Here is a 143,760-nt window from a genome sequence, read left to right as displayed (position 1 = left end):
AAGCCAGAACCAAAAAAAAAAAAAAAATTGCTGTAGAGGTCTGACTTGTTCCTGTTGTATTTTAATAAGATAGAGATGAGAGGGTGTGTGTCCATGGGCTTTGTGGGCTGCGTTTGTAACCATCGTTTCTTGCTGTGGTATTTAATGATTACTTTTCCCAGGAGACCAGTTTTTCCTGCCTGTGTCACAGCAAACATCTAAGCCTTGCTTTTTGATTGTTTAATATGTTTTGGGAATTCGGAATGCGAGAGTATTATTAGGTCTTGGCATTGTCTAAGATGAAAGCGATCTGGTGAGACTCCCTCACGGTACTATTTGAACATAGTTGTTTCTCTGAGATGGTCTCAGAATCTTCAGTTCCACATTCCATATGCCACACCCAGCAAAGCTCCCTGAGTTACTCAGTCTTAGGCCACCAGGGCACTGACTTTTATTCTGTCTCCCTCCAGCTCCTCCTGAGGATGATGACGAGGTAAGAACCCCTTTTTCTGTCCTCTAAAGAATGTCCTGTCAGGTGGGGATCAGGGAGGGAGAGCATCAGGATAAATAGCTCATGGATGCGGGCCTTAAACCTAGGGGATGGGTTGATACATGCAGCAAAGCACCATAGCACATGTTTACCTATGTAATAAAGCTGCACAGTCCTGCACATGCATCCTGGAACTTAAACTTCAAAGGAAAGCAAAATTAAAAAAGAATTATTTCTTTCCTTCTGTTAACTGTGATAATCTGAGAAGGCACATTATGTACGACATGTCCAATTCTCTTTGTGGTGGTGGAATTCAATAGGAGTGTCTTCCCATCGGATACGTGATGTATTAGAATCTTTTTAAATGACAGCATCCATTAACAACTGTAATGCAGAGAAATTTTCCTCAACACCAGCTTTCCTCTTTGGTTTAGGCATTGTGTATTTGCCAATGTAAATCAACTTCATAGGTAAATTCTGTGGGAAAAGGTCTTGTCTTTTCCACAGGTGTCCTCTATACTAGGATGTTTGATTCTTGGCCTTTGACTCAACCATTGTCTTACAACTAGTTTCCTGAGATCATCAAGAGACGAACAGATCTGTGGGGTGGGGGGAGTGCAGAAGAATTAATCTGATCCTCATAGTGTCTTCTTTTGTCTTAATTGCAGAGTTCATCAGTCCCTGGTTATGGTATGTACCCTTAAGTAGCTCACTTGCTGAGGAACAAACTTGCTGGTTTTAATATATAGAAACCTGATTCTGGGTTCCGGTTAAAGAATATTGGGGGTCTAGTGAGAGCAAATAATTTTGCAAGTGTATAACTATGATCAGAGGGACTGTATGAATGTATGTGAACCCAGAGGACCAGCCAGGGGATGTTGTGTGAGCCGACGTGGCTTCAGCTGGAGTAGAAGTGAAGTGAGTGCACCTCTCTCTGACTTACTCTGATGTTGGTGGTTCTAAAGAGTGGATTCTACAAAATCTCAACAGTGAAGATGCCTTTCAAGGTAGGCAACAAGATTACAGGTGGAATCTAATAAAGCAGGTTCCCAGGAGCCTTCAGCTTCTGCCTGCTGCTTGGGAGGCTGAGCGAGCATGTAGAAAGAGAAGAAAAAGAAAACATGGACAAAGTTTGTTCTTGTCAGAGTTTAATGTCATAGTGGTGAGAAGTGTGAGTACCCTGTCTGTGATCACCTCTTCTTGCTTTATTATTTAAAGATGGTCTTTCTGAGGATACCTCTTTTCTGCCTCTGCCACTGCAAAATGTTAAAGCCTTTAGTTTGGGACACAGTTCTGTCATAGCAGTTACGTAATTCTGGAGACAACAAGTCTTCCACAATGTGCCCAGATGATTGAGAGAAACTGATCCTCACTTTCTGAGCTGTTAGGTTTCATGGCAGCACATTCATTTGTCTGTCCTTGCTGTGTACTCCTGATATCAAGGGCTCTCTCTGGGCATGGGGGACAGGATGAAGATTCGCTCCGGGCTCATTGCAAAGCTCCAGTGTCTTGTAAATGGAGGAATAAGCACAGCCTTGAGCACACTGCTCAATTTCATTATTTAAATTAGAATATGGAGTTTTACCATCATTTGTTAAAGAGGCCTTCCTTTTCCCATTGTGTATTCTCAGCACCTTTGTTGAAGATCAGTTGACTGTGTATGCATGCATTGAATTTTGGGCTTCTCTATTCCATATCTCCAGTACTTACGCGTGCCCCCATGCTAGGACCCTGCTGTCAGAATTTCTGTATCTTTTCCTCTCGTAGATTTCAATCTCATGAATGCGTATCTTCCAATGCTATTCTTTTTTAACATTATTATGATTATTTGAGACATAAGAATTCATAAAAAATTTTGGGTTATCTTTTCCATTTCTGCACAGATGGCTGTTACCAGTTTGATAGTAGTTGATGTGCGTCTTTGGATCATTTTGTAGTAGTGTGTATTAGTCAGGTTTTGTCTTCCTGTCTGTGAATACGGGATGCCTTTTCATTTATTTGTACCTTCTCTACTTCCTTTCAGTCACATTCTGTTCCTACCAGGTTACGAGTATTTCATCTCATTGGTTAGATTTATTTCTAAGTATCTAATGATTTCAGAGGTTATTATCCATGGAATTACATTTGTAATCTTACTATTGGATTGTTTATATTGAGTGCATATTAACACAACTGCCGTTTGAGTGTTAACCTTGTACTCTGCAGTTTTGATGAATTTATTAGCATGAATAGCATTCTTGTAGACTATCTCCGATTTTCCATATGCAGAATGTTAAAGAAGTTCTCAGCTTCATACTTCTCTTCTCAAGTATATTGTTGCTGTGAAGGTCTATGCATATTCACCTACTGAATGGTGTCCTTCCAATTGGTGTAGTAAGGTTGTTCAAGAAATACTTTGCCTACTTATTCCATAACTTATAGTTTTAATACTTTGTTCATGCTATTGCATATTTATTATTTTTCCATAGAGTAAAATGCAGTATTTCTGATTGGATTCTGCATACCTAACTTCTTCGTGTTGACTGGAAGAATATAGGAACGTCTCTTGTGCTTCTGTCTTTCCACCATTAATTATCTTTTAAACTCTAGCCTTCAGAATCTGAAGTGAATCTGGAATGTGGAAATGTGAAGGAAAATGCACAAGAAAGAAACCTAATGTTGCTATTCCCATGGCTTCCCTCCTTTCATCAGCCTAAATGTATGTTTAGTTCACAGTATTTGAGAGCGTCTTGCTTCTACTCGTATCACAAGTTTTCCCAAATACATACTGATAATATCTGTGTCTAGGCCAGTTTACCTACCAAAACATAGTTTTAAACATACTTTTGTGGATTATTCAAAATTCCCTATGTACAGAGATATCAATAATACGCTTTCACCCAACCTGTTACCCTCCTCGGAAGGAATGCACAAATCAGGTCTCCCGTGACACTATCCAGAGCACTTTTCCAAGGCTAAGCTATGGTCATCTCCATAACTTGGCGACAGCCTCAGTTTGAGCCACTTCTCATTTAAGAGAAAGAAATCATACAGGATATGATATCACATGCTTAGAACCTTCCATTATGGTAGATAATTCTCCTCCCCAAGTAAACTTGTGTTCATTCCATTTGACCAGGTATCTGTTGATCTGTCATCAGGTCACTGGCTCATTTTGTAGACAACATGCACATAAATTGTTTCTTTTTTTCAGAAGTAGCTACTGTGTGGAATCACGATGTCACAAAAAGCATTTTTGACACTCGTATCTCATTCTTTTGTCCCAAGGTTAGAGTTAAGTTGAAATGACTATTTTTGGACAGAGCAGTTGTGCATTATGGCATCACCCCTGACTTGGGAGCTTATCTCTTGGGTTTGCATGCAGCTCTGGAACTTGTTAAGCTTTGAGATATCAAGCAAGTCAGTTCTTTTTTAATTTACCATTCTGAAAGTCTACAATACACAATTTATTTTAATAAACCCATTCAATCCTCACTACAGACCTCACCTAAACAGTGATTGTTTACTATCCACACACTCCTTGGATGGAGAAACCAAAGGGCTAATGAATGTGCCCATGCTTCTAAGCCCCTAAAGGAAGGAGGCAATATATGAACCTAGGGATATAGCTCTAAAGCTGAATTGATAATGAATTGTTGAACTGCAGTTACTACCCTGAGGAGGATGGCTCTCAACCCTACCATCACAGGTAGCCATAAGTTGGTTCCCTCACACATGCAAGTCCTAGATTTACATGAGTCTACAGAGATCCCAAACACTGTCTATGATTCCAAGATGGCTGCAGCAGTCACGTGGCTTAGAGTCATTGGTGTGAATAATACAGAGCTGCCCCACATGCCTCTGACAACAGGGTCAAATGCAAGTTCTGAATATTAGGAAGCAGTACTTAGAAATATTGAGAAACTCCTTTCAGTGCTGGGGACATTCCTCAGCAGTTGGCCCCAAACAAATAAGATGAATGAGATATTTTTGAGATAGTTGAAAACTCTTTATCACCATGAGACTGAGAAATGATCAGATCCTGCAAGCTACATTCATTAGACACAATGACAATTAAGACAGCAAAAAAGCATTGGGTTACTAGTTCACCACACTCACTGCAGCTCTGCACTGCAGAGTTAAAACACATCAGCATCCAGCCCATGTCTCCCTTCCTGAAATACACTATGCTCAATGGACTGGCGAGTACAAAGATAGGTATCCTCCATAGGCAATTACTACACATGCATGACAAAGGAAAGGTGGACTGAAGAAGAAAATATCGTGTGATTAACACTGGTTGTTTTATCGAATATAATGTCAATATTTCCAATTCTTCCATCATCGACTATAACAAAAGTTTAGTACATAACTACAATAGACTGTTTTGCCTAGAATTGAATTCATTTGTCTGTTCAACTTAGCTTTTATTCAAGGATTGAAAATTCTAAAAAACCGAATTGCAGTGACAGCCATTTATGTGACAACCATTTCCCTTTATGTGAATCCATAAATAGAAAAATGTTCTGGGGACATAAATCATATAAACAAATATTGTTATTTCTGTTTGACACAATAAATCCCTAGTGTCCTCTTCTAAAAAATAAACCCCACCGTGATTACACATTGCAAACCAAAAAGTTATCGAAAACCGGTCTCAATTTAGAAGTTTAATTTGCCAAGGTTAAGGACATGCTGGTGACACAGCTCCAGGAGGTCCTGAGTACTTATGTCCAAGGTGATGGGGCTATAGTTTGGTTTTTACATGTTTTAGGAAGACATAAGACATCAGTTAATACATGCAAGATGTAAATTTCTTCCATTTAGAAAGACAGGACAACAGAAAGTGGGAGAAGGTAGGGGCTCCAGGTCATAAGGAGGATTTCAAGATTTTCTGATTGTCAATTGGTTGAAAGAGTTTAAAAACCTGAAATCAATAGAACAAAGTGTCTGGGTTCAGATAAGGGGCTGGGTAGACCCAGGTTTTTATTACGCATCTTTAAAACTGATGCTAAATCTAGCACCAGCATGATTGGGTCCTAGAGTACTGTCAGTCTTGAATATGCTGTTTGTTTAAAAGAGCTTCAAAACATGTGAGAGGCAGAAAGACAGTCTTCCATTGAACCTTAGTGTGCATTTGAGTTTCCATTTTCGGTTGACTCTTTTGTGTTGCTGCATGATTCCTCTAGTATGAGGCGGAGACCTCCATGTCTCATCTGTTTCCTGCTGCCCTCCCTTGCCAGCCCTCTTCCACCCAGGGGGACGGCCCAGAAGCAACTCAGTCCGTGCTTGATAATCACTCACCTCCATACCCCACATCCAGCAAAGCTCCCTGAGTAACTCACAGCCACCAACCACCAGGGTGCTGAGCTTTCCTCTTGTCCTTCCAGTGTCTTCAGATGACCAGGCGAGCACGGTCGGACTCCGTTCCTGGACAGAGGATGAAAACGTGGAGGAGGAAAGCCTCTATGTAAGATTCCTTTTCTTTGTCTTCTAAAGAAATTTTGCTTTTGTGATTTCTTCTCAATTAATTTGGATATGAAAATCTGAAAATGTACATTATGTACAGTATATGCAATTCTCTTTGTGGGGGTGAAATTCAGTGGGAGTGTCTTCCCAACTAACACGCAATACACTGGGAGGTTTTCAAATGACAGCATCCGTCATCGGCTGTAATGCAGAGGCACTTTCCTCAACATGTTTTCCTCCTTGGATTAAGCATTGTATGTTTGCCCATTAAATCAACTTTAAAGGTGAATTCTGTGAATAAAGATCTTATTTTTCCATAAGCATCCTCATGGTTTTGGGGATGTTGACCTATGGCTCAGCCACTGTACCACTTCTGGTTTTCTACCCCTGCCAAGGGAATAACAGCTCTATGTGAAGGGCACCGCAGAATCTCATCCTCATAATGTTTTCTTTTGTATAATTGCAGAAAACATTCCAGGAGAGAGTGAGGAGTAAGTACCGTGAAGTAACTCACTTCATGAGGGACCAAAGTGCTGCTTGAGTGTATAGAAACCTGATTCTGGGATCCCACTGGGAAGGAGGATTGGGGGTCTCCTGAGAGAAGGTGATTTTGCCAATATAGAACTCCAGCCAGAGAGGCTGTAGGAAGGTTTATCTACCCAGAGCAAAGACCAGGGAATGATGTGTGAGGCAGCGTGGGTTCAGCTGGAGGAAGAGGAGTGGGTGAGTCACTCTTTCTAATGACTTGTCCTGATGTTTTTGTTTCTAAAGACTGGATTCTGGAGAGCATCTTCAGACGCAATGAAGACGACCCCCAAGGTAGGGAACTACTTTCCAGGTAGGACCTAATGGGAAAGGGTTCCCAAGAGCTTTCAGGTTATCCCTGCTGCCTGAGGGGCTGAAGAAGGAAGTATGAAATCAGAAAGAAAATGAAAATGTGTGTGAGGTTTGGTTTGTTCTTTTCAAAGTTTGTTGTCATAAAGGTAGGAACTGTCTCTCTGGGCTAGGAGGGTGCTGTGTTCATTAGAGATGATCTTTGCAGTACACCTTCTCTTTTCTGCCCAGCGAAACATCAAAACCTTTGGTTTGGATTAATCAGCATTCCTTGGGATTATGCACAAGGGATGTAGGGCTGGGCATTGAGTGTCATCTGTAATGAAAGGAAGGAATCTGTGGGAAGATCTCTCAGAGGCATTTAACTTGAACTTACAGAAAAAATTCTGCTGTGTGCCAAGGGGAAATTGATAATCTCCCTCTAAACTTTAAAGACTTGTTATAGCACGTTTATGTTTCTGTCCTCTCTGTGGGTTTAAAGGGATCTCCCAGGGGTGGATGGCAGAGTGAATATTCACTCTGGGCTCACTGGTGGTACCATCTCCAGTCTCCTGGGAAGGCAGGGGAGAAGTTTGACCTTGAGCACATTTGTAGCCTCCACTTCCCACCCCTACCACAGATTCTGAGATGAGGCTTCTTTCTCTCCTGTTCTCTTAATTTTTGGGGAAACCAAGAGTTCCTTCCCACAGAAGATGGCATTACACTATTTCCTATCTTCAAAAATTAAGCTTCTATTGTTCTCTAAGTTGATATTTATAAGTTAAGTTCTGGACCTTAACTTCACTGTGCAGGAAACTCCATATGATAAAATGTGCTGATAGCACATAATTCTGTCCATGATATGGATGACATTTTTATCTTTGGAGGATCCTCATTTTACATAATAAGATACAAAACTAAGTGGGCACCCTCTATCCAGTCCAGGGCACTTCATTAAAGAACTGAGTTTGCTGCTGTCTGTCATTTGCTTTTCTTCATGAGACCTTTGAACCACCTAAGTATTGCCAGCACCCTCTTTTGGGACCCTGACATCTGAGAGGTTGAGATGGCACAAGTGCAGACATCCCTGGTTCCTCCCTGAAATTTCCCTCCTCCTTTAATCATCTTCTTCCTTAAGGGACCCGCTCTGGCTGCTAATGACTTGTTTAGACCTCTCCAGGTTTGGACTATTATACATAGAATAAGTCAATATGTGTTTCTCGGTGTCTGGCTTTTTCGCTCACATTTTGATCTGAAATTCATTCATGTTCGCAAGTGTAACTGTAGTTCTTCCATTTCCTTGTTGCATACCATTCCACTGTAGTCACGTATTACAGTTTATCCACTCTACTGTTGATTGACATAGAATTTTCTTTAAATAATTATGGCTGTGAGAAGTAATGTTGCTTTGAGTATTTTTGTCAATGGTTTTGGAATAATACTGGCACTCATTTCTGTGAAGTAGATTATTAGAAGGGAACATATCTTTTATTGTCATGAATAGTGCCAAATATTTTTCAAAATGGTGATGCTAATTCATACTCCTGTAGCAGCATATGTGAGGAGACATTTCTCCAAATCCTTGTGAACTCTTAGTTTTATCTCCCCCCAAAAATTCCATCACTGTGGTTAGTCTTTCATTTGTATAGCATCTTACTTAAAATTTTTAACCAAAAATTTTGTTTTAATCTAATGATGCAGGCCAATAGGTTTGTGTACGCCCGTCTGACCCCAGCCATGTAAGTAATCATTGATCAAAATGTCACTATGCCACATGACTGTACTTAATAACAGCTGCTTAAGTTATTAAAAGGAAAAGGATAACTGATACACATTTCAGTCTTGGATACTATGTGGTCACTTCTCTATGTTGCTTCGTTGAAGCATTACAATCACTTTGAGGCATAATTAGTTTGGTTCTATTCATTATACAGATGAGGAATGTGAGTCTCAGTTAAGTGAATTATTCACGAGACACACTCACAGCTGGATCTCTCTAACACCAATGGCTAATCTGTAAACTAACATGCTGCACTGCCTGTAGTGGTGAAGTAGACTTGCCATAAAGTGAAGTTTGCTTCCACAGCTGGGCGTGTTAGCTTAGTGGGGTTGCTGTTACCCATTGCTTTATGGGTTTGAGATTGGTGTTGCAGAAATCCAGATGGAGAAGCTCTTGGCTGAGGGAGTGAAAAATTACTGAAAGGATAGATGAGTGCATTTGAAGGATCATGCTTCCATAGAGCATGTTGTTGAGCCTCTTGGAATAAGAACAGATACAATCAAACAGAATCACCCAGTCCTCAGTTGTACCATTCAGTAAGCATCAGCACGCCATGAAGTGTTCTCACTGCTGTGTTTTGGGGACATAAAATATATCCCAGGCCTCTGTGGCCACCCATTCTGTCCTGTCCAATGAAGCTGTTCTGTTCCATTGGTCTACATCTCTATTTCTGTACCAGTACCATGCTGTTTTGATTACTGTAGCAGTTGACTAAGTTTCTGATCAGGTTTTCAGTATTCATTGAGAGAAACAGAACCTTGTGCAAACAATCCACAGCACGACGTGCCCCTCATAAAACTTTGTTTCTGCGTTGCAGGTAGTGCCGGCGTTCCCTCTGACGTATGAGTCTGGTAAGTATTCTGGAATTATTGTCAAGAAAAAAAAAGCTGGTTTCAATGTGAAGTGCCACCCTGATTCTGGGATCATGACAGGAATAAGCATAGTGAAAGTGTTTTTTAAAAACCTGAGTTCCCCAGGGAAAAATCATGGCCAAATTTTGAGGCAGCAGCTGTGCTCCCTTTTGGGTGGTACTGAGTTGGGTGCTTGAGGATTGGTGGTGTCTTGTGTGAGGCTACATCATGTGATGTGAATGTGTGTGCTTCTGTGTAGGTGAGTCTGTGTGTTTTCTCAGGAGAGATTTCCCATTTACACAGCTCATTCGCCAGTGTCCACTTCTAAAAAATAAAATCCAGCCCCACTCTACTCTGTACAGTGATTCCTCCACCCTCACTAGAGCCATCCTTGGGTCTGGTTTATTATCCTCACTGCTCAGGTGGAGAACCTGAAGGGCCAAGTGGTGGCCCCGGCTCCCAAGTTTCTGAATGAAAAAGTGAAAACACAAACCCAGGAGTGTGGGCGAGTGCTGACACTGGCAACTATTGGCATGCTCTTCGTCATGTACAGGTTATTTCATCATCCACATATTAAGCCTAATACCAGTTATTTTCCTGATCTCCCCCCCCTCCTCCCACCGTCCACCCTCCAGTAGGCCCCAAGCTCACAAATTCTAAGAGGACTAGGGGACCACACGGGCCAGTGCGACCCACTTCAGTTGTGAACTTAATTTGCTCAGCAGCTGAGCGAAGCACGTAAGCATTGGTGATGTCTTTTAGTAGATTTAGTAATATTACCTTCCCAAGTCCTAAAATGCTCAAACCCGGCCAGCTGAAAATGGTGAGGAGAGGGACAGGTAGGAACTCTGTAGCACTTGGTTGGTAGCCTGGTTTCCACCCCCTCGTGGCAACTCTCTTGTGCATGCAGGTTAAAGATCCTCAGCCTCAACCCAAGCCTCCTCCATGAGGAGCCCTCTCACTATTGGCCAGCTACTGCAGCATATGGCCACCAGCCCAAGTGAAACAAAACGTTGCTTTAAAACGAGTTATGTATTCATAATGTCCACTCATTGTTTTGTAAACTCTGCTCTCTCTGTGGTTATGTCTTCCTATTAATTTCTGATACTAATTTTGTAATTTCCCTCTTTTCTTGATAAATCTCATCAATGACTTGTGGACTAGACTTTTCTTGAAAACCAACTGTCGGCTTTCATCCACGGCTGGGGCTTCATCCACAGCTGAGTCATCATCCATGGCTGGGGCATCAGGGGCATCATCCACAGCTAGGTCATCATCCACAGTGAGTCATCATCCACTGCTGGGGCATCGTCCACAACTGGGTCGTCATCTACGGCTTAATCATCCATGGCTGTGGCATTGGGGGCATCATCCACAGCTGGGTCACCATCCACACTGAGTCATCATCCACACCTGGGGCATCATCCACGGCTGGGTCATCATCCACGCTGGGTCATCATCCACTGCTGGCCATCATCCACAGCTGGGGCATCATCCACGCCTGGGGCATCATCCACAACTGGGTCGTCATCTACGGCTTAATCATCCATGGCTGTGGCATTGGGGGCATCATCCACAGCTGGGTCACCATCCACACTGAGTCATCATCCACACCTGGGGCATCATCCACGGCTGGGTCATCATCCACGCTGGGTCATCATCCACTGCTGGCCATCATCCACAGCTGGGGCATCATCCACGCCTGGGGCATCATCCACAACTAGGTCGTCATCTACGGCTGAATCATCCACGGCTGTGGCATCAGGGGCATCCACAGCTGGGTCACCTTCCACAGCTGGGTCACCATCCACGCTGGGTCACCATCCACGCTGAGTCACCATCCACGCTGAGTCATCATCCACTGCTGGGGCATCATCCACGCCTGGGGCATCATCCACAACTGGGTCGTCATCTACGGCTGAATCATCCACGGCTGTGGCATCGGGGGCATCATCCACAGCTGGGTCACCTTCCACAGCTGGGTCACCATCCACACTGAGTCATCATCCACACCTGGGGCATCATCCATGGCTGGGTCATCATCCACACTGGGTCATCATCCACTGCTGGCCATCATCCACGCCTGGGGCATCATCCACAACTAGGTCGTCATCTACGGCTGAATCATACACGGCTGTGGCATCAGGGGCATCATCCATAGCTGGGTCACCATCCATGCTGAGTCATCATCCACAGCTGGGGCATCATCCACACCTGGGGCATCATCCACAACTGGGTCGTCATCCACGGCTGAGTCGTCATCCACGGCTGAGTCATCATCCATGGCTGGGGCATCTTCCACTGCTGGGGCATCATTCACAACTGGGTCGTCATCCACGGCTGAGTCGTCATCCACGGCTGTGGCATCAGGGGTATCATCCACGGCTGGGTTATCCACTGCTGGGGCATCATCCACGCCTGGGGCATCATCCACAACTGGGTCGTCATCTACGGCTGAATCATCCACGGCTGTGGCATCAGGGGCATCATCCACAGCTGGGTCACCTTCCACAGCTGGGTCACCATCCACACTGAGTCATCATCCACGGCTGGGTCATCATCCACGCTGGGTCATCATCCACTGCTGGCCATCATCCACACCTGGGGCATCATCCATGCCTGGGGCATCATCCACAACTAGGTCGTCATCTACGGCTGAATCATACACGGCTGTGGCATCAGGGGCATCATCCATAGCTGGGTCACCATCCACGCTGAGTCATCATCCACAGCTGGGGCATCATCCACACCTGGGGCATCATCCACAACTGGGTCGTCATCCACGGCTGAGTCGTCATCCACAGCTGAGTCATCATCCATGGCTGGGGCATCTTCCACTGCTGGGGCATCATTCACAACTGGGGCGTCATCCACGGCTGAGTCGTCATCCACGGCTGTGGCATCAGGGGTATCATCCACGGCTGGGTCATCATCCACTGCTGGGGCATCATCCACGCCTGGGGCATCATCCACAACTGGGTCGTCATCTACGGCTGAATCATCCACGGCTGTGGCATCAGGGGCATCCACAGCTGGGTCACCTTCCACAGCTGGGTCACCATCCACGCTGGGTCACCATCCACGCTGGGTCATCATCCACAGCTGGGGCATCATCCACGGCTGGGTCGTCATCCACGGCTGGGTCGTCATCCACGGCTGGGTCATCCACAGCTGTGGCATCAGGGGTATCATCCACGGCTGGGTCATCATCCACTGCTGGGGCATCATCCACGGCTGAGTCGTCATCCACGGCTGGGGCATCAGGGGTATCATCCACGGCTGGGTCATCATCCACTGCTGGGGCATCATCCACGCCTGGGGCATCATCCACAACTGGGTCGTCATCTACGGCTGAATCATCCACGGCTGTGGCATCAGGGGCATCATCCACAGCTGGGTCACCTTCCACAGCTGGGTCACCATCCACGCTGAGTCACCATCCACGGCTGGGGCATCATCCACGGTTGGGTGCATCTTCCACGGCTGGGGCATCTTCCACGGCTGGGGCATCTTCCACGGCTGGGACATCATCCACGGCTGGGGCATCATCCACGGCTGGGGCATCATCTATGGCTGTTTTGACAGATTAATCAGATCCAGATTATTAACAATTTGAGTTCCACTTGTACAGTTTTTGTTTGTTTCAAAAGTTATATGTTAATAATTGAAATAACCAGAATTTTCCCGTTTTAATTATTTCTATTTCTATATAGAAAGAGTTGTTTTAAGAAAACACATGCCTCTGCCTGTGTTTGTGAACAGGAGTGTTGGGTCTAAAGCCTTTCTCTGGTAGCTCTGTAGGAAGATTGCCCACCTCACCCTTGCTTTCTGCGGGTTCCAGAGGCTTCCATTTAAAGGAGCATCTCTCCCCACTCTCCCTCACCTGACACCAGCTCTCCTGTACCCACTGGCTTTCTAAACGCTTTCTTCCACCTTCACCTCATTGAATTCAAGACTCTGGAAGATAGTCAAAAATTATAAAAAGGTGGGAGTGGGGGTGATCTGGAAATCCCTGCTATACTATTTTTAAAGGAATCTACTGGAAACTATGTTTTAAATAAAGCCATCCCTTAGCACTAGGATATCAAGCCATTCATTTTGACAGAACTTTGAGATCCAGTCCAAATGTTTTTTATATGAACATATATGTATGTGTATGTATACAACTATATACATATGTATGTATATAAAACAGTTGTATATATATGTGCATACACATGTATACAGTTATGTATATAGTTGTGTGTATATATATACACATGCACATATATATATAGTAGTTTTAGGACACAAAATTACTGATCTTGAGGAAAAAGCATTTGTCTACATAAATATTGAAACTTATCTGGCATAGCAAAAGTCCCCTTTAAGAAAATGACTTACAAAGCTCAGAGTGACAGAAAATGCCTACAGCGTGTGTATGTGAAGAATGTGTCATGTTGGCTTCAGCTGTCAGCATTGCCAGTGTTGCTGCTGTCCTCAGTGCAGACAGCTGTGACATTTGTTCAGAACCTTCAGATGCTGAGGGTGGCTGAGCTGGCCCTGCCTGGGCCACAGACCCTAAACTGGACAGAGGGGAGGGACTGGGGGTCAGAATCAGCATAGTGAGGAGGCCGGGTGTGTGGAGTAGAGCTGACTGTGGATCCCCTGTCCCCAGTTGAGGTGCCCCCTCCTCTGTACAGTGAGGAGGGTAAAGAGAGGAGCCCTGGGTATGGTTTAGATGCCACTCCTCTTCCTGACACTCTGCTGTGGAGCCTCAGCTTTCCGAAGCCATCTTACATCTCCCAAAACCTTCAGGGGAGCAGAGCCACTGCATTTAAATAAGAGCTGCGACCTGCCTGTTCCTGTGCCCCTCTGCCCTGAGTTCTTACAGCTGACCCGGTGGGGTGAAGGTGTGTCCTAGCAGGTCAGTGCTGCCACCTAAATCTACCCAGTGGGCTCCCTGATGACTAAATTCCCATGGAGGCTCTGAGTTATTTTCTAGCTGGGAGAGGCCATCTCAGGAGTGTCCCTCACTGTCCCACACTGCCCTGAGACCCCAAAGCCTTCCTGCCTCTGACACACCGGGGCATCTCAGGTGGAGAGCCTTGGCTGTCCTGATCCTCCTTTCTGAAGCTGCTCACGATGTCAGAGGGGGCCAGGGCAGCCGGGAATCCTAAATAAAGGGGGGCGTGGGTTGAAGGGAGGTCACTTGATCCTGCCAGCTGTGCCAGCAGAGCATGTGTGGCACTTTCTATCTGTTGGTGTTTCCTGGGACCCAGAAGCACAGAGTTTACTCACACTATTAACACTCTCATTATCAGCCACCTAAAGGCCTCTCTTTCATGTTTTTCTTTATCACCATTTCAAATCATGTTTTCCTCCATCTCTGAGTCACCAACTCAAGTGTAAATCGTGGTTCCACTCCAACTTCCCAATCATCTCTACAGATTAAAGAATTCATAGTGTGTTTTCATTTCTTAAGCAAATAATTTTTCCTCTTTAGGCCTCATCTGGTTTATTTTTTATTTTTTCTAAGATTTAAACTCAGACTTAAACATTCAAATTCATCCATGTGTGCATATGAACCATTTCCATTACTTCCAACAGGTAAGCATTGTGTAAACTGCATTTTAGATTAAACACTGTGCTGAGCGGCCAGGTTGCTACCGATACCACGTGACCAGTGAGGACTTCCTCCTGCGTATTTCCCTCCATCTCTGAACCACAGTGGACTAGCTGCATGGAGGGTGCACACTTAATGTTACTATGTGCTGAGGGACGTCCTGCCGGATGGCTGACCTTGTAAATATCCCAGTTGTAAGAGCGTCTGAAGCTCCACAGCCTGACTGGAAATTTATTTTTATTTTTTAAATTGCAACGTTAGTTGTCTGCTCAACACTCATGCCTCAACTGGTTTCATGCCTCACTCAGAAATGACTGCACAATTCTAGGGCATCCACAGGAACCTATAGGTTTTGCCTGCCCCTGCCCCTGGCTGGCTGATCTCCAAACCCTCTCCCTGGCTTCCCTGCTGAGGGGGCTCTGGCAGCTCCTACCACTCCCATTCTGCTCCCCCCAAACCTTTTTGATTTGCTCTCTGCTCTTCCAAGCAGCTCCTCCCACACAGACGTGCTGGGCTCCACAGGGGTTTCTTTCACCTCAGGTGGATCAGAACATGTGTTCATGTGACTTTTATTCATCCACATTTTGCCTTGTCTAAATTGCTTTGTGATATTTGTCCATTTTTAGTGACATTTCCATTTTATCTTTTTTCTATTTTTTTTCTGAAATCTAGATTGTCCTTGCTAATATCTTGCCATTGTTCCACTAACAAAGCACCTTAAATAGCCATTCAGGAACTCATAAGGTTATGTGACTTATCAAAATCCTAGAAACCTCAGCAAGTTCAGCACATGAAAATGCACTCAATCCCAAGTCATTAGCAGAGCACACACTGAAACTAATTTCTCACTCTTACATCCACCAGAATAGGCACGTTATCAGAGACAAAAATGCAAAGGGTGGTGAGGATGTGGAGGAACTTAACTGTCGTCTTACTCTGGGAACATACTTAGTTTCAACCATTTTGATAAATGGCTTTCTAGTGTGTACTACAGTCATCCAGCATCTGTGACCCTACAGTCTCACTCCTGCCATTTATGTCCAAGAGACGTGTGAGCCAAGGATGTTGGTATCCACCTGGGGGACTTACAGAAGCCTTGTTTCAAGCAACTATCATGAGAAACAGCAGAGTGAACGTAAAAAACACGGAGGTGTAAATTAGTTGTGCCAACTTGCTACAATGTTATATACAACTCAGCAGTACAAAATGACAAATGTTTCATCACGTGGAACATGGGTGAAATTCACATATTCACATATAATTTTCAACCAGAAACAAAAGAGTACATACTGCAGGTTTGCATTTATATAATGTTTAAATTTAAAATGTGTTGATCATGATCAGAGTAGGTATGTCCTGGGGTTACTGCCTGGAAATTAGCTGCAGAGGGACTGCTAGGGGATGTACATCTGGGTGGTGGTAACAGTTTAAGAAGGCAGCAGTCTGCGCATGTCGTATATGTGCCACAGGTAAAACAACCATCACCTAAAAACTAATGCAAATAATATCTTTCCATCATGCAAACGTCCATCTTTATTGTTTCCCTGTGAGTCTATCTATATTTTAAATACAAGTAACTTCAATTTTGTATGTACAAGAACACGCTCACACTGCTCTAACTGGGAAAATCATGATAGCAAATTCTGTAAAAGACATGACAAAAAAGGTGAATTAAAAGTCAAACTCTTTCGAATACTGTTGCAAAATCCAACACAATATATTAGCAATCTTGATTCCAAGGTTTGTTTTTTTTAATTTTCCTTTGCGTTTGGGATACATGTGCAGAATGTGCAGGTTAATTATACAGGTATACATGTGCCATGGTGGTTTGCTCCACCTATCAACCTGTCATCTGGATTTTAAGCCCCACATGCATTAAGTATTTGTCCTAATGCTGTCCCTCCCCTTGCCCCCTACCCCTGACAGGCCCCAGTGTGTGATGTTCCCCTCCCTTTGTCCATGTGTTCTTATTGTTCCACTCCCACTTATGAGTGAGAACATGTGGTGTTTGGTTTTCTGTTCCTGTGTTAGTTTGCTGAGGATGATGGCTTCCAGCTTTATCTATGACCCTGCAAAGGACATAAACTCACTCTTTTTTATGGATGCACAGTATTCCATGGTGTATATGTGCCACATTTTTGTTTTGTAAAGGAAAGACTGGGGTTTTGATATGGATATAAATGTGGTGGGATGAGGACAGGATCCCTACTGTTGAGGGTGCTGCTGGGGAGAGTGGTGAGAAGAGACAGAGCCCTCAGGTTAGAGGAATGGACATTTGGTTAGAAGTAGGACCTGGGTGGTCCTCAGGGACAGTCCTGGGGTTGGGTCTCCAGACTGTAGTTCTGGAGGGTTCTCTCTAAGAGGAGAAGGGACTCTGTGCTTTGTCCCTGCAGGGCTTGGGATGAAATAGGAGTCTGAAGATGCTGACCTTTGGTTTGGAAGAAATGAACGGGAAGAAAGGTCCACTCTGTGCTAGTGCAGCCACCGCCCATCCTCAGCCAGGCCTTAGTCCAGCTGCACAGACAGTGGCTCAGATCAATAGTAAGTCAGGTGGGAAGCTTTATAAACTGAGTTCCTCAAGCCACTGACACTCCAGCCCAGGTGCCCTTTATCAGATAAGGGCATTAGCTGCTCACCCAGGGTTGGTCAAGTGGAGGGAAGCGGAGCGGTCATGTGACAGTTTAGAATGTTGCTTTCTAATACAGTTGGGTGTTACAAAGCCTAATACAGTTAGGGGTCAGTTGGCTGCAGGGGTCCCTTGTAGCCAACTGATCATTGGAAACGTGTAGCCCCCATGGCAGCTGACTGTGACACTGCTATGAAAGGATTGCCCTGTTTTGAATCACCCTCGTCTTTCCAAGGGGCTTCATTTGAGATAAACCACATCCTATTTGGGGTCTGGGATGGAAAGGAAGAGACAGTGGCCGAGTCTTGTGTCCAAGCTCTTTTCTGGGCTCAGGCATCTATTCCAGGACCTTGGGTCAGGACGTCTTGAGAGTCAGGGGAGTTCATGTTTTGGGGGGTCTAGAGCAAGATCTGGAGGTCTGGAGTGTGAAGACATCTCTGGCCCCGAGGCCTCAGGTACGTTTCTGCCCCAGGTGCATCACACAGCAGTGTGGTGACTGGAAAGTCACATGCCTTTAAGAGAATTTCTTCCAACTGTGAAGTGCAGGCCACAGCTCCTGCTCTGCCCACCCTCAGGGCTGACGTGGGCATCACAGGAGATGATCGCATGTACTGTCCATGCGCTGTGAAGCCTCTCACACAGGCAAATGAAGAAAAGCCAACCTCCATCCTCCCTTGCCCTGGAGTATCCATGTCCCCTCTCTGGTCACCCACTGTCAAGTGTGTAGCTTCTCCCAGGCATTTAATGATGGAGGAATCATGGAGCATTGAAGAATCAGCCACTTTTTCTAAAGCTTTAACTCTGTTCAATGATCTTCGGCCTCATCATGCTAACCAGTCAGCCCTATTAAAGTGTTTAGATGGCAGTGCAGAGAACTGGAGGCTGAGGGGTTGCAGGACATTCCCCGGTTCTCATGGCTTTAAGTGGGATTGAGCCCAGGCTCTCAGGTCCCAGCCCTCATGCTCAGTCACTCTGCTCAGCTGCCTTTCTGGACCATCTCATCATAAAGGCATTTTCCGCACAACCCTTCTCTTAGGTGTTTCAAGTGCACGTGAAAACCCAAGATCTTCCAAAAGCCCAGCGCTGGCTCAGAGGCTGTGTCGGGGAGTCAGTGCAGTGGGATCCACCGTTTGAGCTCTGCATCAATTATGGTCCGTTTCCTCTGGTCTTCTGCCAACAAGATGTCAGCAGCTCTCTTTACTGTGAATGCATTTCCCAGGTTCTTAGCTGATGAATTTGAGGAGAAAAGCATTTCCTCCTTCAAGAATCTATACAGCTCCAGACCAGCAGCAAGTCAAGAAGGGGCCCCCGACCAAGCACAGGTGCTGCAGACGGTGAGCTGATGGCACTGTGGATATTCAGCCCTTATGTTGATTCAAGAATAATGATTGCAGGTTTGTTCCAAAGTTGCATATTTAAAATCAATAAAGATGCTAAGCCATATTGTTATTCACGTGAGAAAATTTTAATTTACTATTCAATAAGAAGTGTTTTAACCACATAAAGATACATTCACAGCTCAGCTTTGGGTCACATTTAATAGTGAAACACATCTGAAGCTCCTGATTAGACATTAACTGATTGTTAAACATTTGCTGCAATAGATCAGCCCCCAAAATAGTGTTGCAAAGTGACCCTTTAATAAATAGATGCTATTATTTGGATAACTTTTACAGTAGCAAAAAAAAGAACAGATACTGACGTTAGCACAGGCCCCTTTCCTCCATTTCCCCCATAACTGATGTATCAGAATGGTGCATTTGTTATGGTTAATGAACCAATATTTACACACTATTAACTATATGTCTTAGTCAGCATTATGGATTACTTTCTATTTTGCATTTTCATGGGTTTTCTTTGTTGTTGTTAATTTGCAATGTCTTGCTCCACCTTGCATGCACTCATTGTTCTCCTGCTGACAACCCCCTGTGCTTCACCTGTTATTCTTTCTGTCTGTTCCTTGGAAAGAGCTAATTTTTTTTTTTAAAAAATCAGTCTCACTCTGTTACATAGGCTGGAGTGCAGTGGCGCAATCTCGGCACCCTGCAACCTCCGCCTCCCAGGTTCAAGTGATTCTCATGCCTCGGCCTCTCAAGTGGCTGGGATTACAGGTGCCCACCACCACACTTTTAGTAGAGATGGGGTTTCCCTTTGTTGGCCCGGCTGGTCTCTGACTCCTGACCTCGAGTGATGTGCCCACCTCGGCCTCCCAAAGTGCTGGGATTACAGGCATGAGCCACCACACCCAGCTGGAAACAGCTGATTTTTTTTAATTGTCTCTAGAGTTTGCCTTTTTACAAAATAACACCTAGCTTGAATCATAGAATATGTAGCTTCTTCAATAGACAATCATAGACTATGTAGCTTCTTCAATAGTTCATGCCATGTTGGTCCATGGTGCCAGCACCTTGCTCTGAAACATCCCAGCCTCCAGAACTGTGAGAAAGAAAAAACTGGGTTTATACCACCCAGCCCATGGTATTTGGGTTACCTTTTCTTTTCTGGGGACAGGGTCTCACTGTGTTGCCTAGGCTGGAGTGCAGTGGTGCTATCTGAGTTCATGGCAGCCTTGACCTTCTGGGCTCATGTGATCCTCCCATCTCAGCTGGGACCACAGGCACATACCACCATGCCGGGCAAATTTTCTTTATATTTTTGTAGAGATGGGGGTTGCACTATGTTGCCTAGGCAGGTCTTGATCTCCTGGCCTCAAGCAGTGTTGGGATTCACTCAGGGTGGCCGGAAAGATATTAAGGGAAATATCAGGGAAAGTTATAAGATATAGTCTCAAACGTTTTGGAAGGCAAAAAGCTTTTCATAACTTGTAATAATGTAATAGGCTGAACACAGCCGGTTCTTAACTTAGAGCATGAGGTCAAGGGTAAAAATTAGGGGTAATAGAAGCTTCCCCAGTTGAGTCTGTTTACACCACATTCCTTTGTCTCTAACTCCCTTGTTTACTCATGTGGTCTTAAAACTAACCTTTGCGCCGATGGCCCTCTGCGGGGAGGTCAAAGCGAGATTACCCCTTAATGGTGTTTGTTCTGGGCCCTGGAACCAAATCTTTAATGTGTTAATTATCCACGAGCATGTTGACTTAGAACTTGTCATTAAATCTAAACTGAATAAATGCTAGGAGGGACAGCTATTGAAGGGTTGGGTAGCTCAATGGCCCTCTGAGAGCAGCCGACTTGTTCACGGTACTTTGTGTGTGGAGGGTATTTATTCATCTGTCACAGAGTCAGGGTTTGCAGGACAGGCCCCCACAGGTGGTGATCAATGTCTCAAAGCAATCCATCTGCCTTGGCCTCCCAAGGTGCTGGTGTAAGAGGCAGGAGCCTCCACGCCCAGCCAGCCTTGTTCTAGCAGCCTGCCCTGAACCTGGCCGAGTCTTCCAGAAGACACTGGTTGGAGAGGGCAGTCAGGAGGGGCACTATCAGGCTTTAAGCTGTGTGAAAGGGGAAGTTTTGCCCAGCAGCAAAGTCTCTCTGGATTAAGAGTTTTGTGATTGGCAGCCACAGTGAACTAGAGAGATGCGTACTCCAGGGAAAGCCTGCACCTCCTCCAAAGTGTCTGTGCTGGTTTCTGGGGCCTACGACCACTGCTTTCCATCTGGGATTCTGTGGTCACAGGGGGAGCAAAAGACCTGAGAAACACCCCGCAGTGTGACTGGTCCTCATGGTCTCTTCTCTCCTGTAATTGTAGGTGATTTCAGGAAAACAGCCTGGATTCTGCAATCACCAACTCACTGATGAAAAATCCAGATGAAAAGAAAGGCTCTTTCATTTCTTTCTGCCTCTCTCATTTGCCTTCTTCAACACCAAGGAGAATGGTCCAGCAGCAGCTCAGTCCATGCTTGTCAGCCGCCCAGCTCCATATACTCCAGCCCCCATCCACATTCCCCAAAGCTCCTTGTGAGATTCCTCAGCAGCACCAATGCACTGACTGTCACTCTGTGTTCTCTTAGGTCCTGTTCAGGTCCCACAAGACTGCAGAGAGGAAGATATACAAGAGGAGGAGATGCCCTGTGACCTGGTAAGATGCATTTCTTCATCTTGAAGAGAAATGTTTTTGTCTGGGGCTTCTAGAATATCAAGTGAATGTCAGTTTTGACTGCCATTGTGAATCAGGCCTCTGTTGCTCATGGACTCCAGTGACCGTCACTGGAGTTTGGGAGTGTCATCCCAACTAATACGTGATACACTGGGAGGTTTTTAAATGACAGCATTGATTATCCACTGTAACACATTGATTGACGATGTCAGTCAAAACACGGCATCACTGACAAAACTGTCTGATAGTGAGCATATTTCTCAGTAGCAACTTTTTCTTCTTGAAAGATAATTTTGTATTTCTCAGCTGACAGGGACACTTGCTAAATATTCCAAGAAAACCCACTGCCTTTTCCACAGACATCCTCTGTACTTTATTTGGGGACCAGTGACTTGATCACTGTTTGACACCTGGCTTTCTAATGTCACCAAGTGAATAAAAGACCTGTGCCAACAGGACCCAGGATGAGCTGATCATCAAGGTTTGGTTTTTTCTTTCTCTTATTCCAGGTAAACTCTACAGCCAAAAATTACCAATGTACCAACTCTTAAAAGAACCAGCTTAATGAGATGTAGTTGACATGCAAACCATTGACCCATTTAAAATGAGTAATTCAGTGTATTTCCTTTATTTACAAGCTTGCGCAACCATGGTTAACAATCCAATTTTAGAACCTGTTCATTCCACCCCCCCGCCAAAGAAACCCTGTTGGTAGCCACTCCTCTGTTTTCTCCAATCCCCACACCCCTGGTTCTAGGCAGCCCTAATCTACTTCCTGTCTCTCTAGTACACTGCCTTTCTGTATTAACTGGTTCTTAAGGTGACTATTTCACATTGATGAGGTTGCCTTAGCTAGGAAGCCAAGGCTCTTTCATTTCTTTCTGCCCCTCTCCTTTAATTATTTAATCCTATGTGCTCCCTTCCCCAATCTAGCAGCTAGTGAATGATAGCTGACCAAGTATAAATGCCAGGACTATAGAACTGTGATAAAGGGTTTGTCCAAGGAAAGGGGCGTTTACTATTTTTGTTTTCACAGAGGAAATGGCTATTTTTCATCTAAAGTTTCTGAAAGGCAGCAGGGAGCTTCTGGAGGGTGAGTTACCTGCTCTGCACAGGGAGGCTGAGGCCAAGGCTTGTGTGGTGGATCTGCTGCCACCAAGTGGTGAGGGAGGGAGCCTGGGAGAGTCTCAGTCTTTCTGGGCTTCAGTTTCCTCATCGGTAAGGTAGGGGCTTATTGTACCTCTCTGAGGTCCCTTCCTGCTCTGTCTTCTCTGAGCCTCTGAGGAATTGAGATGCTTTTCAATACTGCCTAGGACCTTCAGCTGAGACCTGACTCTGTGTGTCTCCTGCAGGAGCCTGAGCCGAGTCTACACCCTGGAATCCCAGAGCTGTGGGAACAGGTGGAAGAAAGAAAGTCAGCAGGTTTAGGGGATGAGAATAATCCACAAAGGACAAGCCATTGGTAAATGAAAACCAAAGAAGGGGAGAATAAGGACAAACTGGGACAGAAGCCTCAGGGGAAATGGGCAATGCCTATGATCATTTAAATTCTCAAGGAGTAGCATGAGCTGAGCAGTGGGGACTGAGAGAAACTTACTCCACAGGAATCTCCTGCCTCTGGCCAGGGAGAGCCACAGATTAGATCAGAGCTGGTTTATAGTGAGGGGCAGCTTCAACTCCAAGAGGGGGAGGATACAACCGTAAGCCCCCACCCCAGACCCAGGAGCCCCGACCTCAGGGCTGCCATAGCAGTGGATACTCTCGAGGTCAGTGTGGGTTAGAGGGAATAACTGTGCTTGGAGAAGGGTGGAGATGTCCATTCTTACATCAAACAGTTCTGTCCTAGGTCAGGTGCCAGAGTAAGTGTCCCTTGATTGTATAGGAAGCAGTGATACTTATGCTTATTCTTCTGCACCTTCCGTTGAGGGAAGTTTCTCATAAACATTTATTGAGTATTTAATTTTCTTTATACTGTGCTAAGCACTTGGGATTCAGATATTTAATGTCTGTAAAGAAACTGAAGCCATTGAGTGGAAGAACACAAACATAATTTCAACAAGATGCGGTAGTTCTACTCAAGTGAGATGCTGTGGCAGCTCGGAGGATGGGAGGGTATGTCAAATGATATTGCTCCTAATGACAGGGGGAAGCATAAGAGAACATTTTCAGATTGGCCGGGCACGGTGGCTCACGCCTATAATCCCAGCACTTTGGGAGGCTGAGGCGGGTGGATCACAAGGTCAAGAGATCGAGACCATTCTGGTCAACATGGTGAAACCCCGTCTCTACTGAAAATACAAAAAAAATTAGCTGGACATGGTGGTGCACACCTGTAGTCCCAGCTACTCGGGAGGATGGGGCAGGAGAATTGCTTGAACCCAGGAGGCAGAGGTTGCAGTGAGCTGAGATTGCACCATTACACTCCAGCCTGGGTAGCAAGAGTGAAACCCCATCTCAAAAGAAAAAAAAAAAGAGAACATTTTCAGAACAGACTAGTCTTCCCTCAAGCTCCCACAGTAGAGGATCCTGGGTCAGGGATGGTGTAGGGCAGGCACCTCGCTAGAGAAGGGGATTTGCAGCATTCTGAGAGAAAGAGCATCCCTTACAAGACACTGAGGACAGAAATGTAGATGAAAGAGTCGGAGGTTTCTAATCCATGTTATTCAGTCATGGATGAACACTGCTGAGAGGCCCCTCTGCGCTGGGCCCTTAGCTAAGAACCATGACCACAGAGATGAGTAAAATAGGATCCCAGCTTTCACAGAATTCTCAGTCTAGTGACTGGTGATTCATGAGAAGTGTAGTGTTGGTGGGTTCATTGGAACCAGTGGCCCATGCCTCATGAGATGACCTCAGTGGATGGCCTGGGCCAGTGACCGTGGACTTCAGCCATATTTCAGCATCTCAAGGTACAATACATCAATACTTCACCTCCATGTTGAGTCAAAGCAGTTAACACAGTCGAGGTATTCAGAGGACACTGGTGCTATCAGTAGCTATTGACTGTTTCCAGCTGGGGAAATAAAGAAGTAAATTTAACAACTCTTCTAAATTAGTCCTTGCTGTAATGATAAATAACGTTATCTTGATAATGAATCATATTCTGGCAAATTAATTATAACTTGCCATAATGAGAAATAACTTTATCCTGAGTACAGCTGACACACAAGCCCTTGAAGACACGTGCCTGAGGATTCTGATGAAGATATGATGTCCAAATATGTGCACAGTTGGACCTACAGGCCAGCTTTGAAACAGTGGAAGACCTAGTTTCAAATTCAAGGTTCCTTTGAGTAGAATCTCACTTTACCTCTCTTTGCATGGCAATGGGGTCAATCTTCCCTGAGCTGCCCCTTACAAGAAAAGGAATCATACTGGTAGGAATTCAGACTTCAGCAGACATGGGTAATGAAGGAAGTCTTACAAATACATTCTAGCCATCTAGCAAGAAACCAGAAATTTGGCAAATTCATTCACATTCAGCACAGTTGTGTGCACTAGATCACAGACCCTGAGACATGAAGAAAAGACCCCCTAACAAGGGAAAGTATTTCTTCCTGTCCTAGGACATCACTGCCAACTTCAGGGAAGTGGGAACACAGCTGCCCGCTTTACAGTATGGGTTACTTTTGTGCCTGGAATGTGTCTGATGTCCTGAGACCTGTACCCGTTTCAGGCAGCCTTGGGAGGAGTCTGAATCACTGATGGAATTGGACAGTGCATGGAGATGATTGAGCAGGAAAAGGGTAAGTGCAGGGGCATGGCCAGGTCATACTGGGAGACAATGAGTGACACTGATGGGGACAGACAAAGATAAAGTCTAGACAGACCACTAGCCAGACTAATAAAAAAGAAAAGAGAGAATAACCAAATAGATGCAGTAAAAAATGATAAAGGGGATATCATCACAGATGCCAGAGAAATTCAAACCATCATCAGAGATTATTACAAACAACTCTATGCACATAAACTAGAAAACCTGGAAGAAATGGATAAATTCCTGGACACTTGCCTCCTCCCAAGCCTAAACCAGGAAGAAGTCGAAACCCTGAATAGACCAATAACAAGGTCTGAAGTCGAGGCAGCAATTAAGAGCCTACCACACAAAAAAAGCCCAGGTCCAGATGGGTTCACAGCCGAATTCTACCAGACATACAAAGAGGAACTGGTACCATTCCTACTGAAACTATTTCAAATAATCCAAAAAGAAGGAATCATTCCCAAATCATTTTATGAGACCAACATCATCCTAATACCAAAACCCGGCAGAGACTCAACAAGAAAAGAAAACTACAGGCCAATATCCATGATGAACATAGATGCAAAAATCTTCAATAAAATACTGGCAAGCCGATTGCAACAGCACATCAAAAAGCTTATCCACCATGATCAAGTAGGATTCATCCCGGGGATGCAAGGCTGGTTCAATATACGCAAGTCTATAAATGTAATTCACCACATAAACAGAACCAAAGACAAAAACCAAATGATTATCTCAATTGATGCAGAGAAGGCCTTTGACAAAATTCAACAGCCCTTTATGCTAAAAACTCTCAATAAACTAGGTATCGATGGAACGTACCTCAAAATAATAAAAGCTATTTATGACAAACCAACAGCCAATATCATACTGAATGGGCAAAAACTGGAAGCATTCCCTTTGAAATCGGGCACTAGACAAGGATGCCCTCTCTCACCACTCCTGTTCAATATAGTACTGGAAGTTCTAGCCAGAGCAATCAGACAAGAAAAAGAAATAAAGGGTATTCAATTAGGAAAGGAGGAAGTCAAATTGTCTCTATTTGCAGACGACATGATTGTATATTTAGAAGACCCCATCATCTCAGCCCAAAATCTCCTGAAACTGATAAGCAACTTCAGCGAAGTCTCAGGATACAAAATCAATGTGCAAAAATCACAAGCATTCCTATACACCAATAATAGACTTAAAGAGAGCCAAATCAAGAACGAACTGCCATTCACAATTGCTACAAAGAGAATAAAATACCTAGGAATACAACTAACAAGGAACGTAAAGGACCTCTTCAAGAAGAACTACAAACCACTGCTCAACGAAATAAGAGAGGACACAAACAGATGGAGAAACATTCCATGTTCATGGTTAGGAAGAATTAATATCGTGAAAATGGCCATACTGCCCAAAGTAATTTACAGATTCAACGCTATCCCCATCAAGCTACCAATGACCTTCTTCACAGAACTGGAAAAAACCACCTTAAACTTCATATGGAACCAAAGGAGAGCCCGCATAGCCAAGTCAATTCTAAGCAAAAACAACAAAGCGGGAGGCATCACACTACCGGACATCAAACTATACTACAAGGATACAGTAATCTAAACAGCATGGTACTGGTACCAAAACAGAGATATAGACCAATGGAACAGAACAGAGGCGTCGGAGGCGACACAACATATCTACAACCACCCGATCTTTGACAAACCTGATAAAAAACAAGCAATGGGGAAAGGATTCCCTGTTCAATAAGTGGTGTTGGGAAAACTGGCTAGCCATATGCAGAAAGCAGAAACTCGACCCCTTCCTGACACCTTACACTAAAATTGACTCCAGATGGATTAAAGACTTAAACATAAGACCTAACACCATAAAAACACTAGAAGGAAACCTAGGGAAAACCATTCAGGACATAGGTGTAGGCAAGGACTTTATGACCAAAACACCAAAAGCATTGGCAACAAAAGCCAAAATAGACAAATGGGACCTAATCAAACTCCACAGCTTCTGCACGGCAAAAGAAACAGTCAATAGAGTGAATCGGCAACCAACAGAATGGGAAAAAATTTTTGCACCCTACCCGTCTGACAAAGGGCTGATACCCAGAATTTACAACGAGCTAAAACAGATTTACAAGAAAAAAACAAACAAGCCCATTCAAAAATGGGCGAAGGATATGAACAGATACTTTACAAAAGAAGACATACATGAGGCCAACAAGCATATGAAAAAATGCTCATCATCACTGGTCATTAGAGAAATGCAAATCAAAACTACATTGAGATACCATCTCACGCCAGTTAGAATGGCGATCATTAAAAAATCTGGAGACAACAGATGCTGGAGAGGATGTGGAGAAATAGGAACACTTTTACACTGTTGGTGGGAGAGTAAATTAGTTCAACCATTGTGGAAGACAGTGTGGCGATTCCTCAAGGACCTAGAAATAGAAATTCCATTTGACCCAGCAATCCCATTACTAGGCATATATCCAAAGGATTATAAATCGTTCTACTATAAGGACACATGCACACGAATGTTCATTGCAGCACAGTTTACAATAGCAAAGACCTGGAACCAACCCAAATGCCCATCGATGACAGACTGGACAGGAAAAATGTGGCACATATACACCATGGAATATTATGCAGCCATCAAAAACGATGAGTTTGCGTTCTTTGTAGGGACATGGATGAACCTGGAAACCATCATTCTCAGCAAACTGACACAAGAACACAAAATCAAACACCACATGTTCTCACTCATAGGCAGGTGTTGAACAATGAGAACACATGGACACAAGGAGGGGAGCACTATACACTGGGGTCTGTTGGGGGGGAGTGGGGAGTTGGGGAGGGATAGCATGGGCAGAAATGCCAGATATAGGTGAAGGGGAGGAAGGCAGCAAATCACACTGCCACGTATGCACCTATGCAACAACCTTGCATGTTTTTCACATGTACCCCAAAACCTAAAATGCAATAAAAAAAATTAAAAAATTAAAAAAATTAAAAAAAGAGACAAGATCTCTAATTTCCAAGAGCTTATATTAAATGAGATTAGATACATACAAAATAATACATACAAAATAATCATAATAATGAATATTATATTCATAAATAGACTTAGTAAATATTCTAAGTTAGAAAAATATAAAATTATTAAAACTAAAATGGCCAGATGTGATGGCTCACGCCTGTAATACCAACACTTTGGGATGACAAGGTGGGAGGATCATTTGAGCCCAGGAGTTTCAAATCAGTCTGGGCACCATAGGAAGACCCTGCATACAAAAGATACAAAATTAGCCAGGCGTAGTGGTGCATGCCTCTAGTTCCAGCTACTTAAGAAGGCTGAGGTGGGAGGCTGCTTGAGCCTGAGAGGTCAAAGCTGCAGTGAGCCACGATCATACCACTACACCACTGTACTCCAGCCTCGGCAACAGAGTGAGACCCTGTCTCAAGAAAAAAAAAAAGAAGAAGAAGAAGAAATAATTTAATCGATATACTCCTGAAACTATTATGTAGAATCCTACTGTCTATTACATGACATCAGCCCTTTAAAGTGGCTTAAGAGTTAGATATGATCCATAAAATTTTCCTGGTAATTAAGTATACCTAAGAACAATTAAGTATAAAAGAGGTACTGCCTTGACAGGAAGATTGTAAAAAAATTTTAAAGACAAATAAATAAATAAGAGAATAAAACCTGTAGCTCTGTGAGGCGCAAACATCTAGTCGAAGTCGCAACGAACATCTAGCAATCATTCTGAACACCACAGAATTCACTTAATACACTTTGCCTGAACTCCCAACAGATCTCACTTACCAACACCTGTATGTAGCCAAGAAATTGACAATCATTTATAAATTACCACCTATGACTCCATCTGCTCTACCCACTTAAAAAATTTCATGTACTTCTTTTTTTATTTATTATTTTTTGTAGAGATTGGATCTTGCTATGTTGCCCAGGTTGGTCCAGAAACAGACCCACACTGATTTCGTCAATCAGATGATCATACAGCCATCCAATTGATGAAAAAAAGTGCTACACAGTGCAGAAGGACAAAGATGGTCCTTCCCATACATGGTGCTGGATCAAGCAGTCACATCCATGTAGTAAAAAGTGAATCATGGGCGGGTGGGTTGGCTCGAACCTGTAATCTCAGCACTCTGGGAGGCTGAAGCGGGCAGACTACTTGAGCCCAAGAGTTTGAGACCAACCTGGGAAAACGGTGAATCCCCATCTCTACGAAAAAAAAATACAAAACTTAGCCAGGCATGGTGGCACACGCCTGTGGTCTCAGGTACTCAGGAGGCTGAGCGGGGAGGATCGCTTGAGTCAGGAGGTGGAGGTTGCAGTGAGCTGAGATCATGCCATCGCGCTCCAGCCTGAGCAATAGAGTGAGAGCCTATCTGGGGCGTGGGGGTGGGGAAGTAGGGAAGCATAAACTACACTGAAATTGCTAAGAGGTTAAGTGTTCATATTCGTAGGTTAGGCACTGATTAACAGGACACAAAAAGCAGTCACCATAAAGGAAAAGATTGATCAAGTATAATTTCATTAAAATTAAGAAACTCAGGCTGGGTACACTGGCTCATGCCCGTAATCCCTACACTTTGGGAGGCCGAGGCAGGTGTATCACTTGATCCCAGGAATTCCAGACCAGCCTATGCAACATGTTTAAACCCAATCTCTACTGAAAATACAAAAAAGAGCTGAGCATAATGGTGCTCCCTGTAGGTCCCAGCTACTTGGGGGCTCAGGCAGGAGGATCACTTGAGCCTTGGGAGCTGGAGGTTGCACTGAGCTGTGATTGTGCCACTGCACTGAGGCCTGAACAACAGAATGAGATCCTGTCTCAAAAAGAAAAAAAAAAAAAACTGGAGAATCTCCACTCATGTAAAAACACCATTAAAAGAGTGAAAAGGCATGCTACAGTTTGAAAAATAGAGAAATGTAATACATATAATACATATATATCCTAGAAAGGACACACATCCAGAATAAAGTATTACAGATCAACAGAAGAACAAGCCTATCAATGAAAACAGGATACAAAGATTGAACAGGCACTTCACAAAAGAGGACATATAAATGGCAATAAAAAATACTCAATCTCAATACCAGGAAAATGCAAAAGGAAACTACACTGATACATTACTGCACCTCTACTAGAATGGCAAAATAATTTTTAATTGACAAGCATAAGCAAGGATGTGAGGTAACCACAATATTCCCTGCTAAACGGTACAACCACTTTGTGAAAATGATCAACGATAACTGATACTAAAGTTTTGTCATTCATATACCTCTAAAACCAACAATGCCATTCCTACATATATATACACCAATCTAGTAATGTTCTATTTCTTGATTTGTGGTGAAATTTACTTAGCGTAAATTCATTACCTGTATTTTTTTTTCTTTTCTTGAGACAGACTCTCACTCTGCCATCCAGGCCTGAGTGCACTGGCATGATCATGGCTCACTGTAATCTCAAACTCCCAGGCTCTGGTGATCCTCCCATCTCAGCCTGCCGGGTAGCTAGGACTACAGGCACACACCACCACACACAGCTAATTTTTGTCGTTTCAGTAGAGATGGGGTTTTGCCACATTGCCCAGGCTGGTCTGGAACTCCTGGGCTCAACTGATCTGCTCACCTTGGCCTCCGGAAGTGCTGGGATTACAGGTGTGATCCACCGCCCCAGGACCACCTGCACATTTAAAATTGTGAGCTTCTTCTGTAGACTTCAGTCACTTTTCCAAGATTTCTTTGACACAAAGTTCTCAGAAATCTTAAAGCTAGCATTTTACAAGAGAAAAAAAGAGCTTCTGGTTCACAGGTGAAAATTTACCAATTAAATTTAAAAACAAAACAAAGCTACTAACGCGTATCAGCTCAGAACAAAGGTTAAAAACTACCAGCAGGTTTCTTTTCTTTAACTTCGTCAAGCACTGGGAGTCAAAGAAAAGATAGCACTGCAAGAAAAGACTTCCTTGTGAAAGCAGCTATACCAGTAAAAGACAGAAGGAAAGCGAGGAAAGCATTCCAAAAGTCTTGCTTAACTCTTCTGTGAGAGGATGCCAAACGAGATGATCTGAGAAGCTCCCAAGGCAGACAGACACAGGGAAACCACAGCAACTCCTTGGAGCGCAAATAGCAGCACCACAATCCAACCTACTGGAAATGCTGCGGTTAATCTGAGGCTTGCCCCGCTAGTCCTCAGTAGATTCAGCGACGGCTACAAACGCTCCCCTAGTGCATCCTGGATCTGGCGCACCTGGCTTGCCCACCACCAGGCTGGAGACAGCGCCAGGTGCGGAATCCCGGACGCCAATAAAGACCCCAACTTTGCAAATTTGGGGCTTGAGATCTCTCGCCCCTCAGGTCCCCATAGGGAACCGATTTCTGGCCTCGAAGATGGGGCAAAGGATCAATGTCCTCCACCAGATCTAGGAGGATGTGCCCCGGAAGCTGCTCCATCCCTCCACCCCCTGGGATGCAACAGGAAGACCCGCCCGCGAGTTTCTTCCCCAGAGCCCACGAGAGCAGGGCTGCGGCACGCAGCGGCAGGCAAGGAATCCAACGCAGGGAACTTAACCCGGCGCGCCCGCCCCGCTTGCACAGCAAAAGTTGTGGAGGCCCCCGGCGCGCACATCGACCCAGCTGTGCGCCGCGGGTACCGGACTCACCGCTCTCCCAGCTTGGCACGGCGCCCTCACCTCGGAAAGACTGGGTGGACTTCTCCCTAACTAAACCTTGACTTCCTACTAAACCTTTGACTTTCAGTGCAGATCCCGGCCGCCGCCCCGCCGCGGCACTCACCTCGGAAACGCTGCGTGGACGTCCCGGTAAACCTTAACTCGGCGCGCCGCCGACGCACCGGCCCGCGCCACCCATGCGCGGCCAGCGCCTACCGCGACGCTGACGCCCAGTCACCGCCGACGCGCCGACCGCGCCGCGGACGCCACCGACGCGCCGCAGACCCTCTGAAAGCCGCCGACCGCGCCACAGACACCCACGACGCGCCAACCGCGTCTCGGACACCGCCGTCGCGCCGCGGACGCCCCTGACGCGCCAACCTTGCAGCTGACGCCCCCGACGCCGCAGACCCTCTGGACACCACCGACGCACCCGACGCGCAGACCGCGCCGCCGACGCCACTGACGCTGTCAGCGCCTAGGACGCTGCCGACCCGCTGACCGCGCAGCGGCCGCCCCCGACCAGCCTACCGCGCCACCGACACTCCCGACGCGCCGACTGCGCCGCCGATGCCATCCGCACCTGGGACACCGCCGAAGCTCCTCGGACGCCTCCGTCGCGCCGCAGACGCCGCAGACGTCCCCAACACGCCGCAGACGCCCCAGACGCGCCGACTGCGCCTTGGACGCCGCCGTCCCGCCGCAGACCCCGCGGACGCCCACGACGTGCTGACCGCGCCGCCGACGCCACTGACACTGTCAGCGCCTGGGACGCCGCCAAGCCGCTGACCGCGCGGCGGATGTCCCCGACAAGGTACCGCGCCGCCGATGCCATCCTCGCCTGGGACGCCGCCGTCGTGGCGCAGACCCCACGGACGCCGCCGACGCGCCTCGGATGCCGCCGTCGCGCCGCTGACGTTACTGACGCGCCGACCGCGCTGCCTCGGCGCGGACGCCCCCGACGCACGGACAGTGCCTCAGACGCCGCCGTCGCGATGCAGACCTCGCGGACGCCATCAGCGCCTGGGACGCCGCCAAACCGCTGACCGCGCGGCGGATGTCCCCAACAAGCCTACCGCGCCGCAAACGCCACTGACGCTGTCAGCGGCTGGGAAGCCGCCGAACCGCTGACTGCGCCGTGGATGCCCCCAGCCAGCCTACCGCGCCGCCGATGCCGTCCTCGCCTGGGACGCCGCCGTCGTGCCGCAGATCCCACGGACGCCGCCGACGCGCCTCGGATGCCGCCGTCGCGCCACTGCCGCGCCGACTTCGGCGCGGACGCCGCAGACCCTCTGGACACCGCCGATGCCGACCGCGCCGCCGATGCCACTGACTCTGTCAGCGCCTGGGACGCCGCCAACCCGCTGACCACGCCGCGGCCGCCCCCGACGAGCCTACCGCGCCTCCGACACTCCCGACGCGCTGAGGAATGCAGGAGAGAGAGGGGAAAGAGCAGACAGGAGAAAGGAGACAAGGAGGTGGGGAGGAGAAAGGGTGTGTGAGGGCCAGGATTCACCCTGACTGTCCAGTGACTGCTTCCTGCCACCCAGGTTCTCACCGTGGCACCTTCCTGCAGGTGATTTCCATCTCTTATTGATGGCCTAAGAACTTGGCTCTATGAAAGGCCCCACCCTATTTGTCTGGCATGAGTCCTGGCAAAGTTTCTTTTCCTCATTTGGGGGATGGGATGGGGATGCATAGGTTTGCAAGTGACTAGGACCCAAGTCAGGACCTTATGGAACCCCTCAGAGTTAACTAACACGTAGCCTCCTTCCCTGACTCCCCCTGCAGGACAGTTGCTTGCAAGACAAGGCCTGGAGAAGTCCAGGGCGCCCAAAGCCACAAAAATGCCCAGGGATGAGTCCCGGCTGGAGATGCCTTGGTTCATCTGACTGTGCCCTTCCAGGGCACACAGGGCTGGCACTCTGGGGGTTTGGCCAGGATACTGAGCAAGAGAACCAGGGAGGTTATGCAGCAGGCTTCTGCACAGCAAGGCAGACGTTCTTCTTGGAGCCACCACCCCAAGTCAGGTCCTCTACCTCCTCTTCCTAAGGACCTTTCATTGCAGCTGTTCTTTTACTAGAACCACAAGGTTATAGTACATAGATTTCAGCGCCCTCATCTGGTGAACCATCTGCAGCTACCAATGCCCAAGGTGGCCTCCCTCCCTACCAAGACCTGAACTCAGGACCTTACCTTAAGGAGATGTCCTGTTCTTTCCCACCAGAACTGCCTGGCCGAGACCCTATCTCTGTCTGGTGACCAGGACAGTCCCCTCACCTGTCTCCCAGGTTGGGGAGTGCAGATTCTCCTAAGCTCCCTGGCGCTGTAAGTCCCCAACAGTCTCGTGTGGCCCCAGCTCACACAGGAATATCCGTGGCCCATATTTCTGAAAACTCTTTTCCTCCCACTCTGAATCCATCCTCTACTGCATGTTCCCCTCACAGAACAGACACTGTTTTCTTCACATCCTCGGTTTGCCTGCCCATACCCCAGACTGACCTTTCTTTCTCCGAACCCTCTCCCTCTTTGGACAGTGTCTTTCTGGTACTACACATGAAGATGTCCCACCCTCCCCTGCTCACGGAGAGAGCGCCTGACCTGAGCTGGGCCATCATATCCAGTACTTACCTGGAATAGGAGAAAGACAGGCCGGGTGGCCAAAGACTACATAAATCTCTGAAGCTCATCCACTTGAGAGAGAGTCCCGGAAGATACTGGTCCTTCATTCCTGCTATGTATATCCAATGTGACTGAACTCTGAATAAAATGTACAAGTTACAATAATGTAGGAATTGACTCAGCAAACTAGGACACAAACATGTTAGAGGGTGAGGCGTTGAGAGGCGTGTTTGGGGGTAGTGGCGATAAACAAGTATGTGAAGGAGAGATAGGGCCTAAACTCAGAAAGCAAAGAGGAATAATAGCTATTTAGAGATAAGGAGCTAACTAATTGCTTATATGTGATGAAACTCTGGGAGTCCACAGGGGACTGCTGTTTTACTAAACAAATTTTGAAGTATGTGTAACTTTGATGAAGTATCCTAAATAAAAAAATTTTTTGCCATATATTTATGTGTGTATATATTTACATACACATATATTTATATTCATTGTATTTTGAATATAAATTTGTATACAGTCATGTTAGTCCATTTTCATTTAAGGATTTGAGTTTGATGTCATGCATAAAACGTGTTCCCACTGTATGACCACAGAAATGTTGGCAAAAGTAAGTTCAGAGGAAATGGTAGGCAAATACTACCCAGTTTTGGCCGGAAGAGGGAGAAAAAAAGACTTCTCACAAAATGGTAAAAATGTGACTTGTTATATCATCTTTCCACAGCAATTTAGACAGAAATTAGCCAAATCAGAAATTGTATAAATACCTTGATCTGGCAATTCCATTTCCAGGTATCTGTGGAGAAGTAGACAGGGGATGCCCGACAGATGTATGTGTCAATCTGATCCCTGCAGTTGTATTTGTAATAATACACATTGGAGCAATTTCATGGCCATCAGTTAGAGAAGGTTTGAAGAATGATCCACTTGTATCAAGAAGGATGTTTAAAAGATCAAAGCCTGATGGAAATGCTGGAGGCAATGGCGCTGATAGGAGCTCATGTGTATTGAACAACTACTACGTGACAGGCATTGGGCTCCACGCTTTTCCTGCACAGCTCATTTAAACATTGGACAACCTGCGTGTTCTGATTTAGTGCATTTGACATATAGAAATGGAGGCACAGAAAGTTAATGTGTTTCACTTCAAACCTTGGCAGATTAGGTTTCTCCCCCAGAGTCTGTGGCTTCACTAGAGGTGTGATTCAGGTTCTGTCATTCTCCATTTTAGGAATTTCTAGTGTTCCAAATATGAGCAGCTGAGAAAACAAACTCAAACCCTAAACACCAGGAGAAGTAAGGGAAGATGTTTGTTGGGTGTAGATTTAAAATGGACTATTTTTGCCCCAAGCAACAAAGAGGCACATTGGAAAATAGACAAGAGACAAGAAGAAGAGAAGTTTTAAGATATATTTGGTCCAAGGAAGAGACTCTTCAGATGGAAGGTCATGTCAGCTAGAAACATTAATGTGACTGGATGGGCTCAAACCACTGATGTTTCAGTCAACATCCAACAGCACTAACCTAGTGGTCCAGAGACACTGCTTATGAAACAGTGAAAGCTGTTGCTCAACTGTGTCATTCATCATTGTCAGATATTGTCATTTAGTAGTACAAGGAAATATTCTCTGTTGCCAAGCTGAAGTACCCATAACTCTTCTGTTTTGTTGAACATTCCTCCCCACCACCAGCCTCTTTAGAAGACTAGGAGCTCTGGAAATGTTGAGGCCGAGAGTCCTGTCCTTGTGCATGTTTGGGCATTGATCCAGGCCCAAATCTATGGGAGACTCCTCCACACACTCCAGGTCCCCAGGTGACAGCAGCAGTCTCTAGGTCTGGGGTCATCCACTTTCCCATTCCTAGCCCACCTCAGTCATCATGAAGCCTGGTCAGGATTGCCAGACTCCAGTGAGCAGGTGCTGATATTTGTGTTTGCCAAAAGAAAACAAGAAACCTGCTGTGTGCCCACCTGGCTGATCCCTCCACCTTTCCAGCCAAGGGCTTCATGAGCCAGGGCCCTTGAGTTTGCTCACAGGGCAGCCCCTCACCTAGTAGGCATTAGTTCATTCCATATGTATATGTATATTTTATGTATATGTATATGTATATGATCCTCAGGTTGTATTCCTTAAATACATACAAATATATAGAATTCCTTAAATATATAATTTTAATAAAAATTGTTTTAAAAGATTACTTTAAATAAACATTTCCAATAACATCAGGAAATATAAACTATATAGCAAAGATGTGAAATCCAGCCAGACTCAGCTTCAAATCCCAGTAATTTGGAAGGCTGTGGCAGGAGAGTCGCTTGAGCTCAGAAATTTAAAACTAGCCTGGACAACATAGTGAGACCTCGTCTCTACTGAAAACTATAAAAATTATCCAGGTGTGGCAGTGTGAGCCTGTAGCCCCAGGTGCTCAGTGGATGAGGCCCTAGGATCTCATGGGCCTGAGAATTCCATGCTGCAGTGAGCTGTGACTGTGCCCCTGTACTCCAGCCTGAGAGAAAGAGTGAGATTCTGTCTAGAAACAAATGGAAAAAAAAAAAAATGTGAAAGCCTGTATATTGAAGACTACCAGGTATTGCTGAGAGCAGTTAAAGACCTTTGGAATAGAGGATGTTCCTTCTTGCATTTCAAGATTGCTTTTGTTTTGGGGGCACACTTGCAATTTCTTAGGAATATGAAGTTCTTCTCAGCCATTCCTGTAAAAAGGGCCACTTTGAGAAAGTTGTATTGAATCTGTGGATTGATTTGAGTTGTATTTTTGTCTTATCCATGTTATATCTTTTAACCCACGGACACAAGATATCTTTCCACTTATTTAGGTCTTCTTTAATCTCCTTGAGCAATGTTCACGGAACTGGAAAAAAACAACTTAAACTTCATATGGAACCAGAAAAGAGCCCACATAGCCACAACAATCCTAAGAAAAAAGAACAAAGCTGGAGGCATCACACTACCTGACTTCAAACTATACTACAGGGCTACAGTAATTAAAACAGCATGGTACTGGTACCAAAACAGAGATATAGACCAATGGAACAGAACAGAGGCCTCAGAAATACTCTCACACATCTACAACCATCTGATCTTTGACAAACCTGACAAAAACAAGCAATGGAGAAAGGATTCCCTGTTTAATAAATGGTGTTGGGGAAACTGGCTAGCCATGTGCAGAAAGCTGAAACTGGACTCCTTCCTTATACTTTATACAAAAATTAACTCCAGATAAATTAAAGATTTAAACATAAGACCTAACACCATAAAAACCCAAGAAGAAAACCTAGACAATACCATTCAGGACATAGGCATAGGCAAGGACTTTATGACTTAAACATCAAAAGCATTGGAAGCAAAAGCACAAATAGATAAATGGAATCTAATTAAACTTAAGAGCTTCTGCACAGCAAAAGAAACAATCATTAGAGTGAACCAGCAACCAACAAAATGGGAAAAAAAATTTTGCAAGTTACCCATCTGACAAAAAACTAATAAACAGAATCTATAAAGAACTAAAACAAATATACAAGAAACAAACAACCCCATCAAAGATGGGCAAAGACTATGAACAGACACTTTTCAAAAGAAGACATTTATGTGGCCAATAAACATAAGAAAAATGCTCACCATCACTGGTCATTAGAAAAATGCAAATCAAAATCACATTGAGATATCATCTCACGCCAGTTAGAATGGCGATCACTAAAAAATCAGGAGACAAGAGATGCTGAAGGGAATGTGGAGAAATAGGAATACTTTTACACTGTTGGTGGGAGTGTAAATTTCTTCAATCATTGTGGAAGAAAGTGTAGTCATTCCTCAAGGATCTAGAAAGAGAAATACCATTTGACCCAGCAATCCCATTACTGAGTATATACCCAAAGGATTATAAATCCTTCTATTATAAAGACACATGCACACATATGTTCATTTTGGCACTGTTTACAATAGCAAAGACTTGGAACCAACCCAAATGCCCATTAATGACAGACTGGATAAAGAAAAAGTTGCACATATACACCATGGAATACTATGCAGCCATAAAAAAGGATGAGTTCATGTCATTTGCAGGGACATGGATGAAGCTGGAAACCATCATTCTCAGCAAACTGACACAAAAACAGAAAACCAAATACCGCATGTTTTCACTGATAGAAGAATATTGAACAATGAGAACACATGGACACAGGGAGGGGAACACCACAAACTGAGGTCTGTTGAGGGTGGGGGGTGAGGGAGGGATAGCAGGAGATGGGAAAATTGGGAAAAAATAGCATTAGGAGAAATACCTAACATAAGTGATGGAGGGATAGAGGTAGCAAACCACCATGGCATGTGTATCAATCCTGCAAGATCTGCACATGCACCCCAGAACTTAAGGTAAAATGAAGAAAAAAAAAAGGAAAAGAAGATACACCCTGGTATGTGGTTATTCCCAGTAATTTGAAATATTTAAAGAATGGTTAAATGATCACTTGACAGTTATGCTATAAACAGGAATAAGACAGCCTGAGTTAAACATCATTACTTTGAGAAGATAAATTTTAATGCCATTTTCAATCTTTAAAATCTTTGGTTTTATTTTGAAAAAAAAAAAAAACCTCAATCTTAAAAAGATAACTGCAAAAATTAGAAAAAGGAGTATAGTCCATTTGCTTTCTCAAATAATAAACTTGGAAATATGTTCTTATGAATGTCAACAGTCAATGTAGTGTGGCATATTAAGAACTGACTTTCACATAATGACTAAGTTTAGAGAGATTACATTTCATGAGGAAATGTGTTATGAACGTTAATGGTGTATGTTTATTTAAATCTAATTTTCTATTCTGTTTTGGGAAATAGTTGTTTGTGTCTTTTAGTGTATTCTCCTTCCTGTCCACATATGTGGAATCTGCCTATTCTCCTCTGTTTTGAAATAGTTTAAAAGACTCAAAGAGAATGGCCTGGGCTTTGCATATCCTTAGTCTGATTGACATTTCCCTGGCTGCTCACTTAAATAGATATTAGCAGCTAACTAAGTAAACTACGTCTCTTGTCAGCCAGAAATTAATAATGGCTTAAAAATTAGCAAAATCTGCTTTGCTGTGGCCTTAGGTGCTGATGGTCTTATCTTAAGAAAAAAATTTTAATGGTATAGATTAAAATTAACTTTGGCAAAAATTAAAATGTAGGCACAGAATTTTTTTTTCAACAACAGAAACTAGCAAAAGCAAAGATACAGTAAAAATTGAAAATTTCCAGTGTAGAGATATAAATATAATTGACACAGCCAGGGATGATTAATGAATAATAAAATGTTTAGAGGACGATCATCTGAATACAGGATATTAATACTTTTAAAAACCATTTTTCCAATTACTTCGGTATAAATAAGGTGTCTCTGAAAGGTACAGATCTGGCATCATGATCATGGTGATAGACAAATGGTGGAACAGTCCTGGTACCACGATCATGGTGATAGACACACAGGACCTTCTCTGCCTGCAGATGGGTGAGGTAGCATTGACGCTGCAGTGTTCCCAGAAAACCACTTAGGCTGAATTTAATCATGAGGACATTTTCAGGCAACTTCAGAGTATAGAGCATTGAGCCAGACAGCTGACCTGTCCTCTACAAACAAGCCCATGTCACCACTATCAGTGACAACAACAAAAAGGTGAGGAGACGCTTTGGGTTCAAAAGAACCAAAGAAATGGAGCTACATTATGTTTTTACTCTATTTCAACCCAAAATGTCTCTTCTCCTTTTAGTTGTGTGATTTGTGGTGACATGGGCTGTCTGAAGGAGACAGGTCATTCGTGCTGCTCACTGGTCTACATTCTGAAGTTGCCTGGAGATTACCTCAGGCTATGAAACTCAGGCTAAGCGTTTTCAGCAAGAACATGGCGTTGTTCATACTCTGCACCAGCAGAGTCCCATGTGACATGTTGTCTTAGTGTGGGAATATGACCCCTATCCAGGAGACCAGGTGGAGTCTTATCACCGTCATAGTAAGAAACCTACTGTCCATGTCCAAAGTCAAGTGAACATGTTCTTCCACAAATAAAAAAATGGCATATGTGTAATCCTGGCATGTGTAATAAAACTCAGGATAAGCCGTATATGTTGAATGCAATATATCCAGTGAGCACCGGAAGACTTCAGGCGCTTCTGCTTCAAACAGCTCCATGCTGAGCCTAACAAAGGAGGAAAAACCAAAGAATAAGTCAGGGAAAATAAGACACCACAGAGCCCCAAGTAGATTCCATGGGTAGCACAAGAAAGTGGTTAATAAAGAAAAAACAAAGATCCATTAATGATGTAACAAATTATTGCCTTATGTTGGGATGGATGAGAGTAGGGTAAAAAAGAATGAAAGACAAAGACAGAGAGAGAGAGAGAGAAAGTAGGCTCAGTGAACTGACCAGGTGACACACTGATGAGGGAGTAAAAGGACACTCTGAGTTAGTACCCTCAGGACACACAGCGTACACTGATCATAAAAACAAGTATGGCCAACCTACGGTAGATAGTAAATGATAAGGGGAGGAAGAAATGGAAACCTAAATATCTACTGCAATGAAACCAACAGCCATGTTAGTAGGAATAGTTCAGCCTTTGTTGAAAAGATGGTACCGATATTGTCAGCCCACTCTGTTTTCCCCGGACCTAGCATCTCCAGATGTCAACACAAAATTAGCTGTTCACAATTGCTCAAAGTTATCTGGGGCACAGTGGGCCTCGGTCTTCTTCCTCTTCTTGGTTCTTTTTAATCTCTGCAATAAATTCAGACAGGGACAGACAAAAGAAGCCATTCCCCTACACCCATAACAGTCCACTGTCTAATCCCTGCACGGGGACCTCAGGCTCCTCAGCATGAGAACAGGATAATGTGAGATAGACTTCAGGAGGTCTCAAGGCCAATCATGATAGAGATTCCTTGGTTTGTGTCTCAGAACCAATGGTGAAACATCCCTATTCTGGTAAACCATTATCCCTTTATCCCAAGTTTGTACAAACAGGAAAGAACCTCACAGACAGGCTTGGGGAGCAAAACTTATGAGGGACATGGTAGCTGGCAAGAGACATTTAATTCAGATTGACAGACAACTCGTGGGCATGTGCTGCATGGCTTGATGTGAGTTTGCCACACCTGCCTTGGGTTTCAATGTCCTGACAGTCAGTCCAGGGTGTGACAGGCATGGCCTGAGACTAGAGAGAGAGCAAAGCTCACTGACCCACCCCATGCCCATGCTTCGGACTGGAATCCAGAGTGATTGAAATCTACATTGATGTATAGGTTCAGCTCACAGTGATGACAGCTCTCAGCCTGGCCAGGGGAGCAAGGCCCAAAGACTACGGGGTCTATCTGGGACACAAAGTGGAGCTTTATCAACTTCACAATGGAGTACTCACTGCCTATGTCACGAGCCAAGTCAACTTGCTGTTCCTCTAATGAGTGCAAGTTGCTCCTGTAAGGCTCATTGAAGGCAGATGTGCCAGGAGGAATTGAGAGGGTCGAATAACCTTCACCCCGGGACTACTGGGGGGCTTCCTCCTCCACAGGCTCCTGCAGATTCCTGATCAGCCAGGTAGGACAGGACAACAGAAGATTAAACCAACAGAGATTAGACAACAAAGTCTCCCAGCTGATCTGATGGAAGTCAGAATGGAGTGGTCACAGAAAGCAAAGGCATTTTTCCTTCAAGAGAAAAAAACTATCCCTTGTAAATGCAGGGTCGGGGGTGACTACCCTGGGGACAGAGCACAGATGAGCCACTGCAGGCCACCCAGACTCTCCCTGTAAACTATCATCATGAACTGCAGCACGAGAACTAACACGGGGCTTCAACTGCCTCGCGTAAGTTGTATTGAGTTTTACATGCGGCATTCAAGTGAACAGAGCTCTTGAGGCATTTCAGACACCCAGATCTTGAGCATTAAGGGCCTCTGTTTTCCAGTATTTTGATATAATATGTCTATGTTTTGAATTTCTCTTCACAAATCCTAGCAAACACACTCACAACAAATGGGCAGAAAGCATATATGCGTCTCTCCCTGGGTTTAAACACAGTGGGGAGAACAGGCAAAACCAGGAAATTCCTGTTTGCTGAGTTCACCTGGCTCATCTGATTGCAGGTTTCCATCTTGGGAGGAGTGAAAAATTAAAACCTATACAAGTGCCACAAATCACCCACAACACTGTCAATAAGGACAATTTGTAGCTGGGTGAATGGAAGAAAGAGTTCTAGTCATCACTCCCTCATTTTCCCTGGATCTGCAGTCTCCAGGTGTCACTACTGAACTAACGGCCCACAATTCCACGGCATTACCTGGGGGACACTGGCCCTTTTTCTTCCTCTTCCTCATCATCACTTTGACTTTCTGTAAATAAATTCAGAAACGCAGGTCACATTAAGCAAATCACACTTCACATATGACCAAATCAGTGTTTAGTCATAGCACAGCACAGAAATGTTCTCAGGGCAAGAATACAAATTCTGACAGGACTATTCCAGGGTGCCCTAGATGAAGCCTGGTGAGTAGATGAGCCTGCTTTCCAGACACACAGGCCAAAATCTCCCTCTACGGGTAGACCATAACACCATATTCTCTCCCTGAGTCTATGCAAAGTTAAACCAAATTTTTTCCCAGAAAAATCTTCAAAAATTGGTCAAACTATTTTCTGGGAGTGTTGCTGCAATACTGACTTATCTCACCAGGTAGCAAGGTCATTGAATGGTTAGAGGCATCTATACATGAAACTGGACGGATATGTAAATTCTAACAACACTTGCTTGAAAAAGAATCTGTGAGCTTTGCGCAGTGGCAGTATCGTAGCCAATGAGGTTTATCCGAGATGAGATTATTGGTAATTGAAAACTTTCCCCAAGACCCTGCCGTGATGACTTGCAATAGAATCTGTGGGCCGGGCATGGTGGCTCACGCCTGTAATCCCAGCACTCTCAAAGGCCGAGGTGAGCACTTCACGAGGTCAGGAGATTGGGGCCACCTTGGCTAACATGGTGAAAGCCGGTCTCTATTAAAAATACAAAGAAATTAGCTGGGAATGGTGACACATGCCTGCAGTCTCAGCTACTCGGGAGGCTAAGGCAGCAGAATCATCTGAACCCAGGAGGTGGAGGTTGCAGTGAGCTGAGATCGTGCAACTGAACTCCAGCCTGAATAACAGAGGGAGACTCCATTGCCAAAAAAAAATCTGTGATTTCAAAGGACAAGGTGGGTGAACCACTTAAAGTCAGGAGTTCAAGACTAGCCTGGCCAATATGGTGAAACCTAGTCTCTACTAAAAATACAAAAATTAGCTAGGTGTGCTGGGGGCCACTTACAGTCCCACCTACTCAGGAGGCAGAGGCAGGAGAATCACTGGAGTCTGGGAATTAGAGACTGCAGTAAGCCAAGATGGTGCCACTGAACTCCAGCCTGGGTGACAAAAGGAGACTCCATCTCAACAACAACAAACAATACGTGATGCTACAAAGAAACATCAGATCGGCCATTGCATGGATGGGGTGGAGAGCCGGGGTGAGCCTTGCTTTATGGAAACATATCAGCAAGGTAAAGAGGAAATGTTTTCATCCTGGTTTCAGGGTGACTGTGCAACTAAGCAAGCTGACTTAAAAGAGATCAAGACTGAAGTTCAGAGCAGTGAAACCTGGGGAACAATATCCCCAAATAAATAGGCAAGGCTCCCAGCTTCCGTAAAAAGAAATAGAAACTCTATGGACATCGTTCAGGGACAGATGACATAATTACAGGTGAGGAGAGATACCGACTCAAAGCTAGGAGACCTGACAGACACCTCCTGTACACCTCCTGCACTCAGGTGACCATGAGTTTGTCACACTGGCCTGGGGTCTGGTAACTTGATACTTGGGCCTGGGAGACAAATGCATGGCATGATCTGAGGATGAGATGAAAATTCCCTGATATCTGCATTTAGTATCCCATCATACATTTTTATTCAAACAGATTTGTGTGTATAGAGCCCGTCTTCAGAGTTGATCTTCCTCAGCCTAGACAGAGGTACCAAAAACCAGGAATGTAGAGGTCACCTGAAAGAATGATTAGAGCATCCTCCACTACATCATAAGATGATTCACTCTCTACAACCAGCGCAGAGTCGACGTTGTCTTCCTCAAATGTGATTTTGGTGTCTCCGTGAGGCTGGCTGGAGTCAGTAGGGCCATAGTTATTTGAACGAGTGATGACACATTCCTCCAGTGAGTCCTCAGGGACTTTCTTGACTTCAACCTTCTGCACATCCCTGATGAGCCAGATGGGATAGAGATGACAGAAGATTACACAAAGGGGGACTGGACCCCAGGAAGTCCTGGCTGGTTTCCACAGGAGGAATAAGAGAGGGGTCCCAGAAGGCAAATGGGAGGTTCCGTTTGAGAGGAAACAGGCAATCCTCCTCTCTGCAACAGAGCATGGCTGCCATGGGAACCGGAGAGAAAGAGAGAGCTGGTACTCATCACACTGGGCAGGAAGGAGCCGAGAAGAAAAGAGACTCAGTTATCCCTGTATAATTCAGACATGGCACTCAGCACATACAAAGAACCACAATAGCTGCCACACCCTGTGTCTGAGTTGGGTTGAACTGAACATATTGTGGCCAAGGGAATGCAGGCTTTTGGTCCATAATAGATGCCAGAGAGGGTGAGATTCTAGACCTTTTCCATACTTTACCACCCATTACTTGCTCCTGATTATTCGATGTTACCTGGGGGCATGTGACTCCTGTATTTTCTCAGCCGCCGCAACATGAACATCTTCATCCTCATCTTTGTCATTTTCTGCAAGTACAGATGTGTTTGTTCAGATCTTTCCCATTTCACACTCTGCAAGCACAGCCAGCCCAATGTGCGCAGGGACATGAACGTCTGTGTATGGGTCCCTGTTCTACTGAAAGCTCTCATGTTTTCTCTTTAACAAAATGCCCTGACATTGTTTCTTATTCCACCAGGCAATGCATTTCAGATCCAGAGGGTCACCGTCAAGATGAGTCCAAATGTTGAAAAGACTCTGTTCCCACATCACTGGAGGCTTGTGCAGCCTCTCTCCGGACTTTGGCAGCTGTCTCCGCCATCCTGACACAGATCTGATTGCCAGGGACAGGCTTGGTGTCCTGTCACAGTTCACACTTACAACCTATTTCTTTCTCTTAGGAGAGGACAAACAAACTTGTCCCACAATCCTCTGCACATCAGGTGACTTCACAGGCCCTCCAAGTGGCTTCTGCTGTGTTATTCAGGGACATTCTCTCCACGGGGAGTGCTCCAGTCTGAACCACTTCCTAACACCAAATGCCCACACAGCAAGTGCTGTCTCCAACACCACACAGCCAGGGGCTTTATCTCATTGTGATAAGCGGTCATAAGTGTTCGCACATTTAAATGCTTCAGACACTGCAACATGTCTGCCTTTGCAGATGGAGAGAGAGAAATTTACCTGTCTTTGCAGATGGAGACAGAGAAAGTCAGGAAGGAGAAATCAATTGCTGACTGACAGTTACTAGGAACACTGCTGAAGATACAGCCCGGGAACCTTCATTCTTAGTCCAGAGCTCTTTCCACTCCAACAACCGCCCTCCTGTCACAGCTTCCTTCCTGTCCTTTACAACTGGACAGATGCTGCCTCTTGTTCCAAAGACCACCTTCCATCACAGAAGGAGGGACTTTTGCAATACTGTGACTTCCAACCCCATGGGTTTCCCATCTGTGTTCTCATTCAGAAAGTCCTAGTCATGTCATGGCCACATATGTTTAGTGGAAGAAAACACCACTGATAAAACTGTCATTGCGGAAGTATGGAGGTCTGGAGTCTCTCATAAGGCCATAAAGGAAATATGCACAAAGACTAATAAAGTTTCTCTTATGCTAGACAGAGAGAATGAAGAACTAATAGACAGTGTTTACTCTGTGCCAACAACAGTCCCGGGAGAGTTACAATAAACAGGCCATGTAAACAGTGCAGCAATTGACAGAGGTAGGTATTATTATGGTACCCTATGAACAGATGACAAAACTGAGTAACAAACAAAACAGGCAACTGGGATGGAGCCCAGGACACTGGCCCACGGTGCCTACTCTATGCACTGCGGCCTCCACAAAGTCATGGGTGCCATTGTTCTTCCTGTTTACCAACGAGAGCCTCTGCACAGAAAGCAGGACGTCCCTCTGACCAGAGTAATCCCTGCTCTTGATGATGCCACTTACAGATACCACAGGTTACGTAAGGAGCAGAGTCCTTAAGCTCCCCACAGTGGGTATAGTGTGCTACCATCTCACTTCCCCCAGAACAGAGCTTTCCCTGCTGAGCCTCAGCAGAAACTGGAACCGAATGGAAGTTCAGCAGCCTCAGACATTTAGAACAACAGACTAGATGCTACTTGTCTGCAGGATCTTAGGTGGTACAGAGAGGATTCCTGTAAATATTACTTAGCCTCTTGTTGAGAAAAACAGGTGGTTCTGTGCCTGTGTCAGGAATCAACAGCTGAGACCTTACCCTCAGTCCCACACCCGCCTTACTCCAGACGTGGAAAAGGTGCTACCAACTTTGGTCTCTCTCATCCATTTTTAACAAAATGTTAAGATACAAATTTATATTTGCCTAGAAGTATGGGAAAAAAAAATAAATTCTGATGAGGAGAGTGTTCAGTTTCTCAGAGAAAAGACAGACTATCATTCAGCACTTTCGTGACTGTGAACCTATAGAACTTACCTTCCGCCTTCAGCCGGCAGCCCAGGTAGTAGGCCGCTTGACTCATAAGAAGTTTATTTTTGCTGTCTCTGTATTTCTGTTCTTCATCGTGATCTTTTTGATCATCTGTAAACAAATTCAGAAGAGCAGGTCACATTGAGCAAATCTCACTTCAGGCTCACCCTGCTCGCATCGTGGTTGCTACTCTGTGCTGTGGCCGCAGCAAACTCGGCTGGAATCAGAGTCACTGCAGTGTCCCTTCTAGGGTGTAGGGCTCTTCTTTCCCTTTAGCCTCCAACCTCAGCCTGGGCTGCGCGGTTTACCTGTGACTAGAGAGGTTACAACTTTCCTGTCGCTTCAGAGCTCTCTGCCGCGGCAGGAATAGAAGGAACCTGTAACCTGCATGCCGGGGTCCGTGATCTCGAAAGGCTAGACTTTTGCCCCCTCTCTGAGCAAGTGCAATACCCAAAAGCTGAGGAGCTCCCTCTCAGTCAGCCTTATTGGAATCCTTTACTGTTGACAGGATGTGGCCGTACCTGTTTCTTTAGCGCAGATATTTCAAACATCCTTAGGGTCTTTTCAGGCCAAAACAGAAATGAACAAGAGAAGATGAGAGTTCACACTCCAACCGGGTATTTGAAGTGAAACCTAAAGAATACAATAAAATGTAAACTTAATGACATTCCCCAACCCCAATTTTTAATGTTGTTTTTACTGCTTTATTTGGTTACACTATTGTGTTCTCTTTTTCTCTCTCTTTTTGAGACAGAGTCTCACTCTGTCAGCCAGGCTGGAGTGCAATGGCTCGATCTCAGCTCACTGCAACCTCTGCCTCCCAGGTTCAAGCCATTCTCCTACCTCAGCCTCCCAAGTAGCTGGGATTAAAGCCTTCTTCCTCAGCCATACTCAGTGTCTCAATGATTGGCTTTCTGTGTGCCGAGCAGCGGGAACAAGAGCCAATAGTGCTAAGGATCCAGGTCTGTAACAGGGGCCTGTCAGGTGCAGGATTCTGTTGGCTCCAGTGATGTTTCTCAGACGGGCTGATTTTTATGGACATAGCCTCTGAAAGAAATCAGTCAGGGAATAATTCAGAGACACTTACCTGCATGTTAATTCTTCATTAATACAGAAGGGAGACCTGGCATTAGATTGTTTTCAGCAGATAAAAGTCAAATCAAAATTTAGAAAGAAAAGAGGAATGGGGAGGAGAAAAAATGTCTGGGACCATTGTGATTTTACTCCTTTAGATAAGCGACTTGGCAGAAGGCTATCAAAGAGGTCACTGTGACCTGTCTTCTCTGGACCCATGTGACTTGGTCACCACAGGAAACAATTACAAGTTGGGCACGGTGACTCACAACTGTAATACCAGCACTTTGGGAGGCTGAGGCAGGCGGATCGTTTGAGCTCAGTTGGAGAGTAGCCCCAGCAACATGGTGAAACCCCGTCTCTACAAAAAGATATAAAAATTAGCCAGCCAGCATTAGTGTATGCTGGTAGTCCCAGCTACTCAGGAGGCTGAGGGGGGAGGATCACCTGAGCCCGGGGGGGTGGAGGCAGTGAGCCATGATCATGCTCCACTGTGACCATGCCACTGCATGGCTGCCTTGGCAACAGCGTGAGACCTTGACTCAAAAATCAAATGAAATGTCCTAGAAGTTTACCTGTCCATCCTGTGCCACAGAATATCTGTGTGTAATGTCCTCCATGTCCTTCTGTTGTATCATCCCCTTAGTTAAGCCACAAAGCCACCTAGCCCCTTATTAGAATATCCTGGGCACATGGCCAAGCGCGGTGGCGCACGCCTGAAATCTCAGCACTTTGGGAGGCCAAGGCAGATGGATCTGTTGAGCCCAGGAGTTAGAGACCAACATGGGCAACAAAGCAAGACCCTATCTCTCAAAAACAAAAAAACAAAAAAAAAAAAAAATCTGAATGTGGTGGTGCATGCCAGTAGATCCAGCTACTGTGGAGGCTGAGGTGTGAGGATCACTGGAGCCCAGGGGGTGGAGGCTGCAGTGAGCTGAGATCACGCCACTGCATGCCACACTGGGTGACAGAGTGACACCTACTCTAAAAAAAGACGGGGAGGGAGAAGAAAGTTTGTTGTGCCAGCAAGTAAATGAAGAAAGGGACAGTATTAGAGTTGAGAAACAAATTGGAATATGATTTGGTACCTCTCTGGCAGAAGATAAATTTGTTAAATTTCCTGAAGTTACAGGCGTTATACAAGGCCCAATGCAGTGGCTCATGCCAGTAAATCCTGGCACCTTGTTAGGCCTCAGAGCTGCTTGAGCCCAGTAGAATCCACACAGACCAAAATGTGCTAATTTTAGCTTCAATTAAGATTAGGAGACCAGCCTGTGCAACATGGTGAAATCCCTTCTCTACAAAACATACAAAAATCAGTAGAGCATGATGGCCCATGCCTGTAGTCCCAGCTACTGGGAAGGCTGAGAGATGGGAGGATCGCTTGAGCCTGGGAATTCGAGGCTGCAGTGAGATGTGATCGGGCCACTGCGCTCCAGCCTGAGAGACAGAATGAGACCCTGTCACAAAAACTAAAAATTAAAATTAAAAAGCCTGTAATATGGCAGTGGCACATCCAGTTCTCTACACTACAGGAATGTAAGTGGCCAAAGAGATGTGTGCAAGAATGATCACTGCAGGATTCTTCAAAATCCTAAAATCATGAAGCCAACCTCATTTCCAACACATTTTGAAAAGGGTTAAATAAATCATGCACAAACTGAGGGGGGAAATGCTGTTTTCAAAAATGATGGAGAGGATTATGATGATGATGAATGATTCTACTGGTCACATTATGTAAATCCAGGCACATCCTGGGAATAGGACACCTCTCTAAGCTTCCTGTGAAAAATGTAAAAAATTGAAGCTGGTATATAACCCATCCAAACCTATGAAGGGCAGCATGAGGATTTTATCGCACCAGATGGACTCGTTTGGTCTCTGTTTCTTGTACACAGGCACAAGATAACCTGACATTTCAGGAGATGCTCTGTCAGAATTGGATCTGTGAGGGGCCCTGTTAACTGTGACTAAAATCCTGAGAAGAGAAAACCCTCCTTGAAATGGGCATATCCCTGGCTGACCTGGAACCACCAGCCTTTGGGAAGAAACGGGAGATTCTCTAGTGATTGGTAATATATGAACGCTTTAAAAGTTAGAAGAGACGTCCCTGGGTGGGCTCGAACCACCAACCTTTCGGTTAACAGCCGAATGCGCTAACCGATTGCGCCACAGAGACAGGTGCTGGTGGCTCCACTGAGTGCTATAGGTAGGGCCACTCACCAAACGTCCCGCATCCCTTCCAGACTAAGGGCTGCCCCGGCAGGACGGATAGCGAGGCCCGGAGAGATTAGAGCAGCGAGTCCGCTGGTCCCTTAGGACACCCGCGCATTGGGAGATTCTGGAGTCAGAGGACAGCGGAATGGCCTTCGCCGGCCCTGCCCCGCCGCTGCTTCGGAAGCCCCCGGAAACGCCCCGTCCGCGACCCGGGCGGAGGCACTTGGGGGTCTAAGGGAAGCTGAGCGCCCGGCGGGCTCCCGGGATGGCTCTTCCCGTTCTTTGCGCCGACTTCACCCAGTGAGGGAGCCTCTGCCCACCTGCCCAGTCGCTTCCGCTGCCGTCTTCGGGTCCTGTGTCCCGCATGGGGGCTCCACCAGGGCAGGGATGGGGTGAGGGTCGCTCGTGGGTCCCCTGGCGGGGAGCAGGGTCCTGCACTCAGTAGGGCGCACGACTAGGACTTGTCGAATAAACGCATCGTCGCCTTTATCTTTTAGTCCTTTGAAAAGCCTGGAGAATGAAAATCATGAGAGATTTTTCCCTGGAAATTCCATTTACAAAGCGTTTATTCAGGTTGATTTCTCGGCGCTCCGCGGGGTGAGCGAAGGGCAGGGCCTCCAGGGCACCTTCTGCGCGGTGGAGCCGGGGGCGCAGCTGTGCTGGGGTCGGATCGTGGGGCGGGAAGGCGGGGAAAGGGAAAAGCGGGGAGAGAAGCCGGGGAGCGGTGGACCAGACATCAGACCTCCTAAAAGCCTCGTGCAGAGGCGCTGGCGGTGAGATTTAATTTTTTTATTGCAGCAGAATGGGGAGGAATTGAGGGGCAAACGGAGATAGAACCTGGAAGAGCCCAAATGCGAGAACCTGTAGCTCCCCAAGAATAAGATCTTCCAGAGGAATTAGCCCGAAAACTAGGCGTCTGGGAACCCTGAGATCCATGCAGGAGTAGCATCTCATGACCCTCTGCGTTCCTTTAGGCAAAAGGATTTCCTTCCACTGTTCGATTGTTTGTGTTTGTTGAATGAAGCGTTTTCCATTATGTTCGAAATTGCGTTGGTTCTATTACTTTAGGATTACAAACAATGCTGCACTCATCATTCTTGTTCACTTCTCACTGGCCGCCGGTGTGTTTCTATAGGAGAGAGGCCTGGAGAGCAGTTGTTCCAGCATAGTGATCACATGGCTTTTGTATCAGTCCATTTTCTTTCCTTTTTTGGCTTATTAGCTATAAGTCTTCCTTTTGTTGTGTCAGTGATGGCTTTCGGGTTTCTAGACTACATCTTGATCAGGTGCCATCAAGTGACATTGCACCTCCCCTTCTGGTCTTTATGCTAGTGTTGTCATGTAATTTGATTTTAGACGTGTTATAAACCCCGACATGGAAGTACCCACATAGCGATTTTCAGTCGTCTGTATTTCTTTGTGGAGGTCCAGATTTCTGTCTGGTGTCCTTATCTGAGGCCCGGAGGCCTCCTTTAACATTTCCTGTAGTGTGGGTCAGTGAATGCTTTCATGTATTTGTATGTCTTTATTTTTATTTGTGTTTTTGTTTTCCTTTAAGAGCAGAAGTTTAACAGGTGAAAGAAAGAAAAGCTCCCTCGTGCAGAGGAAAGGGTCCAAGTGTGTTTCCCTATTTGTATTTTTTTTTTTTAGATGGAGTCTTGCTCCATCGTCCAGGCTGAAGTACAGTGGCATGATCTCAGCTCGCTGCAACCTCCATCTCCTGGGTTCAAGTGATTCTCATGCTTAAGCCTCCTGGGTGGCTGGGATTATAGGTGCGTGCCACCACACCTGGCTAATTTTTGTATTTTTAGTAGAGGCAAGGCTTTGCCATGTTGGCCAGCTGGTCTCTGACTCCCTGACCTCAAGTGATCCCCCGGCTTCCCAAAGTGCTAGGATTACAGGCCTGAGTCACTGCGCCTGGCCTCATTTTTTGTATGTCTTTCAATGTCCTTACTTCAGTCACGATTTTGAAAGGTTTTTCACTGTGGCATAGAATATTCCAGAGTAACTTTTTTCTCTTTCACTACTTTAGGATGTTGCCACTTTGACATCTTGTCATCGATGTGCCATCTTTTCTGTTTCTGTAAAACTGGCATAAAGGAGGCTTCCTAAACCTGTTATGTAATTTGTGGAATGTGTATTTAAATTTTAAATATTTTTCTTTATTATACTTTAAGTTCTGGGATACACGTGCAGAACGTGCAGGTTTATTACATGTACCTATACATGTGCTATGGTGGTTTGCTGCACCCATCAACCCATCATCTACATTAGGTGTCTGTCCTAAAGCTATCTCTCCCCTTGCCCCCCAGCTGCTGACAGGCCTTGGTGTGTGATGTTCCCCTCCCTGTGCTTACGTGTTCTCATTTTTCAACTCGCACTTATGAGTGAGAACATGCAGTGTTTGGTTTTCTGTTCCTGTGTTAATTTGCTGAGAATGACAGTTTCCAGCTTCATCCATTCCCCGCAAAGGACATGAACTCATCCTTTTTATGGCTGCATAGTATTCCATGGTGTATATGTGCCACGTTTTCTTTATCCAGTCTATCATTGATGGGCATTTGGGTTGGTTCCAAGTCTTTGCTACTGAAGAGTTCTGCCATAAACATATGTGTGCACGTGTCTTTATAGTAGAATGATGTACAATCCTTTGGGCATATACCCAGTAATGGGATTGCTGGGTCAAGTGGTATTTCTGTTTCTAGATCCCTGAGAAATTACCACACTGTCTTCCACAATTGTTGAACTAAATTGAAAATATTCAAATGGGCTGGGTAAGGTGGCTCACATTTGTAATCTGGACACTTTGGGAGGGGGAGACGGGAGGATTGATTGAGGCCCAGAGTTGGAGACCAGCCAGGACAAGACAGCAAGACACTCTCTCTATCTATATCTATATCTATATCTATCTATCTATCTATAGATATCTGTATGTGTGTGTATATTGTGTGTGTATATATATGTGTACACACACACACATAGATACATCCATCATGAAAGTCCTAGATTCATCTTAACTTCCACCAAAAGTGCACTTAACATAAAATGTGCCCACCCTGAGGGTCAAACCTACCTGCTGATGTGTAATTTGTGTTTGTGAGACTTTCGCAATAGCGTTTGCTTTCCCTAGCATAGTGCTTTTCATGTTTTCCTCACACCTGAATGTCTCAGTGTAAAATCTGTCAGAATTCATTTCTTTCGTGGTTTTTCTTTGAGAACACTCCAGGGTTTTGTTTTATTTATTTATTTAATACCTTTAAAAAGCATAGAGACAAAGACTGGCAACTGGCATATGTTACTATATTAGTCCGAGTTCTCCAGAGAAAGAAAACGAGCAGGACACAGAGAGAGAGAGAGAGAAACAGAGACAGAGAGAGAAAGGGAGGGTGAGAGAGAGAAAGAGAGAGAGAGATTTACATTGGCTCACGTGATCACGGAAGCAGAGAAGTCCAGGTCTACACTGAGTAAGCTGTAGACCCAGGAGAGTTGAATATAGTTCACCGCCAAGTCCAAGGCCCATGGCAGAAGACTGATGTCCCAGCTCAAAGACAGTGAAACACAAAGACTTCTTTCTTAGCCTTTCATTCTGTTGAAGCCTTCTGTGGGTTGGATGAGGCCCACGCACACTGGCGAAGGCAATCTGCTTTACTCAGTTTACCGATTCAAACGTCAATCGCATCCAGAAACACCCTCAGAGATACAGTGAGAAATAATGCCTAACCAAATATCTGGGCGCTCCCTGGCCCAGTCAAATTATCCCAGAATTAACCTTCACAAACAGTCTGATAAAAGTGACGAATAAACATAGCATCATGTCCTGAATGTTGGTTTTTCTGTATTGTTGATTGTTCATGCATCACCCGGTAATGACAAGATTGCCAGCAGGAAAAGGTGATCGCAATTGGCAAACATATTCCAGAAACTGGATTGATAAACACAAATAGCTTCCAGGTAGATAAGGCCAAGGCAAGGAAATCACAGTGAACACAGGCTGTGTTTTCAGAGGGAGGGGATTCTAAACAACAAGGAAAATCAACACTAAATGCACATATGAGAGAAAAGACCTGGGAAGACTAAACATGGGATATTTATGAAACTATCATCCAGATATGCATATCACATATATATACATTTTATTAAAAACACATGCCAAATATACATAACGTATATGACAAATGACATAAATGCATATATTTATATATAAAAATCTATTGAAAGAAAGTATTACATAGGGATGTGGAAGAGGTTAACTTTATAATCACTAACGTTATAATCTGGTCCATTGAAATTGGAAGAAATTGTAGAAAAATAAGACGAATGAGATAGAGAAGGCGTGGTAGGGAACAAATGCCCTATTAGACAGCAGGGAGAAGTCTCCAGGTAAAGGAGAATGAAACAACAGGCATTCCCTCTGTCCTGTTGCCTGGCGCCTGGTCAGTGCTCTGGATTCCTGGGAAAACCAGCAGGTGAGAGTGTTGGAGCCAGCGGGGTGAGTCCTGACTGGGGGTGTGGGAATCCATGGGAAAGCAAAGAGACACAAGTGAAGAAATCAGTTTCAATACTCGAAGTTCTCACGGCACGTGTCAGGGACTGTGCATCCCCCGACACTCACTGAGCGCCTTCCCTGTGTCCTCTCCACAGACCCAGATGCTGCTCCTTATCTCACGTGACCTCTCTCCTCCTGAGGACAGGGCTCCCCTCATTCCTCAGCTGAGGGCATCACCTGACAGATGAGCACCAGGCAGCCCCAGAGGCTTCAGGAGGAGACATGGAGTGGGGAGGAGAGTAAGGATGAACACCACCCAGGGTTTTAAGGAAATCCGAGCGGAAGTGGATCCCTGTGAGAAGGAAACTGAGGACAGGGCCGTGGACATGAGTGGAGATGATGGACTAAATGGAGTTTCGTAAAAGAGACAGATTTGTACACTTCACATGAGAAGGTTGCGCTTTATTGTTTTATTTCAAAATGAGGGGGAAAAACAGAGCAAGAAGCTGGATATGTCAGGAGACTGACTTGTGGGCCCAGGATTTGCACTTTTACTGAATGTGCCTAATACGTTGTTACTGAAAGTGCTTGACGGGGGAAAACTAACTTAAAAAGGGATGTTGACAGAGATGAAGAAAACTGGCGAAAGAGACTTTCTAAGAAAACACAGGAAGAGTGGTCCCTAGAAAGTAGAGATCCGGCCGGGCGCAGTGGCTCACGCCTGTAATCCCAGCACGTTGGGAGGCCAAGGCGGGTGGATCACGAGGTCAAGAGATCGAGACCATCCTGGTCAACATGGTGAAACCCAGTCTCTACTAAAAATACAAAAAAATTAGCTGGGCATGGTGGTGCGTGCCTGTAATCCCAGCTACTCAGGAGGCTGAGGCAGGAGAATTGCCTGAACCCAGGGGGCGGAGGTTGCGGTGAGCCGAGATCGCGCCATTGCACTCCAGCCTGGGTAACAAGAGTGAAACTCCGTCTCAAAAAAAAAAAAAAAAAAAAGCAAGTAGAGATCCTAACAGTTGCTCTTTTTCACATGAAACAATGCATGTGATGTCACTTCCTAAGTGCTAATTTACCAGAAAGAGAACAGAATTAGGTAACATCTATTCATATATTTATTGAGCAATTTTTATTGAATTAGCCCTTTGGAAGGTATAGTAATGTTATCAACAAAGATTGGACGTGGATATGAGTTTTCAGGTCTCTCAGATGGTGGAACTTCTGATGAAAATACCAGCACCGCAAATGACTTGGCCAAGGTGAATAATGAGTGCGGGATAGACCCTGGACCTGAGAGCAGATTTGATCCCAAACCCCAGGCTCTTGCTCACCTCACTGGGCTGGAGCATCTGGATTTCCACTTGACCCTGAGGGAGCATGAAAAGACCCCACCGCCTCCTCCCCTCACAGCACCACGACCACCAACACCTGGATTAGAGATTCCTGGCCCCCCTTCCTTCCCCACTTTGGAAGGGCCATTGATTCCCAGGATCGGCAGAACATTCTTGCAAAATACAGATCTGATAAAGTGCTTGTGTCCAAAATAAACGAAGAACTTTTCAAACTCAATAATAAGAAAGTGAACAACCCGATTTAAAAGTGGGCAAAAGATCTGAACACCTCGCCAAAAAGATAAACAGATAGCAAATAGGTATATGAAAGAGAAACTCAAAGTCATCTGTCATTAGAAAATTGCTTGTGGAAGCAAAGAGGTAACAGATCACACCTATTACAGTGGCTAAAATCTGTAGAAAGTGAAAATCTCAAAAGCTGTCACACAAACAGAGCTACAGGAACTCTCACTGATTGTTGGTAGAAATGCAACAGAGTACAATCACTTTAGAAAACGCTTTTGGAAGTTTTTTGGTTTTTTTTTTTTTGTTTTTTAAAGGTAAATATAGTCTTGCTATATAATCTCGCAATGGCAGTTTGATTAGCCAAATGAGAGGAAAACTTATGTTCACTCAAAAACCTGCACACAAATATTTACAGCAGTTTCATTTCTTCTCATCAAAAACTAGAAGTAACCAAAATGTCCTTCTCAACAAATGAATGGATAAACAGAATTGTGCTGTATCCATACACTGGAAGGCTAGTCGGTGATGAAAAGAAATTAGTTATCAAGCCATGAAAAGACCTAAAGGAATGTTCAATTGATAACGCCTGAAAGAAGCCAGCCTGAAAACCTACATACCCTGTCATTCCAACTGTAGGACATTCTGAGAAAGTCAAAAAGATACAGTAAAATCATCAGAGGTTGCCAAGGGTGAAGGAGGGAAAGGAGGGGTGGATTCGTGACGCACAGGGAGTTTTCAGCTGTGAAACTATTACATATGATACTGTACTGGGGATTCATGACACCGTCAATTTTAAAAACCCACAGAATTGTTAAAAAAGAAAAAAAGATAAAAGATGGAATGCTTAATGTAAACTATAGACTTTAGTTAATTATAATCATCAATATTGGTTTATCCAATGTAACAAATGTACCACACTATTGCAAGATACTAATGGCGGAAATTGTGTATTGAAGGACAGGGATGCACATGGGAACTCTCTACAGTCTCTGCTCAATTTATCTGTAAGCCTAGAACTGCTCTCTAAAGTGGTATCTATAAAGTTTTCTAAATTAGAATGTGAAGGCTCCCAATGCAGTCTTTGGCGGCTTCCTGATATTGTGTGGTTAATACTGGGCCTTGAGATGCACAAGCTGGAGTCAGAGCAGTTGAAGATTCCAATGTCTGCGCTTCACCCTCTGTCCCGGGGGTGCCCCTGGAATCCAGAGGGCAGATCAGTTAGGTCACTGTGGCATCAGCACTCCAGACAGTGCAGGTTCTGGTAAGGATGGGTCGAAACCAGCTTGGATGGCAGAACTTGGCGAATACTTGGAACCACAGATCAAAGGAGAAGGAGACGGGGAGGAGCCGCAGGCTACAGAATAAGCTCCCTGACTGAAAGATAAAGGTAGCCTCAGAGATTTTGGCAAATTCTGAGAGAGAATTAGGAGTCAGAAAAAGAACTTAGGTTTCAGAGCAAAGTGGTCTATTTAAAAAGAAAGGGAAGCTGGGAGAGTGGCTCACGCCTGTAATCCCAGCACTTTGGGAGGCCAAGGTGAGCAAATCACCTGAGGTCAGGAGTTCGAGACCAGCCTGGCCAATATGTTGAAACCCTGTCTCTACTTAAAAATACAAAAATGAGCTGGGCATGGTGGCGCTGTCCTGCAGTCCCACCTACTTGGGAGGCTGAGGCAGGAGAATCACTGGAACCCGGGAGGCGGAGGTTGTAGTGAGCTGAGATCATACTACTGCACTCCAGCCTGCTGTCAGAGAGAGACTCCGTTTCAAAAAAAAAGAAAGAAAGAAAGGGAAGGAAAGAAAAAAGGAGAGAGGGAGGAAGGAAGGGAGGGAACTTAGGTGAAGACTAGAATATCTGGGAATGGGCCTAAGCCATCAATCCTTTCCGTTCATGGCCACATGCTAACTAATCATAGCACAGAGAAATGATACTGTAACACCCAATACAGTTAGCGTGGGGTGAGAAGCTGCTCCCCAACCTCTCCTTTCTCCTCTAAGGACACAGTCAGAATTCACTGGGATTGGAGATATTGAATCTGGCCTTTGGTAAGTTTGGACATCCACATGAAGGAGCTGGGGCACCGGACACCAGAACGCCAGGCCATGACCTTCCCCGCCGCCCGTTGCCTGCATCGGAAGCCGCCCCACTGCGGGTGGGGCCCTCAGCCCCAGCTCTGATGTTGTCCATTTGCTTTCTCACGGGGCTTCTCTCCTTGCACCGGCTCCTACTTCCCCAGGACCCAATGAGTAGTCACCTGGGAAGGACGCAAACTGGCCATGCCCCTTTCTCTCTGACACCTCTCGAAGCCTGCAGAGGTGGGCTCCAGACCCACCCCATGAGTCGTGACTTGAGACTCGCTCACAATGATATCCCTATCCCAGAGCAGGGCCCGGCACTTCATAGCCACGCCATGACAGCTCAGTGAAAGGAGGCATCCCCCACACGGCCCTGGAAAACAAGAATTCCACTGTGGCCCAGAACTTTCTAGTCCCAAAAGATCCCGGACTGAGAGATGTGAAAGGCTTTCGAGAGTGGCCATCCTTTCAAACCATTATACTGGCAGCTGCTCCATGTTCCCCACCCTGGACATGTCTAGAGGGCGCCAGCCACAGCCACACACATCTCCCCGCCCAGGACAGTGCAGCAGCGTTAGCTTGGGGGATGCCAGTGGGCAGGGAAGGGGGGACCATGAACGCTAAAGCGGAGAAAGCAGGTGGCAGTGGGACAGCAGAGCGGAAACAGAGAGAGAAAATAAAGGAGGGTAGAGAATGAGGGGGCTCAGGAGGAGAGAGAGACAGAGAGAGAGGGAGAGAGAGACAGAGAGAGACAGAGAGAGGGAGAGAGACAGAGACAGAGAGAGAGGGAGAGAGAGACAGAGACAGAGAGAGAGGGAGAGAGACAGAGAGAGACAGAGAGAGAAAGAGACAGAGAGAGGGAGAGAGAGACACACACACAGAGAGAGGGGAGAGAGACAGAGACAGAGAGAGAGGGAGAGAGAGACAGAGAGAGGGAGAGAGAGAGACAGAGAGAGGGAGAGAGAGAGACAGAGAGAGGGAGAGAGAGAGAGACAGAGATAGACAGAGAGAGACAGAGAGAGGGAGAGAGAGAGACACACAGAGAGAGACAGAGAGAGGGAGAGAGAGAGACACAGAGAGAGAGAGAGAGACAGAGAGAGACAGAGAGAGGGAGATCGGGAGAGAGAGATCTAGCCACTGAGGAAAAATCCAGAAGAGAACACTTGTCTGCTCAAGTAAAATAACTTACACCTAACCAGGGGCAAGGGCACTGCAGGTCATGGGTGCCCTGTCCTGGTCACGCTGTGATGTTTAGGGACCATGACATCTTCCCTTTGAATCTAAATTATAATAGAGAGGGGACGCTGTCCCTATCTAGCTGGTAATGCCTTGTGATTTCACCTTTTGGATCTGCCGGCTCTTCACATCTGCTCACTTTGTGGGAGGCAGCTCTTGGTGCACCACATCAGGACGATTCAAAAATCAGAGCCTTGGAGACCTCACTGGAAGCCCTGAACAGCGGGAGCCGGTGGCCTCCCCGGGTGAAGTCCAAGAGGTAGCAGTGCTGAGGCTCCACACGGCCTCAGGAGGATGGAAGGGGCAATCTCTTGGTGAGCGCCCACATCCCCAGGAGCCTCTGCCTAGGGGGAAATGGGCCCCACGTGTAGCTTTTCTCTGCACAGGCCCTAGCCAGGCGTCCGGGGTACTGGCTGAGTCCTGGGTGATGCAAATCCCTGTGTCTTGACCTCGCGGTGGCTGGAAGGAGAAATCGTGATGCTTCCACTCGGAACTGGACTTGCAAAGAAAAGGGCTCCCGCTGCTGTCAATTTCCTCGGCCTTCTGGAATGGGAGCATGACGCTTTTGCGTCGCCCCAGATATGGGGTGGCCTTGGATCTGCCGGTCCTGCCCAGGCCCTGAGGACTGGCTGACGTCCATCGCCTCTGTTGGTGTCGCTGCACTCACACTCACCAGTGAAGAGCCCCCAAATGTCCTGACTAGAAACATCCGCCTCCACTTCCTCTCCGACCGTGGTGGGCCATTTTTCTGTGAGTGTAGGCTGCGTGGGAGGTCGGTGGTGGGTAGAGTGGGAGCCTGGAGAAGGAAGAGGAACGGGGGCCAGAAGGAGTGGAGGAGGAGGAGGAGGCAGGAAGGATAGAGAGCTGGAGGGGCTGGGAAATGGGTGTGGGGGGCTGTGAGGAAGACAGGGGGCAGGACGGGGGTTGGAAATGGAGTGACAGGAGCAGGAGAAGGGGGAGGAGATAGAGGAGGAGGAGAAGGCAGAAGAAGAAGAGCAGAAAGCCCAGCATACTCCAGATCCCGTTCTGGAAATGGTCAGCAGTGCTCCATGCACAAAGGGAAGAGGTCAGTTGCAAAGAAAAAGAAACCCCAGCGGGTAGGGGGCTTGGCAGAATTCTCACCTCGGGGCAGGAAACTCCGGCAACTGGGAGAACTGGCGGCTTTTGTGGAGGCCTAAATCTAGCTCTTCCGGGTTCCTAATCCCAAAAGCTGCTTCATCTCATTCTCTGAGATGGAAACCTAAAGAGAAGAGCAGAGAGACGCGAGTCAGGGGCGACTCCTCCTGTTGTAGTTTAAAGGTACTCAGGTCCTGTGTGACCAAAGAAAACAGCTGCGAAGGAAATTCTGGTGACGCTGGAGGCTGAGAATTCACTTGTGAATGCCAATAACCGAGAGTGCTGTCGGCAGGCGGTTCCATGGTGTAATGGTGAGCACTCTGGACTCTGAATCCAGCGATCCGAGTTCAAATCTCGGTGGGACCTTGTCGTTTGCTGTGCACAAAAGCCGGTCTTTTGCACGGGAGCCAGAAGGCGTTCCAGGAGGCAAACTCCCGCCTCAAAGATAAACGGAAAGGGGTGTGGATTCCGTTTGCCCTTTGTTCCAAGTCCTGGGTCAGAGGAGGGAAAGGTTTGGGTACCGGGAGGGTTCCCTGCAGGGTGTGGCTGCTGCAAGTCTCCGCGTCCCTCCTGCTCCCGCCTCGCAATGCGTACCCGGTGATGTCACTTGTGCTCTCCTATCCCCTCGTCAGGGGACTGGCTCCCAAAAACTGGGTTCTCACAGTGGCCTGGTCCACAGGGAAATTGCCGAAACCTCCAATCGTAGTCACCAAGCCTGGAGGGTAGGGTCCTCGTCCTGAGCGGGCCTCCTGACCCCATGCAGTCGGAGGGCCAGAGCCCAGAGCCAGTGCCCCAGCAACCCAGGAAGCCCCCACCCCGTGACCCTGGGTTTTGGGGTGAGAGGTCTCCTCCACTAAAATGGCTGCTGCCCCTCAATCCTAGACCGGAGATGCCTTTCACCCAGAACATCTCGTAATGGCACCCACTGTCTTTTTGGTAAGGAATGATGGCATGAAAGTTTGGTGGGGTTAGCTCGGTCAGTCATTGGTGATCGTGTCTGGGTGTGGGGTCGATGGCTGGAGACCCAACTTAGGAGTAATACTGTTTTATTCAGATGGCTCATCCTATTCCGAATATTAATTTACTGTTCTTCATATTCAGATTTTATGCCGAATTTCTAGCTCCCACGTCTCTATTGCGGGCTCTTTGTCGCTGTTTCACTAAGCTTTGGAACCTGACTCTGGAAATCTCATTCTTTGGTCCCAAGATCTCAGCCGGAAAGAGAAATCCGCGCAGCGGCCTCTTAAGCTCCGTAGCCTGGAAGGAGCTCCTGCAGGGCCACAGGGAAGAGGAGGCTGAGCAGCCCAGAGGGATGAGTGTCGGACGCTGGGGCTCCCCCTCAACCGGCCAGAACCCCGCCCCAAGAAGACGAAGCCTTAGGATGAGACAGATGCAAAAATGTTTTCTTCTGCGCGGCAGAACACTTAGCATGAGGCTCATGGTGGGTGTTGAGAGCGAGCTAAGATGTCCCTCCAGGCGCTCAGGACCATCGCTCTGATTTTCATATTTTGAAAATATGAGAATTTTCAGCAGTTACAAAGGACTGAAAAACACCGCAGTCTTTGAGGGGGTCAGTTTGGAGGGTGTGGGGAGGTGAGGTGGGGGGGTGGGAGACAGGTGCCTTGGTGGCTCCTTGGAGTGGACCGGCAGGAGGGAAAACACATACACTCCATTTCCCTTTGCAGGCTGGACTGAAGGGCCTGGGATGGAAAATTGCACAGTCAAAGAGGAGCAGGTGCATTGAAAATTGTTATCCCTAGAGAGAAGTGCGGGGCCAGGACGCTGCCGTGACTGCTGCTGTTCACCACCAGCTTTGCAGCATGTGTGACTTCCATAACAGTGTATAGTGCATGCAAATCACTCCTGTTTACAAGCAATTGATCACAATTCCTTACAGATTTCTTTGTTCCTTCCCCACTCCCGCTGCTTACTTGACTACACTTAAAGGAAAAAATAAAACATTTGTTTTTACACATGACATTGTTTAAGTTGATCCTCAGCCCACCCTCCTCAAGTAGCTGGGATCACAGGTGTACAACACGGTGTCCAGCTAATTTTTGTATATTTTGTAGCAATGGGGGTTTTGCCATGTTGACCAGGTTGGTCTTGAACTCCTGGACTCAAGCGATCTGCCTGCCTGGGCCTCCCAAAGTGTTGGGATTAAGTGCTGGCCTGTGTGCCCAGCCATCATTTGTATTTCACATTTAAATATTTTATAGTCATATGTATCATTCCTCAAAGGTTCTGGGTTTTGTAGCATGTGAATGACGGGGTTCAGGACACGCTACTCCAAAATATAACACCCTGGGCTCTTAAATATTTTATACTAAAGGGATTTGAGAAAACAACAGAAGCAGGAAGGCCACTGTCACCTCCCCCTGCCCTTCTTCCCTGAAGCCAATCATAAGGCTCTCATGTGAGAGGTGCCCTCTCTGTACCCAGAGGAAAGGTGCATCGTTGTGTCTGAAGATACAGGGACACAGAGAAGAGTCTGAACATAGAGGCCTGACTATGTTTTCCCCAGTTTATTACCATTAGATCGTACTGTAGGGCTGAGGGCTCGCAGGGTCATGGAGTGTGCCTTATGCTGTGCTGAGGCACAGGATCCGAGAAATAAAGAGACAGGACCCAGAAGTACAAGGAAAAATGCAGCTGGGCTCGGGGGGGCCACGCCACCTATGAGTGGAGCCAGGTGAGGCCCTGAATGTCCAGAAGCGTGAATATTTATTTTGTTTAAATTAGGGGCAAGGCAGTGAGTGAAGTCATCTTTAAGGATAGTGATAGGGTCGTAAGCAATAAAACAAGGGGTCCACCCCCATTAGGTCACCTAGGCTGGGAGGAGGACAGTGCACAGCAGGGAGTCCATTACCATTAGGTCATCGAGGCAAGGGCCATGTGCAGTAAGGGGTTCACCCCCATTAGGTCACCAAGGCATGGAGGTGGGCCATGTGCAGTGAAGAGGGTGCAGTGTGCAATACCTGTATCTATGGGCAAGCTACTAAGAAGATTTATAGGAGGATGCTTTAAGTCACACAGCAGTGACAGAGCTGTCAGGGTCTACACCACCTGGTGGCAGCTTCCAATGAGTTCTATAGGGGAATGCTTTTCGAGCAGCACAGTAACAAGAACTGATAAAGTTCACAGTCGCCAAGGTGCGATTGCCGTTCTGAGGGCAGCCTTCCACAAGAACTGGAGCAAGGTCCTACAACTCCTTTATCAGGAGGAGTGGCTCTCGCCCCAAGCCTGCCATACAGCAGGTATCTTTAAGATACTGAACGCTGCCGCCTGGGCCAAGGATTCTTGTCCTAGTATAACTGTTTTTCCCTTAAATCATGCTGTGCACTGTGTCTGCTCTAGGCATTCCTCTGATTATAAACTAAGATATCATTCTATTTATATATATATATATATATATATATATATATATATATGGAAATAACTGAATGGTAAGATATTCTTTAGGCACTCATTCTATGAGCTAATATATGATTATATAGAAAGGATTGTATAAAGGGAAATCACTGAGTAGTAACACTATAAACCGAGATATTCTCCAAGCCCTATTTCTATAAAGTGAGATATTCTCCAGGCCTTAATTGTGCCAGGATTCTGCTTAGCTCTCCTTCCTCGGTACCTCTATGGGGGGTTCCCCACATTGTACTCTTTTCATTCCGTCACACTTCTCTATGACTATCCACTCTTCATCTAACCTACTGTTAAAGAAAAAAAAAAAAAAAGGAAAATAACCCTGAGGTTTAGCTGTTTCCATGGGCCTTCATTTCCTTTGGAAGGCGCTCCCATCATGTGAAACTGACATTAAATAACTAGGTATGCTTTTCTCTTGTTAATCTGACTTTTGCTGTAAGGATCTCAGCAGTGAACCTAGGCTGAGTGAGGAAAAGTCGTATTTCCTCCCCTACGTGTACAGATGTCTTCCACTTTAAAACTACAGAAATTTTATCGAGGCTGATTTGAAGCAAGAAATTGAATCACTGATTTCCTTCAGATGAGCTGAAGAGATGAGCTAATAAAGTCCCAGTTCCTCCCAGAGAGAAACAGCATTTTGTTTTGTTTTGTTTTTTGAGACCAAGTTTCACTTGTTGCCCAGGCTAAAGGGCAATGGTGTGATCTTGGCTCACCGCAACCTCCAACTCCCGGGTTCAAGTGATTCTCCTGCCTCAGCCTCCCAGGTAGCTGGGATTACAGGCATGCACCATCATGCCCAGCTAATTTCATATTTTTAGTAGAGACGGGGTTTCTCCATGTTGGTCAGGCTGGTGTTGAACTCCTGACCTCACGTGATCCTCCCACCTTGGCCTCTCAAAGTGCTGGGATTACAGACATGAGCCACCATGCACAGCCAGAGAAACACTTCTATAGCTCATTCCCTGAAGCTCCTTGAGGGTCAAACCTGCTGAAGATTGAGGGGCCTTCCTGGGACCTCCCACCCCAGGAGATCACTGCTGGTGAGAGGATTGTCGCAGTCTCCCTGGGAGGGTGCGTGGCCACTGGAAAGTATCCCTGCTGTGACTTCAACACAACTGGTTTTCATCACATCTTTTCATCACTGCTCTTTCTGTTTGTTTTTTTGGAGATGGAGTCTTGCTCTATCACCCAGGCTATAGTGATAGTGGTGCAATCACAGCTCACTGCAACCTCTGCCTCCTCGGTTCAAGTGATTCTTCTGCCTCAGCCTCCCGAGTAGCTGGGATTACAGATGCACCACAATGGGGGGCTATTTTTTGTATTTTTAGTGGAGACGGAGTTTCGCCGTGATGGCCAGGCTAGTCTCGAACTCCTGACCTCAGTGTCTCCGCCTACCTCGGCCTCCCATAGTGCTGGGATTACAGGCATGAGCCCCGGCACCTGGACATGTCCGCTCTTTGCGCACTGCTGCAGGAAACTACAAGAGCTAACATGCAAATGAGTAACAGATCCACATCACCCGACTGTGCCTGATATGCAAAGTGCCACATGGCAGGCACAGCTGATGAGTGTGTGTGATTATTTAGTCCTTACAGGCCAAGGTCACACCATCATCTTCATCTTCCACATGAGAAGACTGGGATGCAGAGATGTTAAGTAACCGGCTCAGGGTCACTCAGGTCAGATTTCTTTGACAGTCACACTTTTCCTATGTCAGGTTTTTCTCACTGTCATAGTTTTTGCAAGGGCACTTTCGTCAGGAGCCGTATAAACGCAGTGGTTCTGAGAATGCCTTCTGGAGCCAGGCTGCCTTCAGTTCAAATTCCTACTTTGAAATCCTCCTTCCCTGGCTAAGTGACTCTGAGCACTGCACTTGCTTCTAACCTCCAAGCTGCCCTTGGTATTCCTGGGCATAGGCCAGGCTAAATATGGGAGAAATTTACTGTCAAATCTAAGTCTGAAACAAAGATGATAACAGCTCCTTCCTGAGACAAACTCCTTCCTTTCATGGGCATCAGAGCTCCTTAGCAAAGCTAACAAATTAGACACAAGATTGAAAATTACGGCTCAGGAGCCATGCAGCCAGAAGCCACACCATTCCTAAGCTCCCCAGTTGCTCCCAGAATGATAAATAACATCATTCGTATAAAACCTAAGATTGGCGTTCAAGGTATTTTTCAGACCCTGCCTTATGACGAACTAGCTGGTGCCACCCAGACAGGTGAACTGGCTCATCTGGTTCTGTGGCCTCCACCCAGGGACTGACTCAGTGCAAGAAGACAAGCTCCAACTCCCTGTGATTTCATCCCCAACCCAACCAATCAGTTTTCCCCACTTCCTAGCCCTCTGCCGGCCAAACTATCCTTTAAAAAACCCTAGTCTCTGAATTTGCGGTGGGGCGGGGAGACAGATTTAATAATGAACCTCTGTCCTGTTGCTTAGCTGGCTCTGCATGCATTAGATCCTTTCTCTATTGCAGGAAGCCTGGTGTTCTCAGCTCCATTGACTTTTCTGGGCAACCTGTAAGATAAACCCACCAGTTACATTAATGAAAGAAAAACACAAATGGCACATATGCTTGAAAAGAAATATAAGTCCATGTATTTCTTTTGAAGAAATGCAAAAGGAGGAGGAATGATATGACAGGCAGTACACTGTCTAAATATTTTCATGATTCTCCTGTCTCCCCATATCCTTCTCCGAAAAACTGCTCCCCAGATACCTTCAACTTAAACACGATTCCTGCCAGAACCGGGTTTGTCCTCCCCTTCACATTTTCCTCTCACCTGCCCCACACCCCTTCCATAGCTAATCTGTTCTTTCACTTCCAGGTCATTGAGTTTTTCCCCATTTAAAAATATAAGATACAGAAAGACGAAAATAACCAGTCATCCATATTTCCACCACCTGGAATTAAGTGTTATTCACACATGTACAATTTTTCTTCCAAACCATTTTAAAGTTACTCTCTTTTTTTTAAAAAATCATACATGCATAGCATAGACCATACCACCAGTACAGAAAAAGTACAGTTATGTAAGATTTCTGATCACCTTAAGTTCAAAATCACTTTTGTTGACATCGGGGCAACGCTGATGGAGTCGTGTTCTTCTGCTGTATCTACAGAGAGAAGAATGTATATTTTAGCTAGACTGTCCCCTGCCCACCCCCGCAGAAGAAAAATCAATAAAGAAGGCCATATGTAAATATGTTTTTGTAAAATTGAGCTTAGACTCACATTAAATTAAGGCGAAGGCATTAAACACACATTAAGTTAAGGCTAAGGCATTAGGATTTGCAGTGGTTTCCTTCTGTTGTTATTGTTGGTTATTTTTTGAAACACTGTTTCTCTCTGATATTGAAGGACTTTCAGTTTCAAGTGGAATGCTACATCACCAGGATAGCCATGTGAAAAGAACCAGTTTTCTTTGTAATCCTAAACTAGTCTGCGAATTAAAGGCCATTATTTGAGGAAGGATGCGCAGGCTCCAGCTGGCAGCCTCAGGGGTGCTCGGTAACAAAGGATAACGACCCGCTTCTTTGGGAGCGAACAGACGCGGGGAGGGAAGGGAGAGGCCAACGTCACTTCCCCGCCGGCTCCGGCAGCGGGTCGGTCGGCTGAGTGGCGGAAGAGCAGACGGGACTGGGAAGGCGCTGTCGGTGACATCACGGAGAGGGCGACTTCTATGTAGATGAGGCGGCTCAGGGGCTGCTGCTTCGTCAGGAAGGCTTTCTGTTTTGTGGGAGCGAGTCCAGGACCGCTGGTCGGACCCAAGAGTCCCAGCTGTGTGTCAGGGCTAGGAGGGCTGGGGGTGCGGTGCCCGCGGCGAGTGACCGTGCGTGTAAAGGGTGAGGAGTATGAGGCTGTGTCGGGGCGGAGGCAACAGAACTCATACTTACCTGGCAGGGGAGATACCATGATCACGAAGGTGGTTTTCCCAGGGCGAGGCTTATCCATTGCACTCCGGATGTGCTGACCTCTGCGATTTCCCCAAATGTGGGAAACTCGACTGCATAATTTGTGGTAGTGGGGGACTGCGTTCGCGCTTTCCCCTGATTTTCGTAGTACCTAAAAAGAGAAGCAGTAAAACTGGTTGTCGCATGTTTTCGTGTTTTGCTTCATGTCTTAGTTCTTGCCAAAAAGGTTGGGCAAGGTTAAGAGTTGTGTTGCTGTTTTTTTTGCTGAACAGTAACAGTGCCTCAGACAAACGTGGTCTCACTGGTTTTCTCTTTCTGCTTTTTATGGAGGTTCTTTTGTGGCCTGTAGTCTCGGATTCTCACGCTCTGTGAAAACTTTCGTGTTTTATTTCCCTATACCGTCAATGTGACCTTTTAGAGTTCCGCGGATTTCTGTGCTACTGAGAAATGTGTTTTCACCTCATAGGACCAGGTGGAAACTATGTAGACGGGCGCTCATCTTTGGGATCAAAGCAGGGCCTTTGAGGCTTAGGGGTCCACTTCAGTTGTAAATACAACCCGCTTACTTCGTGTAGGGGAACGGCTCTGCCGGCGCCCAGGTGCCCTTGCGCAGATTGATCGAGGCCCACAGGTTAGAACTGCAATCTCACCTGCCTTAGCAGAAGTGCCCTGCCATCCTTCCTGAAATAGAAGGCCGGAAGTTTGATAAGGAGCCGGGTCTAGTTTCCCTACTATCTCCTGTCGTTTACATAGCTCGTCTTTCTTCAGGCTTCACTTAAGTGGCAGTTTCCTTGTTCGATGGATCGCTTCCACATCCTACATCCATTGCCCGGCAACCTTCTAGAAAGCACCCCGACCCATCCCTCCCACCCCCCCACCGCCTCTTCCTATTTCTGCCGCCTGTGTCCTCCGCGTCCCTCTTTCTTCAGGCCCTCGCTTATCACCTTCATGGACAGAAAATACTTAGCTCTCTCTCAACCTGCGGTGTGCACCTGACACGCATCAGCACCCTGGCAGATTCCTTAACACCCCTTCTCAAATGGCATTGGAAATTCATCTCTTTTTAACTCCCGCAAGTATCTCATTGGTTTTGTCCCTGCGCTACATGAACACGAATATTCCACTACACAAGAAAGCCCCAGGCTTGGTGATGGCGCTTCTGGGCATTTTGCCAACCTCTCCCAGGGTGTGTTTTCTGACCCCACTCACTTGTGATTTGTAATGTCCTAGTGAATAGAAACTCCCCGGCTCACACTGAAGTAACGGAGGACGGGGTCAGGATGGGTGCCGGTTGGTTGTGGTCGGCCAGGTAGTGGGGGTGGGTGGGACGGCCTATGGCGTCCCCTGGTGGCTACCCCGGGAATGGCACTCAGATCCGCATGTCCGGAGAAGCCTCTGCCATTCCGACCAGGGTGCGGGTGCAGAAACCCTGCGGCTCCAAAGAAACCTGGCTAGAAAGCACAGGATGCCCACGGACTGTTCAGGACACTGCGAGTGGAAGCCCTACGGACTGATGCAGTTGGATGAAGATGAGCCATTTACTTCTCTAACCCCAGCAGCAGACACTGCCTTGCTCAAACATAAAATATATGAAGCAAAACCGAAAGCAACTTTCAGTGCTTTACTGATAAGCAAACAGGTTTTGAGAATGTTTAAGAAATGTCCCTTGATCCGGGACGGTCATCACTAACGTATGCTTCGGATTCCTGATGGAGAGGTTTCTGAACAAAAGCAGCCCACCAATCCAGTGGCTAACAACTGCTTGGATATGGTTTCCAGGCCCATCCAACATACCGAGGTTCTGACAGAGACGTGGGCTTCTGTCTGCCTTTGGGAAGGCTGATGCGTCAGATAAAAAAAAGTTTTTAAAATTTTTCTTGTTGGAAGCATTGATGATCAAAAACTTAGTCAGGGTATCCCTCTTTGCCAGAAAGGCTCATTCCTGGATAACCCTGTCCCACGCTGGGGACAGGGGAGGAAAGGAGTCACCTTTCTAAGGAATGTTTAAGAGTGCCTGGCTGGGGGCGGTGGCTCACGCTTATAATCCCAGCACTTTGGGAGGCCGAGGCGGGTGGATCACGAGGTCAAGAGATCGAGACCATCCTGGTTAACATGGTGAAACCCCGTCTCTACTAAAAATACAAAAATTAGCTGGGCACGGTGGCACGTGCCTGTAGTCCCAGCTACTCGGGAGGCTGAGGCAGGAGAATTGCTTGAACCCAGGAGGCAGAGGTTGTGGTGAGCCGAGATCGCGCCATTGCACTCCAGCCTAGGTAACAAGAGTGAAACTCCGTCTCAAAAAAAAAAAAAAAGAGTGCCTAAAAGTCCAATGGAAAGGGCATTACAGCCAGGTGTGGTGGCTCACACCTGTAATCCCAGCACCTCACAAGGCAGAGGTGGGTGGATCGCCTGAGTCCAGGAGTTCCAGACCAGCCTGGGCAACACGGCAAAACCCGACCTCTACTGAAAAGGTGTTGTGGTATGTGCCTGTAATTCCAGCTACTCAGGAGGCTGAGGCATGAGAATCATTTAAACCTGGGAGGCGGAGGTTGCAGTGAGCTAAGATTGCACCACTGCACTCCAGCCTGGGTGATAAGGTGAGACTCTGTCTCAAGAAGAAAAAAGGGAATCACAGAGCGACCAGAGAGAAGGAGAGAGTGAGAGGCCTCAGTTAAGTCTCCAGCTGCTGTGACTTGTTGAATCACCTCTAGTCTTGAGAATACCATGAAATTAGTTTTCTCAGGCGTAAATCGATGAGAAATAATAATAATAACATTGCACTTGATCATTCGATGCCCTTAGACATTTATAGGACCGTGGATGGTAATGTTTTCAAGAGAAAAAAATAAAGGCTGGTGCAGAACAGTTAAGTGCACTGTAATTTGAATACATCCGCTTTTGGGCATTTAAATCATGGGTCAAGAATTGAGGGCAAGAGGGCAGGTTGGAATCCTGACAGCAGGTGGGGGATGTTACCCTTTTAAATTTTCCAACAGCATCATGGTGTTTACCACCCTTGTTTCAGCAACACCCGCTGTGGTCTGAAATAACAAGGTCTGGAAGTGACCAAACAGCAAACCACACCATAGAATCAGCACAAACCTCTGTGCCTGTTAACAGAAACAAATGCTTATCTGTTATTCGTACCACAAAAAAAAAACAGGGGAAAGCGCGAACGCAGTCCCCCACTACCACAAATTATGCAGTCGAGTTTCCCACATTTGGGGAAATCGCAGGGGTCAGCACATCCGGAGTGCAATGGATAAGCCTCGCCCTGGGAAAACCACCTTCGTGATCATGGTATCTCCCCTGCCAGGTAAGTATGAGTTCCTCTGCCTCCGCCCCGACACAGCCTCATACGCCTCACCCTTTACACGCACGGTCACTTGCCGTGGGCACCGCACCCCCAGCCCTCCTAGCCCTGACACACAGCTGGGACTCTTGGGTCCGACTAGCTGTCCTGGACTCGCTCCCACAAAACAGAAAAGCCTTCCTGGCGAAGCAGCAGGTGGCCAAGCAGCAGCCCCTGTGCCACCTCATCTACATAGAAGTCGCCCTCTCCGTGATGTCACCGACAGCGCCTTCCCAGTCCCCTCTGCTCCTCCACCACTCAGCCACCAACCCGCTGTCAGAGCTGGTGGGGAAGTGACGTTGGCCTCTCCCTTCCCTCCCTCCCCGGGTCTGTTCGCTCCCAAAGAGGCGTGTCCTTATTCTATGTTGCCGAGCCCCATTCTTCAAATAATGTTTTTTAATTCGCAGACTAGAACGTTGAGGGTTACAAAGGAAACTGGTTCTTTTCACATCCTTATCCTTGTGATGTAGCATTCCCCTTGAAATTGGAAGCCGTTCAGTATCCGAGAGAAACCATATTTATGAAGCTAGACGGCTCCGATGCCTGCACAGCAGCCGTCCAGGTCAGAACCGCAGTCTCACCTGTCTTGGTGGAATGCTGCGGTCCTCCCAGGAATACAAACCAGCGATAACGGTTTTATCGCTCGTAATGTTGTAAAAACAGTTGTCCAGTTTCATGAATCTTGTAGGTTTTTTTTCCTCCAAATTCAGTATTGTAGAAATATATGCTGCCCGAGAAGAGACGATTGGACACTCTCACGCGTGGCGCCGGACAACGTCATCTCCTGCACAGCCTTCTCCAGACCTCAGTGCTGACCTCATGTTCGTATTTTATATTCTGCAAAGACAAAAACAAAGTAATTCACATTTGACACAAACACCTGGGATACATCTTGTGTGACGTGTTTAACAAACGCCTGGATCTTCTTTCCCCGTATTGGATTATAACGCAGGAAACGCTGTGAAGTAAGCAAAGCTGGAATGCCCAAGTCAAAGACCGTTTGAATATTTACAAGTAGATTTGAGACAGGAATAGTACAGAGTGGTCACAGGACAACAAATTCTAGGCAGCAGATTTACGTGACTCGAGGCTATGGGCGAAGACGTTGAAAAACCAGGGTGTAGACAAGCTGGCTGAGACTGACTGGACCCAATGTGGTGCTGGATTTGACGTGGGTTTCACCTAGGACCTCACTATATGCTCATTAACATACGAAATCACACACCCACCAGTGCCAGGACAGTTCTGAGACCACCAATATTTCATTTAAAAATGGGTGGCATCACAGCCAAGAAATCTCCACCTTTACCCAGGAATTTTCATGAATATTCCACTCCTTGTTTGAAGAAAACATCAAGATGAAACCGCAGACCCCATTGTTCTCTCTCCTGGGTTTGCCCAAACTCCCCTTTCTTGAGTGTGTACTTTTTGCTTTGCAATAAATCTCTTCTCTAACTATTTACTGACTCATCTTTGACTTCCTTCTTGAGATGGTGTCAAGAGCCTGGACACCACAGCTGGGGTCGAGATCCCACCAGTGTTCGGGGACCTCCCCCGGCCCACCAGTATCAGATTCTATTCCATTGCTCAAATCACAAAACGTCGAGTGGTGAGCTCTTGGGAGACCATAACGCACAGATTCCGTGGCATGGTGGCCAGTTAGGCCGCTGGAAGGCGTGGCAAAATGTTGAAAATGAGGGATTAGGTGACAGTGTAGCAACGGCCGAATACTAAATACTTGATCCAGGCCCCATTCCCTGGATACCGACAGGGAGATGCACTGTCCAGGCGGTAGCGGAGAAATATTCTCTGGGTATCTGACCAGGCTTTGCAGAAAGAACTGGCACCATCCTGCAGATATGACCACCTGAAGGGGTTCTTCCTGCCCACCATACAAACAAAATCAGTTCATGGAGACCATGGATTGCAGTAAAGAGTTTAACTGACACAGGCCAGCCATGACATGTGGGAGGGAGAGTTACTACTCAAATCAATCTTACTGAAGGCTCGGAGGTAAGGGGTCTTTCAAAAATAGTTTGGTGGGGAGGGGGCTAGGGTTTGGGTGGTGCTGACTGTTAGGGATGAAATCTCAGGGGTGTGGAAAATGGCCCTCTTGCACTGAGTCAGCTTCTGGGTGGGGCCTGAGGGACTGGTTGATTTTCAGGCCAAATGGTGACATCTGGTAGTCAGAAATGCAAAAGCCTGAAAAGATATCTCAAGAGGCCAATCTTAGCTTCTACAACAGTGATGTTCTTCCCATCAGTAACTGGGGAAGCTGCAAATCTTGTGACCTCTGGAATAATGGCTAGGAATGATCTAACGAGGCATACATCTTAGTAGAATTCAGGCCCCTTTCATCCTCCTAACTTGGTGGCCTTTCATTAATTTCACAGGGGTAATTTCATTTTGGGGAAGTTATCATTTAAACCAATCTTTTGGCCATTCCTAACCTTTTTGCCATCAGGGACTGGTTTCATGGAAGACAATTTTTCTAGGCAAGGGGCAGGGGTATGATTTCCGGATGAAACTGTCCACTTCAGGTCATCAGGCATTAGTTAGATGAGACAGGAATAGCACAGGGTGGTCACGGGATTAGTCAGAGTCTCATAAGGAGCATGGAACCTAGATCCCTCACATGCACAGCTCTCAATAGGGTTCGAGCTCCTATAAGAATCTGATGCCGATGCTGATCTGACAAGAGGCAGAGTTCAGGTAGTAACGCTTGAAAGCCTGCAGCTCACCGCCTGCTGTTCGGCTGGGTTCCTAACAGTCCCAGGGACTAGTACCTGTCTGTGGCCCTAGGGGTTGGGGACGCCTGATTTCAACTATAAACTCAAATTTTTCCAAAAATAGCTTGGGAGCAATTGCACAGGAATGAGTGAAGGCAGCTAGCCTGCGAGGCTAGAACCAAGATGGAGTCAGCCATGTCAGATTTCTCTTATTGTCATAATTTTGCAAAGTAGTTTCAGAGGGACTACACTGGACGCTTGTTAAAAACCTGAGGCAGATTTTAATGTAGGTACTACAGTAGGCAAGAGAGACCAGCAGAGAACTGAGCTCAACTCTCTTTCAATTGGCCATTTAAGTTTAGTAGTAAAAGACTGGTCAGTGATAGCAATGCGTCGTAACACCTTCAGAAGGAAAGGAGAATGTTTTGTGGACCACTTTGGTTTGCTTTTTTGCGTGTGGCAGTTTTAAGTCATTGGTTTTTAAAATCAGTACTTTTTAATGAAACAACTTGACCAACAATTTGTCACAGAATTTCGAGACCCATTAAAAAAGTTTAATGAGAAAAAAAAAAAGAAGCAAGAAAAGATGAAGCTTTATAACCAACCAGCAAGATATTAAAGTCAGTGGATGGAAAATTACTAAGAGGAACTTGATTAGCTATCAAAGGTGGTGGGGAAGACTCTTGCTAAACTCAGCTCAACAGGATTCTTTTCTAAAACTGGACTTGGCAGGCCAGGAACTAACAGAGAAAAGGGCTCAGAGGAAACTGACTGAGGGCTGGTCAAAGATGGTGTCCTCGTCAGCTCTGCACCGAAGCTTCTGCAAATGAACGAAGACCAACACAAAGGAAAAAAAATAAAAGCAAAGGCTACATATTCTGAGCTTGCTGTTGCAAGGAGTCAGCCTCTGTTACCTGTGTTTTGGCAGAGACTTGAAGGCAACCAGAAGAATGGGAAAGCTTTTTAAAAACAAAGGTTTCAGGTCTGCTGGGATCGGGGGCTGCCAGCATGGTGAGGCTGTAAATAGATGAAGAAAATAAAAATATTTTACCCCAGAATATATTTCTTTGGCATATTTCAAAGTAGCTGTCAGAGAGCCAGCAAACAGAAATAACCCTGTAAAGCTATCTGTGTGTGTGTGTGTGTGTGTGAGACAGAGTTTTGCTCTTGTTGTCCGGGCTGGAGTGCAATGGTGCCATCTCGGCTCACTGCAACCTCCGCCTCCCGGGTTCAAGTGATTCTCCTGCCTCAGCCTCCTGAGTAGCTGGGATTACAGGCATGTGCCACCATGCCCAGCTAATTTTGTATTTTTAGTAGAGACGGGGTTTCACCATGTTGGTCAGGCTAGTCTGAAACTCCCGACCACAGGTGATCCGCCCACCTCGGCCTCCCAAAGTGATGGGATGACAGGCGTGAGCGACTGCTACCAGCGAAAATTCTTTTGTAGGAGAAATTTACACCTGCAGAGAATCTGCATTAATCCATCCTTCTCATGTCAGGATTGAGAAATAAAAATAAGCTTTAAGCCCTACAACTGGACTCCCTCTTGGCTGACAGGACCGCAGAGAAACCTTGAAAACTGATTTTCTGGCTATGACAGGATCGGAGGTTGCACAGCGCACATGCTCCCTTAAAACCCCTCCCTCACTAACTGCCATTATGAGGCAGGAGAACAGCAGAGGGAATTGGAGGTCGAATAAAAGGCAGAATGAGTAAAAGCAGAAACAAGCAAGGTGAAGGGGCATGTGGGCAAGAAGCAGCATGAGAGGCAGAAGTCGAGCAGCCAAAACTAAAAGATTTAAAAAGCAAGGCCGGGCGCAGCGGCTCACACCTGTAATCCCAGCACTTTGGGAAATAGAGGTAGGTGAATCCCCTGAGGTCAGGAGTTCAAGACCAGCCTGGCCAACATGGTGAAATCTCATGTCTACTAAAAACACAGAAAAAATTAGCTGGGTATAGTGGTACGTGCCGATACTCCCAGCTACTCAGGAAGCTGAGACAGGAGAATTGTTTGAACCTGGGAGGCCGAAGTTGCCATGAGCCAAGAGAGCATCACTGTGCTCCAGACGGGGTGACAGAGCAAGACTCTGTCTCAAAAAAAAAAAAAAAAAAAAAAAAAAAATAGCAAAGACCCCATGGCTGGCAAGATCCAAATCAGTAAAGGGACAGCTCCTCAGAGCTAGGCGTGTACATTAGAGAGAAAAGGTATCCTTAACATGACCCCATAGGATAATCAGCTCATTAAAGCCCATACATATGGGCTGCATACATGCATGTACTTAAAATTATGGGATGGAGGCAACGTGCAAGCGCACAAGGGCCGAAGTGACTAAGCAATCTCCCTATCAAGCGAAAGGCAAACACTGCCTAAAGATTAGCCGTTCTGGTGAAGAGAAGGAAAAAAACACACAGAAAAAGACCCAGTGTATACACCAAACTAATACTGATGTCATCTCCCGGAGGTCAGGCTGCTCTCCCCTCTCTGAGAGTGTTGCTGTGCTTAATAAACTTTGCTTTGCTGCTTTGTGTGTGCCATGTGCAGTTCTTGGTTTGGGACACCAGGAACCTGGAACTGCATGGCACAATCTGGTAACAATTAGGCTTGTTTTTCCTCAGCGTTAACAAACCAGCCCTTTGGAAAGACCTGCTTCGCCACTGTTACCAACTAACGGCCTGAGGCTTTCCCTCCCTTTTGTGGTTTTGATAAAACAAGCAACCGGCATTCCCTTCTGATAAGTGACCACCGACCTAGGAATGAATCCGGCCAGCCTACAGAGGATGTACAGCGAGGGTTTTCATGTCCTCTGCTTCAGCTTTTGACGTCAGAAGGCCACAAACGCCACTCTCAGATGATTCCTCATGCCACCGTTTTATGAACATGGGTCCCATGGAGAGGCACGCAGCTTAATTGCACATCTGCACATTTTTCCTGTTATAAATATTCATATTGGAATATTATTTGGTACTGCTCCCGTGAAAGATACGTTCTCAGAGTGTCCTCAGATTAGAAGCATGATATAAACACTGTAATGCAGCAATGGCGCATCCAGTTCCCTACACTATAGAAATGTCTGCGGGGAAGACACGACCACAATGACCACAGCCAGGTGTACAAGAGTGGTGACTGCAGAGTTCTTTGCCATCCTAAAACTGAAACCAACCTCATCTCAAAAACTTTTTTTTTTTTTTGAGATGGAGTCTCGCTCTGTTGCCCAGGCTGGAGTGTAGTGGTGCAGTCTCGGCTCACTGCAGCCTCCATCTCCCAGGTTGAAACAATTCTTCTTCAGCCTCCCGAGTAGCTGGGATTACAGGCACCTATAATTGATAGAGCGATTGCTTTATCAATGTGAACATGGGTCCCATGGAGAGGCACGAAGCTCAATTGCACATCTGCACATTTTTCCTTTTATAGATATTCATATTGTAATATTATCTGGTACTGCTCCCGTGAAATATACATTTGCAGAATGTACTCAGATTCGAGGCATACAAACCTCATTGGTGCATCCATTCTCTACACTACAGAAATATCAAATCCAGGCACATCCTGGGGATACTACTGGCCTCCTATTGTTAAAAAAAGAAAAACTAGAGGCACATAAATTACTTGTTTAAGCGAATAACGGACTGAATTAGAATTTTATCACACCAGAAGTGTGTTCCTAGCTCTCTGTTTCAGGATTCCTGAGTTTTACAGGTGTAAACCAGGCACTTCAGAAGACATCTGGTTAAGAATCTGGTCGGGGAGGTGGGCTGCGCTTTGACTCGGATCAGTCATAAATTAGTGGCTTAGGACTTCGGGAAGATAAAATCTACACCACTTATCTAGTGATTGACAATTCGTGAATGCTTTAAAATGTCCAAACTAGCGTCCCTGGGTGGGCTCGAACCACCAACCTTTCGGTTAACAGCCGAACGCGCTAACCGATTGCGCCACAGAGACAGGTGCTGCGTCCCTACTGGGCACCACAGGTAGGGTGCACTCACTAAACTTCCTCCGTCTAGTCCATCGTCACAGCCCGCCGGCAGGACGACTGAGCAAGGCCTTGGAAAACCGGAGAGACCGGAGCGGTCACGCTGGACACCCGCGCGCTGGGAGATTCCGGAGCGAGGACAGATGAATGGCCTTCGCCCACCCCGCCCCTCGCCTGTTTCAGAAGCCCCCGGAATCTCCCTGGTCCGACCCTGCCTGAGCCCCCTAGGGGCCCAAGGGAAGCTGAGCGCACGGCGGGCTCCCGGGATGGCTCTTCCCGTTCTTTGCGCCGCCTTCACCCAGTGAGGGAGCCTCTGCTCACCCTGCCCAGTCGCTATCGGGGCCGCTGTGGAGCTTCTGCTGCCGTCTTCGGACCCTGTGTCCCGCACGGGGGCTCCACCAGGGCAGGGATGGGGTGAGGGTCGCTCGCGGGTCCCCTGGCGGGGAGCAGGGGCTGGCGCTCAGCAGGGCGCACGACTAGGACTTGTCGAATGAATGCATCCTCGCCTTTAGCTTTTAGTCCTCTGAAGAGCCCTGAGAATGGAAATCGGGGGGCTTTTTCCACGGGGAAGTTATTTTCACAAAGGGTTTATTGACGTTGATTCCTCGGTACCCCGCGGGCGGCAACGGGCAGGGTCTCCAGTGCATCTACCGCGCGGTGGGGCCGGGGCGCAGCTGGACGGCGGTGGGTCCTGGCGGGAGGGCGGGAGCCGGGAAGGGAAAAGCAAAAGCAGAAACAGAAGCCGGGGAGCGGTGGGCCAGACATCCAGATCTCCTGAAAGGCTCCCGCGGAGGCACAGGCGGGACCTTCTGGAAGTGAGAATTGGTTTTTTGGTTTTGGGGGTATTTTGGTTTTCTTTTGTTTTGTTTTCACTGTAGCAGAACGAGGAAATGGAGAGAGAACCTGAAAGCACCCCCAAAGGCTAGGACCTATTGCTCCTCAAAAATAAGATCTTCCAGAAGAACTAGGCGTCTGGGAACCCCGAAATCTTTGGAGGAGTAGCGTCTCATGACCCTCAGCGTTCCTTTTGGCAAAGGACTTGCTTCCATTGTTTGTTTGTTCCACTGTTTGTTAAATAAATAAAACCCTTTTCTTATATCTTTATAATTACAAACAATGCTGCAGTCATCATTCTGTTCACTTCTCACTGGCCACTGTGTGCTTCTATAGGGAAAGGCCTGGAGAGCAGTTGTTCCAGCACAGTGATCACATGGTTTTTATTTCATTCCATTTTTTTTCTTTGTTGCTTTATTAGCTATAACTCCTTATTTCAGCGACTGCTTTAGGGTTTCTGGGACACATCTTTAATTCACCACAGTCAGCTTTCAAGTGACATGACACCTCCCTTTCTGGCCTTTATCTTAGTGTTATCGAGTATTTTTATTTCACCCGTTATAAGTTTGTAATTCATGATTATTAATTTTATTAAGTCAAATATTTTTAGAAATATTTAAATTCTAATTTAATTTAATCTAATTTAATCTAATCTGATCTAATCTAATTTAAATAAGAAAACGTGTAGTATGTGCTTTCTAAAAGCCATTTCCAATATTCACTTCTTTGTGTAGGTCCACATTTTTATCTGGTATCCTTTTGCTTCCACCTGGAGGACTCTTAAGATTTCTTGCAGCGAGGGTTGCTGAATTATTTTACCTTCGTATGTTTTCTTTTTTTTTTTTCTGGAATCAGAGTCTCACTCTGTCCCCCAGGCTGGAGTGCAACAGTGCGGTCCTGGCTCACTGCAACCTCCACCTCCTGGGTTCAAGCGATTCTCCTTCCTCAGCCTCCGAGTAGCTGAGATTACAGGTGCCCACCACCATGCCTGACCAATTTTTGTGTATTTAGTAGAGAACTGGTTTCACCATGTTGGCCAGGCTGGTCTTGAACTCCTGACCTCATGATCTGCCCGCCTCAACCTCCCAAAGTGCTGGGATTACAGGTGTGAGCCACCACGCCCAGCTGATAGTTATCATTTAAAGTTATTTCCCTATTAAACATTTTCATTATCTGTGAATTTCAGATTTTCCTAAGTAAGAACCTTAAGGTTACTCTGGGCATGGTGACTCATACCTCATAATGCCAGAATTTTGAGAGGCTGAGGTGGGTGGATCTGTTGAGCCCAGGAATTCAAGATCACCCCTTCAAAACTCTGCCTTTACAATACAAAACTAAACCAAACCAAAAAAAAAAAAAAAAAAACCCTTAAGATTAGATAAATGGTTGTTTGTTTGTTTTGGCCAATAACTCAAGACTTAGCTATTTTCATTAAACAAACAATATTAATTGCCTTATTTATCAAAAATTACACAAACAAAGATAATTCTCTTTTTTGGGCCACATTCATAACCTTATAACCCTCATTTCAAATTTTGACACCTTATACTACATAGCAGAGATAAATATAAAACCACTTGACCAGTAAATTTAAATGAAAAGGTATGTTATCAATTCTGAAGCCATTTCTAATTCTGTTTTACCAATAATTTTAAAACCAGTTTATTTACTAAAGATTTACTTAGGTCACATGAACTTGTAAAAGCATTTGTCTTCAAGTCTATTTTTTCTGATGGTGTATTTCATTTAAGTGCTTTTTTTCCCTTTAAGTCAATTAAATCGAGTTTTTAAAATATATTTTTAGTAGTGAAACATATATACGACACATAATTATATAATGTATTAGACGTGCTGACAGGAGTAGATCTTATACATTCAGAAGAACTCTTCTTTTTCCTCCTGTTTTAGACTTCCAATTTTTTGATCACCTGTTTCATTGCTCTAGGAATTTGTCAGCTAGAGAGTCCTAGTTTATATATTAAAGGAACAACTCTTAGGTGAAACATCACATAGCAAAATTTAGATATCAAAGTATAGTGAGAAAGAGTCTGGTGTACTAGAGGGAGATTAAAAATGGATGCCAAATCAAACATAACATTACAGAAATCTATCCTAGGATTGCATAAGTAGGCCAATTATATTTAGATAGTTCTCAATTTCGTCTCTATCTTTTAATTGGACCTGAGCTCTCAGCAGAGCTCACACTGAATCCTAAATCTTCAAAAGATAGAATTACCCTGGGCTAGGCCACATAATTATTTTATAGTGCATTTTGTTACAAAGGCACCCTTTCTTATCTTAAACACCCCAGGAGTATCCTCTGTTGTAATAACTATTTTAGTCAATACTTAGTAAAAAAAGAAAAAAATCGGTAGCACAGTACAAAAGCAAGCACTTTAAGATCTGAGAGGAACTTTTCTGTTTACACTCTTGGGATTCCATAAGAAAAAACAGAGGTTTCGGCTGGGCGCGGTGGCTCACGCCTGTAATCCCAGCACTTTGGGAGGCCGAGGCGGGTGGATCACGAGGTCAAGAGATCGAAACCATCCTGGTCAACATGGTGAAACCCCGTCTCTACTGAAAATACAAAAAATTAGCTGGGCATGGTGGTGCGTGCCTGTAATCCCAGCTACTCAGGAGGCTGAGGCAGGAGAATTGCCTGAACCCAGGAGGCGGAGGTTGCGGTGAGCCAAGATCGCGCCATTGCACTCCAGGCCTGGGTAACAAGAGCGAAACTCCATCTCAAAAAAAAAAAAAAAAAAAAAAAAAAAAAAAAAAATGCCGGGCGCGGTGGCTCAAGCCTGTAATCCCAGCACTTTGGGAGGCTGAGGCGGGCGGATCACGAGGTCAAGAGATCGAGACCATCCTGGTCAACATGGTGAAACCCCATCTCTACTAATACAAAAAATTAGCTGGGCATGGTGACGCGTGCCTGTAATCCCAACTACTCAGGAGGCTGAGGCAGGAGAATTGCCTGAACCCAGGAGGCGGAGGTTGCGGTGAGCCAAGATCGCGCCATTGCACTCCAGGCCTGGGTAACAAGAGCGAAACTCCATCTCAAAAAAAAAAAAAAAAAAAAAAATGCCGGGCGCGGTGGCTCAAGCCTGTAATCCCAGCACTTTGGGAGGCTGAGGCGGGCGGATCACGAGGTCAAGAGATCGAGACCATCCTGGTCAACATGGTGAAACCCCATCTCTACTAATACAAAAAATTAGCTGGGCATGGTGACGCGTGCCTGTAATCCCAACTACTCAGGAGGCTGAGGCAGGAGAATTGCCTGAACCCAGGAGGCGGAGGTTGCGGTGAGCCGAGATCGCGCCATTGCACTCCAGCCTGGGTAACGAGCGAAACTCCGCCTCAAAAAAAAAAAAAAAAAAAAAAAAGAAAAGAAAAAACAGAGGTTTCTACCAAAAAAAAGTCTGGCAATCCCGCCATTTTCATTAAGAAATCCCAGGCTGTTAGGAACTATTTCAGGTCCCTCATGCAGCAGAGGGTGGCCAGGGAAAGGAGAGACAGACAGAAGTAAACGGAGAAAACAGAATCCAGTCAGCTGAGAAGAAAAAGGACTTTTTCTCAAACAACAAGGTCCAAGAAGACAAAAAAGTATTAATGACTTTTAAATAAATATATATTTTAACATATATTAACATTTATAAATATGTGTGCATATTATATATTTTTAATATACATATACATATATTGAAATATACATATTAAAAATCCTTTTAGCCTCCATTACTGTACTTCAGCTGGGACAAACAGCTGATATTTCAAAAGCAACCCAAATATCAGTTGGAAAGAAATTGATTTAGGAACCAAACCCAGGTTGTCATGGTGAAAAGCGGGGCAGAACCTGAGCTACTGAACTGCAGCCTGGGGCACGAGGTGGCAGCCATCACTCTGTTAGTTTGGTCTGGCTCACAAAAGTGGCCCTGTGATATAAATAAAGACCCTGAAGTAGTCAAAACCTTTATTTTCTTGATGGCTGCTTTTTTTCCCCCAGCTCTCCCTCTTTTTTTAATTTTAATTTTATTATTTTTTAATCTTTTTTTAAACCACCCAGTTTCTACACTTTAGCTGTGGAATTTTTATTTTTAATTAATTTTTTTTTCACGGAATTATCCGATTTAGAGGCCTTGTTCCCCATAATTTGGAACATTTTTTTGGATTTGATCAAGTCAGATAGAACTGGTCAAACCCAATGGAAAAGAAGAAGGAAACAAAAACCAGACCAGAAAGTTAAGAAAATCAACGATCGCACAATTCATATGACTGCTGAGCGCTCTAGTGGGAAGGGGAAATTATGATCAGTTGGTTTCTAATCTTAACTTGAGTCATTCAGGAGAATTTCCAAGACAAAACACAGATTCGGTTATTTACCTAGGAATGGGGACCAGGCTGCAGACTGCTCTGTACCATCCCAGAAGCAGGAAAAAACTCAAACTCTCCTTCCCTGTTAGAAGTGAGCTGAGGAGGGTGCAGGCAAAAAATAAAAAAAGAAGTGAGCTGAAACGCCAGAAAGGAACTGCCTGCTCTCCACCATCATGGAAGCAGGAAAACTTGCTTCATTGTTGGCAGCAGGTAAAACTCCAGAAAATGAGTTGTACAGCAAAATAAACCTTAGATTTCAACCAAATTTTGGGAAATCAGGATTCTCTGGAGGCGGGGATCTCTGAGGCCTCAGCAAATTGTCCTATTGGTTTGAGCAATAAAGGTAGCTCAAGCTGGTACCAAGCACCGATTGGAGATTTGTCAAAGGTCAGGGCACCTCCACTCAGAATCCCTTCATGGTTATCACTTGTAACCCAAAAAGTATGTGAGACAGATGTGAATTGATTTAGAAGGCTTATGTCAGACTCTGACTCATAGGTAATTTAGTCTTCCTAGAGGTATAGCAGCCAGGTGCAAATTGTGGGGAACTGGCAATAGTTTAGGTATGACAGAGATTAAAGAATTTGTCGGCTGGGCGCGGTGGCTCAAGCCTGTAATCCCAGCACTTTGGGAGGCCAAGGCAGGTGGATCACGAGGTCAAGAGATCGAGGCCATCCTGGTCAACATGGTGAAACCCCGTCTCTACTAAAAATACAAAAAATTAGCCGGGCATGGTGACGTGTGCCTGTAATCCCAGCTACTCAGGAGGCTGAGGCAGGAGAATTGCCTGAACCCAGGAGGCGGAGGTTGCGGTGAGCCGAGATCGCGCCATTGCACTCCAGCCTGGGTAACAAGAGCAAAAAAACTCCGTCTCAAAAAAAAAAAAAAAAGAATTTGTCTCAGCAATAGGTTGGCAACTTTTGGAGCCAGCTTGTAATCCTGGAGGGATTAATGCTTGGCCTGAGATGTGACAACCACTCCTCCAGGTTGTCTTTTAACATGGGAAGTAAGTTCTAGTATGTTTCTGTAGTGTGGAAATTTAGAAATAATATCCTTGTCACATTTGCCAATATCCATGGCTGATCTAGACAAAATACCATCCAGTCACTGTTTAGCCCTGATTTGCATGTGAGGCTTTGGGCTGGTCCTCTGGTAACTTGTCGCTATGCAGTGGGGATGCAGTAACTGGAACTTCAGAAGGAAGACTTACTAGATACCTCAAAAGTGGTGAAGATATTAGAAGCCCTGGCCTTAGGGCTCAAGGAAGAGCAAGGTTTGTGGGTAATAATCTGTATAAAACTGATAGGAAGCTATAAGGAGGGCTCTTAGAACTTTGGGGTAGGCGAAGGTTAGAGCCTTGATGAATTAGGGCCTGTGGCTTCTAATACAATCAGTTGCCTGTATCCGCCACCTTCAGCAGTGCTATCTGGCTCTAGAGAGCCATAGCATTCCAGGAGAGGAGAGAAAGCTGCACAAAGCCCTCGTGGTTGTATCCGCCAATCTAGACAGACATAATAGCACGCAGGGACAAAGAGAAGACTAGGCAGAGACAAAGTGAATCTGTTTACCACATATGGTAAATGCATTTAAAAATATTGTTAGCTCATATCTGCACGTAGCACTAATTATGAAATTGCTGAACTGAGGATTTTATTTGACTGTGACTCTCACCATCTTCAAAGTCAGCAAGGAAGAATTTCTTCCTCCTCCAATCACTAACATGTTTTGGATCTCTGACTTCCTAGTTCACTGACCTCTGACCTCTAGACCCAGACTTTAAAGGCCCATGTGATTAGATTAGCCAGCCTGGATAATCTCCCTATTTTAAGGTTAATTTAATTATATCTGCAAAATCCCTTTGCCATACAATGTAACATAATCATGGAATTAGCAACCATAGGAAAGCTGCAGTGACTTTGAAACCAACCCAATTGTCCCATAGAACTGATGTTTATGGTTTCTTTTGAATAAACATAGAAATTGACCTTCCCAGTCTTGAAATTTGAGAAAGTTACATTTGTATTACCTGAGTTCCTGTCTCAGGAAACCAACTATGGGTCTTCTAGAGAGTATCAAAGAACTGAAATTTACCAGAGTACCCCCTCTGGACAATGAGATGTGAGACCCCTCATCCCATCCTAATTGCCTAAGCGACCACCTGCTTCCTGTTGACCAATTCCTCCTTCTTACCTCTCCCTGCATGTAGTTACATTTCCTGCATGTAGTTGCATTATTTCTTCCCTGCTCTCTAAACTCCACATTTGAGCTGGTCAGGGAGCTGGATTTGAGACCGATCTCCACCTCCTCAGCTGCAGAACCTGAGGAAAGCCTTCTTTCCTGCCAGAACTACGTGTCTCAGTGACTGGATTTCTGTGCAGTGAGCAGCAAGACTTAAACCCCTGGTGTTTCAGTAACAACTGTGCTAATATTCAACAAAATAAACAAGAGAGTTTTTTTGTTTGTTTGTTTTTTTAAATGGAGTTTTGCTCTTGCCCAGGCTGGAGTGCAATGGCATGATCTCGGCTCATCGCAACCTCCGCCTCCCAGTTAAAGCGATTCTCTTGCCTCAGCCTCCCGAGTAGCAGGGGTTACAGGCATGCACCACCACGCCCAGCTGGTTTTGTATTTTTAGTAGAGACGAGGTTTCTCCATGTTGGTCAGGCTGAACTCCTGACCTCAGGTGATCCGCTGCCTCGGCCTCCCAAAGTGCTGGGATTACAGGTGTGAGCTACCACGCGCGGCCTAAACAAGGGACTTTAACACAAGTTACCAAAGACAATGAGGGGTGTTTTGTAATGAAAACAGGGTTAATCTATCAGGAAGAAAGTACAATTATAAACACATATGCATCTAAACACGGGAGCCTCAAAACACGGGAAGCAAACGCTGGTAGAATTGAAGGGAGAGGGCTGAGCGGCGGCCGCAGCTGCAGCAGGACGCCGGAAACCGCGGGAACCTCGCGGGGCGCTTGCGGCACCCCCTGCCCGGTGCCTGGCCGGCCGCCTGCGCCCCCGGGAAGCCGCCCGCGCACGATGGGACCGGCAGCTTGAGCAGCGGCTACAGCGGCCTGGAGGAGGACGCGGAGGACTTCTTCACCGCCAGGACCTGCTGCTTCCGGAGAGCGCCCCAGGGCAACGTTGAGAAAGAGAAGGAAACCAGGCCGGGCGCGGTGGCTCATGCCTGTAATCCCAGCACTTTGGGAGGCCGAGGCGGGCGCATCACGAGGTCAAGAGATCGAGACCATCCTGGCCAACATGGTGAAACCCCGTCTCTACTAAAAATACAAAAATTAGCTGGGCATGTTGGCGCGTGCCCGTAATCCCAGCTACTCGGGAGGCTGAGGCAGGAGAATTGCTTGAACCCGGGAGGCGGAGGTTGCAGTGAGCCGAGATCGCGCCATTGCACTCCAGCCTGGCACCTGGCTACGGAGCGAGACTCCATCTCAAAAAAAAAAAAAAAAGAGAAGGAAACCCAGTTACCTCAGCAAAGAAGAAATCAAAAGAGAAAGTTCATAAATACAACTTAGCAGTCACAGACAAGTTAAAGATGACCATGAATTCAAATGGGATTTACTTTTCAGAGAATACCCATCTTGTTGGAGGCAGACTTAAGTTGTTATGCTGTGCCACACAATTTACTGAGACAATCTTATCTTCCTAAGCATTTAAGGAAAGTTGAAAAAAAAAAAAAAAAAAACAATTAGCAGCTATAAAATATGTGTGGCACATCTTGTTTAATTTTGCATGTGACTTCTCTTTAGTACATCGATGAGGTTTTAGTGACATTGTCATCCAGCACTTTACCTTTACTGTTCAGGGAATGCCTTCATGATTTTTATGCCGATTTTACTACTCAGACTATGGCCTGGGTTTGAGTATATTTTTATCAGCCACCTGGTTTTTTACTCATTCATCCCAGTAAACTTACATTTTGTGAGGCATTTGTTTCTCAGATTAAGACACTGTTAGAATCTAAAGCAGTAGCTGATGGGTATCTGTGAATTTTTTTTTTTTTAACTAGGAGTAGACTGTCTAACTAGGCATCCTCATCTCTATTCATCCAGAACCTCACTCACTGTCTGCTACAAATTGCAATTTGGAAACTTAGTCTTGAAATTCTGTCAGTTCATGGTTCTTGAAGACTGAGGTTCTTCCCCAAACACTGGTTACTGCAGGAGCATTTTTAATGTGTAAGTGAAGAAAAAAGGCCACTAAGACCAAAGATTTTTTAAGAATCATTGTACAAATCGTTATGTTCAACTATCTAAGCTTTGCTGTCATGCTGTTTTCTCTTCAGTGTGTGATGGGACAGGAACGATGTTAAACGAAGGGGTAGTATTGCAGGGGAGCATTTAAAATGGCAGAAGTAAAAAGTTACAATATTTATCATTTTGATGGGTTTATTTTTGTAGGGAAGATTTTTCTCCCCTAACATTGTTTCTAGAATGGCAAAGTTGTTTCCATTATTAAAAATCTAAGTTATTAGTTAAAAAAAGAACTGAAGGGAGAAATAGACATTTCAACAATAGTAGATGGCGACTTTTATACCACAATTTTCAACAATGGATAGAGCAACTAGGCAGACGATCAATAAGGAAATAAAAAATTTAAACAACAACATACCAGACATCTGTAGAATACTCCACCCAACAAGAACAGAATACACTTCCTCTCAAGTACACATGGGACGTTCTATAGGACAGACCATCTGCTAGCCCTTATAAATCATAATAAATGTAAAAGGATTGAAATCACATAGTTTTTGAGGCATCTCACTAATACTCTCACACAGCATAGTTGCAGGTTAGCATGGAGAGTGTGCAGTTTGTTGGCCCTCCTTCCTTCAGTTTGTCATGAAAATGGAGGTGACCAGGGTTACACATGTGTAGGCCAGTAGCCCAGGAAAGTCAGGCAGCTGAAGGGAAAAGACAGATATTCCATAAGAGTCTCCCTAGTGTCAGGTTCACAAAACCAGGGAGGAAGTGATACACAGGAAGTGAGGAGGTGCGTCAGGGCATCGCTTCTCTTCTGCCTATCTGTGCCTGTCATTAAAACCTCAGCTTCTATCCCACTAAGCCCCACTGCACAGGAAAGTCGTGGATCACCGCCGACTGCCACAGACCCATGACCTTGATTTCTACCACCCTGCGTCTGAGAGTACATCCTCAGGCCAATGGCTTTGGGTCAATGCAAATCATTAGTGTTCCATAAAAACTGCTTCAAGCATATAAAATAGTAACAATTTATAAGTCATTCCAAATTAGGTGGCTACTACATGTATTTAAAGAGATGTATACAAATTCTTTCAGTGATTGTGACAAATTGGAAAGAGAGCCTGTGGAGTTAAAATGAAAATCGTAAGTGACGAGCACAAAATATGTATATAGAGATTATAATACAAAGCAACTCACACATGGAAGAGGAGAGTGGGGTTAAGGGTTATGAATATCAAACTTGTCTTCAAATTAAATGAAAAACCGACATGGGCCAGGGTGGTGCTCACGCCTGTGATCCCAACACTTTGGGAGGCCAAGGTGTGAGAATAACTTGAGCCCAGGCGTTTGAGACCAGCCTGGGCAACATAGCAAGACCCCATTTACACACACACACACACAACAGCTGAGTGTGGTGACATGTGCCTGTAGTCCTGGCAATTCAGGAGGCTGAGGCAGGAGGATCCCTTGAGCCTGGGGGTTTGAGGCTGCAGTGAGCTGTGATCACACCATTACACGCCAGCTTGAGCAGCAGAGCTAGAACTTGTCTATTAAAAAAACAAATAAAAACTAACATGCTTCCCCAATCGGGAAAAGATGCCAGTATAACATTGGTTTGCAGAAATAAGAATATTAAGATGTTGACCAAAATCCTTTTATTTTTTATTTGATTTATTTTTTGAGACAGGGTCTCACTTTGTCATCCATACTGGAGTGCAGTGGCATGGTCTTGGTTCACTGCAGCCACAAACTGCTGGACTCACGCGATCCTTTCACCTCAGTCTCCTGAATCGCTGGGACTACAGGCGTGCACCACTTGCCCGGCTAAGTTTTAAAAATTTTTTGTAGCGGCAGGGTTTCGCTATGCTTCCCGGGTTGGTCTCAAACTCCTGAGCTCAAGTGATCCACCCACCTTGGTCTCCCAAAGTGCTGGGATTACAGGTGTGAGCCACTGCACCTGGCCTCGAAATCCTTATGAGTAAATTATTGACACAGTGAACAGAATATTCAGGGTTTTTTTCTTATAGTATTAAAATGATGTGGAAAACTGGAGAACAAAAGAGGAATACCAAGACTATCTAAAAGTGGTAAATTTTTTTTTTTTTTTTTGAGACGGAGTTTCGCTTGTTACCCAGGCTGGAGTGCAATGGTGCGATCTCGGCTCACCGCAACCTCTGCTTCCCGGGTTCAGGCAATTCTCCTGCCTCAGCCTCCTGAGTAGCTGTGATTACAGGCACGCGCCACCGTGCCCAGCTAATTTTTTGTATTTTTAGTAGAGACGGGGTTTCACCATGTTGACCGGGATGGTCTCGATCTCCTGACCTCGTGATCCACCTGCCTCGGCCTCCCGAAGTGCTGGGATTACAGGCGTGAGCCACCGCGCATGACCAAAAGTGGTAAATTTTTAATTAGGAAAAAAATGACTTCATGACCGTCCTCAAGACAATGCTAGGACTTGGGGAACTATGTATTCCTTGATGTTTTCTATGCATTTGCAATAATAAACAATGAAAATGTGGGTAAATTTTAGAAACAGAGAGGCCTGTGGTATTGTCACAAGGGCATACAAAGGCTGAGAATGACTGCTGACGGCGTGATCTCCATTAGTGGTGACTTCAGAAGAGATCTCGTGTTTCCACATGGCCTAGGCACCTGGAAGGCAGAGATCCTAATATTCCACGAAGCCCCCACCTTCTAGTTCTGTTACTGTGACTCCAGACCGTTAGCACGCACTTGGTCTTGCCTCTGGCCTTCCTATCAGAGGCTGAAACAAAGACAGTACCTTAGACTCTAAGCTTAGCCACCTTGTGTGCCTTGTGTATGTGGCTAAGGATATTCAGAGTTGTGGGATGCTGACAAAGTTCATCCCAAAAGTAAGTTATGACTCAGATCTGCTTTTCTTAGACCTGTTTAAATCCTTTTTTTTTTTTAATGTAAAGAATTTTTATTGAGGTATAATTTACATACTATAAAATTACCCATTATAATTGTAGAGTTCAATAATTTTTAGTAATTTACCCAAGTAGTGCAACCATTACCACAATCCATTCATTTGTTTTATTTTTTTTCATTTATTTATTTATTTTTAGACAGATTCTCACTGTGTCATCAGGCGCCAGGCTGGAGTGCAGCAGCATGATCTTGGCTCACCACAACCTCAACCTCCGGGGTTCAAGCAATTCTCCTGCCTCAGCCTCCCGAGTAGCTGGGACTACAGGCGCCACCACCACGCCTGGGGAATTTTTTGTATTTTTTAGTAGAGACGGAGTTTCACCATGTTGGCCTGGATGGTCTTGATCTCTTGACCTCATGATCTGCCAGCCTCGGCTTCCCAGTGTTGGGATTACAGGCGTGAGTCACCGTGCCCGGCCTATTTGTTTTGAATGTATTATTTGTTTGGGTATCTTCTCCCTAGGCTCTGGCTCTACTTCCTCCACAAGCTTCAGCATGGCAGTATCTCCCACCACTTGTTTTGGTCCAAGGGCAGAAATGAGCATCCTGGAAACCAATCAGTACTTGTGCTCTGAACTGGAAAAATGCCAGCAGAACTTCCGAGACCTCAGAGAGACATTCCTGACATCGAAAGCTACCGCCTACTCCCTGGCCAACCACCTGCAGAAATACAGTAGGTCCCCTGGGGGCACGGTCACCAAAGTGATCAATGGTCGTCCATCTTTCCTCTGTGTAATGAAACACTGCAGCCTTTATTATCTGTCAAAATTAATTGTATCCTGACTACACTCCCAGAAGGGTAGAAGTGGGCATTTTACTCCCAATTTGCTGAGGACAGAAAAGCTGAAGCACAGAGGTGTAAAATTTGCAGGGAGAGTGTAGTGAGGAATAGAGACTAAAACCTTGGTTTAGGGATGAAACTGTCTTCCCCTCTCAGCAATCCATATCCGCTTCTACAGACATGTAATACCACTCTTGGTTAAAACATCTCAGGATTCAATTTCAACTTTTTTAAGAGCACCCATTTGCAAAGCACTGTGCCAGCAGCACCAGGGCTGAAAGAAGCGATGGTGTACCCTATCTGCCTTGAAGGAACTTAAAACTGCCTATTGTGAATGAGTCACAGGTATGTGGAGATGTGAAATTCAATAGCAGACGTGGAGAAAAGTCCTGATGCCTGGATCAAGATTCTCTTCCCATATAAGTTCAGATAAGCCATTCCTCATGCTCTGGTTAGATTGAGGGTATTTCCAGAAAATCAGAGACTTTGTAACAGCGTTTCTGTCTCTCCCTGAGTATCAGCTTTGCGGACAGCAAGCAACTGCAGGTGGACCTCCAGGGTCAGAGCTATGAGACACATGGCCATAATCAGAACAAGGCCAAGTGCAGCAGACCGCTGTTCCCAGGAGAAGGCCAGGCCAGGGCAGGGGCTGGCCCGTTCCCCTCCACAGTCAGCTCTCACATTTGTAACTCCACTGTAACATCCCAAACTCGTTACTAATAGTGGGGGAAGGGAGAAGCTGTAATGACAAGGAAATGTGGGAACAAGGGCCTGAGAGGAACAGGGATTTAGAGGAGGACTCTGGTTAACACTGGAATTGAGTTTGCTTTCCAATTTCTACAGTTACTGTAAAATAAATCATTGCGGGGGTGGGGTGGCTAAAAGTTGCTGTCCGACTTACTGTCATAAGAAAGTAAAGCCAAAAGCCTACTTGTTAAAGAAGTGAAAAGATGAGCTTCGGTGTGTGGAAAAACTCATCTTTTTTTAAACTTCATTCATTATCATTATCATTGTAGGACAAAATTTCCTCAAGCTAGAGAAGAAGAAAAATATTACTTAAGAGCTTAGTATAAAGGTATTATTGTGCAATGATTAAAGAGCATATACCCCAGAGCCAAATGTCCGGGGTTCAAATCTAACTGATCGTCATCCTGCCTCAGTATTCTCATCTGTGCTGGTAATAGATTAGTAACAACCTCTTTGGATAGCGGTGATGGTCACCTGACGATAATTCTTACAAACCTACTGCGGCAGAACCATGACAAACGCTGTGTTGGCTCTCCCTTTAAAACACCACCAGTTAGCATTTGGGCATATGTCATTTGGATCTTTCTCCTCCATATACAGTTTTACACAGCTGTATCCAGAAGAATGTTTAAATCTTTGAAATATTTTGGGATTATTGAAAGTCTTGAAATATGAGAACCATCAGTCCTACACTCCTTAGTATCTTCCCAGACACTCAGGAAGTCATTATTTCATGCCTTCATGTTCATGTTTTACTTAAGAGGCCGTAAGTCTTGGTACATTGGCCATAAGATTTGAAGTCATGGCTGGGCGTAATGGCTCATGCCTGTAATCCCAGCACTTTGGGAGGCCAAGGTGGGAAGATCATTTGAGGTCAGGAGTTTGAGACCAGCCTGGCCAACATGGTGAAACCTGTCTCTACTACAAATACAAAAATCAGCTGGGTGCGGTGGTGCACACCTGTAATCTCAGCTACTTGGGATGCTGAGGCAGAAGAATTGCTTGAAACCAGGAGATAGGTTGCAATGAGCCGAGATCGTGCCACTGCACTCCAGCCTGGGCAACAAAGTGAGACTCCAGCTCAGAAAAACAAACAAACAAAAAGATTTGGAGTTGGACCTCAGGGGATGTGAATTCTGACTTTACCTCATTTCAGTTGAATCATCTTCTTAAGTTACTTTATCTGCCTGTGGGTTTTTCTTTCCTCATCTCTAAAACGGGGAGTAGTTGAGAGATTGAGGAATAAAGATATGGAAAGCCCAGTGTAACGCCTGGTACTGGGGATACTTTTATCCTTGAGACAGACCCTGCCTCCTGTGCTACAGGCAGTGACCCCACAGCAGCATTTCCAGCCTCCCACTGATGCAGCATGCCTGTCTTTTCTCAGAGTGTGAAGGGGACAAAGATCTTACAGAGTCTGTGCTGGAGGAGGAGCTGGAGTTTGAGGAGAGGGAACTGACTGAGTTGCCGAGAGCAGCTGCAAGGCTCCGGTAAGGAGGTACCTCTGTGGGAAGTGAATCAATGCTGTTTGAAGTGGGGCAGCCCAGGCTGGTAGAATAAAGAGCAAATCTGTGCAAGGAGAAGGGCAGAAATGTGCAAGGAGAAGGGCAGAAATGTACAAGCAGACACAGAACTGGACTAAGGCACAAGGAGCCTATGGCGTAGTTAGGTCTCTAGGGTTTTCCATTGTAGCATATTAATCAAATGGAGACAGCTGCCTGCGTTGGAATACTGGCAGTGTGGCTTCTGTCTGTGTGTCCTTGGTCAAATTTACTTCGCCTTTCTGCATGTCATTTACCTAGGCTACCTCATTTATAAATTGAAAATACGGACAGTATCTACCTTAGAGGGTTATGAAGATTACATGCACAATTACAAGTAGTTAGAACCATCTCTAATGCATATAAAACCCTGAACAACAATTTTCTGTTAGGATTATATTTGTCCCCATTTATAGATGTGGTAATTGTCATTAATGGACTAACATTTTCTATAAGAGATATTTTCAAGCTTTCTGAAGTGCCCTTCATGATAGAATATTTCTTCTCCAAGCTTTTTTTAAAAAGCGTTATCCTAAGTGGAGTATTAACTGGTAGGGCTATTGGATAGATGATTGAGCAGCTGTTGTGTGGAAAATGAATTATTCATTTGCTCAGGACCAGCATTGCCTATCCTTAGAGGGTTTCAGACATAGGGTAGATTGTAGTATTCAAAACTTCTTTTTATCCTTTGTTGAAATGAAATCATAGACACTCAAATGTGTAAAACTCACAAAAGCAGATATTTGATTGAAGGGCGGACAGGTCTGGAACCCGTTTCTCCTCAGTGTATGTCTTTATTTCCCCTGACACTTTCTAGAAACTCTAAGGACTAGCGTTTGAAAGATGACCTGTAGATAACTACTTAGAAGAACAGCATAGCAGGGAGGACACTCAGGCATTAGATGGGGTAGATGACTGTAAATGTTCACTCCAGCTCTGGGATTACACGGTTCTACACATTAACTGGGTAACCACTTGCGTGTGTACATACTACTGGGTGCTGTACGTTGGGTAAGAGGTGGCGCTGTCTTTAGATTCACAGAGCTCACACTCTACATCGAAACCCATGTGTATTAGTCCATTCTCACACTGCTATAAACACATATCTGAGACTGATATGTGAGACTGAGACTGATTTATAAAGAAAAGAGGTTTAATCGGCTCATGGTTCTGTGGGCTGTACAGGCTCTGCCTCTGGGCAGGCCTCAGGAAACTTACTATCATTGCGGAAGTCGAAGGGGAAGCAGGCATGGTCTTCACATGGCCAGAACAGGAGAGAGAGACAGAGCAAAGGAGGTGCTACCCTTTCAAACAAGCAGACCTCGTGAGAACTCACTCACCCTCACGAGAACAGCAAGGGGGAAATCCGCCCCCAGGATCCAGTCACGTTCCGGCAAGTCCCTCCCCAACATTGCGGGTTACAATCCAACATGAGATTTTGTGGGGACACAGAGCCACCCCGTATCACCATGAGAAATATTTATACAATAATTAGAAAACAAGGAAATCCCACATAGAGTAATGAAATTACCGCTCAGAACTTTACTTTTTTTCTTTCTTTTTTGAGATAGAGTTCATTGCCCAGGCTAGAGTGCAGTGACGTCATCTCAGCTCACTGCAACCTCCACCTCCCACCTCAGGTTCAAGCAATCCTCCCACCTCAGCCTCCCAAGTAGCTGAGAATACAGGTGCATGCCACCACACTGGCTAATTTTTGTATTTTTAGTACAGATGGGGTTTCACCATGTTTGCTAGGCTGGTCTCGAACTCCCAACCTTAGGTGATTCACCCTTCTCGGCCTCCCAAAGTGCTGGAATTACAGGCGTGAGCCAGTATGCCCAGCTAGAACTTTAGTTTAAATTGCCTTCTTACTGGTTATGGCTTATCTTCATGTCATTCAAAAGAATACTATCCTTGACCTTTTCACTGATTTTTCTTTCTTTCTTTTTTTTTTTTGAGATAGAGTTTCATTCTTGTTACCCAGGCTGGAGTGCAATGGCGTGATCTCGGCTCACCGCAACCTCCGCCTCCTGGGTTCAGGCAATTCTCCTGCCTCAGCCTCCCGAGTAGCTGGGATTACAGGCACGCACCACCATGCCCAGCTAATTTTTGTATTTTTAGTAGAGACGGGGTTTCACCATGTTGACCAGGATGGTCTCGATCTCTTGACCTTGTGATCCACCCGCCTCGGCCTCCCAAAGTGCTGGGATTACAGGCGTGAGCCACCGCGCCCGGCCCTGATTTTTCTTTTTTAACTTTCAATTAATACTAGAGATACCTGCCCAATGCTTTTGAACCTGGCTTTTTTTTTTCCATTTACTGAATAATGCTTGATGTATATCGTATGAAAATGTACTTGGGCTAAAGTGGTGAACCAAAGGGGCATCTTTTTAGGATTAGCAAAAAAAAAAAAAAAAAAAAAAACCGAGGCTGTTTCTTCATTTCCTCTGCCACAGGCAAGTCAAACAATGTGTAGAAGAATTCATCTTGGGCCAGGTGTGAACAATGTGTAGAAGAATTCATCTTGGGCCAGGTGTGATGGTTCATGCCTTTAATCCCAGCACCTTGGGAGGCTGAGGTGAGCATATCATTTGAGGTCAGGAGTTCGAGACTAGCCTGGCCAACATGGCAAAAGCCCATCTCTACTAAAAATATAAAAATTAGCTTCTCATGGTGGTGGGCATGTGTAGTCCCAGCTACTTGGAAGGCTAAGGCAAGAGAGTCACTTGAACCTAGGAGGCGGAGGTTGCAGTGAGCCAAGATCGTGTCACTGCACTCCAGCCTAGGTGACAGAGTGAGACTCTGTCTCAAAAGAAAAAAAAAGGGGGGAATTCAACTTGGGGAGTTCATTATGGGGATTCTAAGAGATCTCTCCACTGAATCTCCTATAACCTGTTATTCACCACATTCCCTCTTACATTTTATTATTCTTTCCCATCTTAGAATACACGATCCCTTAATCCAGGCTCAGGCTGAAGAACTGACCCAGTTACAGCAGAAGATACAGTAAGGGAGCGGTGTCTGCTACCTTTTCACCCAGCATGTGAAGAACACAGTCAAGTCTTTTGAGGGCTCCTCAGGAACACTGGCGTTGCCTACGACCAGAGACAGAGACTCTGTGAGCAAATGGTAGAAGGAAGCCAGCCGACAGAGATCCTTGCCAGAAACCTCGCAACAGGTAAGCTGGCTACAGGCTCTGACGACCCTTAACTCCTCCCAAGTCCCCCAAAGTGGGGAGAAAAAATACAACGTTATCTCCATTGTAGATTTTATTTTAGTCTGGACTATGGTCCTAAATCTGCAATCCTCCCACCTCAGCCTCCCAAGTGGCTGGGACTACAGGCGTGTGCCACCATCCCTGGCTAATTTTTATATTTTTTGTAGAGACAGGGTTTCGCCATGTCACCCAGGCTGGTCTTGAATTACTGAGCTCAAGTGATTCACCTTCAGTTCTGGGATTACAGGTGCAAGCCACTGTGCCTGGCCTGAGAGTTCTGTTTTAGTCAGTAAGAGAGATAGAGTATAGTGGATTACTTCATCTTGATGAGCATAAGAACTCCCCTTAATTTCTGGAAGATACTTTCACTGGATGTAGGATTCTAGTTGACAGTTTCGTTTTTGTTTTTAAAAAAAGTTTTAAAAGTGATATTCCACTGGCTTCTGGCTTACATTGTTTGCAACAAGAGATCTGCCGTAATTCTTATTTTTGTTCCTCTGTACATAATATCCTTTTTTCTTTGGCTGCTTTTGAGATTTTCTATTTAGCACTGGTTTTAAGTAATTTGATTATAATAAGACCTTGTATAGTTTTATCTTTTACATATTGCTTTACTTCATTTAGTTTTTTGCATCTGCATGTTTATAGTTCTCAGCAAATTTGAATAATAATGACATACATTATTATGGGATGTATAATATATCATATATATGGCATATATATATCAAACGTGTATATGATTTATTTTTTATCTCTATTCTCTCCTTCAAAGACTCCGGTTATATTTGTGTTCACTGCTTTGAAATTTTCCCACAGTTGACTAGTGGTCTGTCCATTTTTGTCATATTTTTTTTTCTCTCTTTGTTTCTTTCTATTTCCTTGTCTTGGAATTGATGAATCTTTCTTTAGCAGCATCTAATCTGCTGTTAATCCTAGCCAGTGTATTTTCATCTCAGGCTTTATTTTTCATCTAACTTTAATTTAGGTCTTTTTAAAAAATGTATCTTATAGAATGTCTCATCATTTCATATTTTCCTCTATCTTCTTCATTTTATTTTATTCTATTTTTTGAGACAGAGTCTCGTTCTGTTGCCCAAGCTGGAGTGCAGTGGTGACATTTCAGCTCACTGCAACCTTCACATCCCGAGTTGAAGTGATTCCTGTGCCTCAGCCTCCTGAATAGCTGGGTTTACAGCCACATGCTGCCACACCTAGCTCATTTTCATATTTTCCATAGGGATGGGGTTTCACCAAGTTGGCCTGGCTGGTCTCGAACTCCTGACCTCAGGTGGCCCACCCACCTTGGCCTCCCAAAGTGCTGAGATTACAGGCATGAACCACTGCACCCAGCCTAGTTTCTTTAATACAAGGAATATAGTTATATTTGTTTCAATGTCCTTGTCTACAAATTCTGTCATCTGTGTTGTTCCTATTGTGTTTAATTCTCATCTGATGTGTCCTTTCTAAATCAGTTAAAGTGGATTGATTTTTTTCCCTTCTCATCATGGATCTTAGTTTTCTGTCAAGAGATCCAGACCATCCTGGCCAACATGGTGAAACCCTGTCTCTACTTAAAATACAAAAATTAGCTGGGTGTGGTGGTGCACACCTGTAGTCCCAGCTACTCGGGAGGCTGAGGCAGGAGAATTGCTTGAACCCGGGAGGCAGAGGTTGCAGTGAGGCGAGATTGTGCCACTGCACTCCAGCCTGGCACCTGGCGACAGAGTGAGACTCTGTCTCAAAAAAAAAAAAAAAAAAAACAATTTGCTTCTTTTCAAGCTGAATTTTTGATTTTTTTAGGCAAGATAAAAGCAGCTATTAGTCAATGACTATTTTTTTCTCACTATGGAGGCAATATGCCTTTTTATAAAATAGACCTTATTTTTTAGAGTAGTTTTAGATTCACAGCAATGTTGAACAGGAAGTACAAAAAGTTCCCATATAACCCTTGCCTCTACACATGCATAGCCTCCTAGACTATCACCATCTCTCTCCAGAATGGTACCTTATTACAATTGATGAACTTACACTGACATGCTATTATCACCCAAAGTCCATAGTTTACACTGGGGGCAATACTCTTTTGCATATTCTAAGCCAGTGGTCTCCAACAGTTTTGGCACCAGGGACTGGTTGCATGGAAGACAATTTTTCCACAGATGGGGTGGGGGTGGGGTGGTAGGTGTGGGGCTGATGGTTTCACCATGAAACTGTTTCACGTCCGATCATCAGGCATTCGCCAGAGTCTCATAAGGAGTGTGCGACCTAGATCTCTCGTGCAACCTAGATCTCTCATGCAACCTAGATCTCTCGCATGTACAGTTCACAATAGGGTTTGTGCTCCAATGAGAATCTAATGCCATCGCTGATCTGACAGGAGGCGGAGCTCAGGCGGTAATGCTTTCTCTCTGCTGGTCACCTTCTGCTGTGCGGCCCCATTCCTAACAGGCCACGGACTAGCGCTGGGGGTTGGGGACCCCTGTTCTAACCAATGCTCTCTTTATTAAAAGGGTTTTTCGTAGTTGGTACAGAGTTCGTCTCTGCAAGCGTGGTCGCCCTGGGATGGATTCCTCCTCCTCTTCCTCCGCGGCAGGTTTGGGTGCAGTGGACCCGCAGTTGCAGCATTTCATCGAGGTAGAGACTCAAAAGCAGCGCTTCCAGCAGTCGGTGCGCCGATGACTGAACTTTGTTGGGAGAAGTGCATGGACAAGGCTGGGTCAAAGTTGGACGGTCGGGCTGAGGTCTGTTTTGTGAACTACGTTGAGCGCTTCATTGATACAACCAGTTCATCTTGAATCGACTGGAACAGACCCAGAAATCCAAGTCAGCCTTCTCAGAAAGCCCTTCTGACTGATCTCAGCATTACCTCTTTGCAAAAGAAAAGTCGTTCAAGAAATGAAGAGCTGTTGATGGGATGATTGAAGAAACAGCGGATTGAAGATTGGCTGCCATCTTTTGTTACTCTTGGGACATCCTATCATCTGAGAAGGAACAAAGACAAATTTTTTTGTCTGTAGAGCTCGAGGGTCCTATGTTTGCTTGTATTTTTAATGCTAATCTTGTGAAAATAATTGACAAGTGAATGGAAAACTCTATTAGATGCATATTACTGTATACGGGACTATGCTTTTCTCCAAGCCCCATTAACTGCTTCCTAAAATTTTGATAGTGGGGCCACATATGTAAAAATTTCTCATTTGTGTGGGACCATTTCTGATTTCAGGGGAGATCCTTGTCTATCAGAAAGGGCAGTAGTGGGGGAAGAATAATTTGGCGTCCTTATCTTGTGCTTGATTATCAATGCTGGAGAAAAAGATCTGTAAGAGTGTTTATACAGTACACTTAAGTTTTCCTGATGATCTCTCTTTCCTCTATGGTGATTTACTTAAATATCCATATTAAGTATAGTCTCAAGGTAGGGTAGGCAGTGTGAGAGTCTAGAGGCCTTTAGTCACAAAGGAATCTAGCCAGTGAACATAATTCTTATTACTAGACTGCCACAAAGAAGAAGTTAACTTGCCCTATATATCAGGGTACAAAAAAAATTCAATGATGTGCCTAAATAAGTTATAAAGATTTAGGCCAATCAGAATCTGACAGCAGTTTCAGGTAGGGGTGCCAGCCTAATGCTAATCAGTGTAGATTCCATTTACTGCATTCTTTTTTTTTTACTTCTTCTTTTTTTTTTTTTAAAGATGGGGTTTCACCATGATGGCCAGGCTGGTCTTGAACTCCTGACCTCAGGTGATCCACCCACCTCGGCCTCCCAAAGTGTTAGGATTACAGGCGTGAGCCGCTGTGCCCGGACTACTGCATTCTTTTGATCACTGAAATAAAAGCTATAAAAGATTCAAAAAAATAAAAATGAAAGGGTTTTTCACTTTGTCTGATGGAAACACCAAGTTTTTCAAGCTCCGTGTGAGCTACAGGGACGATTCCTTTTGAGAAGTTCTTTTCCCTGCTTTGCATCATTTCCTCAAATACACGTACTAATCAGCACTTAGCTGCAGATTGAAGACAGGTATCCAAGGTATTCTCTCTGTGCAGCAATCTACTCTCTAGTCTGTCCTGTGCTGTCACCACCCTGACTTCTTCAGACTTACTACAGGCTCTGCCTGGGTCCTCCCTCCCTGCTCTGCAGTTCAAAATCTCAGGCGGTAAACCAGAGTAATCTTAGGGCTCACCTCTTTTATTTCCTCTCTCCCAGGGATCGCTGTACTGTACTGCACTATATCCAGTGTTGAAGCTATAGTTGAAAATCATTTTTCCAGTTTTCCAGTTGCTTGAGATGGAGGACAAATCTGGTCCCTATTACTCCAAGTTGGCCAGAAGCAGAAGTCTCCATTCAATCTTTGTGGTCAGAAAGAAGAGTATGACAGAAGGCAGCTTGTTAGAATGGGAAGATCCCTGGACTAAGAATCAGAATTACCTGGGCCCTAGTCTCAGCACTGCATTTACTAACTTTGTACAAGTGATTGACCCTTCTTGAATTTCTGTTTCCTCCTTTGTAAAGTGGGTCAAATCATCATTCCACAGCTGCTGAAGAGATCAGTTGATGTAGTCTTCTAACGTTCATAAGTGTATTTCTCTTTTGGGGTTATTTATTTATCTATTTATTTTCAGTTCCCAGTAAACTGTCCAAATCTTTTGGGGTTACTTTAGGCGCTGGACATAATAGAAACTGGTATTGGAAAAGTTGATTTATTCTAGAATATTTTTCGTAGAATTATCCCCAATTCTCACTAACAAACTGAAAAAAAAAAAAAAAAGAATTACTCCCAAGAACATCTAGGAAGCACGATAGGGACAGACTTGAAGGCGCCCTGGCAGTCCTCTGGTTTGGAGTAGAGGTGGGACAGGGTATTTGTCCCCTCAGAGACTGGAGTAGGTTCTGTGTGAGAGTAGCAATGGGACAGTCATGGTCTGACGGTCTGTGGCAGGAAGAAAGTTTACAACTGAAGAGTCTAGAGGGCAGCCAGGAAGTATTCTTTGAGCTGAGCAACAAGACTTTTTAAACTTTTTGCTCTGCTTCAGGCAGCTGATATCACGGTGATGATTCACTACATCAGGGATACCCTGTCCAGTGGGCTCAGGCAAGTCTGCCAGGTCACGTCGCTAAAGAAACAACCTGAGGCTTCCTGCAATAATTCTCACAGGGCATTCTGAACACACGTGTAAAGTGTTATGTCCCTGGTCGTAATGGGACCTGCTTAACTTCTGACTAGCGCTTTCTAATTTTGGCTTGCAGAAAATCGCAAAGATAAGGAAGATGAAGACAGGCAAAAGCTACTGGCTCCCAGGTAACTCGAGATGATGAAGGGCTGATGACGGACTAACCAAATCTAGAGACGATTCCAGGGTTCAAGAGGTTAAAGGTCCCAGATCTAGAAAAATCTAGAAAAAGCAGAAACTGCTGATTGTCCCTATTTTGTTCACTGATTATACAACGTGTCCTTTTAAAAATGGTTCTCTGTTCTCTTTGCAGCTCTTCTATTGCTCCCTATTTCTTAGTAATTTCTCACATTTAGTTAACTAGTCAATCTTATCGAAAAGTAAACTAACCAGGGATCCCTGGTTTCTGTATCTTTAAAACCTATATGGTTAAAACCTAAGCAAGATGCCTATTTGCTTTCTGCACAGTTGTCCTGAATTATACTGGCAGATATTTCATAGCCAGAACATTACCCTGAAAAGTAAATTGACACCATACCAAGTATTTAAAGCTAGGTGTCTAAAATCCGCAAAAGCCCTGGGAGGTTACGTTGTCTCCGGAGCCAGGATTCAATGGGCCACTCCACATAGTACTAAATAAAATTTGTATGCAGCATTTTGAAGCCAATAGTGGGGTCTCCGTGTGTCCTGAGTGCCCTGAGTGTTTTGTGGAGTAGTTGCTGAGTCTGCTGCCATATCTGTGTGCTCTGAGGTCCATGCACTGATCACTTGCTGATCTCACTGCTATACTAAGTCTAGGTACACTAGACTCCCAGTTAAAAGTGGATTTATACTTCCTCTTTGATAGGATGGTCCCTTTGGTTTTTGGTGCCTCTTCCATGAGCTTCAGATCAGAACTAGCTAAGAAGCTGCGGCTCCAGGCTGCCTTGGTTTAATCCCTCATCTTGCCAACTCCACCAGGCTCAGGAGGCAGGTCCAGGAGGAAGAAATGAATGAAGTTCTGGAGGACTCAATAGAGGAATGGTATTTGACTCATTCCAGCCGCCATGACTCCCACCAGCTTCCCAGCAGCAATGCCTTCCTGTCTGATGCACAAGACCCCTCTACTGTGGATGTAGCCAGTGAGTGCTCCCTTTATAAGAAAAATGAAGGTCCATCAACCTCTCAATAGCTCCTACATTCTGCAGGCTCACCGCCTGCATCTAAACTGAAAGATGTTACTCTCTCTGCAGGCAGGCCCTAAAGATTCACTTTAAAAAGGTGATTAGGCTGAACACAGCTCTGGGATCAAGTCTCAAGCACAGGTCCCTGGTGGGTCAGGTAATTCGCTCTGTTCCTGTTTTCACCTCAGTCTCTCTGGTCCCCAGTGGCATCTGCAAGGTGATATAGTCAAAGCAAAGGCCAGAATGGAGAGAGTGAAGAGGATGGCAGACTCTCTGCCGCCGCTGCAGCACAGGTACAGATGTGCTTAACAGCTCTTCTTTAAAATGGGACATCTTATCCTTCCTGAATTTATTTTTGTGGTTGTTGTTGTTTTTAAGACAGAGTCTCTGGCTCTGTCACCCAGGCTGGAGTGCAGTGGCATGATCTCAGCTCAACAAAACCTACAACCCGGGGCTCAAAGGATCCTCCCACCTCAGCCTCCTGAGTAGCTGAGACCGCTAAGCCTGGCTATTTGTTTTGCCAGGGTCTTGCCTTGTTGCCCAAGCTGGTCTCAAACTTCTGAGCTCAAGCAATTCACTCACCCCTGCCTCCCAAAGTGCTGGGATTATAGACGTGAGCCACCGCGCCCTGCCTTCCTGAAATAGTCTTGATAATTACAGTTCCTGAACAGTCTTCCTAAGCTGTTCTAGCCATCCCAAGAATGTTGGCAGGCTTGCCAGTATGTTTGGAGGCACAGTTATAATGGTTCCTGGGCTTCAAGCTGCAGTCTCCATCTCCCCTTGGGCGCTTGCTTTCCCATAAGATTCCATCTGACTGCTAGAATATCAGGGGATTTCCATAAAAACAAAACTTTCATCTTGGGAACACTTTGTAAATAGCCAGGATTCTCGATCTTTGTGCAGTCCCAAGGTATTTTTAAGATCTTTGTAAGTTTAGTCTGAATGATGTAATTCAGTCTAAACCAACGACGACATCTGCTACAGAATAGGCTGAATCTAACAGCAGTGTCACCAGCATGCCCTCTTCCCAGAATAACTCCACTCTCGCCATTGGAGCTCCTCTAGGTATATAAGAGCCCCTTGGGTTGGTAGCCTCATTAGTGTGTAATAGATTAAAGCCTCAACCTGTATCTCCTCTCCCTTACTTGAATGTTTGACTTTACTTTAGGGGCAAAACTTTGGGTCATTAGGGGACCATATGCCTTATACACTTCTCTAGGCAAGAGAAAGAGACTATATGAATCCACTCACTGAGCTTTTATCGTAATATAAACCATATTAGGCTTGTCATTTTGTCACTGGTGGGTATAGGTATGTGGCTTTTATTACTCATAACATCCTCTGATGAAGGCATCCTTATTTTTCTTTCCGATTTCAGCATAAGGTGCAGATCAAGGTCTTTACCATCTGTTAAAGATCTTCTGGGCTGGGCACGATGGTTCACACCTGTAATCCCAGCACTTTGGGAGGCCTAGGTGGGTGGATCACTTGAGGTCAGGAGTTCAACACTAGCCTGGCCAATATGGTGAAACCCCATCTCTACTAAAAATGCAAAAATTAGCCAGGCATGCTGGTGCATCCCTGTAGTCTCAGCTACTCAGGAGCCTGAGGCATAAGAATCCTTTGAACCTGGGAGAGGGAGGTTGCAGTGAGCCAAGATAGGGCCTCTGCACTCCAGCCTGGGTGACAGTGAGACTCTGTCTCAAAAAAAAGAGTTCAGGAGAAATATTTTGTAGAGCAGAAGATATTCCCTAGTACCTACAAGACATGTCAAGGAGGTGGTCACGGGCCGGGCGCGGTGGCTCAAGCCTGTAATCCCAGCACTTTGGGAGGCCGAGGCGGGTGGATCACGAGGTCAAGAGATCGAGACCATCCTGGTCAACATGGTGAAACCTCGTCTCTACTAATACAAAAAAATTAGCTGGGCATGGTGACGCGTGCCTGTAATTCCAGCTACTCAGGAGGCTGAGGCAGGAGAATTGCCTGAACCCAGGAGGCGGAGGTTGCGGTGAGCCGAGATCGCGCCATTGCACTCCAGCCTGGGTAACAAGAGCGAAACTCCGTCTCAAAAAAAAAAAATTAAAAAAAAAAAAAAAAGTAGGTGGTCACACCTTTCCCAGTGCTGGAAAAGCCCTGCTCAGAGCCCTTCAGTGATGTACCACCTCCTTCCACCTGCCCTACACTTCCCATATCCCCATGTGGGAGGCATCCCTGTGGAGTTTGCTTAGCACTTGGCCGTGCTTTGTTGGAAACCCTAAGAGCTCTTAAAGGAAGTTGCCTTATGTTCCCTGATGAGAAGAAGTCGGCAAAAGAATGGTGAGAGGCAGGGATCTTGATGAGAGGCCCCTGTCTACCCCTTTAGTGATCGGCATTCTTCGTTTCCCATCTCATTCCGTGTCCTGGTGGAATAGCTGCAGGAGAGGCGCTGCAGAGCCAGCGGCAGCACCTGAAGGAAACCCTTTTCATCAACAGCGGCTTGCCAGAAAAGCTGGACGTTGTCTCAGCAGCTTCGACGAAGAAAAGGGTAGGAGAGGCTCAAGTCGGTCTGCTTCTGGCAATATGTATTTTCTAAAGGCATGTGACTGGGGCGGAGCTTTATAGATTTCAAGCACTTTGACATACTTCACTTATTCACTATAAATGTCCCAGCTAGAGAGGTAGGGCAGCTACTACCATTCCCCCTTATAGGCGGATAAATAGGCTTTGATAGAGATTTGCCTCCATCTCAGGGGTATCTACCTCTAAAATCATTCTTGTGATTCCTAGGCTGTCTGCTGTCGTCTGCCTGCTGCTGTACGCTGCCCGTTGTCTCCATGCTTCTTGTGTGATTGGCATTCAGTAAAACACAGGTTTCTGAGCACCCCGTGTAGCAGAATGAGAGTCTCCTCTGCTGCCATCTCATCAGCTTCCCTTACGTCTTGCTTACTCTTCATTCTACCACTCCAAGGCCATTCTCTCCAACCCCCTCCTCCTAGATTGCTCTCACACAGAGGCCATCATTTCACAACATTGTGCTGGGCCAGAAGAACCGTCACCAGGTCCCTTCCCATACCAAAGCAGCAACTATTTTGGAAAAGCCTCCTTCCTATTGCAGCCATTGGGTGTGAATGCATGTGATGTGCTGGCATTTGTTGAGAATCATGTGAAAATGAACCTTCTGCCCCATCGCCCTAAGTTCTACCCCTGAGTCCCCACGGATTTCTTCCTAGGCTAAGATAGAGACGAAGAACATGAAATGTGCAGAAAGCATTCTCTTGAGCAAACGTGTACAACTTGCCTGAATTGTCATGATCTCCTGGAACGGGATGGGCTTCTGAGCTCTACAGGCAGATACAGATTCCATTGTCCAGCTGCATAATGAAAACAGAGTTCTCAGAGAAGAATACCGGAGACTCCCCCGGCTTGCCTGAATCAAATTTCCAGAGGTAAGTTCTAAAAAGCCACAATATGAAGTCACTCTCAGATGGGTCCCTTCTTTTGTCACACCCCACTGTAGAAACCAAAGAGCATGGGGAGGCCAGAGCTGCCCAAAGCCTTACGACCCACAATTCTCATAGTTATTCTCAACCTAGGGAGGGCTGCTTTCCAGATGCGCCCCCCACAGGCCCCAGACTGCCAGGCTCCAGGAATAAGCAGCTCTGAGAAATGCACTATTTAGGTACAAGCCACACTCCACTATCGCAAACTGGAGAACAGAAGAACGAACTTAAAAGGTGAAAAGAATTAAGAAAACAATGATTTTAATTGAATACTTTTTGTTAAGATTAAATCAACTTTCCCCTAGAGCGCTGAAAGAATGAGCAATCATAATTTAGATTCTAAGTTACTGGTCTTTAAGGAAGTATGAAAACCTAAAAGGTGCCATAAGCCAAAAAAAGCACAAAAGTGCTAATTTTCAAACTGATGTAAATAAAGCACTAAAAAAATGAAATCAGCATGGTTCATTTGGTCTTTGGCAAAATACACATTTGTTGGTTGAAATGATAATACCCCAGCTACCTTACTGTGCCTAGCTCTTAGCACTGATGAGAAAAACCAAACAAAAAATGTTCAAATTGGCAAAATGTTTACAAGCCTGCAAAATCTCTTCAGCCCATCCCTTAAACTCCAGACTTGGCATTTCCTAAGCTCTGCTGTGCACAATGCCCACCTCAATGTCCATTCTTGCACAAGCTTGGTTAGGTATAAAGCCAAGATCACATGGGAGTTTTATTTTGTATCCTCTCATTCCTACGTTTGCTCTTGCTTCCAAAGACCCTTCTGAGTAAGGACTGTCCCCAGACTACTGGAGTCACTTAGTCACAGGCTGGTCTGATGGTTCAGAGTTGGCAAATGTGGGAATTTATGTGAATCCCACAGCACCCAGCAACCCTGCCTGCAGAGTATTTCCCCGTGATGTGCAGGCGTCTAAAAGCCCAGCTATTGACTTGAAGGGAGCCTTTGGGATGAATTAGCTTTGGGAAAAGGGAATCCAGAGGCCAACTTTGCCCTGGAAGTCCAGTTGAGAAAGATAGTGATTTACTCGAGACAGTGAGAGATGGAAAGAAGCCTGTGGTGAAAGAGAAACAAAGAGAATTGTGGGAAATAGGGTGGGTCTATTCAGTAGCTTTAAACCATTCTGTCGTATTATAAAGCCTGGTGAGGTTTTAACTAACACAAGTGCCTGAACTCTACACATAGAGATTCTGATTGAAATGCTTCCAGGTGGGTAGAAGCCACGTGTAGTCTTAAAAACCTCCCAAATAATTCTAACATGTGGCTAGAGATGAAAAGGACCATCTATCTACTAGAGTCTCAAGTCACCATCATAGAGGGGTCCCAAATGTGCAGCTACCTCATAGAAAAGGCTTAACATCAGCCATTGATGGAATTTGCCTTCACCTCTCAATGGTCTCGTTTGCACAGCATGGAAAAAGAAGAGGAAAAGAGGTAGACAGATAGATTAAACCTACAGTTTGCCTATATAAAGCAGTTTCTTAAATGTTTTTGACCACAAGATGCAGTGAGAAATATACAATTCTTTGTGATCAGCTTTTTAAAACTCGTTTACTCTGTGTAACGCATTCTACCTAGTATTCACATAAAGCCTGCAGCAGCAAGCAGTCCACTCTATTGATTTCACAACCCACAAGTGGTTCAGAATTGCAATGAAAACATTTTGACCTTTGCTCAGCCTTTCTATCAAACTCCCAAATGAACATTTGCTGTAAAAGAACATTTACTGTAAACATCTTTCTGTGAAGCCTTATTTCTGTCCCAGCCACCATGACTCAGGAGTCTCTAGCACCTGTTAGAGTTCTCCAGATTGAAGCCTTCCCTCTAAATTTCCCTAAACTCTGTGATGTAGTGGAAAAGTGTGAGGCCTCGATTCTCATCCCAGGTCTTTCACTCACAGATCATCTGGCCTTGGCCTCTTGTCACCATTGTCTCCTTTGGTCAAAGATGGAGCTGTACTTGGTGGTATCTGAGCACCTGCTGTCCACATTCTAGGGCTCTTCCCTTGGCATCATCTCTTACTTAAAAGGAATAGGACGTGGATTTAGGAGGGTTATTTCTCTACAAAATATCCTCTCTTTTTCATGACAAGCTGTTTCTGAATGTGCACGTTTAAGGCTAAGCAAATCCCTTCCTGGGAGGTGTGAAAGACCCTTATTTCTCTCCATAATACTCCTCTGGAGTTGATGGTGAGGAGGTGGTAGAGACCTAGCTAACTCATCTGCAGTGGTCTTGAGCAAGGCTTTTAGAATCATAAGGTGGGTGGGTCCTGTGTCCTATACCGCAGGCCAGCCAGGTCATCTCAGGAGACTTTCTTTTCAATCTGTTATTAGTATCTTCTTCCAGACTGTAGTTCACTACCAGAGAGTATCCACTTAGCTGCACTCAGTTTGCACCTGGCCTGTATTACCACCTAGCTCTCACTCCAGCCTCAGTTAGGTATCAGCAGCACCTGACCAACGATTAATGTTTAGTGCTGTGTGTGTGTGTGTTTCAGGTAACGACTAATGTTGGAACTATGAAAAGTTCTTCTCTACTTTTAACAAAGCTTAGTCACAGTTACCCAGTTACGAAGAAAAACTGAAACAGAACAATTGAAAGTCCAAACACGAAAGCTCCATCTCTAAGAACCAAATTTTACAACCACTCCAGATTTGTACTCCAAATGGATAGTTGGACTGTAGAAATCATATCCCTTCACCCTGCAAATGTGATGACTGCCAGAGAGACAGTGATGCCTAGATTCACAGATAACCCGCTTTCCCCATCCTATGTATAACTGGAGTCAACAGCAGCTGGAGGAAAATGGCAAGGACTTGGAATCAAGATTAAGTTAGAATAACCCTGCTGTAGACTATTCATCAGCTTCTCAGTTCTTCAGCATATGTCTGTTTTCCTTGAAGGATGAGAGTTTAGAAGGCTCTGACAATAAAGTTTATTTTATACACATTCTCTTGCCTATGATTTTTTTGTACAAATCACAATTATAAACTTTCTTGCTCCAGCTAAAAGCAGGAAACTCAATCATGAATGTGTTCACTACATGTATACCACAGAATAATAGCAAACATTCTGAATGCATCCCTTGAGTCCAAATTAATGTTAGTGCTCAGTGGTGAAACTGCATGTATCTCCAACTCTGGAAGCCGCAGGGAAGATATTCCTGTTTCCTTGCAAGGAAACATCTGTAAGCAGGGCAGCATCACACATGTACATTCCTGGGAAACCCAAGGAAACAGTGATAGTGACGTAGGGCGGGCAAGCCCCCAAACTGGTTCTTAGCCTGGGAAATTTCTTCCAAACTGTAGTTTCCTTTCCTGGGCACACTGCCTGTGAGTTAGCCCCATAGGTGCCTGTGGGCTACTAGCTAGTTGTATTTATACCCACTTTTAATTATATGCCAATTAAGAGGTACGTTATTCAGAACTTTCTGAATAACGTACCTTTTAATTATATGCCAATTAAGAGGTACGTTATTCAGTATGTTATTCAGAGTGCGATGTGGGAGAACCCCCTTCGTCACCACGGTCTCTCCCCTGCCAGGTAAGTATGAATGAGCGCATAACCTGCAGGGACAGCACAGCCTCCTCTCCCCTGGCGGTGTGCTCACCCCTCGCCATTCTTCCACCAAAGATGGAACCTTCCGCCATTCCTTCCGCCAAAGATTCCATCCACAGTCACCCACGCAACAACCCAGGCCTCCTTTCAGCAGCAGCTCCCGCCCCGCAGCCACCCCACCCTCTAACTGCAGCCGCTCTGCCCGCCGCCTCTGCCGAGTCTGTGCACTTCACCTCCCAGGCTCCCGCTCTCCCCTGATGTTACGGTGGGCGCGGGGTTCTGCATGGAAAAGGGGAAGTTTGCGCAAGCGCTTGGTAGAGTGCAGACATTGTGGGATTTGACTGTGGTACAATTGTTTTGAGGTCCCAGAGCTGATTTTTCCACCTGCCTTCTGCTGAGGACACCAGTAACAGTTTTCCGTTTATGCCTCCTCCACCTGCTGCCTTCGTTTGGTCAGCGAACATCGTCTTCCTCCACCGCTCAATCTACAAACGGAAGGGCCCTGGAGACTTCATCCGCGCTCACTCTCCTCCCACCCTCCCGGGCATCGCCTCCAGTCACCTCTTCCGAAGGCCTAACAAACACGGCAGCTGCAAACGGAGGTGAGGAGGCTCAGCTGACTCGCCCGTGTACGCACAAACGCCACGACTCGGCTTGGCCTCTCTCTTAGTTCGCAGCTCAGCCCCATCGGCGCCTCCAGGGCGGCGGCGGCAAAAAGGGTGGGCTTCTTGTGTGCAGATCGCAGGGGCTGGCATCTCTGCACGGCTGGGTACACCTGAGTGCGACGCTCAGTCGCTCTCTAAAGCTGCTTTAGCAGATAACTGACACGGAGTTAAGCCAGAGCCGTGTCTTGAGAGGGGGTCCACCAGGACGTGCCCTCCTTCGCCAGGGTTTGCACCTCACTGCGGAGACTGTTCTACGTCTGCTCCTTGGAGCAGGCCGGCTGACAGCGGAGTAAGAAGATTCCCTGATTCCCGGGGGAGGAAGGCTGGTGCCAAAAGCTTCCCTGACCGGGAATCGAACCCGGGCCGCGGCGGTGAAAGCGCCGAATCCTAGCCACTAGACCACCAGGGAGATGCACGATAGTGCTTTCTCTCCTGTCTTTGGTCTGAAGTGACAGTGACCCTGTGCTCTGGGAGGACTTCGGCCTTGTAGGGGTCGCTGATGGCTCCTGGAGTCGTCTCACAAGGCCGTTCCCTCTTTTCTCCAAAAGAAGAACCCGCAGGCAACGCAATGAGCGCTCAGCGAGGCCCACCAAGGCCACAAGTTCCGAGTTCCTGAGCGAGGTGCAGCCTCCCGGCTGCACCTGACCACTGACCTACAGACGCGCCTTTGCGAGGCGGTAGCGCGTGGAAAGGCGGCCGCAGGTTGCCGGGGCCTGAGCCACGCACCAGGTTGCCCGGAGGAGGCGGGAGCGGGGAGGCACCCGGGGTGAGACCAGGACACCCTCAGCATCATAAAGGACTCAGACCCCGGCATCCCCGACATCATAAAGGACTCAGACGGATGCGGAAACCGAGGCGGGCTGGATGGAAAACTCTTTCCAGGATCGGGGCCCTGAACGGGTCTCTGACCTTCCCCCCTGCAACTTGCGACAACTGCCGTTTTCCCATTTTAGGCAACTGCGACGCCACCCTTCCATATGCTTCGGGCAAAACCCGAGAGTTTCCTCTGACGCTGGAGTTTTTCCCTCAGATCCAAGATCCAATTGGTCGCCAATTCTCGATTTCCCGTCGGCCAAGTGCGTGGACGTTGATGATCTACACGCGAGTTTCTCCACCTCCGCGGAACAGCTACTTCGGGGTGGGGGTGGGGGAGGGGCCCTCGGGTGGATCCTAGGGTGTTTAGCAGCATCCCTCGCCTCCGCTGACGAGATGGATGCCAGGGGCTTGACATTCTCCCTCCCGCTTCCCCCAGTCGCGGCCTAGGGTCCCCGCGGGGATGGGGGAGGGGTGTGAGGGCGAAGTTGCCCCCTGTTGAGAACCATTGGTGCGCCTAGTCCTGCTGTCTGAGCTTGTGCAGAGGACTCTCCAGATGAAGGCTCGGGGGTCCATCCAGCTCCAGATCCCCTCCCTCCCCCGCACAGTGGGACCTTAGGATTTGAGTCTTTTAACATCTGGACATCATGAGAGTCTACCTTTAGGTCTTTTCTTCCGTTCTGTCCTCCAAATCGGCCTCTTCCGAGCCTATTGACCAGGGCCAGCCGGGCAGACGGCTGGGTTCACCCGCCTCTCCTGGAGCTTCGGGTCTCTTCAGTTGGGCCTGCGGAGAAGCCTAGGGGAAAGAGCAGACCACTTCGGTCCTGTCCGAAAGGGATCCCTTTCTGAGGGGAAAAAAAGGCCGCGACTCCTGTCATATTGGTTAGGCAGAAGAGAGATCAAAGGGAAGAGAAAAAAATCCTGTGAGGTTTCAGGATCTCAAGTTACCATTTAGTTGACCTAACCTCCTCTGGAGGTCCTCCCAGTGTTCCCGTGGCTGGCGAAGGTGAGTTGAGTCCCCGTCGCCAGTTTGCCAAGGCGGACAAAGCCAACGACAATGGGCCTGTCCACCATCTTCCTTCCTATGCACAAAATGCCAGCTCTTCTTGTTTCCAGCTGGCAACATCCCACCTGATGACCAGCTTAGCAAATTAGACTCTCCATGGGATTCCATCTCTGTCTCAGTTCGGGCTTCTATAACAATGTACCATAAACTGGGTGGTTAACTCACAACAGAAATTTATTTCTCACAGTTCTGGAGATTGGAAGTCCGAGATCAAGGTGCCAACATGGTAGGATTATGGTGAGGGACTTTTTTTCTGGTTATAGACTGGCATTTTCTCATTGTATCATCAGGGCAGAAAGAGGGTGAGAGAACTCTCTGGGGTCCCTTTTATAAAAGTATTAGTCCCATTCAGACTAATGGGACTAAATCCAGACTGTGCTGAGTGTTGCGGACTTTTTGCATGTTCATCCTTCCTGCAGACACCTGGAGATCCGTTGTCCCCAGAGGGTACAATAGACAATCTTTGGTCACAAGTCAGCAACCAGCATATGTGAGTGAGAGCATGTGTCCCACTCTGAAATGAGTGTATTTGTCCGTTTTCACACTGGTGATAAAGACATACCTGAGATTGGGAAGAAAAAGAGGTTTAATCGGACTTACAGTTCCTCATGGCTGGGGAGGCCTCAGAATCATGGCGGGAGGCAAAAGACACTTCTTACATGGCAGCAGCAAGAGAAAATGAGGAAGAAGCAAAAGGGGAAACACCTGATAACTACACCTGATAACTCCATCAGATGGGGAAACTTATTCACTATCAGGAGAATAGCATGGGAAAGACCAGCCCCCATGATTCAATTACCTCCTCCTGGGTCCCTCTCACAACACCTGGGAATTCTGGGAGATAAACTGAAGTTGAGATTTGGATGAGGGCACAGTCAAACATCAGAGAGGGAGGAAGTGACAGCATATCCTGATGTGTGTGAGGGTTTCATGAGTTATTACCTATTTCAAAATTTATTGAACCGTGTGAAAAAGAGCAAAACAAGGATTTGCACTATCTGACTTTAAGGCTTACTATAAGCTATTATAGGCAAGGCATCAGGAGTGACAAATAGATAAACAGACAGAGTTAAGGGGCCTGAAACTGATCCACAGCTATATGGGTCAATAAATGAGTTTTCAATAAAAGCAGTTCATTAGAAGAAAAGAAATCATTTCAATTGATGGACTTTCCTGTGGACGTGGAGGAGACCAACAGTGTTATTCTCCTTCACGCTGCACACGGAAGTCATTTTATACCAAAACTGGAAAGTTAGTGGTACAAAGCATTTCAAGGATACTTTGAGACTTGTTGGAACGCAAAGATTAGCCTACCAAGTAGGACACAGAAAATATATATGTGAAAGAAAGACAGGATAAATTAGACGTCATCACCATTAGCCATATCTTCTCATCAAAAGATACCACTAAGAAAGTGGAAAGGCCGGCAAGCCACAGACAGAGAGAAAACAGTCACAAAATGTATCTGACCTCTACGCCTTGTAATTATAATTATAATCTGACCTCCACACCTTGTAATTATAATTACAGCGGTCCAGTGCCCTGCACTCAGTTTCTGCTGGAGTATTTTCTGGGTGTCTCTAATGGGTAACAGAGGGCCCGATGGGATATTCCTACAGTTCCCAGATGAACAGTGGGAAAGACTCCACGTTGACCAACCCTGGGGGCCTGAAAACCGAGGTCCTCAAGGAAGGTAGAGGATATCTGGACCCTGACCTAGGCCCCTGGATGGGGGCAAGGGAAAGGATTCCCTCCTGCCTCAGGTTCTCTGTTCTTCTGGGATTAGATGACCTGGACCCAACTCCCTCCCCCAGCACTGGGGATGGGGCTTTTCCAAGGGCCACGGATCTTGCTGTCCTAAGGACAGCAGAGCAAGGGGGTGGAGGAGAAGCTCAGGTGGTGGAGGAGGGGAAATCAAGTGAGCTGCCTGAAGCAGTTGGCTATGCCAGGCACAGGGAGGACCCACTGGACCCAAGAGCCTGCATGTGAAGCCCGGCCTTGGGCCACCGTGCTCCTCAAAGGGGTGCCTCTTCCACAGGGTCTGCAAAGGGACTGTGGAAAGAGAGGTCTTCGGCCCACGCCTCTGAATGCTGTTCCACCACAGCGTGCCCTGCGGCCTCTGTCTTGCTGGTGTGGGGCAGTCAGAACCGCAGAGCTGCAGAACCTCTGTACTGGGCGGCATCCCAGCCTGAGTGCCAGAGCTCAGTGGGCGGGCCCCGGAGCAAGTAGAGAGGATGGGACCTTTTGGACAGAATGTGTGGAACAAGAGCAACGGCTCATCCCTTCAGGTTCCTCATGAAATGAGAAGTCAGGAAGATCAGGGTGCAGACCTGATTTCCCACGCAGGGCTGAAGGCAGACAACTGGAGAGAGAGCAGCACCTGGGCCAGTGAGGTCGGACACAGAAGACCGCAGTGTACTACTGCCCTCAACCTTACCTGTTCCCACCCGCATCGTCCACACCCCCTGGCCACCTTCCTCAGAATTGTAATAGGAATTACACCAGATTCCACCCGGCCTGCTAGCTGTGGGAGGCACAGTGGCCTGATGGAACCTGAGGCAGGTGTGGGAAGATGCAGATTGTCTAACTGGAGGTTGGGAGTCCAGGGTGCAGAAGGAGAAGCTTGGAGGGTAGGATTTGGCGGCATGTGTGTGGCAGTAAGCAAAAGAAAGAGATAGCTAAGCCATTGGAAATACCTTAAGAATTCAGTTAGAAAATTCCCGGAGAAGTATGCGTGCAGGCGTTCACGAGATCCAGAAAACAGCTGCTGCATAACTGCAAGCTGCAAGAAAGCCCTGAACTGCTGATCTTTAAACAGCCTGTTGAGTTCACAAAGACAGTTTCTGAATAGTCTTAAGAGCAGAGGTGCACTAAAGCCACTGTGCCCTGCAGCCCAGGATCCGAGTAAATTCTTTAAGGACCATAAATGGAAGATTTTTGAAACTGTCCTTGGTAACCCCCAAGAATGTTTTGGTTGTTTTGGTTATGAGTAGAATTTTAGATGTCATCGATTTAAAAATTAAAACTAGAACTCTGGAACCCATAGAGAGATAAAATTAAAAGAATACATCCACTATCCTGTGTAGAAAGATTTCTTATAGAACATAAGCTTTAAAAATGAAGAAAATATAAGGCAAAATTTCATCAAAATTAAATGCTTTGAGAGATAAAAATAAACTCTGAAGCCACCCAACCAACTTGACAGAGCCCTTCTTCACCAAGAAGACCCCAGAGAAGTCTTAAGTACTGACTTCCTGGCCAGTATTTGGGAGGTCACACACCTGTCCTTAGACTCTCTCCCTTTTGTGGTTTAGACACAACTGAGCAGTACTAATGTTAAAGCAGAGACCATAAGACTGTCAGAGCAGACTCTTTACAGCAGGAAGACACCACATTATACACAAGATGTAAGGCCATGCCAGGCAAGGTTAAGCCACGCACCCCTCAACTTAAAGAATAAACTATGTTCTAATTGCCACAGGTATTTTTCTTCTTCCTTTTTTCTCTAGCAGCTAAACCAGCACTGGCCTTGAGATAAGCAATGCTGAAGAACTCTCAGCTCACCCATTACCACACACTGACTGAACGCCCCCATGCACGTGCGCACACACACATGCACATGCTGTAACTACAGCTTTGATTGGACAAGAGACTGATTTCAGTCACTTTCTCTTGATAAGAGACCTCTGGCTGTGGACAGGTTCTGGCCAGTTTACAGAGTCTGTGCACCTGATTGCCTTTGTGTCCCTCCTTCGCCTTTTGAAGCATGAGGCCTAATTATAATGTATTTAAATGTTGTCTCCACCCCAGTCAACATGGGTTGCATGTAGCAGGTATGTTTCTTCAGCATGCATGCAGCAGGATCCCTGCATGAATATTCAGAGCTCTTCTATTCCCTGTTGAATATGTATATGTGGCCAGCCAGATCAACATAAATACCTGTTCCACTCTCCCCTCCCTGGAAACCTGCCTTTCCGGTTTCAGCAGGAGGGTATGCCTTCCAGTCTGTCAGAATGGCCACCTTGCACGCTTGAACCCTTTATAAAAAATAAAATCTCCTTTCGAAGTTTATAAATTGTGTAACTTTTCAGTTGACAATTTTCAGTTGTCAGTCAAGCCACAGACTGGAAAAAGTCATTTGCAATATATTTATTTGAAAAATGACTCAATTCCTGAATATATAATAGAACTTCCGTAGATCTGTAATAGAGAGCTAAGTCAAATAGAATCAGGCAAAATATCGAATAGGCTTTCGCAAAGGAGAATTTCTTACATGTTGGAAGCCATAAGAAAATATGCTTGATAGTATCACTCATCAGGCAGGTACACATTAATTCTGCATTGAGATAGCACTAAACACTCACCAGTGTGTGGCTACTTTTTTCCCCTGAGACAGGGTCTCACTCTATCACCCAAGCTGGAGTGCAATGGCGCAATCTCCACTCACTGCAACCTCCCCCTCCTGAGTAGCTGGGACTACAGGTGCATGCCACCATGCCTGGCTAATTTTTGTATTTTTAGTAGAGACAGGATTTCACCATGTTGGCCAGACTGGTCTGAGAGCATAGCTACATTTCACAAAGTTAGTACACCAATTGCTGACAAGAATTTGGTGCCACTTCAACTGTCATTGCTGTTGAAAAACCATTCTAGAAGACTGACAACGTATACTAACGTTAAACTTATAATCAGGTCATGACCCAGCAATTGAAATACTTCCATGAATCTCAAGTGCACAAAAGACTGTTATGCAGATCACGAGGTCAAGAGATCGAGACCGTCCTGGCCAACATAGCGAAACCCTGTTTCTACTAAAATACAAATATTAGCTGGGCGTGGTGGTGCACGCCTGTAGTCTCAGCTACTCGGGAGGCTGAGGCAGGAGAACTGCTTGAAGCCAGGAGGCAGAGGTTGCAGTGAGCTGAGATCACGCCACTGCACTCCAGCCTGGCATGTGTATACCTATGTAGCAATCCTGCAAGATCTGCACATGTACCCCAGAACGTAAAGTAAAATAAAGAAAATAAAAAAAAAAGAAGACACACCCTAGAACCTGGTTTGTTCTCAGTAATTTGAGACATTTAAAGAATGGTTAAATGATCACTTGACAGTTATGCTATAAACAGGAATAAGACAGCCTAAGTTAAACAACATTACTTTGAGAAGATAAATTTTAATGTCATTTTCAATCTTTAAAATCTTTGGTTTTATTTTGAAAAACAAAATCCTCAATCTTAAACAGATTACTGCAAAAATTTAAAAAAGGAGTATAGTCCGTTTGCTTTTACAAATAATAAACTTAGAAACGTATTCTTATGAATGTCAACAGTCAATGTAGTATGGTATATTAAGAACTGACTTTCATGTAATAGGTAAGTTTAGAGAGATTACATTTCATGGGGAAATGTGTTATGAACGTTAATGGTGTATGTTTATTTAAATCTAATTTTCTATTCTGTTTTGGGAAATAGTTGTTTGTGTCTTTTAGTTTATTCTCCTTCCTGTCCACATATGTAGAATCTGCCTATTCTCCTCTCTTTTGAAATAGTTTAAAAGACTCAAAGAGAATGGCCTGGGCTTTGCATATCCTTAGTCTGATTGACATTTCCCTGGCTGCTCACTTAAATAGATATTAGCAGCTAACTAAGTAAACTATGTCTCTTGTCAGCCAGAAATTAATAACGGCTTAAAAATTAGCAAAATCGGCCGGGCGTGGTGGCTCAAGCCTGTAATCCCAGCACTTTGGGAGGCCGAGGCGGGTGGATCACGAGGTCAAGAGATCGAGACCATCATGGTCAACATGGTGAAACCCCGTCTCCACTAAAAATACAAAAAATTAGCTGGGCACGGTGGCACGTGCCTGAAATCTCAGCTACTCGGGAGGCTGAGGCAGGAGAATTGCCTGAACCCAGGAGGCGGAGGTTGCGATGAGCCAAGATCATGCCATTGCACTCCAGCCTGGGTAACAAGAGCGAAACTCCGACTCAAAAAAAAAAAAAAAAAAAAAAATTAGCAAAATCTCTGTTTTGCTGTGGCCTTATGTGCTGACAGTCTTATCTTAAAGACAATAAATTTTAATTGTATAGATTAAAATTAACTTTGGCAAAAATAATTAAAATGCAGGCAGGGATTTTTTTTTTTAACAACAGAAACTAGGAAAAGCAAAGATACAGTAAAAATTGAAAGTTTCCAGTGTAGAGATATAAATATAATTGACACAGCCAGGGATGATTAATGAATAAAATGTTTAGGGGATGATCATTTGAATACAGGATATTAATATTTTAAAAACCATTTTTGCAATTACTTCGGTATAAATAAGGTGTCTCTGAAAGGTACAGATCTGGCATCATGATCATGGTGATAGACAAATGGTGGAACAGTCCTGGTACCACGATCATGGTGATAGACACACGGGACCTTCTCTGCCTGCAGATGGGTGAGGTAGCATTGACCCTGCAGTGTTCCTGGAAAAACACTTAGGCTGAATTTAATCATGAGGACATTTTCAGGCAACTTCAGAGTATAGAGCATTGAGCCAGACAGCTGACCTGTCCTCTACAAACAAGCCCATGTCACCACCATCAGTAACAACAACAAAAAGGCGAGGAGACACTTTGGGTTCAAAAGAACCAAAGAAATGGAGCTACATTATGTTTTTACTTTTTCAACCCAAAATGTCTCTTCTCCTTTTAGTTGTGTGATTTGTGGTGACATGGGCTGTCTGAAGGAGACAGGTCATTCGTGCTGCTCACTGGTCTACATTCTGAAGTTGCCTGGAGATTACCTCAGGCTATGAAACTCAGGCTAAGTGTTTTCAGCAAGAACATGGCGTTGTTCATACTCTGCACCGACTGAGTCCTATGTGACATGTTGTCTTAGTGTGGGAATATGACCCCTATCTGGGAGACCTGGTGGAGTCTTATCACCATCATAGTAAGAAACCTACTGTCCATGTCCAAAGTCAAGTGAACATGCTCTTCTACAAATAAAAAAATGGCATATGTGTAATCCTGGCATGTGTAATAAAACTCAAGATAAGCCGTATATGTTGAATAAAATATATCCAGTGAGCACCGGAAGACTTCAGGCTCTTCTGCTTCCACCAGCTCCATGCTGAGCCTAGAAAAGGAGGAAAAAACCAAAGAATAAGTCAGGGAAAATAAGACACCGCAGAGCCCCAAGTAGATTCCATGGGTAGCACAAGGAAGTGGTTAATAAAGAAAAAACATAGATCCATTAATGATGTAACAAATTATTGCCTTATGTTGGGATGGACGAGAGTAGGGTAAAAAAGAATGAAAGAGAAAGACAGAGAGAGAGAGAGAGAGAGAAAGAAAGAAAGTAGGCTCAGTGAACTGACCAGGTGACACACTGATGAGGGAGTAAAAGGACACTCTGAGTTAGTACCCTCAGGACACACAGCATATACTGATCATAAAAACAAGTATGGTCAACCTCCCGTAGTTAGTAAATGATAAGGGGAGGAAGAAATGGAAACCTAAATATCTACTGCAATGAAAACCAACAGCCATGTTAGTAGGAATAGTTCAGGCTTTGTTGAAAAGATGGTACCGATATTGTCAGCCCACTCTGTTTTCCCTGGACCTGCCATCTCCAGGTGTCAACACAAAATTAGCTGTTCACAATTGCTCAAAGTTACCTGGGGCACAGTGGGCCTCGGTCTTCTTTCTGTTCTTGGTCCTTTTTAATCTCTGCAATAAATTCAGATAGGGACAGACAAAATAAGCCATTCCCCTACACCCATAATAGTCCACTGTCTAATCCCTGCACGGGGACCTCAGGCTCCTCAGCATGAGAACAGGATAATGTGAGATAGACTTCAGGAGGTCTCAAGGCCAATCATGATAGAGATTCCTTGGTTTGTGTCTCAAATGGTGTCACAGGAAGAGTATCTATTCCTGTATCATCTTCCAGGACAGAGATGTGCCCTTCTAGAATATTGGGACCAAAATTCAGAAGTGTCTGCAACCTTGCTTTAACAGCATGGGAAATAAGCTTTATTACCTGGAATTTCCCTGGACCTTTGGAATATACAAGAGAAGTATGAGACTTGGGTCTTCCCTCGACTGTATTTAATTCTCTCTTCTATGGAATACCAATGATTCTCAGTAAGACTTTGGCTTTTTTTCTTTTTTTTTTTTTGAGACAGAGTCTTGCTCTGTCACCAGGCTGAAATGCAGTGGCACAATCTCAGTTCACTGCAACCTCTGCCTCCCAGGTTCAAGCAATTCTCCTGCCTCAGTCTCCCGAGTAGCTGGGACTACAGGCACATACCACCATGCCCAGCTAATTTTTGTGTTTTTAGTAGAGACAGGGTTTCACCATGTTGGCCGGGATGGTCTCCATATCTTGACCTCGTGATCCACCCGCCTCAGCCTCCCAAAGTGCTGGGAATACAGGTGCGAGCCACCACACCCAGTCAACTTTTGCCTTCTTATAACCACAATATATGTTTTATGAAGAAAATTTTACTAATAGCTCTATTTAGAAAGAATAAATATGAGCTATGGTTTAGGTTTTATGCCCTGGACTTCACATTTTTATGATTTCTGTTTTGAGATTAATTTCTCACATAAACAGGAAAATACTTATTGCTTATGAAAGCAAACCAGTTCTTGGTTTGAGTTTTTGACACTGAAGCACATAGTTTTTACTTTATCTTTATCTGTCCCCATCAGTGCTGCTCATTGTCTCCCAGTATGACCTGGCCATGCCCCTGCACTTACCCTTTTCCTGCTCAATCATCTCCATGCACTGTCCAATTCCATCAGTGATTCAGACTCCTCCCAAGGTTCCCCGAAATGGGTACAGGTCTCAGGACATCAGACACATTCCAGGCACAAAAGTAACCCATACTGTAAAGCAGGCAGCTGTGTTCCCACTTCCCTGAAGTTGGTAGTGAGTCCTAGGACAGGAAGAAATACTTTACCTTGTTAGGGGGTCTGTTCTTCATGTCTCAGGGCCTGTGATCTAGTGAACACAACTGTCCTGAATGTGAATGAACTTGCTAAATTTCTGATTTCTTGCTAGGTGGCTAGAATAGATTTATAAGACTTCCTTACTTACCCATGTCTGCTGAAGTCTGAATTCTTACCAGTATGATTCCTCTTCTTGTAAGTGGCAGCTCAGGGAAGACAGGCCCCATTACCATGCAAAGAGAGGTAAAGTGAATTTCTACTGAAAGCAACCTTGAATTTGAAACTAGGTCTTCCACTGTTTCAAAGCTGGACTGTAGTTCCAACTGTGCACATATTTGGACATCATATCTTCATCAGAATCCTCAGGCACGTGTCCTCAAGGGCTTGTGTGTCAGCTGTACTCATGATAAAGTTATTTCTCATTATGGCAAATTATAATTAATTTGCCAGAATATAAGTCATTATCAAGATAAAGTTATTTATCATTATGGCAAGGACAAATTTAGAAGATTTATTAAATTTACTTATTTCCCCCCAGCTTGAAAACAGTCAATAGCTACTGATATCATCAGTGTCCTCTGAATACCTTGGCTGTGTTAACTGCTTTGACTCAACATGGAGCTGAGGTGTTGGCATACTGTACCTCGAGATGCTGAAATATGGCTGAAGTCCAGGGTCACTGGCCCAGGCCATCCACTGAGGTCATCTCATGAGGCATGGGCCACTGGTTCCGATGAACCCACCATCACTACACTTCTCATGAATCACCAGTCACTAGACTGAGAATTCTGTGAAAGCGGGGATCCTATTTTACTCACCTCTGTGGTCATGGTCCTTAGCTAAAGATGGTTACTTTGCCTCTTTTCTTGAAGTGTCTTGCAGAATGTGGATTTGGGGCAAGTGGTCTTGAAGGAGTCATTTAGTCACCCTCAAATTAAGATTTTTACTTCATCTTTCTTGGGCCTGTACCTCAAGGTGACAAAGAAAAGAAGAAACAATGGTCATGCCAAAGAGGGCTGCAGCCAGGTGTACACTATTCACTCAAACCTATTTGCTGCATGAACTGTGCCCACTGTTTGCCCAATGACAAGGCTTTTAAGAAGTTTATCATTTGAAACATAGAGGCCACAGCAGTTAGCAATGTTTCTGACGTGGGCATCCTTGACGCCTGTGTACTTCATAGGCTGGATGTGAGGCTACATTACTGTGTGAGCTGTGCCATTCACAGCACAGTAGTCAGGAATTGAGCTCATGAAGCCCGCAAGGACCAAATATCTCCATCCCAATGTAGACCTGCATGTCTACAAAGTCCATATAAGGAGCAGAGTTCTTAAGGATTGAAGAAAAACTATTCTCTGGAGAAAAATAGAATCGTAATTGTACTTAAAAAATTTTTTACTTCATAGGCCAGGCTTGAAGTTCTGAAGACTTTGAAGTCTCCAATCTAAGCCTCTGGCTTGCTACTTAGCAATAGGTGTTCTATGATGGGCTGATTTGGAAGGAGGGAGTCAGCCAGACTTGAGCCACTGCAATGAAGTCACTTGATCTCAGTCTGGGGGGAAACATTTTAATAGCTAAACATTCTAGCTTTGATTTTTCTTAAGGGAATACACCTCTTTTGAATTCTGGGGTTTTTCTTTGGGGGCTTGACTCTATATGAACTTGTGATCCAAGGAAAAGGGAGAAAGAATAGTGTTGGCTTTTAAAGTCAGGATATTTTATGTTTGCTACTAGATAAGGCAAAAATAAAAAATTATTATTTCTATTAAAAAAAAAAACGGTTAAATAATGTTTCACACAACCCTGCTTTCCCGGCCTGTGCTCTCAGCTCCTCCATTCTTGTTCAGAAACTTTCTTCTGCTGTGACTGCTGGAGAGTCCAGGCCCTCACGTGGGTCATTTCTCCAAGAAGATCCCTGTTATTTTCTTCCTGTCTTGGAGATAGAGAGGGCAGAGGTTGGTTCTGGGACTCCATAGTCTTAGGTTTTCTCCTAAGCCAGCCAGGGCAGCTGAAAGCAATCATGACTGTGAGCGGTCAGGTCAGTGAAGAGGAGCACGGGCTCACAAGGAGAGCCTCTCATGGAGACGGTCAGGACCGAGACACAGGCAATATCTGACCAATTCTGCTGGGGATGACACAACAAGGATTAAGTGGAGGATGCTGCCATGGGGAGAAAGGGGAAGAACCAAAAGAGTGGGGGAAGAAGTGAAACAAAATGTTTTCAATAATCATAGAAAGAAATGCAGAGCCTAGAGGCAAAGCCCCCTGTCACAGAGGGTTAGTTCCAGGCTGTGAAGCCTCATCAAGAAATTCCGGCTGGACTTTGCTCAGCCACATGTCAAAATGGTTTTGGATCAGTGACTTTGTTCCCTCCACTTTCTCTCTTTTTGAACAAGAATCACTAGAATTGTTATTCTGTGACTGTCCTACCATTGCACACTGAGAACAGATAAGCTGTTTGTTCAGTTTCACGGGTCAACAGAGGTAAGGGAATTACATCAAGGATCTGTACTTGGGCCAGGCATGGTGGCTTATGCCTGTAATCCTAACACTTTGGGAGGCCGAGGGGGACAGCCCCTGAGGTCAGGAGTTTCAGACTAGCCTGGCCAACAGGGCAAAACCCTGTCTCTACTAAAAATACAAACAAATTAGCTGAATGCAGTGGTGCATGTCTGTATTCCCAGCTACTCGAGAGGCTGAGGCAGAAGAATCGCTTGAACCCAGGAGGCAGAAGTTGCAGTAAGCCAAGATCACACCACTGCACTCCAGCATGGTGACAGACCAAGACTCACTCTCAAATAAAAAGAATCTATACTTAACGGACACCCTCAGAAGCCTGCTTCACACTTGGTATAGATGATTTAAATGAGATTTTAAACTTTTGATGAGATTAGAGCTACATGATATTTTTCACTTTGAACTAATGCATTAATGACATGAAACTTGGAAACCTTAGGTGAGATGGTGAATGTATTTTGCATCTGTGAGGAACGTGAATGTCTGGGGACCAGAAGTTGAACTGTGTTAGGTGGAATTTCTGAAATGGTCTCCAAACATGCTGTGCCCTTATCTCGGGAACCTGTTAGGCTGATGAGACATTCCTGTGATTACGTTGTTACGTGGCAGTCATGTGACTTTAATCTTGGGAACCTGTTAGGCTGGTGAGACATTCCTGTGATTACGTTGTTACATGGCGGTCATGTGACTTTAAAGACTGATATGGCTTGGCTCTGTGTCCCCACCCAAATCTCATGCTGAATTATATCCTGAGCGCTAGAGGTGGGGCCTGGCTGGAGGTTATTGGATCATGGGGATGGTTTCTAATGGCTTAGCACCATCCCCCAAGTGCCGTCACATGATAGAGTTTCCATGAGATCTAGTTGTTTAAAAGTATGTAGCACTTCCCCTTTCTCTGTCTCTGTCTCTCTCTCTCTCTCTCTCTCTCTTCTACCAGCCCACAGAACCATGACATGATTAAACCTCTTTTCTTTATAAATCACCCAGCCTCAGGTCATTATAACACTGCAAGAACAGACTAATACAAAGGCTGAGCTTTCCTGAGTGGGCCAGATCTAATCACATCACTCCCTGAGTGTCAGAGATTTCTCTAGTGGGTAGGAGAAGACAAAGTCAGAGAGAGGATGGGAGCTGGAGAAGAATTCCATGGGCTGTTGTTGGTTGGAAGATGGGGAAAGTGAGAAAGAATGCAGGTGGCCTCTGGAGTCAGGGTGTCTCCTGGCTGAGAGCCAGGAGGACTGCAAAAGGATGTCAGTCCTCCATCCACAAGAAGAGAAATTCTGCCAATACATCTGTAGTGAACTTGGAAGAGTAGCCTGAGCTTAGATGAAAAACAAAAGAACAAAATAAAAAGAAAAAGAAAAAAGAAAAACATAGGCAGCACATAACTGGATTTCAGCCTCCTAAGACCCTGATCAGAGAACCCAATCATTCCTGATTTCTGTGGTTTCAAACTAGTAACTTGTTATAATGTGTTAATAGGTGGCAACAGAAAACTAGTTACAGGTGCCTATCTGTACTCTTTTTATATTTTCACATACATGTATGCTAATCCCTATAGGCACAAAGAAGAAAAAAAAGCAAAGAACTACAGTAAAATGTTATACTTACCTTTGTGGGAGCACTGCAAGGGCTGTTCCAGAGCCCTTGCAACTTGAAGAAGATAACGTAGGGCATTTCAGGCAGGTGAGAAGTGTCTCTTCAATGTTACCAACCCAATTTCTGAAAGAAAAATCATGGTAAAATACTTAACTCCTAGCCAGGTGTGGTGGCTCACCCATGTAATCCCAGCACTCTGGGAGGCTAAGGTGGGTGGATCACCTGAGGTTGGGAGTTCGAGACCAGCCTGACCAACATGGAGAAACTCTGACTCTACTAAAAATACAAAATTATCTGGGAATGGTGGTGCATGCCTGTAATCCCAGCAACTCAAAAGGCTGAGGCACAAAAATGGTTTGAACCCTAGTGGTAGAGGTTACAGTGAGCTGAGATCACACCACAGCACTCCAGCCTGGATGACAGAGTGAGACCCTGTCACAAAAATTAAAAAAAAAAATTTTTTAAGTCTGAGCATGATGGCTCACACCTGTGGTTTCAGCACTTTGGAAGGCAGCTTGGTGTGGTGGCACATGCCTGTAATCCCAGCTACTCGGGAGGCTGAGGCAGGAGAATTGCTTGAACCCGGGAGGCAGGGGTTGCAGTAAGCTGAGATCGCACCATTGCACTCTAGCCTGGGCAACAAGAGTGAAACTCCATCTCAATAAATAAATAAATAAATACTTAACTCTAGATAACACTATCTGCAAATTCATCATCCACATTTCTAACAGAAGATTTTTTTTTTTAGCTCTTTCACTTGTGCTCACCAGACAAGGTTTGATAGCAACTATCTGTCACCAGCACAGACGAACCAATTCAAGGAGAGCAATAAACAGGACTACTACTAAGTTCCCCCACAGAAAGTCCTTAGAATAAAGTATCTCCTCTAGTTGCCATAGGAGTAAGACAATGGTCCATTATATGAAATTCCAATCTAATAAAAGCTTACATTTAATGTTGTCTGTCTTCCAAATTTTAATTTTGTTCAGGCTCCGCCGTGGTGACCAGAGATTGGAAAATGACTGCAAAGAGGCTCTGGGGAGGGAAGAAATGTATTCTAAGAGGGAACTGAGGGGATGGCTATAAAATTTTATATATCTACTTAAATTATTCAATTCTACATTTATAATTAGTGACTTTTATTACAAGTAATTTTTTAAATGAAATTTCTGGTTTCTACTCCAACTTATAAGGAACCAGGAGGTCACCACTTGTCCTTACAACAAGAAAAAAGCTGAACAAACCGAAAATTATCAACTGTTCTTAGATGGACTAGAGGAGAGGCCATGCCGAAAACTAGAAAAACAGACAAATACAAGCAACAGAAACTGCTTCAACTGGGAGAATGGTACTGACAGATTACTAGAAGCTGAGGGTGGCCTGGCTTGACCATTAAAATCGCTTGGGCCCAGATTTAGTGGGGATCTCACACTTTTCTAAGTGTTACCACCAGGATCCCAACAAGGTTCTCATAGTAAAGATCAGAAAAATCCCCACAGAACTGACACTGCCGACTTCAGTACTAATTATAAAGCTACAGTAACTAAACAGTGTGGAAATTGGTGAAGAAAAAAAACAGACAAACAGGTTACTAGAAAAGAATACAGAGCTCAGAAATACACCTACATAAATACTCAACTGATCTTTGAGAAAGGCAATTTAACCGGGAAAGGATACTCTTTTCAACAAATGGTGCTAGAATGACTAGACATCCATATGTGGAAAATGAATAAATCGAGGCACAGATTTTACACCTTTCACAAAATGGATCTTACACCTGAATGTGAAGTGCAAAACTGTAAGACTAGGCCAGGCGCGGTGGCTCAGCCTGTAATCCAAGCACTTTGGAGGCCAATGCGGGTGGATCACCTGAGGTTGGGAGTTCAGGACCAGCCTGATCAACATGGTGAAACCCCGTCATTTAAAAAAAAGAATAAATTAATTAATTAATTAATTTAAAAAACTGTAAGACTCCTGGATGATAAAAAATCTGGGTGACTTTGGGTTTGGTGACAACTGGTCAGATGCAATGCCAAAAGCACAGTCCAACAAAGAAAAAATTGATAAGTTGAACTTCATTAAAATTAAAAACTTCTGCTCTGTCAAAGACATTGTTAAGAAAATGAATAAACAAGTGATAGGGAAAAAATATTTGCAAAATACAGATCTGATCTGGTGTCCAAACTATATAAAGAACTCTTTTTTTTTTTTTTGGAGACGGAGTTTCACTGTTGTTACCCAGGCTGGAGTGCAATGGTGCGATCTCGGCTCACTGCAACCTCCGCCTCCTGGGTTCTGGCAATTCTCCTGCCTCAGCCTCCTGAGTAGCTGGGATTACAGGCACGCACCACTGTGCCCAGCTAATTTTTTGTATTTTTAGTAGAGACGGGGTTTCACCATGTTGACTGGGATGGTCTCGATCTCTTGACCTCGTGATCCACCCGCCTCGGCCTCCCAAAGTGCTGGGATTACAGGCGTGAGCCTCCGCGCCCGGCCATAAAGAACTCTTAAAACTCAATAATAAAAAAGCAAACAACCCAATTTAAAAATGGGCAGAAGATCTGGATACTTCACCGGAAAAGACACATGGATGGCAAATAAGCATTATGAAAAAGATGCTCAAAACCATGTGTCACTAGGAAACTGCATATTAAACCAATGAGATGCCACTACACTATAATATACACCTAATAGGAAGGCTCAAATCCAAACAAGTGACAATACCACAGGCTGTCAAAGATGCAGAGCCACGGGAACTCTCATTCACTGCTATGGAAATACAAAATGCTAGTCACTTTGGAAAACAGTTTGGCAGGTTCTGTTTTACAAAGCTAAACACAGCCTTGCCATATAATCCTGCAAATAGCAGTTTTAGACACTTACCCAAGTAATGTGAAAACATGTTCACTCAAAAACTTGCCCTCCACATATTTACAACAGTTTTACTCATACTAGCCAAAACTGGAAATAACCAAAATGTCCTTCACTAAGTGAATGGCTAAACAAACTGTGGTATATCTGTACAATAGAATACGATTCAGTGATAAAGAGAAATGAGCTATCAGGCCATGAAAAGACATGAAGGAACTTTAAATACATAATCCTAGGAAGAAACTAGTCTAAAAAGTCTACACACTGTATGATTCCAACACTAGGACATTCCAGGAAAGTCAAAACGGTAGAGATAGTGAAATGATCAGTGATTGCCAAGCGTGGAGGAGGGATGAATTGGTTGAACACAAGGAGGTTTTCAGCAGTGAAACTCTTCTGTGTGATACTGTACTGAGGATTCATGACATGGTAATTGTCAAGCCCCACAGAACTGTAAAACTCAAAGAATGAACCCTATGGTAAACTATGGAGTTTAGTTAATAACAATGTATCAATATTGATTAATCAATTGTAAACATGTATCACAGCAATGCAAGATACTAATGACAAAGGAAATTGTGTGCTAGGGGACAAGAGAGAATAGGGGAATTCCCTGTACTATCGGCTCAATTTATCTGTAAACCTAGAACTCTTCTAAAAAATAATGTCTATTAAATTTTATTAACGTTAGGATGCAACAGACCCAAATCAAATGTTGGTGGCATCCTGTTACTGTGTGGTTAATACTGGGCGCTGAGGTGCACCAACCTGGAGTCAGAACAGTCAGAGACATCAACGTCTGTGCCTTTAACCACTGGCTCTGTGGGTGTCCCTGGAATCCAGAGAGCAGATCAGTTAGCTTGAGACAGACTCAGTGCTCCAGATAGTGCAGTGCAAAATAAAATATATTTTATTTTCGACATGGGTGAATCTTGAAGCATAAAAAGTATAATTTAGAAGACAGATAATCGCTGCTCATTATGTTAAGAACAAATTTAGAATCATTGTTAAACTTACATCTTTATTTTCCTAGCTGGCCAGAACCTCATCAGTAGCTACTGATGTCACTAGTGTCCTCTGATCACTTTGGCAGTATTAACTGTTTTGACCCAAGAGGAAACTGAGGTGTTTCTTGTACCTAAGATGCTGACACCTGGCAGAAGTCCAGGGTCACTGGCCCAGAGCAAGTCAGCCAACTGTCAATAACAACCAGAAGGGGAACCAGGCCATCCACTGAGGTCATCTCAATGCAGCATGAGCCACTTGCTCTAATGAAGCCACCATCACTACACTTCTCATAACTCGTTAGTCACTAGACTGAGAGTTCTGTGAAAGCTGAGATCATATGCACTCATCTCTGTGTTCACAATTCCCAGCTTAAGGTCTGGCACTAAGGAAGTTCTCAGCAGTGTTCACTGAAGACAGAATAAAACTGACTACAGATATCCAATCCTCTCAGCCACATTCCTTTCCAAACGTCCCAACAGAGATGCTATAATTTCTCCCAAGATGCAGCAAGTCCCCCTTCCTACACCTGTAGGCCCCTGCTGTGCATGAGTCATGCCCCAGGATCTTCTTCTGTGGCACAATGGAGTAAAAATGGGACTACCTGAAGAATTCTTCTTATGGTTCCCCTTGTCATTAGGAGCATTGTCTTCACCTACACTCCCATCCTCTGGGCTGCCATGACACCCCACTTTCGAAGAACTACTCTATTTTCTTGAAATCATATCTTTGTGTTCTTTCTCTCATGGGCTTGAGTTCCTTGGGGAAACTACTATCTGAACCCCAAGTGCTTAACACAGTGTAGAGAAAATTAAACACCCAGTAAATACTCATGATATATCATATAGAGACCTTCCTCATCTGAAAGTGCAGAGGAATAGTGTAAGCAGCACTGCCTCATATACTGGCAAGAATCACTTACTCTGGTACCTGACCTAGGGCAGAACTGTTTAATTTAAGAACGGACATCTCTAACCCTTCTCCAAGCACGGTTATTCCCTCTAACCCACACTGACCTGAAGAGCATCCACTGTTATGGCAGCCCCGAGGTCGAGGCTCCGGGGTCTGGGGCGGGGGCTCACGGTCGCATCCTCCCCGTCTTGGAGTTGGTGCTGCCCCTCACTATAAACCAGCTCTGATCCACCCTTTGTCTCCCCCTGGCCAGGGTCAGGAGACTCCTGTGGAGTAAGTTTCTCTCTCGGTCCCCACTGCTCAGCTTGTGCTGCTCCTCGAGTGGTCAAATGATCATAGGCCCATTGCCCATTTCCCCTGAGGCTTCTGGCCCACTTTGTCCTTATTCTCCCCTTCTTTGGTTTTTCACCTGTTCTAGCACTGACTTGTCCTTTGCAGGTTATTCTCTTTTCCAAAACCTGCTGACTTTCTTTCTTCCATCTGTTCTCTTGCTTCTGGACTTCCAGGGTGTGGACTCAGCTCAGGCTCTGCAGGAGAAACACAGGGGCCAGTCAGGAGTCAGACCCAGAGAAGTCAGCCCAGGTTACAGGTCCAGGCAGTGTTAAAAACCATCTTAGTCCCTCAAGGACTCAGAGAAAACTGAGCAGGAAGGGACCTCAGAGAGGTACAATAAGCCCCTACTTTACTGATGAGAAAACTGAAGCCCAGAAAGACTAAGACTCTCCCAGGCTCCCTGACCACCTGGTGGTAGCAGATATACCACGCAAGCCTTGGCCTCAGCCTCCCTGTGCAAAGCAGGTAACTCATCCTCCAGAAACTCACTGCTGCCTATCAGAAAACTTTGGATTAAATACAGCAATTTCACCTTGCGAACAGAGTAAAAGCGCCTTTCCTTGGACAATTCTTTATCATGGTTCTATAGTCCTATTATTTATTCTCAGTCCATTCTCATTCGCTGGTTAGTAGATTGGGGCAAGGAGCACATGAGAATTAAATAGTGCTTAACACAACCCTGCTTTCCCAGTCTGGGCATTCAGCTCCTCCATTCTTCCTCAGGGAGTTTCCTGTGCTGTAACTGCTGGAGAGTCCAGGCCCTCACGTGGGTCATTTCTCCATGAAGATCCCTGTCATTTCTTCCTCTCCTGGAGACAGAGAGGGCAGAGAATGGCTCTGGGACTCCATAGTCTTAGGTTTTCTCCTAAGCCAGCCAGGTCAGCTGAAAGCAATCATGACTGAGAGAGGTCAGGTCAGTGAAGACGGTCCCAGAGGAGCACGGGCTGACAAGGACAGCCCCTCATGGAGATGGTCAGGATCGTGACATGGACAATATCTGACCAATTCTGCTGGGGAAAGCGGAGGATGCTGCCATCAGGAGAAAGGAGAGGAACCACAGGAGTGGGGAAAAAAATAAGATAGATAATAATGGTTTCAAGAAATGCAGAGCAAAGAATCCAGAGGCAAAGTCCCACAGGATGGAGGGTCAGTCCCAGGCTGTGGATCCTACTTAAGAACCTCCTGCTGGATTTTGTCCAGCTCCATTTCCAGACTATTTTGGGTCAGTGCCTTCCTTCTCCCTTCCATGCTCCTTCTTTTTGAACTAGAATCACTGTAATTGTCATTCTGTGTCTGTCCCGCCAGAAACAGATAATTCCACATTAGGAGCAGATAAGCAGTTTGTTCAGTTTCACAGGTCGACGGAGGTAAGGAAATTATGTCCAGGATCTGTACTTAATGGACACCCTCAGAAGTCTCATCCACACCTGGTGTGGATGTTTTAGATGAGATTTTAAATGTTTTGATGTGGTCTATGTGACATTTTTCATGTTGAACTAATGCTTTAATGACATGAAACTTGGAAACTTTAGAGGAGAGGGTGCATGTATTTTGCAGATGGGGGAATGTGAGTGTCCAACTGTGGTAGATGGAATTTCTGAAATGGTCCCCAAACATGCCATACCCTTGTCTCTGAAGCCTGTTAAGATGAAGAGACACCATTCCTGCGATTACATTGGTATACGAGTTACATAACTTGAAGATGGTGAGGTTACCTGCATGAACAGAGATTAAAAACTACCAGCATCCCAGCACTTTGGGAGGCCGAGGCGGGTGGATCACGAGGTCGAGAGATCGAGACCATCCTGGTCAACATTGTGAAACCCCGTCTCTACTAATACAAAAAAATTAGCTGGGCATGGTGGCGCGTGCCTGTAATTCCAGCTACTCAGGAGGCTGAGGCAGGAGAATTGCCTGAACCCAGGAGGCGGAGGTTGCGGTGAGCCGAGATCGCGCCATTGCACTCCAGCCTGGGTAACGAGAGCAAAACTCCGTCTCAAAAAAAAAACAACAAAAAAAAAAACTACCAGCAGATGACTTTAACTACGTCAAGCGCCGGGAGTCATTCCTTCGGCAAAGAAAGGATGGACAACACTGTAACCCAAAGAAAAGATGGCACCGCAGGAAAAGACTTTCTGTCGGAAGCAGCTTTACCAGCAAAAGACAGGAGGAAAGCGAGGAAACCATTTCAAACGTCCGCTTAACTCTTCGGGGAGAGGATGCCAAATGAGATCATCTAAGAAGCCCCAAAGACAGACAGACAGAGACAGACAGACAGACAGACACGGAAATCACAGCAAGTCTTTGGAGCGCAAACAGCAACACCACAATCCAACCTACTGGAAACACTGCGGCGAATTTGAGGCTTGCCCCGCTAGTCCTGAGGAGATTCAGCGACGGCTACAAACGCTCCCCTAGTGCATCCTGGACCTGGCACACCTGGCTTGCCCACCATCAGGCCGGAGACAGCGCCAGGCGCGGAATCCCGGACGCCAATAAAGACCCAACTTCGCAAGTCAGGGGCCAGAGCGCTCTCGCCCCGCAGGTCCCCAGAGGGAACCGATGTGTGGCCTCGAAGGTGGGGCGCAGGGTCGGCGTCCTCCACGGGATTTACGAGGACCTGCCCCCGAAGCCGCTCCGTCCCTGCACCCCCTGGGATGTCACAGGAAGACACCCTGCGAGTTTCTTACCCCGCGCCCACGAGAGGAGGGCGGCGGGCGCCAGCGGCGGGCGAGGAATCGAGCGCTGGAAACAGGGGGGCGGGCCCGGGAGGGGGTGTTGGCGCGTCCGCCCGCTCCCGCAGCAACACCTGTGGCGGCCGCTAGCCGGCATCTGCCCAGCTGTGCGCCGGCGGTCCCGGACTCACCGCCCGCCCGGCCTGGCGCGGCGCCCTCACCTCGGAAACACTGGCTGGACTTCGCCGGAAACGTTAACTTCCCGTGGAGATGGCAGCCGCGCCGCAGGGCCTAAGAGGGCTCCTGGTTCCGCAGGTCGCCCCAGAGTCTCCTAATGCATCGCGCTCACTCAGAAGCTCAGGCCGCCTCGGGACCCTCACCTACCCGTCCCGGCACCGCCGCCGCCCAGCCCCTCCTGCAGCCCGCCGGCTCCTCCGGGTCGCCCCGCCGAGAGCCCAGAGCGCAGGCGCGGGGTCTTAAAGGGACACGCCACCTCTACCGCCCAACCTTGTTAGGGGGCTGTACACCAGCCCTGGATCCTGCAAATCGCTGATTTCTCCGCCACTTGAACCGCCCCTGCCAGGTTAAACAGACAGGAGACACACCCCCTCGAGGGACCGGAGCGATCTGGTGCCGTGGACTGCAGGCCTCACACTGCCGCACCGCCCCTGAGTCTGACTTCCAGGCCCGGGGACGCAGATGCGCGGGCTTCGGAAGGCAGCCCACAGTCCCCCGAGAGGCGGCCTTAGGTCACTCTGAAAAACAATAGTCAATGTGTCAATGGCACTTGTACTTATTTTCTAATTTAAATTTAGAACAGATTTTCCAGAAGGACTTCCACTGAAATAAGCCTGTCAGAAAAAGAAAAAAATTTTTTTAGGAAGATTAAGAAATAACGAGATAAGAAGTAAAGCCATGCTGTCCACCCAGCTAAAAAGTTTTAACTTTAAAAACAACATTTTATCTAAGGCAAATGTTTGCATAACTTTAAGTCGTGTCATTATTTAAAGTCAATTTCAATTAACAATGTCATTGCAACTGAATCCATCTTGTATAAGAAAACTAAGATATAGCCCTAATAATCTACCTCTCTCCTCCTGTATTCCATCCATCAGCAAATCCTACTGGTTTTTACCGTGCAAATTGCCCTTGAGTCTGTCCTCCTCTATCTCCACCATCACCACACTAGGCTAGGCTACCTTCACCCGGGGAGTGGGGGTGGACGGATGACCTAGTCTTCTTGTGGTTTACACATATCCCTCTTGTCCCCTCTCTAATCTCAACACAACAGGCAGAGTAGCTTTTTCACAATATGTGACCCTGTCACTTCCCAGCCTAAACCACTTAAACACCTTCCCATTCTCCTAGACAAAACTTTGTAACTAACCAACCCTGAATGGCCAGGAGCCTTGCCCACCTCTCCATCTCTTCTCACTGCTCAGACCAATTCCATCCTGCACTCTCTGCTCCAGCCAAACTGGCCTCTTTCATTCCCTATTTTCCAGCTTCCTGGCCACAGAGTTTTTGCTCATGCTTTGCTCTGTGCCTGAAGGTTCTTCCAACCCTCAACCTTCTGACATCAAGAACAGTCTCCACCTCTGAGAAGCACCTTCTCACCTCCCTATGGTGGTCCCTTACTCCTATCACATTGCATGAACAATACGTCCAACAAAGCTTCTACCAAAAATACTCTTAATAACCTCATTTTTATTCTAAGGAAAACCTGGGTAAAACACAAACCTTCATCCTCAGAAGAATTGAATACCAACTGTTACATAGTCATAAAATGATCCCAGAAGTTCACTCTATAACATCAAAACCAGGAACCCACACTGATGGAAGAAAATCATGATACAAAAATTATTTTTTGTATGAGAAAGAGAGAGAGAGAGAAAGAGAGAGAGAAAGAGAGAGAGAGAGAGAGAGAGAGAGAGAGAGAGAGAGAAACTGCGCTATAGCCATAGTAGTGGGTAAAAGTCCAAAGAGCTTAATTTCTATCATGATATTCAATAGAAGAACCGAAGGAACATAAGCCAATAGCTCTAAGGGTCCAGGTCTGCACAAAGTGCCTGCTGGGTGCAGGGTTCTCTTGGCTCCAACAATGCATCTCAGATGGGCTAATTGTTATGGACATGGCCCCTGCAAAATCTATCAAAAAATAATAATTTGCATGCTAATTTACCATTGTATGGGAGGAAGAATGAGCGTGAGTTTGGTTTTGTCAAATAAAAGCAAAATCAAGATTTATGAAGAGGAAAGGGGAGAAGAAAAATATCACCTGGGACTTTAGTGATTTTGCTCCCTTGGATAAGCGACTTGACAGACAGCTTTCAAAGAGGTCACTGTGGCCTGTCTTCTCCAGACCCACGTGACTTGGTCACCACAGAAAACAATTACAGACTTTGGAGGACTTTAAAATATCTTAAAAGCATTAAATAAATACTGTAATGTAAAAATGGCACATCCGGTTCTCTACACTATAGAAATACCTGCACAAGTGACCAAATAAATGTGTACAATAACGGTGGGGACTGCAGCATCATTTGTAATCCTAACACCGTGAAAACCACCTCATTTCAAAAACATTTATTTTTTTGAGACAAAGTCTCGCTCTTGTCGCCCAGGCTGGAGTGCAGTTTTGTGATCTCGGTTCACTGCAACCTCCGCCTCCCAGGTTCAAGCGATTCTCCTGCCTCAGCCTCCCAAGTAGCTGAGATTAAAGGTGCCTACCACCACGCCTGGCTAATTTTTGTATTTTTAGTAGAGACAGGGTTTACCATGTTGGCCAGGCTGGTCTCAAACCCCTGACCTCAGGTGATCCGCCAGCCTCGGCCTCCCAAAATGCTGGGATTACAGGCATGAGCCACCGAGACCAGCCTTCAAAAACATTTGAAAAGGGTTAAATAAATTAAACAAACTGAGGAAGAAATGCTGTTTTCACAAACCATGGCGAGGATCAGCATGAGGATGACTGATTCCACTGGTCACATTATTGAAAGAGCAATCAGTAAACCCAGGCACATCCTGGGGATAGGATGCTACTGTAATAGGTCTCCTATTATTATAAATGAAAAACTTGCGGCATCTTACTCAACCGAGCCTTCCATGGCAGCAAAGTTTTATCCAGAAGTGAATTACTAAGGTCTCTGGGATTCCTGAGTTTGACATCTATAAGGTGCAGCTGGTCCTTCTCACAGCATCAGACGTAAGGAGGTCGGGAAGAGGACATGTGTGTCTCAGGATTAATGTCCCATGATTAACCTGGTTGGTTGTATATTAACAGAAACAGGTTAACCTGGTTGATTGAAACGGGTTAAAACACAACACGAAGCGTCCCTGGGTGGGCTCGAACCACCAACCTTTCGGTTAACAGCCGAACGCGCTAACCGATTGCGCCACAGAGACCGTGACTACCGGCTCTACAGCATGCTGCAGGCAGGGCGCACTCACCAAACTGCCCCCAGCCCTTCTGTCCTCAGGATGACTGAGGAAGCCTTGGAAAACCGGAGAGATTAGAGACCGGTGAGTCGCTCGGGTCACGTTGAACACCCGCGCGTTGGGAGATTCTGGAGCCAGGACAGTCGAATGGCCTTCACCCACCCTGCCCCTGGCCTGCTTCAGAAGTCCCCGGAAACGCCCCCATCCGAAACCTGCCCAAGCCTCCTGGTGGCCCAAGGGAAGCTGAACGCCCAGCGGGCTCCCGGGATGGCTCTTCCCATTTTTTGCGCCGCCTTCACCTAATGAGGGAGCCTGTGCCCACGCTGCTCAGTGGCTTTCGGGACGCTGCCGTCTTCGGATCCTGTGCCCCGATCGCGGGCTCCACCAGGGCAGGGATGTGGTGAGGGTCGCTGGTGGGTCTTCTCGCGAGGAGCAGGGTCTGGCACTCACCAGGGCCCACGACTAGGACTTGTCGAACGAATCCGTCGTCGCCTTTTGCTTTTAGTCCTTTGAAGAACCCTGAAAATAGAAATCACGAACTGTTTTTCCATGGGGAGGTTTTGTTTTGTTTTGTTTGTTGACAGAGCCTCACTTGGTCGCCCAGGCTGGAGTGCAGTGGTGCAAACTCGGCTCACTGCAGCCTCCACCAGCCTCCACCTCCCGGGGCCAAGCGATCTTCTTGCCTCAGCCCCCAGATGGCTGGGACAACAGGCGCGCCGCCACGCCCGGCTAATTTTTGTATTTTTTGTACAGACGGGATTTCCCCACGTCGCCCAGACTGGTCGCGAAGGGGAAGTAAGTTCTTTTTAAAAAGCGTTGATTCCGATTGACTTCTCCCCATCCCGAGAAGAGGGCAAGGGGCGAGGCCCTCTAGGGACCAGCGGCAAGCTTGCCACTTGGCGTGGTGGAGCTGAGGGGCTCAGCTGCGCTGATTTTGGATGCGTGCCTGGGGCAGGAGGCTGGGCGCTGGGCTGGGGGTAGGTCCAACAGGGAATTGCCAGGACGAGGGTAAGAAGTCGGTAGAGTCGGGACCCGGGAGACAAAACTTCGCAGTAGCTTTGTGCAGCGGTGAGGACTGCACCAGGGAGAGGACGAGAAGTGTTTTTTTATTGTAGCAGAGTGGTGAAGAAAGGGAGGAAAAATGGAGAGACACCGAGAAAGAAGGAAATCTATGATGACCCTTCCATCTCCAAAACGGAAGCAGCCCTGCATTAAGCTTAAAGAAGGAGTCCGGCGGCGTCAGATCCTGTGGCTCGCTGTGATCCTAGTGTGGCCGCAGCAAACTCGGCTCGAATCAGAGTCACTGCTGTGTCCCTTCTAGGGTGTAGGGCTCTTCTTTCCCTTTAGCCTCCAATCTCAGCCTGGGCTGCGCCATTTACCTGCGATTAGAGAGGGTAGAACTTCTTGTGGCTTCCTGTGGCTTCGGAGCTGTCTGCAGTGGGGAGAATAGAAGGAACCCGTAACCTGCACGCAGGGGTCTGTCATCTTGAAAGGCTAGACTTTTGCCCCCTCTCTGAGCAAGTGCAACCCCTAAAAGCTGAGGAGCTCCCTCTCAGTCAACTTTATTGGAATCTTTTACTGTTGACATGATGTGGCCATGTCTGTTTCTTTAGCTCAGATATTTCAAAAATCCGTGGGGCCTTTTCAGGCCAAATCAGAAATGAACAAGAGAAGATGAGAGTTCACACTCCAACCGGGTATTTGAAGTGAAACCTAAAGAATACAATGAAATGTAAACTTAATGACATTCCCCAATCCCAATTTTTAATTTTGTTTTAATTTATTTGCTATCAGTAAATGACTGAGGTATAATCCACACAGACCAAAGTGTGCTAATCTTAACTTTGTTGCCCAGTGCATTTTGACAAAAGAAACCATCACCTAGATCAAGTTACAGGACATTGTCACCAGCCCAAAAAGTCATTAGAGCCCCTTTCCAGTCAATCCTCACCCCATCCCCACTTAGGCAGTCACCCTTCTGATTTCTATCTCTGTGGTTTACTTTTGCTTCTTCTTGGAATCACATAAAGGTGCCTCTCCCACAGAAGATAAATTTGCTCAATGTGCTGAAGTTTGAGGCATTATATAAGGCCGGATGCAGTGGCTCATGCCTGTAAATCCTGACACTTTGTGAGGCCTCGCAGCTGTTTGAGCCCAGGAGTTTGGAGACCAGCTTGTGCAACATGGTGAAATCCCTTCTCTACAAAACATACAAAAATCAGCAGGGCATCATGGCCCATGCCTGTAGTCCCAGCTACTGGGAAGGCTGAGAGATGGGAGGATCGCTTGAGCTTGGGAAGTCGAGGCTGCAGTGAGACGTGATCGGGCCACTGCGCTCCAGCCTGAGAGACAGAATGAGACCCTGTCACAAAAACTAAATGTAATATGGCAGTGGTACATCTAGTTCCCTACACTATAGAAATATCAGTGGCCAAAGATGTGTGTAAAAGAATGATGATTTCGGGATTCTTTGTAATCCTAAAACCAAGAAGCCAACCTCATTTCAAACACATTTTGAAAAGGGTTAAATAAATCATCACAAACTGAGGCCAAAAAATCCTGTTTTCAAAAATGATGGAGAGGATTATGATGATGATGAATGATTCCACTGGCCACATTATTGATAGAGCAATCAGTAAATCCAGGCACATCCTGGGGATAGGACACCTCTCTAGGCCTCCTATTAAAAATGAAAAAATTGAAGCTGGTATATAACCCTTCCAAGCCTAAAAAGGGCAGCATAAGGATTTTATTGCATCAGAAGTGACTCCTTTGGTCTCTATTTCTTGTATACAGGCACAAGACAACCTGACTTTTTAGGAGGTGCTCTAGCAGAATTGGACCTGGCGAGGCAGGGGCCAGCCCTTGACAAGGATCCCTGTTAACTGTGACTAGAACCCTGGGAAGAGAAAACCCTCCCTGCCATGGGCATCCCAAGCTGGCCTGGAACCACCAATCTTTCAGACTTAGGACTATGGGAGCAAACGGGGGAGATTCTCTAGTGATCGATAATACAGGAGTGCTTTAAAAGCTAGAGCAGGCGTCCCTGGGTGGGCTCGAACCACCGACCTTTCGGTTAACAGCCGAACGCGCTAACCGATTGCGCCACAGAGACGATTACGAGAAACTCCACTGGGCACTATAGGCAGGGCGCAGTCACCAAATTCTCATCCCTTTCAGCCTCAAGACCCGCCCGACAGGACGATTGTACCAGGTCTGGGGAAATCGGAGCGATTAGAGAGCGGTGAGTCGCGCTGGCCATGTAGGACACCGGCGCTGGGAGATTCTGGAGCGTGAAGGACAGCCGAATGGCCTTTGCTCGCCCTGCCCCTGGCCTGCTTCAGCAGCCCCCGGAAACGCCCCCGTCGGCGACCCGAGCCGCCTGGGAGCCCAAGGGAAGCTGAACGCCCGGCGGGCTCCCGGGATGGCTCTTCGCGTTCTTTGCGCCGCCTTCACCCAGTGAGGGAGCCTGTGCCCACCCTGCCCAGTCGCTTCCGCTGCCGTCTTCCGATCCTGTGTCCCGCTCGGGGGCTCCACCAGGGCAGGGATGGGGTGAGGGTCTCTCGCGGGGAGCAGGGCCTGACACTCAGCGAGGTGCACGACTAGGGCTTGTTGAATGAATTCGTCGCCTTTAGCTTTCAGTCCTTTGAAGATCCCTGAGAATGAAAATCAAGAGAGATTTTTCCAAGGGGACGTTCTTTTCGCAAAGCGTTTATTCAGGGTGACTTCTGGGCCCTGCGGGGCGTGCAAGGAGCAGAGCGTTCAATGCACCTTCTGCGCGGCGGTGGAGCCGCCGGGGCTCAGCTGGGCGGGGGTCGGGTCGTGGGGCGGGAGGGTGGAGCGGGGAAAGAGAAAAAGCGGGGAAGGAAGCCGGGGAGAGGTGGACCAGACATCCGCACCTCCTAAAATGTTCGTGCAGAGGCACAGGCGGGAGAAGAATTATTTTTTGTTTTGTTTTGTTGGCTTTTGGTCTTTTTTTGTTTTTTGTTTTTGTTTTTGAGAGCGAGTCTTGCTCTGTCGCCCAGACTGGAGTGCAGTGGCATGAACTCACTGCAACCTCCGCCTCCTGGGTTCAAGGGATTCTCCTGCCTCAGCTTCCTGCGTAGCTGGCATTACAGGCGCCCGCCACCACGCCCGGCTAACTTTTGTATTTTTAGTAGAAATGGGGTTTCACCATGTTGGCCAGGCTGGTCTTGAACTCCTGAGTGCCCACCTCAGCCTCCCAAAGTGCTGGGATTACAGGCTGAGCCACCCCGCCCGGCAGAGAATTGTTTTTTTTATTGTAGCAGAATGAAGAGGAATTGAAAGGAAGACGGAGATAGACCCCTGAAAGACCCCAAATGGGAGAACCTGTAGCTCCCAAGAATAAGATCTTCCAGAAGAACTAGGCCCAAAACTAGGCGTCTGGGAACCCTGAAATCCTTGCAGGAGTAGCATCACCCTGACCCTGCGTTCCTTTAAGCAAAGGACATGCTTCCATTGTTTGTTCAATTGTTTGTGTTTGTTAAATAAATAAAACCCTTTTCATGTATCTTTGAAATTACGTTGGTTCTATTACCTTGTGATTACAAACAATGCTGCGGCCATCATTCTGTACACTTCTCATTGGCCACTTGTGTTTTTCTACAGGGTAGAGGCCTGGAGAGCAGCTGTTCCAGCAGAGTGATTACCTGGGTTTTTTTGTTTTGTTTTGTTTTGTTTGTTTGCTTGTTTGTTTTATTTTGAAAAGGAGTCTCACTCTGTTGCTGAGGCTGGAGTGTGCAGTGGTGCGATCTCGGCTCACTGCAACCTCCGCCTCCCGGGTTCAAGCAGTTCCCTGCCTCAGCCTCCCGAGTAGCTGGGATTACAGGCACCTGCCACCACACTTGGCTAATTGCTGCAGTTTTAGTAGAGACGGGGTTACACCATCTTGGCTAGGCTGGTCTTGAACTCCTGACCTCGTGATCCACCTGCCTTGGCCTCCCAAAGTTCTGGAATTACAGGCATGAGCCACCATGCCCAGCCTACATGGTTTTTGTATATTTATTTATTTATTTAGTTATTTTTGAGACAGAGTCTCGCTCTGTGACCTGGAGTCACAGGCTGGAGTGCAGTGGCGTGATCTCAACTCACTGCAACCTCTGCCTCCCAGCTTCAAGTGATTCTCCTGCTTCAGCCTCCTGAGTAGCTGGGATTACAGGCTCAAGCCACCACACCAGGCTAATTGTTGTATTTTTAGTAGAGATTAAGTTTTACCACGTTGGCCAGGCTGGTCTCAAACTCCTGACCTCAAGTGATCAGCCCGCCCTGGCCTCTCAAAGTGCTGGGATTACAGGCGTGAGCCACAGCGCCCAGTAATTACATGGTTTTTATATCCTTCCATTTTTTGGAATTATTTTTGGCTTATTAGCTGTGACTGTTTCTTTTGTTGTGTCAGTGATGGCTTTAGGGTTTCTAGACTACATCTTGATCAGGCTGCCATCAAGTGACATTGTACCTCCCCTTCTGGCCTTAATGCTAGTGTTGTCATGTAATTTGATTTTAGACGTGTTATAAACGCCAGAATTCATTATTATTGCCTTTATTTAATCTGTCAAATTTTAAAAAATATTTAAATAATAAGAAAATAATGTATTTACATGCATAGCGACTTTCAGTCATCTCCATTGCCTTGTATGGGTCCAGATTTCTGCCTGGTATCCCTATCTTTAGGCCTGGAGGACTCCTTTAACATCTTTTGTAGTGTGGTTTGGTGAATTCTGTGTTTTGTTTTTGTTTTTTTTTTGAGACGGAGTCTTGCTCTGTCTCCAGGTTGGAGTGCAATGGTGCAATCTCGGCTCACCACAACCTCCGCCTCCTGGGTTCAAGTGATTCTTCCACCTCAGCCTCCCAAGTGGCTGGGACGACAGGCGCGCGCCACCACGCCCGGCTAATTTTTGTATTTTTAGTAGAGATGGGGTTTCACCATGTTGGCCAGGATGGTCTGGATCTCTTGACCTCGTGATCCGCCCACCTCAGCCTCCCAAAGTGCTGGGATTACAGGCATGAGCCACTGCACCCGGCCTTTTTTGCTATGTCTTTAAATGTCCTTATTTCAGTAACATTTTGAAAGAGTTTCCAATTGGCATAGAATTCTAGGGAAACTTTCTTTCACTACTTCAGGATGCTGCCACTCTGACACTTTGTCATTGATATATCATCTTGCCTGTTTTTGTAAAACTGGCATAAACTGGGCTTCCTGTACCTGTTATATAATTT

The 143,760-nt window shown here is 45.8% G+C and overlaps 3 long non-coding RNA genes, 8 other non-coding genes and 7 pseudogenes across 17 annotated transcripts in view; 9 read left to right on the top strand and 9 right to left on the bottom strand.

Moving 5' to 3' along the window:
• The window catches only part of LOC135272199 (uncharacterized), a 10,521-nt gene extending 3,417 nt beyond the window's left edge, over positions 1-7,104 (top strand). The window contains exons 2-6 of one of the 2 annotated variants that reach the window (XR_010340292.1): positions 450-472; positions 1,138-1,159; positions 5,839-5,918; positions 6,384-6,408; positions 6,689-7,104. This is a non-coding gene — a long non-coding RNA (uncharacterized LOC135272199). Of the gene's footprint in view, positions 1-298; positions 473-1,137; positions 1,160-5,838; positions 5,919-6,383; positions 6,409-6,688 lie in introns of those variants that run through there. The other variant, XR_010340291.1, reaches the window with a different exon arrangement.
• A 34,665-nt stretch (positions 7,105-41,769) lies between these two features.
• Positions 41,770-68,249, bottom strand: LOC135272284 (neuroblastoma breakpoint family member 15-like; annotated as a pseudogene).
• On the top strand, positions 43,537-43,666 carry LOC135272430 (U4 spliceosomal RNA; annotated as a pseudogene).
• TRNAN-GUU (transfer RNA asparagine (anticodon GUU)) lies at positions 50,642-50,715 on the bottom strand. The gene has a single exon. It is a non-coding gene; the product is annotated as a tRNA-Asn (tRNA).
• On the top strand, positions 61,539-61,610 carry TRNAQ-CUG (transfer RNA glutamine (anticodon CUG)). Its single transcript has one exon. It is a non-coding gene; the product is annotated as a tRNA-Gln (tRNA).
• On the top strand, positions 62,507-63,222 carry LOC135272285 (uncharacterized). Its single transcript, XR_010340394.1, has 2 exons — positions 62,507-62,814; positions 62,930-63,222. It is a non-coding gene; the product is annotated as an uncharacterized LOC135272285 (long non-coding RNA).
• A 313-nt stretch (positions 68,250-68,562) lies between the features above and the next one.
• On the top strand, positions 68,563-68,726 carry LOC135272402 (U1 spliceosomal RNA). Its single transcript, XR_010340555.1, has one exon. It is a non-coding gene; the product is annotated as a U1 spliceosomal RNA (small nuclear RNA).
• Positions 68,727-71,748: 3,022 nt separating this feature from the next.
• LOC135272400 (U1 spliceosomal RNA) lies at positions 71,749-71,912 on the bottom strand. The gene has a single exon (XR_010340553.1). It is a non-coding gene; the product is annotated as a U1 spliceosomal RNA (small nuclear RNA).
• Positions 71,913-73,015: 1,103 nt separating this feature from the next.
• Positions 73,016-91,510, bottom strand: LOC135272234 (uncharacterized; annotated as a pseudogene).
• On the bottom strand, positions 78,539-78,612 carry TRNAN-GUU (transfer RNA asparagine (anticodon GUU)). Its single transcript has one exon. It is a non-coding gene; the product is annotated as a tRNA-Asn (tRNA).
• Positions 91,509-112,784, top strand: LOC105730620 (myomegalin-like; annotated as a pseudogene).
• LOC105730650 (mitochondrial import inner membrane translocase subunit Tim8 A-like) lies at positions 99,830-100,793 on the top strand (annotated as a pseudogene).
• On the bottom strand, positions 111,690-111,761 carry TRNAE-UUC (transfer RNA glutamic acid (anticodon UUC)). Its single transcript has one exon. It is a non-coding gene; the product is annotated as a tRNA-Glu (tRNA).
• Positions 112,785-113,387: 603 nt separating the features above from the next.
• On the bottom strand, positions 113,388-134,611 carry LOC110568674 (uncharacterized). 6 transcript variants are annotated; one of them, XR_010340391.1, is made up of 9 exons: positions 134,593-134,611; positions 131,487-131,604; positions 129,929-129,992; positions 127,239-127,324; positions 126,302-126,412; positions 120,895-124,106; positions 120,309-120,353; positions 117,202-117,431; positions 113,388-113,793 (listed from the first exon to the last, which is right to left on the bottom strand). It is a non-coding gene; the product is annotated as an uncharacterized LOC110568674 (long non-coding RNA). The 6 variants fall into 6 exon arrangements; XR_010340388.1 differs by lacking the exon at positions 134,593-134,611 and adding an exon at positions 134,307-134,498; XR_010340392.1 differs by lacking the exon at positions 134,593-134,611 and adding an exon at positions 134,307-134,498 and having other exon boundaries at positions 120,895-124,102.
• Positions 114,834-116,879, top strand: LOC105730623 (protein FAM231D-like; annotated as a pseudogene).
• A 2,805-nt stretch (positions 134,612-137,416) lies between the features above and the next one.
• Positions 137,417-137,490, bottom strand: TRNAN-GUU (transfer RNA asparagine (anticodon GUU)). The gene has a single exon. It is a non-coding gene; the product is annotated as a tRNA-Asn (tRNA).
• A 180-nt stretch (positions 137,491-137,670) lies between these two features.
• On the top strand, positions 137,671-140,986 carry LOC135272233 (uncharacterized; annotated as a pseudogene).
• TRNAN-GUU (transfer RNA asparagine (anticodon GUU)) lies at positions 140,565-140,638 on the bottom strand. The gene has a single exon. It is a non-coding gene; the product is annotated as a tRNA-Asn (tRNA).
• Positions 140,987-143,760: the final 2,774 nt, after the last annotated feature.

This window comes from Aotus nancymaae, unplaced genomic scaffold, assembly GCF_030222135.1.
Source record: "Aotus nancymaae isolate 86718 unplaced genomic scaffold, 86718_ANA_hifiasm-v0.15.2.pri h1tg000108l, whole genome shotgun sequence".
NCBI lineage: Eukaryota > Metazoa > Chordata > Mammalia > Primates > Aotidae > Aotus > Aotus nancymaae.
This window is presented reverse-complemented; position numbering and strand designations above follow the sequence as displayed.